At 39.5% G+C, this 144,179-nt stretch overlaps 3 protein-coding genes and 1 long non-coding RNA gene across 12 annotated transcripts; 2 read left to right on the forward strand and 2 right to left on the reverse strand.

Annotated features, from left to right (window-relative positions):
• The first annotated feature begins 11,738 nt into the window (after nt 1-11,738).
• Ccdc90b (coiled-coil domain containing 90B) lies at nt 11,739-31,133 on the forward strand. Of its 5 annotated transcripts, none has more exons than XM_055623414.1 (9): nt 11,744-12,046; nt 19,505-19,624; nt 20,425-20,528; nt 23,419-23,520; nt 24,817-24,858; nt 24,939-25,010; nt 25,528-25,581; nt 26,708-26,822; nt 29,735-31,133. In XM_055623414.1, exons 1-9 carry the CDS (start codon nt 11,947-11,949, stop codon nt 29,794-29,796), a joined length of 771 nt encoding a protein of 256 aa, XP_055479389.1. In that variant the 5' UTR covers nt 11,744-11,946; the 3' UTR covers nt 29,797-31,133. The 5 variants fall into 5 exon arrangements, with proteins under 5 accessions (XP_055479390.1, XP_055479389.1, XP_055479391.1 ...); XM_055623417.1 differs by lacking the exon at nt 20,425-20,528 and adding an exon at nt 13,747-13,858 and having other exon boundaries at nt 11,967-12,046; XM_055623415.1 differs by lacking the exon at nt 23,419-23,520 and having other exon boundaries at nt 11,739-12,046.
• Nucleotides 31,134-32,628: 1,495 nt separating this feature from the next.
• On the reverse strand, nt 32,629-82,634 carry Ankrd42 (ankyrin repeat domain 42). Of its 4 annotated transcripts, XM_055623393.1 has the most exons (12): nt 81,661-82,634; nt 75,873-76,036; nt 71,527-71,634; nt 67,821-67,940; nt 66,014-66,149; nt 59,596-59,796; nt 57,107-57,232; nt 52,718-52,823; nt 46,793-46,965; nt 39,218-39,344; nt 36,635-36,779; nt 32,629-32,932 (listed from the first exon to the last, which is right to left on the reverse strand). In XM_055623393.1, the coding sequence occupies exons 1-12, from the start codon at nt 81,701-81,703 to the stop codon at nt 32,846-32,848; spliced, it is 1,536 nt and encodes a 511-aa protein (XP_055479368.1). In that variant the 5' UTR covers nt 81,704-82,634; the 3' UTR covers nt 32,629-32,845. The 4 variants fall into 4 exon arrangements, with proteins under 4 accessions (XP_055479368.1, XP_055479370.1, XP_055479369.1 ...); XM_055623394.1 differs by lacking the exon at nt 32,629-32,932 and having other exon boundaries at nt 36,704-36,779; nt 39,185-39,344; XM_055623395.1 differs by lacking the exons at nt 46,793-46,965; nt 52,718-52,823.
• Nucleotides 82,635-82,748: 114 nt separating this feature from the next.
• On the forward strand, nt 82,749-90,202 carry LOC129688315 (uncharacterized). The gene is made up of 3 exons (XR_008721915.1): nt 82,749-83,167; nt 84,465-84,562; nt 90,167-90,202. It is a non-coding gene; the product is annotated as an uncharacterized LOC129688315 (long non-coding RNA).
• Nucleotides 89,268-114,835, reverse strand: Pcf11 (PCF11 cleavage and polyadenylation factor subunit). Of its 2 annotated transcripts, none has more exons than XM_055623068.1 (16): nt 114,354-114,835; nt 110,638-110,763; nt 108,901-109,089; nt 108,406-108,600; nt 106,020-107,134; nt 105,025-105,202; nt 104,829-104,919; nt 102,313-103,874; nt 99,139-99,238; nt 95,454-95,570; nt 94,726-94,831; nt 93,503-93,686; nt 92,360-92,515; nt 91,853-91,945; nt 91,464-91,499; nt 89,268-90,341 (listed from the first exon to the last, which is right to left on the reverse strand). In XM_055623068.1, the coding sequence occupies exons 1-16, from the start codon at nt 114,543-114,545 to the stop codon at nt 90,126-90,128; spliced, it is 4,656 nt and encodes a 1,551-aa protein (XP_055479043.1). In that variant the 5' UTR covers nt 114,546-114,835; the 3' UTR covers nt 89,268-90,125. The 2 variants fall into 2 exon arrangements, with proteins under 2 accessions (XP_055479043.1, XP_055479042.1); XM_055623067.1 differs by having other exon boundaries at nt 104,436-104,919.
• Nucleotides 114,836-144,179: the final 29,344 nt, after the last annotated feature.

Below are 144,179 nucleotides of genomic sequence, written 5' to 3' on the forward strand. Positions count from 1 at the left end.
GCTGTCCACCAACACCTTCTCCCATCTCCACTGGTGGCCAGAATGATAGTCCAGTTCCAGAATACACATTTTTAAACCTTCTAGTATATTCCTGCAGCCCAAAGAGAAAGACCAGACTTCTCCATGCAACACAGAAGATCCTCTAGACTCTAGAGTCTTGCTCTTTACTTCTATTATTGTTCCCCTGGTCCATTCCCACAATGCTCTATGAGAAGGAAACAAATGTATTCCCAAGCTTTCCTAAGCTCCTGCTACTATCTTTGTCAAAGCATTCCCCAACTGTTCACAAGTGGCTGCCATGTTTGGAATCTGCCTTGGTCCTGCTTTTGTCTGATCTGCTTTTCCCTACTCCACAGGCAGAAAACCACGATACGGGTTTCAGGGCTACAGCACAGCCTCAAAGAACCATGTTCCTAGTTGATTCCCAAACACTTTCATGTCATTTCATCCACAGGGCTCCAACTACCCTGCGTCCTACCTGGAATGGCATATGGGAAATGGCACAGTGTCTAGGACAGAGTCATTGTTCAGCATGTACAATTTTTCCTTCCTACAGTTCTCTTGCTCCCCAGGTAACCCTATTGTTGAAGGGCTGTTGTCCTCACCTTGCCCTTGTGAAAACATTGCTGAACAGGTACTCTATGTCATCTGCCCTGTGGCATGTCTGAGAAATCTCAAGCCTCTGACAAGAATAGCTTGATGTCTGAGTGCTCTGCACCAAATGCGGACACTGTGTGGGCATCTGTGGCTGTGGGTGGATATCAAAGAGCCCAACAATAATAAAGACAGACCTCCAGGTTGGCAACCCAGCAAGCCCAGTGGGCCTTTCCATACAGGGCCTTGCTCTAACCCTAGATACACTATAAAAAAGAACTAGCTAAAAGCAAGCTGCTCTAGCTTCATAGTGATTCCATTTGTGTCTGCAAAAGAAAGAGGGTGGGAATTTCCTTTCTGCCTCAAATGGAACCATCAGTTGCTTTAGTCAGCCCTCAATTACAATAATCGCACTTTGACCATCTTGTAAGCAAAAGGAATATTGGTTCCAAGAGGTGCTCCTCATTAGAACTTTCTCTGAAGAAACTGACTCTGCTCCTAAGCTATGGGCTTCATATTGCAGAGGCCTCTATGAATGCCCTCCAACACCTACACTTACAGAAGGACAAGAATTCTAATTCTCTTTTTCAATGTTCAAAGAACTTTAAGGGGGAGCCTAGATAATTATTTGGGTAAAGTGAAACCAGGAAGACTAATGATTAGCATATTATTACTATGATGAATATCTGAGAGAACGAATTTGGGAGGAAGAAAGATGTATGTGGTCTCATGGTTTCAGCCAGCCTTGTTGTTTCTGGGCTATGGTGAGGGAGAACTTCATCCTGAAAGAATGGTGGAACAAAGCTGTTCACTGAAGGCAGCCAGAAAGCAGAAAGAGACAGGTAGGAAGAAGTGAGGAAAATATAAAGCCTCAAGTACATGCCTCCAGTGAACTACTTCCTCCAACTTGATCTCACCTACTAAAAGTTTACAGCACCTTCTAAGATAGAACCACTAGTAGAAATGAAGCCTGCAAAAAAAAAAAAAAAAAAAAAAAAAAAAAAAAAAGAAAAAAAAAGAAATGAAGCCTGCAACACACTAGCCTGTTCAAATTGTAATAACTAAACTTTTTGCATGTGCTCATCATCTCAAGAGCTGGCTCTTTTGTCAGAAGCCATGCTGACATTATGGCACCTATTTGATGAACAAAGCAACAGAAATAGTGTGCCCATCAAGACCTTGAATATGGAGAAAATGTTTTATTCAATTCCATTTTACATGGCAAGCTGTGTAATAGGTATGCCTATGCTGGACTCCTCAATCTTACCAGCAAGATTCAAGGTTTGGGATCTTAAAACGGCTTTAAAGCCATAAACAAACCCAAGCTATGGAAGGAATTTGCTAAGAGTAACTGAAACATTTAAGCATGTTTATCTATAAACTCAAATGCAACCATCACAGTCTGGTAGAAAGGCATATTTCAGTAAAACCATTTGATCTTGACTGCAGCAGAAGGTCCTCAGTTGTCATCCTAACTCTACATTAAGATCTTTCTCAAGGCCTCTTTAGGGCCCACATTCTACACGTCTGCTTTTTGCCCTTCTTAGTTTTGAAGTGTAGAGAACTCATAGCGTAGTGGAAGTTTTGGTTGTGTTGTGTGGATTTGTTTTGTTGTAGTCTCAAGGGTGGGATCCAGAATGCTTTGTCCAAAGCTCTTAACAGCTTCACAAGAGGGCAAGTGATCTTGCCAGCTAGAAACTACCTTGTGCAGGTGGCATGTTTTTTGCTAGCAGAAAAATACCCTGGTGTAGACTCTGAAAAGGTATAAATAGGAGCCGAGAGACAGACAGAGAGAGAAAGAGAACATTATGTTTCAAGATGCTCCTAGAGAGAAATGCTTCAGAGAACACTTCAAGGAGGTTGCTGCTGATAATTGTTGTTGCTGCTTTTGCTATTGCTGGATTGCTGGTTTGCTGATTTGTTCTGCGGCTGCATTTGCCGCTGCTGCTGGTTTACTGGTTTGCTGGACTGCTAGATATCCTGAAAACAAAGCATGGAATTGCCCCAAGGAATGACATTTAAAGAGGTCTGCATCCCACTTATTGATTGTTGATCTTAGAGCCTGTGCTGTTGGTCTTCTGTTCAGGAAATTGTCTCCTGTGCCAATGAGTTCAAGGCTCTTCCCCACTTTTTCTTCTAACAGGTTTAGTGTGTCTGGTTTTATATTAAAGTCTTTGACCCACTTGGACTTTAGTTTCATACAGGGTGATAAATATGGATCTATTTGCATTTTTCTACATGTAGACATCCAGTTAGAGCAGCACCATTTGTTCAAGATGCTATCTTTTTTTCCATTGTATGGTTTTGGCTTCTTTGTCAAAAATCAAGCATCTGTAGGTATGTGGGTTTATTTCTGGGTCTTCTATTCAATTCCATTGATCCACCATTCTGTTTCTATGCCAGTACCATGCAGTTTTTATTACTATTGCTCTGTAGTACAGCTTGAGATCAGGGACAGAGATACCTCCAGATGATCTGTTGTTGAAAAGGATCGTTTCAGCAATTTTGCTTTTCCATATGAAGTTGAGAATTGTTCTTTCAAGACCTGTAAAGAATTGTGTTGGTATTTTAATAGGAATTGCATTGAATCTGTATATCGCTTTTGGCAGGATGGCCATTTTCACTATGTTAATCCTATCGATCCATGAGCACAGGAGATCTTTCCATCTTCTGATATCTTCTTCTATTTCTTTCTTCAGAGACTTGAAGTTTTTTTCAAACAGGTCTTTCACTTGCTTGGTTAGAGTCACACAAAGGTACTTTTTGTTATTTGTGACTATTGTGAAGGATGTAGTTTCCCTAATTTCTTTCTCAGCCCTTTTGTCTTTCATTTATAAGAGGGCTACTGATTTTTCTGTGTTAATTTTGTATCCAGCCACTTTGCTGAAGGTGTTTATCAGCTAAATGAGTTCTCTGGTTAAATTTTTGGGGTCACTCATCTGCAACAATCAATAAATGGGACCTCATAAAGCTGAAAAGCTTCTGTAAAGCAAAGGACACTGTCATCAGAACAAAACAACATCCTGGGAAAGGATCTTCACCAACCCTATATCTGACAGAGGGCTAATATCCAGAATATACAAAGAACTCAAGAAGTTAAACAGAAAAAAATCAAGTAATCCAATTAAAAAATAGGGTACAGAGCTAAACAGAGTATTCTCAATAGAGGAATTCTCTATAGAGGAATATCAAATGGCAGAGAAACATTTAAAGAAATGCTCAACGTCCTTAGTCATAAGGGAAACACAACTCAAAACAACCCTGAGGTTTCACCTCACACCCATCAGAATGGCTAAGATCAAAATTTCAAGTGACAATACATGCTGGAGAGGTTGTGGAGAAAGGGAAACCATCTTCCTTTGCTGGTGAGAATGTAAATGTGTACAGCCGCTCTGGAAATCAATCTAGCGCTTTCTCAGACAATTAGGAATAATGCTACCTCATTATCCAGCTATACCACTCTTCGGCATATATCCAAAATATGCTCAGGTACATAAAAAGGATATTTGCTCAACCATATTCATAGCAGTTTATTCATAATAGCAAGAACCTGGAAACAACTCAAATGTCCCTCAAATTAGGAATGGATACAGAAATTGTGGTACATTTACACAATGGAAGAGTACTCAGCAATTAAAAACAAGGAAATCATGAAATTTGCAGGCAAATGATGGGGATCTAAAAAAGATCATCCGGAGTGGGGTATCCCAGAAGCAGAAAGACACACATGGTATATACTCACTTATAAGTGGATATCATGCATATGATATAGGACAAACATACTAAAATCTGTACACCTAAAGAAGCTAAGCAAGAAGGAAGAGCCTGGGTAATATGATCAATCCTCACTCAGAAAGACAAACCAGACAGACATTGGAAAAGGGAGAAAACAGAAAACAGGACAGGAGCCTACCACAGCGGGCCTCTCAAAGACTCTACGCAACAGGGTATCAAAGCAGATTCTGAGACTCATAGCCAAACTTTGGGCAGAGTGCAGGGAATCTTATGAAAGAGGGGGGAGATAAGAAGACCTGGAGGGGACAAGAGCTCCACAAGGAGAGCAACAGAACCAAAAAACCTGGGCATAGGGGTCTTTTCTGAGACTGATAACTCCAACCAAGGACCATGCATGGAGATAACCTAGAACCGCTGCTCAGATGTAGCCCATGGCAACTCAGTCTTCAAATAGATGTCCTAGTAAGAGGAACAGGGACTGTCTCTGACATGAACTCAGCAGTTGGCTCTTTGATCACCTCCCCCTGGGAGGAGCAGTCTTACCAGGCCACAGAGGAAGACAATGCAGCCAGTCCTGATGAGACCTGATAGGCTAGGGTCAGATGAAAGGGGAGGAGGACCTCCCCTATCAGGAGACTTGGGGTGCATGGGAGGAGATGAGGAAAGGAAGGTGGGACTGGGGGGGGTAATGTAGAGGGGGGCTACAGCTGGGATACAAAGTGAATAAACTTTAATTAATAAAAATAAATAAATAAGAAAAAAATTAAAAATCAAAGCCTACACTCTTTCCCATTTGTAGTTCTAAGTCCATCCCTAAAGGGTTAAGCGTATCACAGGACTGAAAGATCCACATAATCCTGTGGACTGAAGATGTGCCCAGTCCTGCTGATGTCTCTGTAGCTGCTGGGAGCTGAGCAATGGTACTTGTGTCCCGCAGGTTCTGGAGAAAAGAGCACCACTTCTGAATGAAGGTCAGGAGTATACGCAACATGCTGTTCTCAGGCTACTTTTTAGTGTCTCATGGATATCAGCCCCTCTCCGCTCTCCAATCCATAGGAGCTTGGAGTACCACAATTTTCTATGTTTCTAATTCTCTTATCTATGTTTTTTATTCATTCTTATAAAAGTTAGTGGTAGAATGTCTTTGTCATATCTTTGTCTTCTATGTGCAAATACCCAGCTCTTTCAATAAGGAATTCTCATTCCACTTCCTTCTGGATCATCTCAGGCTGTATAATGTGGCCCTGACACATAACCATAGTTATCATTAAATGTCAGGTGACAAATCCAAATAGAGCCAGAATCCCTTTTCTAGCAAACTAAAATTGCAATTAAATAATTCTCAACTGACCTGAGTATTCCCCAATATAATGTTCCGTTTTGATTACTGACCAAAACCAGCCTGGAGAGGAAAGGGTTTATTCAGTTTACAGATTACAGTCTATCATCAAAGGAACTCAAGGCAAGAGGTTGAAGCAGAGACCATGGAAGAAAGCTGTTTACTGGCTTGTTCCCCTGACCTGCTCAGCTTATTTTCTTAAACAACTCAGGACAACCTGCCCAGGAGTGGCACCACCCAGAGGAAACTGGATACTCCCCCCAGGCCAATCTGATAAAGGTATTTTCTCAGTTGAAGTTCCTTTAACCCAAATAACTCTGTCTCACTGTAGAAATCCTGAAACCCAGCACAGTAGATAAAAACAGAACAGGAAGTTCTTGAGAAAGGTCACATAGAATAGGAGAAAGACCTTTTCTGGAGGTAGACATTCAAAACTTTAGATCCCATCCACAGAAGTTGTGTAGCACTAAACAAGTTCTTGATCATTTGAGCTACAGTTTATGCATCTATACAGTGGGAGAAATCATTGCTACTAGGCATTGTGTTCTAGAGATTAGAGTCCATGGCCCAAGAGTTCCTAGCTTCTAATCCTTTAAATTCCCAGGTCAGTATTCGCCCCACTGAAGTAACCATAATTAGTGAAGTAATTATAATTGGGGTGACTATATTTAGTGAGGTAGCTGTAATTGGTGAGTCAGGTTTAAAAGTTTCTAAAATAAAGTTAAAACCACACAAACTATATGGCTAAGAAAAATGCTAGTTTGGAGCTAGGGAGATGGCTCAGCAGGTAGGAACACTTACTGTGCAAGCCACTGACTTGAGTTTCATCTCTGGATCCCATGGTGGAAAGAGAAACCCAAGTCAAAAGTTGTTCTCTACCACCTGTGAAGTGGCACATGAAACACATACACACACAAAATAAATTAACTAAATAAAAGGTTGTTTTTCTTCTTTATCAAACATACATATATCTCCTATAGGAGAGATAAAGAGAACTAGATCTTTCCTCAAAAAGTTAAACAGAATGGCTGGAGAGATAGTTCAGTGGTTAAGAGTACTGTGTGCTCTTCCAGAGGTCCTGAGTTCAATTCCCAGCAACCACATAGTAGCTCACAACCATCTGTACTGGGGTCTGATGCCCTCTTCTGGCATGCAGGTGTATGCAGTCAGAGCACTCATATACAAAAATAAATCTTTTAAAAAAAGTTTATCATATAACCTTATAATTTCACTCTTACATGTACAGCCAAAAAGCTAAAAAGAGATAAAGTATGTGTGTATGTGTGCTCATATCAGGCCTATATACAATAGTCAAAATAGAAACATAACAAACATTAATCAGTAAATGAATGGAAAGTGTATAATTATAGATGCATATAAAGAAATATTTGGCATGAAAGACTGATACATGCTGAAACATAGATAAACACCTGAAACATTTTGCAAAGTGAAAAAGGTATGCAAAAAATATCACCTATCAAGAGTTCCATTTATATGGTATATCTAAAATAGATAAATCCATAGAGGCAGACTATAGCTTGGTGTTAGCCAGAGGTTGAGAGGAGGGAAAACCTACTTAAAAGAAAAGGTGTTTAACTTGGCCAGGGATGGAATTAGATAGAGATAGTAGTTTTACAACACTGTAAATCCAAGCAGTACAATGAGGAAGGTATTCTGAACTAGGGCTCAATCTCTACAGAGAAAGAATGTATCCTTGCTCGGAAAAGGAGTCACTAAGGCTTCCAAAGTAGGTGGGTTCAACAGGGGACCTTGGTGAAAAAAATATAGCCCTGACTGCTAAAAGAAAAGCCTAGATATGAAGACTGGGCAAAGACTTTATCAGTGTCACTCCCAAGGTTCTGAATGGCTCCCTATTTTTTGGAGAAGTGGGGGTTGTTTCAAGACACTATCTTCTTTGTAGTTCTAGATGGCTGTCCTGGAACTAGCTCTGTAGACCCGGCTGGCTATAGAGATTTGCCTGCCTCTGCCTGAGTACTGAGACTAAAGGCAGGCCTGTAGCACCACCGCCCAGCCCAATGTGCTTCTTACTCACTGAGGGTCAGCCTCACCTTTTCTGACCTCATCTTCTGAACCTATGCTCAATTCACTGCCGTTGTCCCTGTTCCTGGATGAGGAAGGCTCTCTCACACATACTTCCCAGTTTTTGCATGTGCTATTGCTATCTGCACACAACTACCATCTGCCAAATCCCCTTCTACCTTTTACCTGTTCTCCCAGAGGAAAGCATTGACAGAGCTTCATGCCCACTAGCAGAAGCCTCACAGGTGTGTTTTCTTGGTCCCATGCTTCCCTTCACTGTAGCAATTATTAAACTCACAACTAACTTGAGGCCAGCACTGTGTTTTGTGTGTATCTTTTTATAGTGTATCTTTTATAGCCTGTCACAGCACTTAGCAACATAAACCATGGCTTTTTAAAAGAGCAAATGAATAATTAGCGAGAGACAATAGGAGATGATATACCACTTTGAAGTATACAAGTCTTAGACAGGTTTTGTTGTTGTTGTTTTCTTTTACCATTCTTTCCTTTGAATTACTGTAACTGGCAAACTTGGAACGTGTGTTTGTTGAATTCCTGTTACACTCAGGAAAAAAGTCCCCAGATTTGCAGATGGTAAGGTGTGGCTGACATTTTTAAGCAATGTGATGTCAGCACAGTTCCCCCCAAAGCTTTCGTGGCAATGGGCTCCTCTGTCTTAAAAAAAATCTGTAAAATAAGCTTCAGAAAGAACAAAGACCAGACCTCTATCCTTTCTCACATACGCCCCCTTGTGTCAAGAACTAACACGTAGGCCAAGATAGAAAATTTAATCCAGTTAAAGCTATTTCACTGGCCTCTTTTTAAAAGGCACCAGAATCACCTATGATTTCAGAAGAATACTGACTGTGTGAGTGCACCGTGCCGCATTCTCTTTCATTTATGTCACTCAAACTGCGCTCCCAGTGCCTAGAGCTCTTGGTCATCCCAAGCAATTGTGTCAACCTTTGCCCTGGGTCCTCAGGCATGTGGGTCTTTGAGAGAGTTTAGACATTTGAAATGCTTAATGATGTTATATTATCACTAGACATGAACCTGAAAGCCCACCAAAGAAAAGAGCAAGTGCCTCTGCCTTCTCCTGGAGAGTTATCACCTTGGAGCTAAATGGGTACTACCCTTCTCCCACTCACTAATAAGGTAACTGAGCACAAATTACTTGCAAACTGGAAGAGGAGTAATGGCTTTATTATCTATCCATATCATTGGCAAAAAAAAAAAAAAAAAAAAAAAAAAAGAGCAATGCTTATCTAAATTTGGTGTACACAAAAGTAAAAAATAATAAAAGTGGTTCTCCAGAATGAAAAAGTGAGACCCACTACCTCTGCAAACCTGCCGGCCTTTGAGTTATGCACAAACTAGGTTACTTCTGTTTGGTCACATCCCTAATGCCCAGGTCACCATACAGCAGCGGCACAAGAAATGATTCACTTCCCTGCATTGGTGAATGGCAAATAGCTCCTTCCAGGAAAGGAACTTAAATGGACTTTTAACTTACTTTGGCTCAAAAGCTTTAAAACTTTCTTGTGATCCATTGTATGAAATGCAATTTCTTGGTTTTTTTTTTTAATTACACTTTATTCACTTTGTATCCCCCATTAAGCCCCTCCCTCCTCCCCTCCCGATCCCACCCTCCCTCCCCCTTCTTCACGCATGCCCCTCCCCAAGGCCACTGAAAGAAGAGGTCCTCTTCTCCTTCCTTCTGATCTTAGTCTATCAGATCACATCAGGAGTGGCTGAATTGTCATCTTCTGTGGCCTGGTAAGGCTGCTCCCCCCTCAGGGGGAAGTGATCAAAGAGCAGGCCAATCAGATTATGTCAGAGGCAGTCCCTCTTCCCATTACTATGGAACCCACTTGGGCACTGAACTGCCATGTGCTACTTCTGTGCAGGGGTTCTAGGTTATCTCCATGAATAGTCCTTGGAGTATGAGTCTCTGGGAAGTTCCCTGTGTTCAAGTTTTCTGGTTCTGTTGCTCTCCTTGTGGGGTTCCCGTCCTTTCCAGCTCTATTTCCCAAATCTTACATAAGATTCCATGCACTCTGCCCAACAGTTGGCCATGAGTCTCAGCGTCTGCTTTGATAGTCTGCAGGGCAAAGGCTTTCAGAGGCCCTTTGTGGCAGGAAACTCAATTTCTTTACTCATTCAAGTTTTGCCTTTATTTTCCCTAATTCTACCCACTATCCATGTATTCCTTTGCCCCATCTAAAGGTTTCTTAAAAAATTATGACCATATTTTGAACACTCAGACATTTAACATACATTTAGCAAAGGCTTGTTGTGGGCTGGATACTACGCCAAGTGCTAGAGAACACAGAAATAGATGTCGTTAACCACCCTCATGAAGTATGACATGAGCAAGTTAAGCTCTTAACTAAAGCACCAGATGTGCACCTGTTACAAAGGCTTCATGACGAGGCATTTCCACTGGGATCTGAGCAATACAAAGAAGTTGGTCTACTACACTAGAAAAAAAAGTGCTCCAAGTTGAGAAAACATCATGTGCAAAGGCCATGAATAAGAAGCAAAATTAGTAAAGTGGGCTTGATCACTCTAGCTCTCTCTCCTGGACCCCCTGTCCTACAATCTCTACTTAAGAGAAATCCTCAAAACAGGATTAAATCCTACCTCTTCCCTCTTTTCTAAGTCCTTTTATTAGTGTATATTCTCGATACAAGTGATGAGCTTATGACATTCTTATTCAAGAGTATAATTACTTTATGCTTGTTTACTCCCCTCTAACTGCTCCTTTTACTCTCCCCTTAATCTTTCCAAACAGCCTTCCCCTTCTATTTCATGTCACACACATACACACCCTGAGATTGCATATGAGAAAAAACACGTTTTGTTGTTGTTGTTGTTGTTTTTATTTCTGAGTCTGGCTTCCCTTGCTTAGTATGATACGCTCCCATTTTCCAACAAATGCCATGAGTTTGATTTTCTTTATGGCTGAATAAAACTCTGTTCACATAATACATTCTTGTTGTCCATTAATTTGTTGATAGACTCTCAGGCTTCTTCTGTAGCTTGGCCATTGCAAATACCGCCGTTGCCTCACTCTCAGCTGGACTAGAAAATTACTTGTTAAACACTTGCATGATTCTATACCGTTTTCTGTGGAAGCCTGTTCTCTACATTCTCCCGTTCCATTCTCTCCATTACAAGTTCTTGGGGAGCAGAAATCCTTGTAACCCCCACACAGCCTAACAGAAACTCCTGTACAGTAACAACCTGAATTGTTGTTGGACTGAATTACTTTTATGGTTTTCACAATATTGATCCTTAAACCTAGCTGACATTCAGATAGTTCTGAGAATGAAATTGAAAAATATTTTAAAGTCTAGAGTGCTTGGCCTGATTAGAAGTCCCTCAAGTATAACGGGACTGCTCCAGGCCTCCGGCCTCTGTCCCTATTACCGCCGACAGGACGATTTACATTTCCTCTCCATTTGATCTACTTAAGCACTTGCTGATAGAAAACAAGTTTTGTTTTTAATGAGCCTCAGTACTTAGAATAGTGGTTAGACGGTAGCCGATTCTCACAAAGTTGAAATCTAAGTAAGCCGTTATTTTCACGATTTTACCATGTGGAGCAATGACTATGGTAACTGAAGTTGGAGAGGGTTAAATCCTGAACATTACCGACCCAGGAAGAGAAGAATTTCCGTTTCCCTAAAAGAGGGGGACTAAAATAGTTGGTCCTCCAGTGCACCAGAGGGCCGAACGGAAAGACGGGAAATTGCGACCATGCGCTGCGAGCTGGACTTCCACAAGTCTCCTGAACCGAAGCTACAGCGCGGTCTGTCCCCCACAGTGCTCGGCAGCGAGGACTGCGGGTCCCAGGTTGCCATGCGGCTACCCACGACTCAGTCTGGGAAACTCGCTGTGGGACTCTAACTCACCGCTAGCGCAAAAGGGCGCCAGAAGGTGCTCCAATAAGCCGGTTTCTTAGGGTGGTAGAGGCGGGATGAGATGGGGAGGTGGCAACGGGCTAAGGGGATGAGCGGTGAGCTCTGAGTCGTGTTAGTCAAGCGTAGCTCTATCTCCGAAGAGGCCCAGCCTTGTAGCACGGGATCGGAGAAGGCGCCAGTGGGCGTTTTAGTGACAGACCGGAAACTACATTTCCCAGTATCCTTACGGTTAGAGAACTTCATTGCCCGAAAGCCTTTGCGAGAGTCGGCACGCTTTCCGCTTCCTCTTGCTGCCCGGGAGCTCCGAGAATTATGAGGAGCCGCTGGGTCTGGCGGCTCTTGCGCCCTGACGGCAGCGGGGTCCGCTGGACTTCGACCCCCCACGGGCGTCTGTCGCCCGCTCTGCGGAGAGGTGAGACCAGAGTCGCTTAGGAAGACGGTTCGGGCGGGTCGTGCCTGCTCGGGCTTAAGCGAGAGCGACACACCTCCTGCCGGGCCCCGCCCACAAGGCTTTGCCTCTCCCGCGGCTCGGGGCTGGCGGGTCGCGGCCTGAACGGATGGGGGTCTGGAAGGAAGAAGGATTTCTTCCTTGGAGACCCAGCCCCCGCGGGCCTGCGCTTCCGGTGGGCTTCTGAGTTTTGCGGGGGGGTGGGGGGGGCGCGCTTCCGTCTCATCAGAACTTTTAGGTAGTTTGTGAGTGTCCTGATGTTTTGTTTTGTTTTGTTTTGTTTTGTTTGTTTTGTGTCCCGTTCAGATTTACTTATTTAGCCACTTGGAGCTCAGGGGTTGGTAGATTGCAGCACACATTTCAATTCAGATGCCCTTACAAATCACATAGTAAGCATTTTTTAAAGTGCTCTGCAGTCTATTCGTTTCCAAACACATATCCCCTTTATGTTAGTCTGTATATACCGGAGAATATCTTAACTTTATTCTGAGGATGATTTCCAAGGCTTTTTTAAAAATGGTTTTTGCTTTTGTTTTGTTTGCTTTCAAGACAAGCTTTCCCTGTAGACTTGGCTGTCTTGGACTCTCTCTGTAGACCAAGGTGGCCTCGAACTCACAGAGTTGAGCCTGCCTCTGCCTTCCTGAATGCTGGGGTTACAGGCGTGTGCCACCACGCCTGCTATGTTTTTGCTTTTCAGTTTTTAAATTCTTTTAAGGCCTCCCGCTGTAAAGGGCACCTCATCCCACCCTTCACATGTTTTTCCTGTGACGATAAAGTGAGCTGTTCAGTACCCAAACACATCTCTCCCTTCTCCACACCTGTGTGATTTGTTTTGTTGTCCTTGTTTTGTTTTTAACCTGTTCTTTAATTTCACTGAGTCCGTTGACCTGCAGTCAAGGCTGTTGTATAACTGCCAGTTAGTCACAGGACTTTGATTACATATGTAGGTAGTTAGTATGCATACACAGTCTGATGGACTTTTCAAAAAGGGAGGGGGAAATGTGTCCGCTGGTAGTTTGCTTCACGAATTTGAATTGCCAACACCCTCATAAAAGGCTCTTGCTATGGCTGGCCGCCAACTCCAGGTCCAAAGAAAGCTGGCCTCTCAAAGAATTAGACGAGACATGGCAGAGCAGGGTACCAAAGGCCTCCTCTATAGGTATGTGCACCCTCACACACAAAGGGGTATCATTGTTTTGACTCTGAAAAAGTAATTCAAATATCAGTTTATCTGTGTGCTTTTAGAAATATACATTGTTTAAACATTATTTAAAAAATAGATGTCATACCGAAAATACAACACCCCAAGAAAACGTTAATATTTTAATACAATTGTTGAGTTATTCCACTTGAGTCTGGTTACTCTTGAGTAAATCTTAAGTCTCCCCTTAAAATTAGTTCATGGTTTGTGCCCCTGTTCAGTGTAACAAGTATTTACTGCCTACTATAAACAAATAACATCAATAGCTAAGCAACTTTGAAAGGTGATCCTTATCCCATGGAAAGACCTTAGTTATCTAGTCCAGTGCTCTTTAAAAGTAAATGATGAGATGCAGAGGAAGATGTGATTTGTCTAAATTGTCTCTTCAGTAATACTACATTTCAAGTTGGTTACTAGTTTCCACATTTAGAAGTATAACATTACATGTTTCCTTTAAGTACAGATTCCCAAGTCTTATGACTAGAAGTACGGAATTAGTCCTCAGGGTTGGAGAGCAGGCTTTTTTGTTCATTTAATTGGCCATACACCTCATGAAGCAAAACACAGCATATAATGTAAGTATATATATACTTTTGTGGGTGTTTGCCTATCTGAGACAGTTTCACTGTTAAGCCGTATCTGTAGATCAGGCTGGCCTTGAACTCACAGAGATCCATTTGCCCCCCACCCCTCGCCTCTGACTGTCTGACTTTCCACCTCCTGAAGGCTGTGATTAAAAGGCGTGTGTGCCACCACCACCTAGCTGAGAAAATATGCTTTAATGTTTCTTTTTTGAATTCCAATAGAGAACTAATAAGCTAGGACCAGACAAGATGACTCTGTGAGCAGAGGTATTGCTGCCAAGCCTGATGACCTGGGTTCTGTCCTGGAACTCATGTGATAGAAGAACCAACTCCTCAAAGTTGTCCTCTGTCCTCCACACATGCCATTACATGCACACACCCACATACATACAAATAAATAAGAAATTAACCATTTATGTCATGGAAGTGGTTCAGTTCTAAAACAGACAGTAATTTAATAACACTTGCAACTTAGATTTAATGAACTTTTATATGCCTTTTTATTTTTTTAATTTTTTAAAGATTTATTATTCATACAACATTCTGCCTGTACACCAGATCTTACTATAGATGGTTAGGAGCTACCATGTGGTTGTTGGGAATTGAACTCAGTACCTTTAGGAAGAACGCGAGTGTTCTTAACCTCTGAGCCATCTCTCCAGGCCACTTATATGCCTTTTTAAAAAGCAAATTTTGGCCTTTTCCAGCAGAAAGTCATTTACTACGATTTAGGCTAGCAATCTGACCCTATATATACAATGTAGTAGTTTTGCAAGTTGATGTCTATTTGAATTTGTTTTTCTCAGTATAAACATACAAGATGAGTTTGAGAACATTAAAATGAAGAGAAAGATGTAGGGTTTTGTATAGTTGTCAAATGTACTCTTGTTTTGTTTTTCGAGACATGGTTTCTCCGTGTAGCCCTGGCTGTGCTGGAACTTGCTCTGTAGACCAGGCTGGCCTCAGACTCACAGAAATCTGCCTGCCTCCGCAGGGATTAAAGGCATGCACTACCACCACCTGGTTTCAAATGTACTCTTAAGGAGTCCTTATGAATCAAATTGCTGGTGCCACAGTCAGGCCAGTGAACATAATACCTTGTTGGGAATATTCAAAGGCTTTTCAGAGAAATGAAAACACACCTTCACTCACTCAACATCCTGTTGCCAGAGACTATATCGACACCCACATCAGAAATAAACAAAGTCAAATATAAGAAATAAATGGTCTGGAGAGATGGCTCAGCAGTTAAGAACAACTTGCTCTTCAGAAAACCTGAATTTGGTTCCCAGGACCTACCTCAGGCAGTGCTTCTAACTGACTGTAACTCCAGCCAGGGGATGCAGCACTCTTCTGTAACCTCCACAGACGTGTTCACAGTTGACATACATTCACATAGACATACACATACATCTAAGTAAATTCTTTTGAAATCTTAAAAGAAACATCCCAGATATCTTTCTTTATTCTTAGCCTCATCAGAAAGAGAATCCAAGGTAGAAATGACAGTGTTGTGTACCTTGGTGAATTTTGCCCATTCTGTTTACCTATCTGGCTTACTTCCCTAAGATTTCGTATAAATCTAGTGTCATTTCCAAATGATCTTTGTTCCCACAGAGGACCAAGCCTCTTTTCTCCCTGTAGATATATTTTAAAATCATATCCTAAGAGCCACACCCTTAAATGTTCAGAGCAGAAGTCAACACATTCAGTCTTCTGCCACCCAGAAGGCTGAAGGAGGATCACCTGGCCCAGCAATTTGAGGCAAACTTGAACAAGTCTCAGACCCCAAAATACCATTCATCACTGTACATGCGGTGCCAGACAAACAAAGTCCCTTTCATTCAATATGTGTCTTAGAGCACCTAAAGCTGTTGGGCACTGGGAACTCAACAGAGTCCAAGAATAGATGTGGCCCCTACTCTTATGTCTTACTTCAGTGGTTAGGAAACTTTCTATAAAAAGGCAAATGGTAAATATTTTAGGCTGTGTAGACCATATGGTTGACTACAACTTCTCTGTCATCCTAACATGAAAGTACCTATAGATAATAATTTCAGTAAAGTTTTATTTATAGAAACAAAAAGTGAGTGTTTGTAGCCTGATGGCAGCAGTTAACTAATACCTGATATAAGAAGGATCTTTAAAATTAGTAGTTGCATAAATGAGAAACCTGTGAGTGGTGTTGAAAAGAATATTACAAAGCACTTTAAACCATTACAAGAGGTCAGACCTCAGGAACCCTTGCACACTTCCCACCAGAAGAGATACTTGTGCAGAGCTCTCAAGAATGAATATGAACACGGCAACGAGAGCTTTCTCAACACAGGCTAGGCAAAGGCCCCAAGAAGGAAAAGCAAGCAGATGGCACATTTGCAGAGTTAAAGTCCAAGAGCCAGATAGCATAATAGGACATGAGATTAGCTGTACCCTGCAGAGATTTGATGGCAATGTTAAGGCCTTTATCCCAAGGAGTTGATTTTGTGTGAGGCATTCATTATTTGTTGACTGAATTCAGAAGCTGTACTAATTTGACTGTGGACAGGAGACCTCTAAGATTTGAGATTTATCATACTTGCCTCTGAACACCACTTTTTCCCATCAATAAAATGAGAATTTTAAGAATATAGTAATAAGCATGAAAACATAAAATATATACATATTTCAGATTTTTTTCTAAACTAGAGTGAACTTATGAGGAAGTGGTTACTAAGGAGACCAGGTCATCACTTCTAATGCAGCTCTTCAGGGCAGCTGCTGAACTCTACAGCTCTGATTTTTATTTTTCTCTCCTACTTTGACTCTGACACACAAAAGCACTTTTTTGCGTTTGTTTTTTTAAACTTTTCTAGATGACATTCAGCCAAAAAGAAGGCTACTATGCTAGTGTATATTTCAAAGCAAGGTTCCACCTTTCCAGGTGCTTCTTTTATCTCTTCGGTTAAATGGAATTCAGAGGCTTTGATTTTTTTCTTTTAATAACACCTGTTTACTGTTTTCTATCCCATAAAATCAGTGAAGACACCAGGTATGTTCTTTCACCATATTTTGCTCTGCGCCCAGTGCTTAATCCATATTTGTTGACTAGAAGGATACTTAAGAATTATGTCTTATAATTTACTAGCATAAAGTAATTCCTGAAATTGAACCTGTCTTTTAAGTACCTACATATGTAAGTAGCTTGGGGTAAAACAAGAGAGACAAAGAACACAAAGTGATATGAATATTCGGAGCTTTGTAGTCAAAAGAACCTAAACCTGAATCCCATTACCTATCAGTAGGTCTGTGACCTAAGCAAACTCCTTTGCCTGTCCTAAACACGGTACGGTTTGATCTAGTCTGGACTGGTTTTGGTATGTAGCCCAGGCTAGCATTGAATTTATGATCCACCTGCCTCTGTCTCCTGAGTGCTAGAATCACCATATCCATAGCTATAATAGGCATTTTTTTTAATTTAAAAATGAAAATACTACTTTGCTTTGGCAGCATATAAGTTATCTGATAAAACACCTTATACTTGATCATTACACTGAAAGTTATTTTTTTAATTTTTTTATTAATTACACTTTATTTACTTTATATCCCCCTGTAGTTCCCTCTCTCCTCCCCTCCCAACCCCTCCCTTCCTTCCCATTCTCCACGGATGCCCCTCCCCAAGTCCACTGGTAAGGGAGGTCTTCTTTTCCTTCCTTCTGATCCTAGTCTGTTAAGTCTCATCAGGAGTGGCTGCATTGTCTTCTTCTGTGGCCTGGTAAGATTGCTCCCCCCTCAGGGGGAAGTGATCAAAGAGCAGGCCAATCAGTTCATGTCAGAAGCAGTCCCTGTTCCCATTACTATGGTACCCACTTGGAGACTGAACTGTTATGGGCTACATCTGTGCAGGGGTTCTAGGTTATCTCCATGCATGCTACTTGGTTGGAGTATCAGTCTCAGGGAAGACCCCTGCGCTCAGATTTTTTTGGTTCTGTTTCTCTCCTTGTGGGGCTCCTGTCCTCTCCAGATCTTACTGTTTCCCACTTCTTTCATAAGATTCCCTGCATTCTGCTCAAAGGTTGGCCATAAATCTCAGCATCTGCTTTGGTAGTCTGCAGAGCAGAGCCTTTCAGAGGCCCTCTGACAATTAGACAGTTATTTTAATGTATCACAATAGTAAAGAAGTTTTTGTTTTGTTCTTTTGGGTGTTTTGTTTTGTTTTGTTTTTTGAGACAAGAGTTTCTCTGTGTAGCCTTGGCTGTCCTGGACTCATATTGTAGACCAGGCTGGCCTCAAACACACAATGATATGCCTGCCTCTGCCTCCCTGAGTGCTGGAATTAAAGGCATGTGCCACCATGCCCAGCATAAAGAAGTTTTATAAGTGCAGAATTCATCCTCAGAAAAAATACTTTATAATAAAATATATCAGTAACAGAGGAAAGAACTATACTCTGCATTAGTTTTGGGAATTAAATGGAACAGGGCCAGGCAACTTAGCAACGACTGATAGCTCTTAAGGCTCCTATACTGACTAGTGAATGCTCCAAACCTTAATCAAATTCATTGATTTTGATTCATCTCTGTGTCAAAGTACTGTTGTATGACAAAACTTTTCCTGGGGAGACGCAACACATATGTCTACTCACCCCAGTTAGGGTACCTGTGACAGATCGAAGTACAGATAATACCAGAGTCCAACTTGTTGAACCATGAACTTTATTGGGGTTACTTACAGGAGCAGAAATGACTGAAAAACAGCTGTATCACCAAAGCCCTCCCCATTATGGATGACAGTCAGAAAGCTGGAAACCTGGAGCCCACTGCACAGCTTGCAGGCAGCTACTTAGGTTGGAGAGTGTCCTTTCCAGGTGCCTCAGTTGGTCTAAACCACTTCCAGGCAGCTCGGCTGGTTTCTGCAACTTTGGGGGAGCTGTTCTGGTCTGAGTCATATTTCAGCTCAGCTTGCTGAGTCTTCTTAACACTGTGTCTTCTCCCAGAATCTTTGCAGTATCCTTCCATCTGAGAGGGACTTCCACCTTGTATTGATCAGTCTGGCAGGGAGTGATATACCTTCTTGCTTAGGGTGCTTCCCTGCTGGATGTAATGTTCCCACCTTGGAAGGAACTGTTAAACAAGTGCGCTTGTGGGTCCTGAAGATGCAGTGATAAAAAAAAAATACAGCCAAAATAGCATAAGGCTTATAGTCTGGTTCAGAAAGAAAACAGCTAGTGTGCTAATTGTATTAGTGCTGAAAACTAGGAAATAATTGATATGGGTTTGTACAAGAGCCAAAAGTAAGAAGATACATAAACAATGGTTCTGTAGCTCTGTGAGAAACTTCTGAGCAATGAAGAAAATGGGGCAGACTCTGCTTCCCAGTAGTTAGGACAAAAGCCGTTAATACACAACCTTAGGATTTAGACCAACTCTTAAATCATTTCTGAATGTCAAAAGAAAATGAAATATCCACTAATGTTTGCCATGTGCAGAACAGCGTCAGAGACTTTTCCAATGAAAAGGGTTCAGAAGAGTCAGTTAATTTGGATTTCAGGGCTCCTAATTTGGAAGCTAGAATTGTATTTAAATAGATGAGGAGAGCTCTTCAGAAGTCAAAATGTGATACCACTGTAAATTCCAAGATAACACTGTCTTCTCTTTTCAGGTTTCTTGACCACGACAACCAAGTTGAGCTATGATAGTAGGCCAGTGGACATAACTCCTTTAGACCAAAGAAAATTAACTTTTGATACCCATGAATTGGTGCAGGACTTGGAAACTCATGGTGAGAAACATGAATACTTGAAAGAAGAAAATTAGCAGCACTCGTATAATTCCCAAGTCAAGACAGTGGCACAGTTACCAACAATTTAAGAGGGATTATTGAAACAGAAGTGCTTGCCATACACTGGAATGTTCTATGGTCACTTAAAATCATATTGTTAGGAAGGATATAGAGTGAAAAGGCAAAGTATAAAACTATATGCACAAAATGATTCCAGTGAAGTGAAAAAAGAAACTCTTCAGGCCAATACTAAATCCTGGGTGGAAGTTATAAATGTTAAAGAATATTAAGGAATAAAATATTTCCAGATACCGTAATTACAAGAGAACACTGAATTGACAGTACAGAGTGGTATTCAGAAATAGTAAATATGTTTACTGAAGTTACAGATAAACCTAAATGTTGAGTTCTTACAAAACAATAAAAGAAAGTTTAGTAATTTTATAGAAAATGAGTCAAAAGTCGTGCAAAAAAGTAGTACACAGAAAACTAAAAATGTACGTGAACTTACTTGTGCGTAACTTCATTATCAACCAAGTACAAATTGAAGTACGAATGAAAGTAATGCAGCGCCATTTTATTGTCAGTTCTATGCTCACTGCAAAAAGACTGGGGTCTTCAGTTTGTTGTCGATCTAATTATATTAGGATTACAGAGTGCTTTCAGAGGAAGATGGCACTGTCTGTTGTGTTTATCATTGCAACTGTTTTAAGTATAACAGTTGACATGTTGAACATTTGTTAGCTGTCTCCTCTGCTAGTGATGTACATGTTTTAAAATGCAGATTTATTTGTATACAGGATTTGACAAAACACAAGCACAGACAATTGTATCAGTACTAAGTACATTATCAAATGTCAGCCTGGATACTATCTATAAGGAGATGGTGACTAAAGCTCAGCAGGTAATACATTCATATTTTTTTTATCACTCCTAATAGTTTCATTATATAGTATTTTCCAAGAAAGGAGGACAGAATTTGAAGGGCTTTTCACAGAGTCTGTGTCTAGAAGAATTGTATCTTCCCTTGTATGAAATGAATGTAGTATTTCAGTCATGGTGATACACATTAGTCAAACAACTCCCAACCCCGCCCCCTGCCCTGGAAAACCTTCCAAAGTAGAAGAGCCAGCCTTTCTATATGACATAAATATATGTGCCATAGTTAATTTTCACAGACTTTGGAAGTTAGCAGGGACTAACATGGCTACAAAAGACTTTATAAATTACCTGAATTGCTGAAGTGTTTAAATCTGACTGGATAGAAAGTTCTTCAAAAAAAATTTTTAAACATTATTTATTGGGGGTGAGGGTGCATGTCATAGCACAGGTGTGGACGTCAGAGGACAGTTTACCGGAGTCAGTTGTCTCCTTCCACCATGTGGGTCCCAAGAATTGAAGTCAGGTTGTGCAGCTAGGCATACGTGCTTACCCACTGGTCCATTTTGCTGGCCTGTGTGTGCATGGTTGAGTGATTCTTAAGACATTTCATATTTCAGAGATAATAAACAAAAATAAGTGGCATTGAGCTGTTTAAAAATCTGTTCTCATTTTTTATATTTTTTCAAATTTAGTCTTTGTTTTTCAGATGGTCATTTAAAAACACAGACATAAAAATATGATGTCTTAAATAAAATTCGAATTTATGTCATGAAATTTAGTTATTTTAAGGGTTACAGAACATCAAAAACTCTTAAAAATTTTTACTATAATTCTAAAATAAATTAGAAATTGAAACACCGATCTCTTGCTTTTCAGTTTTGCATTATTTTAGCCTATCTTATTTCAGGATCATCACAGGCTAGCAAATTAACTGAGGGGAAAAAAGCCAAGCATTTAATCAATCCTCCCAAAGTTCTGATCTGTCCTGTAGTGACCTATCCAAAGAAGCTATGGATGTTTTCAATAAAATAGCTTACTATTAAATTTTAAGCCTGTTTTTTATGTAAGCATAAATTTAAACTATGACCTTAGGAATATTTCTCCTGCCAAAACCACTTAATCCAAAGTAGCACCAAGCGTAGAAATATTACTAAACTTTAAGCTTTTTAAAGTACTTGTTTGTGATGTTAAAAAGACCCTTTTATCTAGGAACCTAACCCTACCTCTATGAAAAAGAAAGCACAAAGATGTTATTAAGGACAATGCTAAGGCTCGTAGCCATCTGGCAAACACACTGATGGTGATTGCTTCAGAAAAGGCCTCCATGCTCAGTCTTGAAGATAGGCAGTTGTGCTGTTTTGTCGACTTTTCTGAGTCTCAACTTGTATTTCTATAAAGAATATAGGTAGTTATTTCTATTTTTCCAATGGGAAAACTAAAATAAGTAACTTGTTGAAAGTCACACAGAAAATGGCAGAGTTAAAAGTCAAACATCTTTGTAGACCATTCTCTTTGTAAAGTTGTTTTTGAAGATATATGCATTGTAGACCCTTTGAAGACTAAGTTATCTTAGTTTTTCAGCTAGCTTAGCTTCTTGACCATGTGTCTGAAATTACTATACCCTCTGTTATCAAAAATGTAAGTCACTTTTCTCTTTCTCACCCTCATCAATCAGCAGAGAACTGTAACTTTAAAACTGGACTAGTAGTACTTCTTGCTTGGGCCTTTTGCTGTATTAATAAGCCCTAATATGTAAGGGCCTGCTCAAGATTACATATTCTTCTTTTGGTAAAGAGACACAAATTATGAATCTGCCAAATTTGAAGAAGTTGAATATGGAAACAGATTTCTTTGTAGGGTTGCATGAGTCATTTCTGCAGAAATGCTCATCTGCTAGGTGTACTTGGTGCACACTGAGTCTGAGGCAAGAGGGCCAAGAATTTTGTTGAAGACCTTAATTTTTTTCCATTTGTGCAGATCTTTATTACAGAAACTAATAAAGTATTCTCTAAGTATTTTCTTGAGTTATGTAAAGTAAGGCCTTTTCTGGGAACAAAAAAAGCTTAGAGTCCTTTATAAAGCAAATGTGTATGATGTCAGGTAGGAGTTATCTTTCGTTTCATGTTTTCTCTGTAGTATCAAATATAGGAAAGAGACGAGGACATTTAAACAAAACTAATTATGCTGTGCTGATAAAAGGCAATTATTTTAGCTGTATATCTTACTTTCTTTTAAAAATCATACCTCTGACTCCTATTTGATCTTAGTCCCGTAAAATCAAAACACTAAAATATTGTTTAAAAACAAAACTGAGGGGCTAGAGAGATGTCTCAGCAGTTAAGATCACTAGCTGCTTTTCCAGATATCCTGGGTTCAGTTTCCAGTGACTACATGATGGCTCACAACCGTCTACAATGATGACAGAGCACTCAAATACATAAATATATTTTTAAAAACTAAAATAAGCTAGGCGTAGTGGCTCACGCCGTTAATCTCAGCACATGGGGGGCAGAAGTAGGTGGATCTCTGTGAGTTTGAGGCCAGCCTGATCTACAAAGTGAGTCCAGGACATGCAAGGCTACACAGAGAAACCCTGTCTCTAAAAAAAGCAAAACGGAAACACTATTTGTTGAGGAACTCATAGGAGATCCTATGAGTCTTGTTGGGATCCTCATCATTAAAAGACCTAGATATTTCTCTTCACTGGAAGATAAGGTTTTCTTCCTTGAACTTCCTCATTTTTATTTTGATATTTCAGATATGTGAGTTTCATGTGTATTTTTTATTTAACCAGTAATAATACCTGTTAGCATGTTGACATAGTTTTCTTTTGGAATTCTCTAAAACAATTCAAAAACAAAGGGTTGCCACTATTCCATATATCACTCGATTCTTTTTATTTTATTTTCTAGGAAATAACAGTCCAACAGCTAATGGCCCATTTGGATTCCATCAGAAAAGACATGGTCATCCTAGAGAAAAGTGAATTTGCAAATCTGAGAGCAGAGAATGAGGTGATAGAATTTTTAACTTCTAGCAATTAAAAAGTAATTGATTTCACAAGTATGCTACTTAGTAAATAACTTAGTAAAACCAAATATTATTATGCATTACAAATTTTTAGATTAAAAAATTCTCTGCTTAGAGCTGGGCATGGTGACACACATCTTTTTTTAATTAGTTTTTTTTTCTTATAATTTATGCACTTTATGTCCCGATTGTAGCCCGCTTCCTTGTCTCCTCCCAGTGCTACCCTACTTTGCTCCCCTATTTCTCAGAAAAGGGAGCCCTTTAATCTCAGCCTTAGAAGGCAGAGGAAGGGGAATCTCTGTGTGGTTGAGGCCAGCCTGGTCTGTAACACATTCCAGGCCAGCTAAGGCTATAAAGTGAGATCCTGTCTGAAAAACTAAAAACAAAATTCACTGTTTGAAAGGTTAAATTAGATAACCTAATCTTTATCTGTAGACCAATTTTTTTAATATGGGTTCGTAATGTAGGTTTTTTATGTAAAAATCATAGAAAAGGAGAAAAAATTGAGCTCCAGTATTACATAAATTTTCTAGTATAGCCTGTCATATATTTTTTAAAACAGAAAGTACTGTGATGTTTCCATCTTATTTAATGCTGTATTGTCCTTGTAACTGAGAAAAAATATACTTAAAAATATTTATTATTTTGAAATCCTGCTTATATGTGAGTGGCTATATGGGTACAGGTTCCAGAAGAAGGCATCAGATCCCATGGAGCCGGAGTAACAGGCAGTTGTGAGCAACCTGACTTGGGTGCTAGAAACTAAACTCAGGTCCACTAGAAGAGCAGTAAGCCCTCAACCATTGTGCTATCTCTGTAGACCCCCAGAATATACTTTGTAGTTAAATCAGAAACAGCTTAAAGTTTATGATTTGAAGGTAGAGGGTTGGGGGTGGGGGTGCTGTAGAGAGATACATGCCTTCTGGTAACTGTAGAGGTCAGAAGAAGGTGTCAAATGCCCTGAAACTGGAGTTACAGGCCGCTGGTCCAACTCAGGTCCTCTGGAATAGCAGCAAACAGTCTTAACCACTCAGTCATGTCTCCAGCCCTAGCTTACTTTTAACTTTAAAAAAAGCAAAGCATTTAAAAAGTAGAATCTAACACCAAAACTAAGTGTTTTGTACCTAAAATGAATACAGTGGTCTGTTCTTTACTTATTTAAATCTGTATTTTAAAAAAATCCATAGAGACTAAATTTTGCTAATCTTAACTTTTCAAACTTCTAAAATAATCATAGGGACTTTTGGATTGATGCTAACTGTCACCTCTTTTACACCTAGAAAATGAAAATTGAACTAGATCAAGTTAAGCAGCAGCTGGCTGTAAGTGAAATTTATTCCACTAGTTGCAGAACAGATGTCTATTACAGAATAATTTCTAAAACTACTAATTTTCTTTAAAGCATGAAACCAGTCGAATCAGAGCAGATAATAAATTGGATATCAACCTGGAAAGGAGCAGAGTAACAGACATGGTAATACTGGTTTGTTTGTTTTTTTTAATTTAATTACATTTTGTTTGGTTTTGTGTGTGTGTGTGTGTGTGTGTGTGTGTATAGCCAGTAACATGCTTTTGAAGATTTCTTTTAATTATGTGTAGCTGTAAGTATGTTCTGTGTCCACCTAGGAGCCCAGAGTTGTCAGATCTCCTGGAGCTGGTATTAAATGCAATTATGCACTGCCTGACATGGGTATGGGAAATCAAACTGAGGTCCTTAGGAAAACCAGCAAGTCCTCCTAACTTCTGAGCCAATTTTCCAGACCCTCCAATAATGTGCTTTTAAATTAATTTTCTTTATTATTTATTCCTTTTTCACTGGTTGTTACATCACATGTAGAAGTGAGAGACACCTTTGCAGAGTCAGTTCTCTCATTCACCTGCCTGTGGACCCAGAGATCCAACTCAGGTTGCAGGCTTGTGCAGCTAAGTGTCTTTCCCCAGTCATCTTGCTGTCCTTTTTCCTCTTAACCTCCTGACTTCATATACTTTAGTTCACAGATCAAGAAAAACAACTCATGGAAGCAACCAATGAATTTACCAAAAAGGTAAGGTTAGTATGTAGAAGCTTCTCTTTCATATCTCATGTACTTGTATATGTATCAGCTTGTAAGTTCGGATTTTAAATGCCTAGCCCTATAGAATCTGATTTCTTCACAGCTGTTACAGTTTACCAGCACTTTGGGGGAAGCTGCCCCTAGGAAATGGTAGTACCTGAGCTGAACCTTGGAGTAGGAAATAAAGGTTTCCAGGGCTAGGGAGATGACTGTACGTAGAACACTTACAAAGGGGATCCCGCACCCTCACATAGACCTGCATGCAGGCAAAACACCAGTGCACATGAAATATAAAACAATAAATTAAAAAAAGACATTCTAATCCAAAAGATTCTAATCCAATCATGACATGTAATCCCAGCACTCAAGACTGCCATTAGTCTGAAGGCAGGCTGGGCTACTATGCAATATCTTTTCTCAAAGAACCCAGACTCTTAAACCCAGTACTTAGAATTCCTGTTTACATTCTCAGTAATCTTGTAATATAATCATTAGATGAATAAACCCTAGCTTTCTGATTTTGCCTCATCCTTTTTTTTTTTTAAAGTTCTCTTGTTCAGAATTTAGTAGAAGGAGAGATCACCTGTGCTCTTTCAAGAATCTCTTTTCTTACAATTCTTGGCCAGAGAAAGTAATAAAGAAGGAAATGAGCGAATTCTCTCAGCTAATTTCTGATCTCTGTTCCCTATGCATGCAAAGTTACCTACCAAGGATATGCCAGTTCCTTTTATATTGATCTCCATTCAAATTATAAAGTTGGTTGGGTTTTTTTTGGCAGAATATATTTAAAGTTTAAAGGGTTAATATTCCAAGGACTTGACACACAAAGTGATAGTTCTGGGACTAAATGTTTGCTTTTTATTTTATCATATATAGTTAGGTCGCAAATATTTTAAAAGATTTTTAGTAGACTATCCCAGTATTGAATGATTCAAGGAAATTATCTCCAGATATGAAGGAGGAATGTTTTCTTTTGTCACTTCGTAGTATTCATTTACTATTAAGACATGTTTTTAAATACACCATTAGCACACAATTGAAGGTTTCAATGTAAATGTTTTTGTACATAATACATAGGGACAAAATTTAATTCTCTGCTTATTCTTATTTGCTACAGGATACACAAACCAGAAGTAGTATTTCAGAGACCAGTAATAAAATTGACACGGAAATTGCTTCCTTAAAAACATTGATGGAGTCGAGCAAGCTTGAGACGGTTCGTTATCTTGCAGGTAAATCTGTCAGAGAAAGGAATTGCTGACGGTGAATTTTTCGATCTTTTGGCTCCTACCTCTCAGGATAACCATGCCAGAACAGAGAATAAAATGAAACTAAAATATTCCTTTATTGCTTGGTACTCTGTTTTCCTTAAAGAAGGTTCCAGTTTCAAGATTAAACTTTATCAGGCAACTGTGCAATTCACTGATAGAAAAAGATGTCTGGTTATCAAGAAAATAAAGCCAAAAACAAAATGGTGAAATTAGTTGGGTAAATTCCACAATGAAAATGTTCATTTTATTGTAAAGGTTTGAAAGATCACTAAAGTAGATGTAGGCTGTTAGAAACAGGAAATGCAGGGAGAAGTGGAGGGTAAGGAAACCTCTTCTCTCAAACCGACTGAGGACACAGATACTGTCCCAAAATTAGATTGTCTCATACTGAGCCCCACAAGTTCTGTCTGACCTGAGATTTAATGGCCCCATGTGACAAAAATGCACTTGTCAAGTACTTTTTTCTTCTGTTTTTTTCGAAACAGGGTTTCTCTGTGTAGCCCTGGCTGTCCTGGACTCACTCTGTACCAGGATGGCCTCAAACTCACAGAGATCCACCTGCCTCTGCCTCACAAGTGCTGGGATTAAAGACATGAGCCAATACCGCCTGTCAGCACTTGATAAGTTTTACTTGTCTTTTTACATTTTCATAAAAGCAGTATGTTTTAATTTAAATTACATAAGTCAAGAGCAATGAACATCTCCTCACCTTCTTCATTTACTATTAGTGGTTTATATCTTGTGTTCTATATACAATATATACACTAGTAAAAGAGAATAACCCATTATAGCTAATGCCATGTGTTAAAATTTGACTAAATATATTAAATATATTTTAACATTAATACATGTAGAAACATGTTTTTATTACAAAAGATAGCATTTTGTTGTCGTTGCCCCAGCTGTTTTGCTCAGTTCTTCATCTTTAAAAGCAGTGCTATTCTTAACACATACATGTATACTTCACTAAATATAGATATTTTATACCCTTGTTGCTGTGCACATTTAAATTTTAGGGTTACACTTGGTGTGTTGGTGCATGCCTTTAGTCCCAGCACTTGGGAGCCACAAACAGGTGGATCTCTGAGGTCCAGGAAAGCCCTCTTTTTAATGTGTGTATTAGCAAATTACCATAAAGATAAAATTTCTGATCATAGTGCTTTTCTGGCCAGCCACTATTTGTGATGTGGCAAGTTGAAGATGAATGAGTCTCAGCCCTTAACTAATGTATACCCCCCCCCTTACTTTTTAACTGTAAGGGCTCTGTTTTTATCTCTAACATTAGCTTTCTGCTAAAAATGCAGATTAAAAAATAATCTAAAGTGAGGTTTTGAAAGCCCCTACTCTAACAAAGACTATAGAACCAAAGGGCTTGAACTTAACTGTAACGCCAAGGGAAATTCTAAAACAGCCATTTGGAATGTTCATTCTCTTCTAAAATCAGTCTCACAAAGGAATGATTTGAGATTCTACCTGGTATTTCCCAGTATTCTTCTTCTGAGTATAGACTTAAGAATACCATAGTTAAACCAGGCATAGTGGCACATGCCTATAATCCCAGCAGAGGCAGGCAAATCTCTGTGAGTTCAAGGCCAGCCTGGTCTAGAGTACCAGGATAGCCAGGGCTACACAGAGAAACCTTGTCTTGGGGTTGGGGGAACCACAAAGTTGAAGATGGTGACATTTTCCAGAAAGCTTAATTCAGCAGTTTAGATATACAAGGCAAATCTAATAGGCTTAGTGGTAGTAGCACAAGAAATAAGCAGATTAGCAATTGTTTTTAAAAAGACTTTCCTGGGCTTAGAGAGGAGGCTCATTGGCTAAGAGCACTGGTTGTTCTTATACCAGGACTTGATTCCCAGCACCCACATGGCTACTCACAGCCATCTCTAATTCCAGTCCCAGGGGATCCAGTACCTTCTTCTGGCCTCCACGGACACCTGGCATACACACTGACATAAATGTAGGTAAAACACCCATACACATTAAAATAAATATTTTTTTACTGAGTGTTTGGAACCAGTAATCCTAAGGCATCTTCCTCCTTTTTTAAGTATATTTTAGTACTGTTGTTACTGGTGAGCAGTTTAGGAAGCTAGCGTTACACATTTTAAACAAGTAGGATAAAACATGAGTGGATCTATTTGTCCTAGAATACCTGAGATGTTGCTAATAAGACAATAAGGTCCCCTTTATTGAAGATTCACGAACACCAGGCATGGTAGGATTTGGCTGTCAATTTGCCCAAAACTTGTAGGATTAGCCTCCCAAGTATCTGACGTATGGGATACATGCCCTCTGTGTCCAGAAACCTCAACTGAGAAAATGCCTCCATAACGTTGGCCCATAGGCAGTGCTGTGGGGAGTTTCCTTAATGACTGTTGTGAGAGGACTCAGCCCACTGTGGGCGATACACCTCTGGATAGGCTGAAGCAGGCTGAGGAAGCAGTCAGCAACACTGGGTTTTGCTTCAGTATCTGTCTCTGGGTTCTAATCTTGACTTCTTTCCCTGACTTCCCTCAGTGATATAGAGCGTGACCTGAGAGTTGTTAAACCTTTTCTTCCCCAGGCTGCTTTGGTCACGGTGTTTAGCACAGCTGTAGAAACCCTGGGACACGGTGTTTGAAATACTGCTTACATTTTCTAACATGACACCTGTATTTTTAAATTATTTTCATTTTTACTCTTTAAAATACAGGAAGCTATTGATGTAAATCTTGCCTTTACCAGATGTCTTTTATCCTTAGTTTAATTTTCTGGGAAATAAAGAACATGGGATATAAATTGATTTTCTTTCTTTTTGTTCATTTAATTATTCTTTTACTGCCTGAAATTAAACTATAACTTGTAACCTAGTTTCTTTCTTTTCACAGCCTCGGTGTTTACTTGCTTGGCAATTGCGTTGGGGTTTTATAGGTTCTGGAAGGAGAACTGACTTTGTTGCTGCTGATCACTGTATAAATTATACTTACTACAAATTCTTCAAAAATACGTATGGACTAAATAGAAGTGTTTTGGTATTTTATTTTTATGTTGTATGTCTTTATTATGTTGAAAAGCTGTCACTCAAAGCCTCATTTGAAATAGAAGAGTATTTTGTCCTTACCTTTTTGATAGCTGTAGCAACAAAAACAGTTTTGCATTTGAGCTTTGTAAATGAAGTAGGATTTGTTATCAGGCTGCATACTTGAAAACAATTCCGTAATCTATGTACTTACTGGATTTCACTTTCTTGGTTATTATTGCAGTTAGATTTTTATATTAAATAAAATAGTATTAACAAAATTGGTTGAATTTTCAAAATGACTTCCTGTATAAGTGGAGATTTTTTTTTTAATAGATCTTGCCTCCGGTTTATTTATAAAAACAGCATAGGACACTGGTCATCTGTAGAGTGTATAGGTAGGTGTGTCACACCAGTCCATCTGTCTGGCCAGAAGCCTTCACAGGATCCTGGGCACCTTTGGGAGCCTGAGTCTGACCTTGGGCCTCAGATGGAGCTGTAGCCTCTGCCTTGGCCAGAAACCTTTGAATCCACTTCCCAAGCTTTGGTTAAGCAATGAAAGCCAGACAGCTGAGTTTGTGTCGGGGCTATCTGGCATCTTAGGTTTTCCGGCCATAGGCTTTGATGTCCTCTGCTCCAACACTCATTGCCTTGGTGTTGTTTGCCTGCATCTTCTTCAGGCCTTTCTTGTGCTTCTTGGCAAAGCGCATGTTCCTCAGGAACTTGAGGTCAACCACCGTAAGAGATTTGTGTCTTTGTGACCAGGGTTTCTTGATGCCATTTCTGAGCCATTTGCGGGACTGGTTGAAGGTGGTGTGGTTCTTGGACTTGGCCATGTCTGCACAGTAACCTGCGGCTGCCACAGCATCTGGGACCGGAAGAGCGGAGGGTTTTTCTTGTTGTTGTTTTCTTTTGTTTATAGTGAATAAATTTTAAAATAATATGTATCCCATTGCAAATATTTGTACTTAATATGAAATCTGTAGAGGTATTCGGATTATTACCTGTATCTTTTAAATTTTTCATATATATAGCAATTTGAGGGGTGGGTCTTTATGGTTTGTTTTTTTTCTTTGTTTGTTTGTTTGTTTTTGCTACTCTCAGGGATTGAACCTAAGACTTACTGAGTGTTGACTGATTAAGTCTTCTACCAACCACCCAATGTTCCCCAGCACTTACCCTCACCTCTTAAACTACTTCACATTTAACCCATCTTAGATTTATTATATGAAACGGAATTTCTCAATAATTCATTTAAATTTAGCAAACATCTTGATATATATGTTGTATATCTGTATGTATGCATGCATGTGTTTGTGTATATGTATGTATGTATGTATGTATGACCATCTCAAAAAGAGTTAAGGATTGGAACCTCCCAGAACCAAAAAGAAAAAAAAAAAGAAATTCAAATATGTATTGTTTTCCTTCTGTTATCTAGTTATCTACATTTTTTAATTTCTGTTTGTATGTATGTAAACATGTACATGTGTATTCATATGGAAGCCAAACAACTTTGGGTATCTTACTCATTCTGGTTTATGGGGGGGGGTCTTTCTCTGTGTTTGCTGTTCTGGACTTACTGTAGACCAGGCTGGCCTCGAACTCACAGAGATCCACCTGCCTCTGCCTTCCAAGAGCTGGGATTAAAATTGTACGCCACCATAGCTGTACCTTACTTTTCTGAGACAGGATCTTTCCTCCCTCTCCACTCCTCTTTCTCTTTCTCCCTCCCTCCTCTCGTCCTTCCTTCCCTTTTTTCCTTCTCTCCCTTCCTCCACTCTTTTCCCCTTTCCTCCTCCCCCTACACACTCCCCAAACTTGGGGCTTACTATTTCAACTAAACTGGCAGGCCTCAGGAATCCATCTGTTTCTGTCCCCCAGAGTGGGATTACAGACACAGGCTGTGTGCCCAGGTTTTACAAGCACGTTTCCAGCTGGTCTACATCCCCATACATCTATAATCCATCCATGGCATTTTTAACACTTGCTTATATGCTTCTGACTAGCTTGATCTGATCTTGGGACCAACAAATCCTGCTGATGCTTGCTAGATTAAAATAGCCATCACATACCTTGCTGGCTCACTATAGGAATAAAGAGAAATAGAATGGAACCACAGAACTAAATCAGAACCACAGCGGCTTTTTGGTCAACAAAGGTCAAAGTCTAAATTCAAGGGATTATGGGGAAAGGAGAAAACAATTAAGTCATGTGCTTTGGTCTTGCTGAGCCTGCCCTTAACTATATTCCCATAGAGCTTACAACAGAGTAAGGATGGAATTATGAACCAGATTATTTAAGTGGGGTTTCTTAGCAAAGGTGTAACACGCTTTTTGTAAGAGTAGATTTTCATTCATGTAAAGCTTTTGAGACGTTTTGTAGTTGTAAAGCTGTACTGTTTGAAAACTTACTACTTTTTTCTTCCTTTCAAGTAAAGATGCTTTGGAAAAGTTGGAAGTCATTTGAATAAATGTTTTGTCAGGGTGGGTGAGTATCTGCGCAGACATGCGTGCATATCTTGAAACAGTCACTGTGAAGCCCAGTTGCCCACAAATTCATAATATTCTTTCCCTAGTTTCCTAAGTGCTGGATTTAGAGGTATGCTCCGTAATACCTAGCAAAGAACAAAACTCTTAAAATAATATGCACATTAGTAGTAATACATAGCACTTTATAGACTGTAAAAGAAATACAACTTTATTATGAAGCTATAGTGTCATTTTAATAATTTTTATTATCTAGAAATGGATTTCCTTTGATATTAAATTATACCATCTTTTATTTCACAGCTTTTGTGAATGCTTACAAAATTATTACTCATAAATGTTGGCTTGCATATATTTATATAAAAAGTATCCTGAGTCCATGGAATTTTACAAGCATCTTTAATATAATATTTTCACCTTCAGAACAGAAGAATTTCCGTCGATCTGAAGTGAAAGAAAATTTAGGTGTTTATTTAACCTTACTGCGCTGATTAGTACCTTCTGAAAAGCAAGCCCCCAGGAGACACTTTTTTTTTCACTGGCTGCTTCTCTTTGCTGGACTCAAAAGAGTCATCTTCCTATAAACAAAGAAAAAGAAAATTAAATAAAAGCTCCATGCTAACATTCTTCTACAGTGTATAAAAAGGAAGAAGAGAGCCACACTAAGTGTTGTCTACTCTGACTGAATGTCCTTTAGGATTCTGTATAACTATATTTCTAGGTCTGAAGTACTAGCACTTCCTGTTGTGCTGAGTCAGCAAGACTGGAGACCGTGGAAAGCCAGTCAGTGCTGACTATACTTAATAGAGACCTCAAAGGGAACAACTTATCATCCCTGTTTTATCTTTACTAACTTTCCATGGCATAACTGCAATGTAGAAGTGTGCTAATAGAACTTCATTTGGAATCTTTAAGAGCCCAGGGCTAGGATTTATATTTCTTCTCCATTCACAAGTTTTGGTTGTAGTTTATAACTTTTGTTTCATTTTCCACTTTGCTCATTCTCCACTGTTCGTGAATCTTTATCACCATCTTGGTACTCACATGACCTAACACAGAAGAATCAATAAATGCTATAGGAAGGAGTAAGCACAACAGATGTTCATTAGTTGTTAGTCATTGTTGAATAATTCTAGTCAAAAATGCTGTGCATACCACTTGCCCCAAGGCATACTACATGTTATGGAGTAATTGGCCAACATTAGACAGACTCCATGTTTTTATTTTGTCTTGTCTCTTGGAGTGGAGGGTGTGCATGTGTGCACTTGAAGTTTGGTTTGGTTTGGTTTGGGGTTAAGTTTTTTCTTAAGAAAGAAAAATTATGAAGTGTGGTGGGCATCTGGGAAGAGTTGAGGGGTGGGCAGGAATATGACCAAGATATACTGTACCAATTTTTTAAAATAATTTTTGTAAAAGAAAATGTGCTATTTAGGTGAGAAATGTGTACACAGATATTCCCAAAGCAGCCTTTCCAGCACATGTCCTCGGGGAGAGCTTGTGGCTAAGAGTTACTTCTGAAAGTATTCCTGCCCATGCCATTGCTAATGTGCTAAAGAGTTAACTCCTGTATACTAGCATGTAAACATGGAAGTTGCTACTCTCCAATACAACCTGAAAAAACAAGGCCATGTCTCCATACCCTTCCATCTGATCATTATCTGAAACTAGCTTGGAATCATTCAAGTTCTTTTTATGTTGTTGTTGTTGTTTGTTTTTTGAAACTGTTTCTCTGTGTAGCCTTGGCTATCCTTGTCCTGACTGACTTTGTGGACCAGACTGGCCTCAAACTCACAGAGATCCACCTGCCTCTGCCTCCCTGAGTGTGATTGCAGGTGTGTGCAACCCTGCAGCTATCATTCAAGTTCTTAAGGAGAAGCTACTGTAACTTTACAAACTATTTTATCTGGCACTAGGTTTCACAATTTGTAATATGAAATAGTGCATGCAAAAAAAAAAAAAAAAGCCATGACATTAGCTCATACATTATTAAGTAATACCTATTATTGATAATGACCAAGATCTCACAAAGTATGTTAAATGTTCTCATGAACCTTAAAATTTCAGTACTGTGGGTAAGGTATTCAACCATACTAAAAAAGTGACACTCCTTCAGTGCTTTATGGAGAGAGTATCTGTGATTAGGAGCCTTGGGACAGCAGTAATAGGTAACTCCTAGGGCTTATGGGGCAGATTTGATAGGGGACCTTAAGAGAGAAAAACAAAATGAACAAAGGCTTGGTACTTGAAAAGTGTGTACTACGTTCAAAAAAGATAACCTGCATAAGAATTGACAAATGAAGGGCTGAAAGGGTATGTTAAAGCTGAACCCAAATTGAGGAATCCACTTCATTCAGGCAAGATTTTCAGAACAAGACATGATAGGAAACCAAGCTGACTATTTACTCAAGTGAATCTGGATAGGGAAGGACTTGATACCTAAATTCTGTGCTGAGAGTCCACAGTTTATGAAAGGAGAAAGAACTGTAGGGAAAGAATAATCCAAAATTGGCCAGCATAGTGGTGTACACCTTTACTCCTTCATCCCAGCATCTGGAACTCTGGGGCTAGCCTGAGCCACACAGTGAATTCTGGGCCAGCCAGGGTTACATAGAGGGACCCTGTCTCAAAAAAAAAAAAAAAAAAAAAAAAAAAGAATGGTGCATGACTTTAATCCCAGCACTTAGTAGGCAGAGGCAGGTGGATCTCTTTGAGTTCAAGACCAGCCTGTTCTATACAGTAAAGTCTAGGAAAGCCAGGGTTACACAGAAAAACTGTCTTAAGAAAAAGAAAGGAGGGGAGGGAGTGAAGGAGGAAGGGAGGGAGGGAAGAAGGAAGAAAGGGAAGGAAGGAAGGAGAAAGAAAAAGGTCAATCGATCTGGGGTGAAAATCTTATCTTGTTAAATTTGGTTTTAGACATTTTTAACTTAGACACTAGTGGAAATCTCAAAGAAATGTTTAGCTATCGGTCAGAACAGAAAGGGAGCCCTAGTGAGAGTAACACTAACATACATGTGTTAGAGTCTGTACAGAAACAGAGACATGATCAGAAGAAAGAGGGTCTCAATTTATTCCTGCTTCACACTATCAAACAAGCCACCCAACATAGCTTGACCTGGTAGCACATACCAGCAGTCACAACACAAGGGAGACTGAGGCAGGGGATTGTAAATGAGACCAGCCTGGGCTACCAAGTGCATTTTAGGTCTGTGATATATCATAAGACCCTGTCTCAAAAAAAAAAAAAATAAAAAAAAAAAAAATAAATAAAAAGGGAGGAAAGGAAGAAAAACACATACATACAAGTATTTGTAGATAAATGGAAAATTTGCTGCATCTCATGGTGTACTAAACTGTTAGCAGTAGCTTCATCTGGAGAGTGGAATTTGGTGTAAGGAAGAACATCTCTCTGGTTTTAACAACTTTCAAGCAACTCTACTATGTTACATTCTCTGAAGTGATTAAGAGACTAACAATTGGTTTGCATAAAGTTAAAGGCCAGGATGTTTTGTTACAGATTAGACAAGGTGGTAGGGATATGAAACAATTCATTCATGTTGACTGGAGGAAAAAACTAAAGGATGAAATGTTTCTCAGTCCCCATAAGACAGGATAAGCTGTCCCCAAGGCCTCATCACAGTGTTGTTTTTTTGAAATAGGGTTTCTCTGTGTAGGAACTTGCTTTGTATACGAGGCTGGCCTTGAACTCAGAGATCTGTCTGCCTCTGCCTCCTGAGGGCTGGGATTAAAGGTGTGCACCACCACACAGTGCCTTTTCTTGCAGAGGAGTGGGAATCAAAGCCCAGTCTACTGAGTCTGGATGGCTGCAAGTTCCCTGCTGACAGAGAAACTGCTTTTCTATCCTCGTTCTGTTTCCTGTTTCTCGTGTTCCTTCAGGTGTTGTTGATCTGGATATTTGTGGGGAGAGTGTTTCTTCTCTCTAAAACTGACATTGAGCGGAATCACTGTTTATATTCTTGACCCTTTGATCTTAGCCTTTTTTTTTTAAATAACAAAAGTTCGTATTTGAAACTCAAAATACAGCCCCAGAAAGTAGAAAAATGCTTATTCACAGTGGCAAAGAGTGTCAAATTCACAATCTTGATGTCAGCTTTAGAACACAGTTAGTTCTAGTTTGCAATACAACTTCAAAAGGCCAAAGGCTTACCCACATCAAAGAATATTATTGGCAGGACTCAAATTCAGCACCAACTCAGAGCTTACAATCTTAGCCATTTCTATATACCACTTATCAAGAAAAATAAATATGTAAAGACACCAACCATAGCCACAACACTGGGGACCTGAATTTTCTCCAGTGTTTCCTTGAGTTGATCCACTTCTGCTCGATATTCATCCATTTGACACTCTAACTTTTCCCTGCGGAGTCGCTCATAGGCCAGCTGGCCCTGCAGGTCTTTGATGGTCCTATGAAAAAATGTTTTCTCAGTAAATTCTGATTTATCTAACAACTTTTTTTTTTTTTTTGAGATACGGTTTCTCTGTTTAGCCTTGACTGCCCTGGACTCACTTTGTAGACCAGGCTCACCTCGAACTCACAGTGATCCACCTGCCTCTGCCTCCTTGAGTGCTGGGATTATTGGCATGCACTACCGCACCAGGTTTCCAAAAACCATTTTTGCTAACAGCGGAAAGCATTCATACTTTAAAGCAAATAAAATAAGTCATGTATTTTTCAACTGTATTTAGGATCTTATATGAACCAGGAGTGATTTACATACCAGAGACAAGCAGTGACCATGAAATAAATAAGCAAAATACATGGTATCCTGGAAGGTAACAGGTACTAAGAGAGGGGAAAAATAAAGCAGGATCAGTAATATAAAATGTGGAGCAGGTGATTAACACTTCTGTGCTAGTTTGTCAACTTGAAACAAGCTGGAGTCATGTAGGAAAGAGGGAACCCCAACTGGGAAATTCCCTCCATCTGACTAACCTGAAGGCTTGTCTGTGGAACATTTTCTTAATTAAAATGATGTGGAAAGGCCCAGCAAGGCCCACCAGGGCAGTTGGCCCTTAAGAATATAAGAAACAGACTGAGCAACCTTTGAGGTCCAAGCCAAAATCAGCAGCTTCAGTTCCTGCCTCCAGGTTCTAGCCTTGAGTTCCTGCCCTGACTTCTCTTTAAAGACAGACTTTAACTTGGAAGTATAAGCCAAATAAACACTTGCCTCCCAAAAGCTAGTTTTGGTCAATGTTTCATCACAACAACAAAAAGGAAACTAGGTCAGAAACTGGTACCAGAGAGTAACCTACTGCTGTGACAGACCCAGCCATGTGATTTTGGGGAGAATTGTGGAAGCTTTTGAAATTTTGTGCTCCAAGTGATAATAACTTAATGAACTGTTATGGGATCTTGCTTGGAAGTAAGAATTCTGAAGAGATATAAGCTGATTTGTAAACTTTCTGAAAGAAGTAGAGACTACCAGGGCCATTCCTGTGACAAATTTGAGTCAAGATTCTTTGGAAGCAAAGCCTGTGCTTCCCTGCAACAATAACAGGTGCTAGTTAGCTGGGGCTGAAGAATCAGCTGGCATTAACCAGAGGCCAGCACTACTGAAGGGAATTTGCTTTTGGGGGCTAATAAATACTGGTTAATGCCGTTCCAAAATCAGCTGTTATTAACAATAAATCAGAATTATTGAGTTGAAATTTCCTGGCAAGTATTCCCTCAGAGTCAGCACAGCCTGTATGGTCCACTAGGTGATTCAAAGCTGCATCTTAAAAGATGAAGTCAGGCATAGTGGTGCATACCTTTAATCCCAACACTTGGGAGGCAGAGGTAGGTGGATCTCTATGAAGCCAGGCTGGTCTACAAAGCAAGTCCAGAATAGACAAGGCTACACAGAGAAATCCTGTCTCAAACACACACACACACACACACACACACACACACACACACACACACACAAACTAAAAGACAAACTTGGTAATATGTAAGAATCCCCCAGGTTCTAGACATATGGCATAAGCCTTTAATCCAAGCATGCAGGAGACAAAGGCAGACAAATCTCTGTGGACTGAGGCCAGCTTGGACTACACAGTGAATTCTGAACTGCCAAAGCTACATAGTAAAATCCTTTTTTGTTTGCTTATTTGTTTGTTTGTTTTTAAATAAGGATTTCTATATAAAGTCTTGTTTGTCCTATAACTATGTATACTAGGCTGACCTCAAAATTAGAGATATGCCTCGCAAGCACTGAGATTAAAGGCAGGTACCACCATGGCCAGAAAAAAAGAAAAGAAACACTCATGTTGGTATAATGTTCTTTTGAAATGTATACACCTTACCCTTGTTTATTCAAATGCTGATTTCTCTCCCCCACTCTCTGGTTACAATCCGGACATTGCATTATGATACTTTTTCAAAGCATCACCTGTCTCAACTTTGTGTAAACATGCCAAAATAAAACAACCAGCCACAATGTTGAGCAATAGAGAGGAAGGAGTAGGCAAGAGGGGGGGGAGGAGCCAGAGGACAGGAAAGAGTGGGAGACTAAGGGCAGGAGAGGCTGGGAGAGCAGAGGCAGGAGCAGAGGTCTTGGAATGCATGGAGAATGAACCGGACCTAAGATTTCACAAAAAGCAAGTATAATGGGTGAATCTAAATGTTAGGAAACTATGAGGGCTTGGAGGTTTAGGAAGGAGTAACTATTGCCCAGCATTGTGTTCTAGGTTAACTAAATAAACCCAGTGTCTGTGTGTGGTGAGTTGGGTATACAGCTGTTTAGGACTAACAGCAGCATTACTAAAAGATAATTAATAGTAAATATTAGCACAATACAACACACTCACATGGAATTCATAGATACCTAAATACAAAGCATTGGTTTTAAGGACATTACTTCTCAGACTCCAGTTGTTCTTTCTGCTGGTTTAGATCCTCTTCTATTATCCCACCTAACTGTTTGAAGTTGTTCACAGCAATTTCCAGAAGCTTTCTCAATTCTACAATTTTCTTATGAGCTCTCACTGAAAAATAGTTGAATAAGAACATAGTTAGATGACAACACATATGCTTACAAGATGATGATTCTCTTTCAACATTTGCTTCTTTTGCTTTTACAAAAGGTTTTTTTTTTTAAGTATTTATTAATTTTATTTGTTGGGTGTTTTGCCTGCATGTGTGTCTGGTGCCTGTGGAGGTCAGAAGGCATTAGATCCCCTGGAACTGAGTAAGATGGTTGTAAACCATCATGTGGGTGCTGGGAATCAGACCCAGGTCCTCTGCAAGAGCAAAAAGTGCTCTTAACCACTGAGTCATCTCTCCAGCCCATTTGCTTCTTCTTTAACAGAACCATTGCCTGCTGCTTATGTAAGAAATTGATGGGAGTGTGATATATAGTTAGAATGGAAAATATCAGTAATGCAAGCAATGAAATACCTACTTGGGAGAGTCTTCATCTGTTATTAGAATCATATAATTATATAATTACATCATATATTATATAATTGCATCATATAATTACAATGCTGACATTACAGGTGAAATGGCTTAAACAAGACTGGCTGTGTTTTAAGATGAGAAGCACCAGACCATATCTTTTTTTTTTCTCAATATATTTTATTTTTAAAATTAGTTTATCCACTTTGTATCACAACTGTGGGCCCCTCCCTTGTCCCCTCCCAATTCCACCCTCCCTTCCTCTTCCTCTCCTATGCCCCTCCCCCAGTCCACTGACAGGGGAGGTCCTCCTCCCCCTCCATCTGACCCCAGTCTAGCAGGTCTCATGAGGAATGACTGCATTGTCTTCCTCTGTGGCCTGGAAAGGCTGCTCCCCCTCAGGGGGAGGTGATCAAAGAGCTAGCCACTGAGTTCATGTCATAGACAGTCCCTGCTCCCATCAGTAGGGAACCCACTTGGAGACTGAGCTGCCATGGGCTACATCTGAGCAGGGGCTCTAGGGCTCTATCTCCATGCATGGTCCTTGGTTGGAGTTATCAGTCTCAGAAAAGACCCCTGTGCCCAGGTTTTTTGGTTCTGTTGCTCTCCTTGTGGAGCTCTTGTCCCCTCCAGGTCTTTCCATCTCCCCTTCTTTCCTAAGATTCCCTGCATTCTGCTCAAAGTTTGGCTATGAGTCTCAGCATCTGCTTTGATACCCTGTTGCGTAGTCATTCAGAGGCCCTCTGTGGTAGGCTCCTGACATGTTCCCTGTTTTCTCCCTTTTCCGATGTCCATCCGTTTGCCTTTCTGAATGAGAAATGATCATCTTACCCAGGATCCTCCTCCTTGCTTAGCTTCTTTAGGTGTACAGATTTTAGTATGTTTATCCTATAATTATATGTCTAGTATCTACTTATAGGTGAGTATATACCACATGTGTTTTTCTGCTTCTGGGATACCTCATTCAGGATGATCTTTTCTACATCCCACCATTTGCCTGCAAATTTCATGATTTCCTTGTTTTTAATTGCCAAGTAGTATTCCATTGTATAAATGTCCCACAATTTCTGTATCCATTCCTCAGTTGAGGGACATCCGGCTGTTTCCAGATTCTGGCTATTACAAATAAAGCTGCTACAAGCATACTTCAGCAAATGTCCTTATTATATACTTGAGCATGTTTTGGATATATGCCTAGGAGTGGTATAGCTGGATCTTGAGGAAGCACTATGCCTAATTATCTAAGAAAGCACCAGCTTGATTTTCAAAGTGGTGGTACAAGGTTACATTCCCACCAGTAATGGAGGAGGGTTCCCCTTTCTCCACAACCTCTCCAGCATGTGTTCTGGCTTGAGTTTTTGATCTTAGCCATTCTGATAAGTGTGAGGTGAAATCTCATGGTTGTTTTGATTTGCATTCCGCTGATGACTAAGGATGTTGAGCATTAAGTGTTTCTCTGCCATTCGATATTTCTCTAATGAGAATTCTCTGTTTAGCTCTGTCCCCATTTTTTAAATTGGATTACTTGATTTGTTGGTGTTTAACTTCTTGAGTTCTTTATATATTCTGGATATTAGCCCTCTGTCATGTATAGGGTTGGTGAAGATCCTTTCCCAGTCTGTAGATTGTCATTTTGTTCTGATGACAGTGTTTTTTGCCTTACAGAAGCTTTTCAATTTTAAGAGGTCCCATTTATTAAATGTTGATCTTAGAGCCTTTGCTACTGGTATTCTGTTCAGGAAGTTGTCTCCTGTGCCAGTGAGGATCCAGATCCAAGAGGATCCAAAGCCTCTGGCCTTCAAGGGTACCTATTCTCTCTCTCTCTCTCTCTCTCTCTCCACACACATACACACACGAAAATAAAAAAATAATTATTTTTGAAAGAAAATTATAAATGCTTTAATGGTTTTTAAAAATAAGAAAACAGCCAGGCACAGTGGTACACGCCTATAATCCCAACACTCTGGGAGGCAGTGGTCTACAGTGCCAGCCTGGTCTACAGAGTGAGTCCACCATGGCTAAGGCTACAAATAGAAAAACCCTGTCTTGAAAAAATATCAGTCCAAAAGCATGGAGAAATGATTTATGTGTTTCCCAATGTAACCCTGGCACTTCACACTGCCTGACACATAAACAATATTCAGTAAGCACGTGATGGATGATCAAAGAGAAATCACTGAGGAAGCACAGTTACAGAAACATCTTGTAGTACTATCTTGAGTTCAGAATATTTCTAAATGCCAAAATATAGAACTGTATCTGGCATACTACCATAGTCCTGAGCCAAAGCTATGAACACAGTACAGACAAAATGGATAAATGGCATGCCTCCCTAATCTATTTCGCATATCTAAATCTATTCATTCACGAAAAAGCCCAAACCCCACTTTTCCAAGGGTTTGCTTGCTACTCTCTCCTGAGTGAATAATCCCTTTAAACCTGGCATAGAAACAGAAAGGAGGATCAATGGAACCGAATAGAACATCAAAAAATAAACCCACACACCTATGAATACTTGATTTTTGACAAAGCACCCAAATCCATTCAATGGAAAAAAGACAGCATCTTCAACAAATTGTGCTGGTCCAACTGGATGTCTACATGCAGAAAAATGAAAATAGATTCATATTTATCACCCTGCACAAAACTAAAGTCCAAGTGGACCAAAGACCTCAACATTAAACCAGATACTCTAACTCAGTTAGAAAAAATGTGGGGAACAGCCTAGAACTCATTGACACAGGAGACAACTTCCTGAACAGAACACCAACAGCACAGGCTCTAAGAGCAACAATCAATAAATGGGACCTCATGAAGCTGAAAAGCTTCTGTTAAGCAAAGGACACCATCATCAAAACAAAACGACTGCCTACAGATTGGGAAAAAATCTTCACCAACCCTTTATCTGACAGAGGGCTAATATCCAGTATATATAAAGAACTAAAGAAGCTGAAAAGCAACAAACCAAGTAATCCAATTAAAAAATGGGGAACAGAGCTAAACAGAGAATTCTTGATAGAGGAATATCGAATGGCAGAGAAACACTTAAAGAAATGCTCAACCTCATTCACCATTAGGGAAATGCAAATCAAAACGACCCTGAGATTTCACCTTACACCCATCAGAATGGCCAAGATGAAAAACTCAAGGGACAACACATGCTGGAGAGGTTGTGGAGAAAGGGGAACCCTCCTCCGTTGCTGGTGGGAATGTAAACTGATACAACCACTTTGGAAGTCAATCTGGCGCTTACTCAGACAATTAGGAATAGTGCTTCCTCAAGACCCAGCTATACCACTGCTAGGTATATACCCAAAATTTGCTCAAGTACACAACAAGGACATTTGGTCAACCATGTTTGTAGCAGCTTTATTTGTAATAGCCAGAACCTGGAAACAACCCAGATGTCCATCAACGGAGGAATGGGTACAGAAATTGTGGTATTTTTACACAATGAAATACTACTCAGCAATCAAAAATGAGGAAATCATAAAATTTGCAGGCAAATGGTAGGATCTAGAAAAGATCATTCTGAGTGAAGTATCCCAGAAGGAGAAAGACAAACATGGTATATACTCACTAATATAGACCTACAAGATATAATAAACATAATGAAGTCTATACACTTAAAGGAGATAAACAAGAAAGCAGACACGAGGTAAGATGATCAATCCTTACTTAGAAAGACAAATGAGATGTGCATTGGATGTATGACAGGAGTCTACCGCAGAAGGCATCTGAAAGACCCTACCAAGCAGTGTTTCAAAACAGATACTAAGACTCATAACCAAACCTTCGGCAGAAGGGAAGTTAGTATGACAGGGAAAGGATAGGAGCCCCACAAGGACCAAATATATCTGGGCACAGGGTTTTTTTCTGAAACTGTTTCTCCAACCAAGGTCCATGTATGGATATAACCTAGAACCTTTACTCGAACGAAGCTCGTGGTAGCTCAATAACCAATTGGTTTCCCATAGTAAGGGGAACAGGGACTATTTCTGACAGGAACTCAATGGCAGGCTCTTTGATTCCCCACCCCCCAAGGGAGGAGCAGTTCTGCTGGCCACAGAGGAGGACCTTGCAGCCAGCCCTGAAGATACCTGATAAAACAGGGCCAGATGAAAGAGGAGGAGGTCCTCCCCAATCCGTGGACTTGGAAAGGGGCAGGGAGAAGCTGAGGGAGGGTGGGATTGGGAGGGAATAAGCAAGCGGGATACAGCTGGGATACAGAGTTAATAAAATGTAACTAATCATAACAAACAATAAAAAAAAAATAAAACGCATTCTATTGGTTAAAAAAAATAAAAATAAACTCATTACCATTCAGGTATCTATCTATCTATCTATCTATCTATCTATCTATCTATCTATCTATCTATCCATCCAGGCCAAGTACCTAAGAGTCATCCTTCCTACCTTCATCTTCAAATTTCTCACACCCAGATCAACCAGCATGACCCCCTATTAAAAGTGCATCCAAATCTCACCATCTCCATTTCCAATCCAAGCTATCACCAATTCTTTCTCCAATTAAGGCCACATCCTCCTACCTTCCCACTTTTGTTCTTGCCCTATGAAAGGAAATGGACTTTTTACCCTCTGAAATCTAATCAGATTCTGGTTTGCCTTCTCCATAACCAATAATAGATAATGTATGACCTTAGTACTGTTGTCTGGTTAAAACATCAAGAAGGGTGTGTGTGCGTGTGTGTGTAATATCTTAAAGGAAAACACAAAGTGCTAAAGCAAGCTCTTCTGGAATGAAAATCTCTAGTATAAAAAGGTTTAAGTAAAACAAGAATGTATTTCTAGTAGTCATGCACCTCAATTACAGACTACAGAGTCCAGAAAACTATACAGATAATACTGTACCTGCTCGTGCACAATTCTAATAGAGTGTGCTTGACAAATTTCTAAATTAGAAACTTCATCCATTTGACAAATGGGAACCTTCTTTCCTAACTAACCCACCTGAAATATTACATGCTCCATGCCCTCTAGTCTGTTACATCCCCAGTAGTTAGAATGACAGTCTTCAAACATAAATCAAATAACATCATTCTTGCCCTAAACTTTTCCAAAGGCTTAGAAGAAAACCTAAAATGAAATTCTTATCAGGCCCTTTATGATCCTACCAGGCTCCCACTCACCTCTCCAACCTTCTCTGTTAACTTCTTCTTAGTGATTCTCTCAGGCACACTGATAAATAATATTTGCACATGCTCTGTTTAGAATTTTCTCCCAAGGTCTTCACACGGTTCATTCTCATCATTCAGATCTCCTCTGAACTATCACCTCAGAGTCCTAACAGTACTATACCACCACCTGATTCATTTTCTTCATATTCCTATTTTCTTATCAATTGTTTATTACCCTCCCCTATGACTACCATCACCAAACAGAAGTTTTTTTGAACTGATCCATTTCTCTAATAATGACAATTGTTTTTTTTTAATTTTATTTTATGTGCATAAGTGTGAAGGTGTCAGATCCATTAGAATTGGCATTACAGAGAGTTGTGAGCTGCCATGTGGTGCTGGGAATTGAACCCAGGTCCTTTGGAAGAGCAGACAGTGCTTTTAACCACTGAGCCATCTCTCCAGCCCCTAATAATGACAATTCTTAAAGAGAAATCATTCTCTTTAAAAATTCCTGGACTGAGAATATATGCAAAAACAATTAGTGAAAAAAGAGGCCATAAATTTGAAGAAGAGTGGGAAAGTTATATGGGAAGTTTTGGAGGGAGGTAAGGTAGAGAGAAATGATACAATAAAGAAAATAAAAACAAATAAATAAATAAAATAATTACTGGTGCTGGAAACACGGCTCATCAGCTATGAGCATTTGTTGTTCTTGCAGAGGACCCAGGTTTGATTCCTAGTACACATGGTGCCTAACAGCCATGTGTAACCACAGATCCAGAGGATCTGATGCCTTCTTCTGGACTCTGTGAGCACCAGGAAGGCACATGGTGCACAGACATACAAACCAAACACCTACGCATATAAAATAATAAATCTTTACAAAAATATCGACTATCCAACAAGCGTGTGTGTGTGTGTGTGTGTGTGTGTGTGTGTGTGTGTGTGTGTACGTGTGTGCTCTCTATGGTGAGAGAGAGTTAAAATCTTACTTTGTGTTCCATGCTTGCTTTAAGCTTACTATATAGTCCAGATGGCCTCAAACGTGTGATCGTCTCACTCAGACTCAAAGTGCTAGAATTACCACTCTTCAGTTGTCTTTTTCCATGCTTCTGATCCATTTGAATATGTTTGTCTTGAAGTCTTCAGTTTCCATGTTACAATCTTCTATTCCAAGACCATATCTTACACTTATTTATATCTTCAATAACCCTTAGGACAAAAATACTGGAGCTGGTTCTGATTTCAAAAATACCAAATTACTTTTCTTTGTAGATGGTGCCATTTGACTAATATCCAAACATGTACCAAAAATTAGGTCTTACTGTTATTATTAACTTTTATTTATGTGTATGGTGGAGAGGTGTCCCCTAAAGCTAGATTTATACCAGAATTGGGTGCTGGGAATCAAACTTTTATCCACCCACTGAGCCATCTCACCAGCCCCAGTATCTGTCTATCTGTGTATATGTCTATCTTCCTTTTTTTTTTTTTTTGTGGTGATACATGTTGTCTGTGTGTCACATTCATATGTGTACATGTTCTTTTATGTGCACTCAGGCAGACACATGATAAAACACATGTTTAGGATTCATTCAAAGGACAACCTCAAGTGTTGGTCCTTGCCTTCCTCTTTGCTAGAGACAGGGTCTCTTTGTTGGTCTTTGATGCATACTCCAGGTTACCTGGCCCTCGCGTTCAGACATCCTCCTATCTTTGCCTCCCGTCACACATTAGGAGCACTGGGATTAGAGAAGCATGCACCCTTACCAGCATTCTGTGAGTTCTGGGGATTAAACTCGGGTCCTTGTGTGTGCACAGCCAGTGATTTTACCCACTGAGCCATCTCCCCAGCCCCATGGCCATCATATTTCTTAGTGAGGCAGCATACTTACTTCTGGCATTTGCTTTGTCTGATTCACTCAGACATAAGTCATCCTTGGCATCAGTGCTTCCCTCAACACCATGCCTTATAAAAAACTTTATATGATTTTTATCAAATTCAGTATCATCTATATCATATTTCTGTAGCCCCTCTAACAGTTTCACTGCTGCCAAATGAGCAAATCTGTAGAAAAGAATCAATAATTAGCCAGATCCTCAAACTTCCATACATTAAATCACAGTTCACAATTAACGTATACAATTTCACCATATATGCACTTCTATCAACCCACCACCAAGCAAGGAAGCAAACCTGTACCTGAATGTCACTGAAATTTGCCATGCACTCAGCTATGTGGGAACCTTGGTTACTGAATACTATAAAGTATTCCTACTGAGAAGTGCTCACATACTTGTTGCTGCTAAAATCCACCGGGAAAGGAGATCTCAGAGTAGAATAATACTTAATGTGCCCCAAACCAGAATGACTCTACTGAATACAGAGCTTAGAACCATCCTACATGATTCCCTATTTTATTTCCTTCTGTTAGCCCAAGGTAAGTGACACAATTAATTCTGGTTCCAGTTGCAGAGTTAACTATAGTTCTTCCTATACATACTAACTTACTTTTCATCCTTCAACTCAAAGCACTTACCACATTTTGAAATTTAAAGAAAAAATAATGAGCTTTCCTTCTGTTTTCTATTCCCTTTGCTCTTTTCCACATTTCATGAAGCCTCTAATAATAAATTCTCGGTCTTAGAAATTTTTCTGTTGTGAATAAATTAAATATGCATATTTCCCCACAATGTTGCTAATTGAAATATGTAATACTTTCTTCTAGGACATAGAAAATCACCAAATATTAAATTCTAATTTCCACAATGTTATGGTTTGAACATACAATGTTTCCATACATTCATGTTTTAAACACCTGGTTGCTCCCCAGCTTGTGGCACTACATGGAAGAACTTTAGAAGATGAAGCCTGGCTCACAGAAACAGGCTGCTAAGGTAAGGCTTTGAAGATTCTACCTAACTCTGGAGAGCCAGAGCTGCCTGCTTCCAGATTTCCTGCATGTGAACAACCACCGCTACATACTCTCACCACTGTGCCTTGGCTGCTAGGCCTTCCTAACTGTGAGGAGCTAAAATTCTCTGAAACCATGAGCGCAAATAAGCTTTTTTTCTTCTTAACTTGTTGGTTAAGTAATTTGGTTACAGCAATGCAAAAGAAGCTAATACATCCATCTTTTTATAAAACTACACATTTATACATATATCTTATTTTTTAATCAGGTACTCAAGTAAATTATTAAAGATCTATCAATATGGCTGAGTTTGCAGCTCGGTGGTACAGTACTTGACTAGCATGTACAAGTCCCCAGGTTTGTTTCCATCACCATAAGAACAAATAAAAGATTTAGTTATAAATTATATAGAGAGTTGTGTATCTGACAAGGAAGGAGAGGATGGGGCTACAGACACAGAGAATAAAGAACAATCCTTTATTGTCAAAGGATTGGGTATGTGACTGCAGCTGTGTGCAACAGTTAACGACCAGGCCAAACACAGACATATTGTACAGGTGTTTGCTGCTTTGTGGATTCCTTTCTCTCCTCCACCCTTCTCTACCCCTGTACTCCTTTCCTTTTGATCACCCCCCAACACTAGATAGGAGAGAAAAGGGGTGGAGGAGAAAGGGGGTATGTTATTATTACATTACTCTCTGCTGATTAGGGATGCCAAGTTCCATGGGGAAAGTTTGATCTTTGCCTTCAGGATATCTGATTTCTTCACACAGGACTACTTGTCAAACTGCAACCAACAGCATCCAACCATAAACCAGCCACACCTACTGGGCCTCTAAGCATTTATATATCTTCTGAAAAGTCTCCAGAATTCCAGACATCACACACTCAAAGAAACTATCTACAGCTGGCAAAACCACACCCCTGCCAGAACATGAGGTAAATCGTAAACAGCTGCTACAAAGTAGCTCCATATCCCCACACCTGGGATTACAGGAGGGGCAAAAAAAATTATATATATATATAATATATATATATATATATTCCCATAACATTTCTGTGTTTTTTAAAGAAACCAAAATCACATGATTCTCACTGCACTGACTGCTAGTAGCACAGCAGGGGACAAGCAAGAAACTTCTCAGGACTTTAAGAAAAGGAGACACGAGAACCTGAGCAAGCTCCATGGGTACACAATCTGGCACTGTGCAAAATTATTTTAAGACAGAAGATCTGGATCTGTACATAGGCAGGTGCAGGAGAGGCCCCTGCACTTGCTAGTTTGCTCAGTGTGCTATACTGACCAATCATCTTAAGAGAGATGCCACCATCAAACCTAAGACTTAAAGAACAGGCCCTGCACCTTCATGCCTTTAAGTGCTAACAGCCTCTCTTCTTTACTAGCCCTGCTAGTGATTATTGCAGGAACACTGCAGAGATTTTCCCACCCTGCCTTCGGAATGCTGGGCAGGCACTACTATGCCCATATTGTTTTTTAATTGCTTTTTTCTTTTAACTTTCTTTTCCCTATTATTTCACATACCTTTCCTCTCTTGCCAATATTCCTGCTACTTTCCCCTATTCTCATTCCTCATTTTATTAATATTTTAGTTCAATTTTTAATATCCTAATTTACCCTATAAATTACCTTATTTAGTCTTCTTGGAAAAATAGTTCTTATTTCCTTTTTTGTATTTTACTCTATTTAAGTATTAGGTTAGGTAGATGGTGGAACATACCTATAATCTCAGCATTTAGAAAGCGGAAGCAGAAGGACTGCAACTTTGAGGCCAGTTTGGGCTATCATTTAAAGCCAGCCTGGACTATGGTGAAAGACCCTGTCTCAAATAAGCAAATAAAGTTGGTTTTGACAAAGCCACAAAGGCAGTGAAGAAAGTACAGCATTTTCAACAAATAGTGCTATAATTGATGTCCCTATGCAAAAGAATGAACTTAGATACACACACCTAGCTCAGTATTAAAAAAGAACCCACAATGAGCCACAGACCTCACAGCCTATAAATATACAACTTCTAGAAGAAAACAACGCAAAATCACAAAGATTTTCAAGATCTAACAACAAAAGCACAATCCAAAAAAAGGAAAACTTCACTGAAACTGACTCACTTTTAAAGATGTTTTTAAGGTATGAAAAACATCCCACAATTTCTTTCTTCAGAGACTCGAGTTTTTTTCATAAAGGTCTTTGACTTGCTTGGTTAGAGTCACACCAAGGTTCTTTATGTCATTTGTGGCTATTGTGAAGGGTGTTGTTTCCCTAACTTCTTTCTCAGCCCTTTTCTCTTTTGTATACAGGAAGACTACTGATTTATCACACTGCACAAAACTAAAGACTAAGTGGATCAAAGACCTCAACATAAAACCAGACACACTAAACCTGTTAGAAGAAAACGTGGGAAAGAGCCTTGATCTCATTGGCACAGGAGACAATTTCCTGAACAGAACACCAATAGAACAGGCTCTAAGATCAACAATTAATAAATGGGACCTCTTAAAATTGAAAAGCTTCTGTAAGGCAAAAAAACACTGTCATCAGAACAAAATGACTGCCTATAGATTGGGAAAGGATTTCACCAACCCTGTACCTGACAGAGGGCTAATATCCAGAATATATAAAGAACTCAAGAAGTTAAACACCAACAAATCAAGTAATCCAATTAAAAAATGGGGTACAGAGCTAAACAGAGAATTCTCAATAGAGGAATATCGAATGGCGGAAGACCCTAGGGAAGATGCTCAATCCTCATTCAGAAGGACAAACACAATAGACATCGGAAGCAGGAGAAGACAAGGAACAGAACAGAAGCCTACCACAGAGGGCTTCTGAAAGACTCTACTGATCGAGATACCAAAGTAGAGGCTGAGACTCATAGCCAAACTTTCAGCAGAGTGCAAGGAATCTTAGGAAAGAAGGGGGAGATAGAAATACCTACAGGGGACAGGAGCTCCAAAAGGAGACCAACAGAGCCATAAAAACTGAGCCCAGGTGACCCTAAAGAGAATGATACCCCAAACAAGAACAATGCACGGAGAGGACATAAAACCCTGGCTTAGATGTAGCCCATAGACTAAGTCTCTAAGTGAGATTCCTTAGTAAGGGGAGCAGGGACTTTCTCTGGCATGAACTCAGTGGCAGGCTCGCTGATCACCTCCCCCTGGGGGGTGCAGCCTTGCCAGTCCACAGAGGATTACAATGCAGCCAGTCCTGATGAGACCAGATAGGCTAGGGTCAGATAGAAGGGGAAGACGACCTCCCCTATCAGTGGACTAGGGGAGGAGCATAGAAGGAGGGAGGGTGGGTTTGGGAAGAGATGAGGGAAGGGGGCACAGCTGGGCTACAAATTGAATAAATTGTAATAAATAATAATAATAATTAAAGAAAAATTAAAAAAGAAAAACATACCACAAGTGAAAGAAAAAAAATCTTTGCAATGGATATTTTCTGAGAAAGAACTAGTACCTAGAATATATAAAGAACCCTTTAAACTCAATAAGAAAAAAAATTCAACGAGGTATAATGGCACAAACTTCTAATCCCAGCACCAGGGAGGCTGAGACAGGACTGCAAGTTGAAGGGCAGTCTGAGCTACATATGAAGTTAAGAGCAATTGGGCCCAACCAAGGCTCACCTGCCACTGTAACTGTAGCCTATGCTCATGGCATAAATTCAAGCAGTTTTGAATAATAAAAATACAAAATACTATGTCACAAATCCTCCAACAAGTGTCAGTGTAAATGCTGCTTCTTCGGGATTTTTTTTTTTACAACAATCTAAATTCTATGCTGTGATTTCTTTTATATGTTTTACTATCATCTGTACTGTTTCCAAACCCACACCATTGACAAACAGGAAGAACTGGCAGTTTTCCTCACTCATACATACCATGTAATATGGGTGTGGCACTGATTATAACTACTGAGAAGCATTGTTTGCATATGTGTTCTTTGAAGGAAATCTTCTAGGGCTTCCATGACTACAAGCTCCTAGAGGGTACACACTGCACTTCTCACCTTTACATCCTAACTTCTCTCCACAGTGCCTGGACCACAGTAACTAGACAGGATATTGAATAAACAACAACCAAATAAGCACAGGGATGTGCACTAACTATTCCTTGAGGGCCTGAGCTGAGTGAGCTCACAGTTTTGTTACAGAGGTTACATTTATTTCCCATGTAAATACCTAAATATGATTCAAACCCCTCAAAATTGTTTCTCTATTATCACTGCTGTTATTCTTTTTTACCAGTGTTTCTCAATAAGGTATCAAGGATATTTGGGTGCAATAATTCATTATGCACACTAATTAGATCACTGCAGAATGCTTAGAAGTCCTGGACCTGGGACTGGGGATTTAGCTCAGTGGCAGAGAGCTTGCATAGCAAGTGCAAGGCCCCGGGTTCAGTCCTCAGCTCTGGGGAAAAAAAAAAAGTCCTGGATCTGACCTTATGTGGTAAATGCTCATTTTCATGGCCTTTGCTCTCATTTCTAAATGTCCCTTCCCCTGAGAAAAGAGAAATAATAATATCTAATACTACCATCCAGATAAAAATAATTGCTTTAAAGGGGAGAGCTAGTAAGAAATAAACATCAGCTGGGTGTGGTGGTGCACACCTTTGATCATAGCACTTGGAGGCAGAGACAACTGGATCTCTGTGAGGCCAGCCTGGTCCACAAAAACAAGTCCAGGACAACCAAAGCTACACAGAGAAACTCTGTCTAGGAAAAAAAGAGAAATAAACATCAATCAACTTAAAAGCTGTGATTCCATGGCATCTTGAGTCCCCCAAACCTGTATTAAATCCTCATAAATTTCTAAGTACAGGAAAGTACATGTACAACTTTAAAAGTAGATGCAAGGAGCACACTAGACAGGAGTTTTACCTTTTAGCCACATCGCTGGGTCTCTCTCCTGCTTTGTTGGTAATATTACTGTCGGCTCCCATTTTAATTAACCACTGCAAACACTCTACGTGGCCCTGTCCAGCAGCTTTTTAAAACAAGGAAACACAAAACACATACAGAGAAAGAGTTGTTACTAAAAAAAAAAAAAAAGTTGTATCAAATTTTGACCTTGTAGTAACTAACAAAAGTAGGCTATGCAAATATTTGTTCTTTTCACTTGTACATTTATTAGACACTTAATCAAATATATACTGTGCTCAGGTCCTATCCAAATAATTTTGGATACAGATATAAAAATTGGAGCTCAAAGTTCAGACAATCAAGTCAGAGAAAGTAGAATCCAGTCTTCCTAACCCTTACCCAAGTGCTACGTCATACTGCATAACTCCTACACAATCTTGTGCCATGCTCCAATATGTAAACATTCCAATCATAAGGACCTCAGAGACATCAAAAATCTTGCTCTATGCCTGCCTACTACATATGAAAATCACACACAAAAGAAATCTTTTCTCAAAAAATGTTTATCTATTTATTTGCTTTGTGTCTGTACCTGCACATATGTGTGCCTGCACAGTGTAAATCTGGAGATCAAAGGACAACTTTCAGGCCCTTCTACCTATGTAGGTTCTGGGGATCAAGCTCAGGTCATCAGGTTTGGGGGCAAGCACTTTACACAGTGAACCATATCACTGACCCCCACCCAATCTTGCTCTAGCATACATAGATATGTAGAATATAGGCATACAGACAGACAGACAGACAGGGTTTCAGTAATCATTAAATGTAGTGAGAGATATGCTATTGTTGCTAAGTCCCCAGAAACATATCATCACTTTGATCCTTAGCAACTTGTTCAATTCCTCAATTCCTACTCCCTTTCTTCATCTCTTTCCTATCCAAAATCAGCTGGCAAAAAACACTACCGGATTTCACAAAGCTCTGAAAGTAAATATCCATTAGACAAAAATAGTAACATATTCTGTCTTTTCTGCTCCTAAAAGTGATCAAAAATCATATTTATGATCATCAATAATTGTGTGGTTTAAAATAATTTAGCCTGACATTTCCATTCTATCATAGGCAAATAAAAGAAAAAGGGAGACAATTTATATAAAACAGAATATAAGAAAAGATTCTGGGAAACTACACCCTTCACAATAGGCACAAATAATATAAAGTATATTGGTGTAACTCTTACCAAGCAAGTAAAAGACCTGTATGACAAGAACTTCAAGTCTCTGAAGAAAGAAACTGAAGAAGATATCAGAAGATGAAAAGATGTCCCATGAGCATGGACTGGTAGGATTAACATAGTAAAAATGACCATCTTACCAAAATCAATCTACATATCCAGTTCATTCCCCATCAAAATACCAACAAAGTTCTTTACAGACCTTGAAAGAAAAATTCTCAACTTCATATAGAAAACAAAAACCCAGAATTGCTAAACAATTACATACAATAAAAGAACTTTTGGAAGTATCTCCATCCCTGACTTCAAGCTATACTACAGAGCAATAGTAATAAAAACTGCATAGTACTGGCATAGAAATAAACTGGTTAAACAATGGAATCAAATCAAATACCCAGAAATAAACCTACATACCTTCAGACACTTGATTTTTGACAAAGGAGCCAAAAACCATACAATGGAAAAAAGCATCTTCAACAAATGGTGCTGGTCTAACTGTATGTCTACATGTAGAAAAATGCAAATAGATCCATATTTATCTTCCTGCACAAAACTCAAATCCAAGTGGATCAAAAACCTCAACATAAAACTAGACACACTAAACCTATTAGAAGAAAAAGTGGGGAAGAGCCTTGACTCACTGGCACGGAAGACAAATTCCTGAACAGAACACAGGCTCTAAGATCAACAAATAGGACCTGTTAAAACTGAAAAGCTTCTGCAAGGCAAAAAACACTGTCAATAGAATGAAATGACAGTCTACAGATTGGGAAAAGATCTTCACCAATCCTACATCTGACAAAGGGCTAATAACCAAAATATATAATTAACTCAAAAAATCAAACACCAATAAACAAAATAACCCAATTGAAAACTGAGGTACAGAACTAAACAGAGAATTTTCAACAGAGGATTCTCAAATGACGGAGAAGCACTTAAAGAAATGCTCAACTTCCTTAATCATCAGGGAAATGCAAATCAAAATGACTCTGAGATTCCATCTCACACTGGTCAGAATGGCTAAGATCAACATCTCTAGTGACAATGCATCCTGGTGAGGGTGTGGAGAATGGGGAACCTGGTGGGAGTGTAAACTTGTACAACCACTTTGGAAATCAATCTGGCACTTTCTCAGAAAATTGGGAAAAGCTTTACCTCAAGACCCAGCTATCCCACTCCTGGGTATATACCCAAACGACATACAAGGACACTCACTCAACTATGTTCATAGTAGCTTTATTTTTTATAGCCAGGATCTGGAAACAACCTAGATGTCTCTCAACCAAAGAATAAATAAAGAAACTGGCACATTTATACAATGGAAAACTACTCAACTATTAAAAAAAGGAAATCATAAAATTTGCAGGCAAATGGATGGAACTAGAAAAGATCATCCTGAGTGAGATAACACAGACCCAGAAAGACACACAAGGTATGTACTCACTTAAAAGGGAATTTTAGCCATATATACAGGGTAGACATACTACAAGGCACAGACCCAAAAAAAAATAAATAACAAGGAGGCTCTAAGTGAGGATGCATAAATCTTACTTGGAAGGAAAGATAGAATAGACAGAGGTAGTGGCTAAAGAGAGGGAACAAGGTAGGAGAGGGGCCACAAAGAGTTAAGAGAGTGGAGATCAGACCAGGGAAGGCTGAGGCCAAGAGGACAAAAGGGCTGTAGAGAAAAGAGAAATGGAGGGTAGGGATATCTCTGTGAAAAGGTGGAGACCTAAGTCAGGGTAGGCACCTGGGAGGATATGAGGGGGGTTTAAGCAGAGACTCCTAGTAGTAGAGGCCCAAGAAGACACCTTCTAACTAGACTAGCCTGGTAGAGGGAGGAGAATTCCAACCTATCCACAAAAACTTCAACCCCAAATTTACACTGTCTATAAGATGTGCAGAGATAAGGATAGAACAGATAGAACAGAGACTGAGGGAATGCCCAACTAATGCCTGGCCCAACCAAAGACCTACCCTATTGGAGAGTGTCAACCCCTGATACTATGAATTGGACCTAGGCCCCTACAAAGATGTAGCAGATGGGCAGCTTATGCTTCATGTGGGTCCTCTAGTAAGGGAAGTGGGGACTGTATCAGATAAAGACTCACTTGCCAGCTTTTTTTCTTGTCTCTTTTTTTTTATTTTAATTTTTATTATACTTTGTTCACTTTGTATCCCTCATAAGCCCCACCCTCTTCCCCTCCCAATCCCACCTTCCCTCCCCCTTCTTCACTCATGCCCCTCCCCAAGCCCACTGATAGGAGAGGTCTTCCTCTCCTTCCTTCTGATCCTAGTCTATCAGATCTCATCAGGAGTCACTTGCTAGCTTTTTGACCACTTCCCCCTGGTGGGACTGCCTTGCCAGGCCACAGGGGAAGAGGACATGCTCAGCCCTGATGCAACTTGATGAACTGGAGAGGATGGGAAAGGGAGCTCCCCTTTTCTGAGGAAGAGGATGGGGAGGGGGAGGGAGGGTGGAACTGGGAAAGGAGGGGGCATGAGGCTACAACCAGGATGTAAAGTGAATAAAAAATAAACTTTAAAGAAAAGAACAGAAAAGAAAGAAAGCAAGCAAAGATTCTGGCTGGAGAGATGGCTCTGTCATTAAGAGTACTTGCGTTTACAGTTGCCAGCACCCACATGGCAGCTCACATGTCTGTAACTCCATTATCAGGGGATCAGACGCCTTCAGCTTGTGCAGGTACCAGGCATGTACATTGTGTATATCCACACATGCAGAAAAGCACTCAGACACATAAAAATATTATTTAAAGAACATGCCTTTAATCCTAACACCTAGAACAGAGGCAGGCAGATCACTGTGAGTTGGAGGCCAGCCTGCTGTACATACATAGACAGGAATATATATAAAGAATCTATTTCCAGAATAAAATTTTAAAAGAAAGAAAAAAAGAAAGAGGAAAATAAACTAATTCTTTTTAAAATATTGTTAAAAGATGGTTCCTTAGCAGTGTATTTCACCAAGAAACTCGACTGAGCCTACCTTCAAAGGCATACACATCTCGCATCTTAAAAGGCACTTGAATTAGAAATCAAGCATTGTGCATTCCATCTAACATTCACAGATATCCAGAAGGGTAGATTTCTCATAACTGCATTAAAAGCTGAATAATCACAAGAAATCACTGAAAATAACCAGGACGACGCACCTTTATGCATAGGAGTTGATCCGGTATCATCACGCTCATTCAAATTGATTACTCCATCTCCTATAAGTTTCTTAAGCACCTCTAGATCACCCTTAAAGGCAGCCACATGACCCGGAAACGCTAAATCTGAATAAAAAGTCAGCATTTTAGCAAACACACGGATTTATTTTTTTCCCTACCTCAAGCTGTCATTCAATCCAGGTTTCAATATTATCAAGTATGAAGCTACTCAGGTGCATTCAACTGATACACTGACAAATAAAAATAATTACAAAATAAGATATTACCAAATGTGCTACACTATTAAAACAACAAGTTACAAATTATAACTTACTAAAATTTAAAAACAAACAGACTATAAGTGGGAGAAAAGACTATGAATGGGAGAAAAATGTTTGCAATACACATCTGACAGTTTATGTCAAGATTATATTTAAAAAAAAAAAACTTGGTGATTAGAAAAGCCCTATCTTTAAGATGTCAAAAACTAAAAAATGTATTTCATGAAAGAAGGAATGGGTGACCAATCCAGAAGAAGATGCTCAAGGAGAGAGCACACACCCATTAAAATGACTACAATAGAACAGACTGACTATGCCCTGTGTTATAAGGATATAGAGTACTTTGGAAAGCAGTTTGAAAGACATTGGTTTGCTGGGTATGGTAACACATGCCTTTGATCCCAGTACTTGGGAGGCAAAGACAAGTGGATCTCTGAGTTTGAGGACAGCCTGGTCTACAGAATAAGTTCCAGGACAGCCAGGGCTACACAAAGAAACCCTGTTTCAAAAAATCAAAAGAAAAAATAAAAATAAAAATAAAAATAAAGCAGCTCCTTAAAAAATATCTAAAGTTAGACATATACCCATATGTTCCACTCCTAGTACTTACCAAGAGGGACAGAAATGTAGACATAATAGCTACCCTATTCATAAATCCCCAAACTAAAAGCAATAAAATGCCCACCTCAATTCGTCTTAGAATACAACATAGCAATAAAAAGAAATAAACATAGCATGTATGAATTCTCAAAATGACTATATACAAAACTCTAGAAAACCCAAAGCAGATCGGTGATTGCATGGGGACAGAATAAAAGAAGCAGTAAGCTGAAAGGAGTCTCAGAAAACCTAGATATGATAGAAATACCTATATCTTGATTGTTATGATGAAATGATGAATGTGAAAATCGTAACATTTCATACTTGAATGTAATTTTTAATTTAAAATTTACTTAACTTAAAATTAAGTAAATTTTAAAAACTATTGTTTAAGGATATAAAGTACAGAACAATCCACTTCTGAGAGAAAATTATCTGATGAAAATTCATAAATGATTCATACCAAGAATACAGAAAACTCAAATTACTTAGAAAAATAAATGAACTGCACTTTTTAAAAAGGAAAAATATAGGTATATAACATATATGTACATATTCATAGAATATAAAGAACATAGCACCATGTCCCCACAAAAGCAGAACTGTTAACTGCATTTTCACAGAAGGTGGTGAAAACCTTAAGAAGCTTCATCCAATGATCCCAGAATGCAATACAATTTTCACTTTCAATGTGGGCTAATGAGACAAAAACAAGGAAGCAATTTTCTAAAGAAACTCTGATACACATACACAAGAAGGTATGAGCTAAATGCATCAACTTTGTAGTATTTTATTTTACTTTTAATTTCAATTGTTTTAGGTAGGATTATTATTGTTGTTATAAAACACCACGACCAAAACAATTTTGGGAGGAAAGAGTTTAAACAGCTTGTATTTCCAAATCACTGTTCATCATCAAAGGAAGTCAAGAGAGGAATTCAAACACGGCAGGAACCTGGAGACAGAGCTGATGCAGAAGTAATGGAGGGGTGCTGTTTATTGGCTTGCTCCCCATTACTTGCTTTTAGTCTGTTTTCCTATAGAATCCAGGACCACCAGCCCAGGGATGGCCCCACCCACAGTAGACGAGGCCCTCCCTCATCAATCATTAATTTAAAAAATGCCCTACAGGCTTGCCTTCAGCCAGATTTTATGTGGACATTTTCTCAATTTAGATTCCCTCCTCTCTAATGACTCTAGCCTGTGTCAAGTTAACATAAAATTAGCCAGCACAATCCCATACAGTGTTCTTTATACTACTATCTACATACTTTGTCTAAAATGCTTCATAAAAAATAATCTGGATAGAAATATACGATAAATTTCAATCCAGCATTTGCCTTACAAGTTCTTTGTCATTGGATTCCCTTTTATTATTATCATTCTCTGTTAAAATATGTGAGGTTAGGGGAGGAGGATGTCCCCTATCAGTGGACCAAGGGAGAAGGATAGGGCAGGAAGAGGGAGAGAGGGTGGGACTGGGAGGAGATGAGGGAGGGGCCTACAATGGGATACAAAGTGAATAATTGTAACAAATGATAATAATAATAATAATAATAATAATAATAATAATGAAATATAATAAAATATGTGGGGTTAATTACTTACTGTCTTGATCTTCTGGATTGCTTCCTTCATATTCAGCCCCCTGAATAAACCGTATAATGTTCTGCTTCAAGAATCGCTGGGCCAGGTCCAATACATTTTCTCCATTATCATTGAAGGCTTTTAAAGCTTGTGCTCCAGTATGCATCCTACTCAGTAGGTATTTAAAACAATGAAGGTGGCCTTCCATGGCTGCTAAATGAACTGCAGAGAAGACAAAAAGGATAGCTTTACTCCTAAAAATGACAATAAAATACCTCAGAAAGCTGAATGTGGTGGTACATTGACGTAACACGAGGAATTCCTAATGGGAATGGCAAAGGAATGTTAAGTTCCAGGTCATCCTGAGCTACACAGTGAGTTCCAGCTTAGCCTGTCTCAAAAAAACTGAAACTAGCTTTAGGCAGGTATAGTGGTGCACACCTTTAATCCCAGAAATCGAGAGGCAGAGGCGGATGGATCTCTGTGAGTTTGAAGCCAGCCTGGTCTACATAGTGAGGTACAGAGCTCCATAGTAGGAGCTGTCTCAAAAAACACTTAAAAAAAAAAGAAAAGAAATAAATTTGCTTTAAGGAGCAAAGATGAATGATATTTTTATCATTCTTTATTTTGTCCTCTTCTTATAATTCATTATTCTGTATAATAAATACAAAACTTAAAACTCTACACTGACCAGTCATGGAGGCACAGGACCACAATCCCACCATATGAGAGTACAGGTTCAAAGCCAGCATAAGCTCCATAGCCAGACCCTATCTCAAAAGAAAAGACTGCATTCTAAGCACACATTAGCAAATTCACTGTTTCCACACTAACTCCCTGAAAGTAAGACAACAAATTTATTTCTAAAAGCTTTAATGGACCAAAACATATGAACAGGAATGATGTGAACAGACAAAAGAATCCTTGAAAGTTATTAGATCAGATTGAAAGACAGCCAGAACCAGAAACTTTGGGGGATGAGAATAAACAGTTATGAAGCAATGACTCCAAAGACCAGGAAAAAGTCCGATATTTGGGTAATCAGAGATGAAAGAAAATCAAAGTGATGTTCAAGTGGCCATTGCATCCTGGCCTTAAGAGAAGTCCTTAAGTTGAAGGCTACTTTGCTGGCACAAAGCATGCCATGCTGGGTCATCCTGCAGCCCTATGAGAAGATACACCTGAAAATGGCCCTGCTAACTGCTTACTCATCATATATGTTTGAAAATCTCACAGATTTCAACTTAATATAATGTAACAAAACTAACTCTTCCCTTGCATTTTTCACACATTGTCTTCGGTATCTTTACTAATAGGAAGCTCTCTCCTTCCTGTGTTGATTACCTCTGTCCCTCCCCACATCACTACACCAAAAACTCCTAGGTCTCTCTCCAAATACACATAAGACCCAATTCCTTCCCACTCTCCCAGCTTCCTCCATCTACCCCACCATCAACAGTGAAACCCAAATAGTAGAGTAAGTTGCTCCCCTGATCTTCTGCCTTCCTTTCCCTGGGTCTTGGTGATTAAACCCAGGGTTCTGAGTACACCAGGCAAGTGCTCAACTACTGAGCTACCTCTCTCTTCTTCTGCAATTATATTTTGAGATAGGGTCTTGCTAAATTACTCAAGACTGGCCTCAAATTTGCAATCCTCACGCCTTAAACTCTAAAGTAGCTGAGGTTACAAGAGTCTGCCACCACATCTGGATTCTCTCTGTTTCTCACCTTGCTGTGCCCACATCCTCACTTCAGCAGATTACAACTTATCCTCTAAGGCAATGGTTCTTAACTTTCCTGATGTTGCAACCCCTTAATACAGCTCCTCATGTTGTGGTGACCCCCAACCACAAAATTATTTTGTTGCTACTTCATAACTATAATCTTGCTACTGTTATGAATTATAATGTAAATATGTTTGGAGATAGAGGTGTGAAAGGGGCCATGACCCACAGGGTGAGAACCATTACCTATGGCATAAGTCTGCTCAGGTCACCCCATGTTCAGATCCTTTCAGTTGTTCTTGGTGCCTCTGCAACCTCATCATGTTACTCGAGCCCTCACTTTTGTTCCAGTCACACTGATTTGCTGTTATGCAAACCACTAGGCCTCCAGAGGAGCAACACATGCCTCATCACCTCTTCCTGTAATATTCTTCCTCAGACTAGCCACAGACTCAGCTCCTTTTGTCTCCGCTAACAGTCACTTCCCCAGTGAAGGCTCTGCTGACCAAAAGGCATTGTTTTAAATTTTATTCCTCTACTACTCTCTACTCCCCTTTGCTATATTTACCCAAACATGTATTGCTATATAATGTTCTATATTTGTATCATTCATTTTGATGACTAACTTTCCCTCACCACTACATAAAATACTTTGTATTTCCTGCTGAATTACCTCTAACACATACATACATGAGTGGTACTCAATAAATACATACCAAATTAATTTTCTGAGCGGGCAACTGTCTCTCAAAGTATACACTCATGATATGTGATGTGTCTCTCTGAGCATATTTCTTTCTTCTAACTTTCATGCATAAGTCATTATTAAAAGATCTTTATAAACTCCAAATATGTTTTATAAAAAGTTTTTAGTCACTCAGGATTTTTTTTGAGACGGGGTTTCTCTGTGTAGCTTTGGCTGTCCTGGACTCACTTTGTAGACCAGGCTAGCCTTGAACTCACAGCAACCTGCCTGCCTCTGCCTTTCAAGTGCTGGGATTAAAGGTGTGCACCACCACACCAGCTTTTTTTTTTTTTTTTTAAGATTTCTGTTTATTTTATGTATGAGTGTTCTATCTGCACATACGCCTGCATGCCAGAAAAGGGCATCACATTCCAGTAATAGATGGTTGTGAGCCACCATGTGGTTGCTAGGAATTGAACTCAGGACCTCTAGAGGAGTAAACAGTGCTCTTATCCATGGAGCCAATCTGATCTTTTTAATGAGAAAACAAAAAGCCAAAAGAAAATGATCAGACATACTTGAAATTATGATTCCTACCTTGCATTACATATAACAAAGATCAGTTCTCAGTAGGTTGGAGATATGAACATAAATGTAAAAAATAAACTTTAAAAGATAAAGAAATGACTCTATGACCACAGAATAGGGTGAACATTTTTTAATCAAATACAAAAAGTACTAACACAAAGAGAACATATTATTAAATTGGACTACATTGAAAGTAAATTTCCAGCAGCTGGGGAGGCAGACATAAGCAGATCTCTGTGAGTTCAAGGCAAACCTGGTCTACAAAGCAAGTCCAGGACAGCCAAGGCTACACAGAGAAACCTTGTCTCGAGCAACCAAAACAACAAGACAACAAAACAAAAAGAAAGCAAACTTCTGTTCATAAAGCATGTCTCAAAAGAGAAACAAATCAGTCCATAGAATGGAAAAGGCACGTGCAATGTATATAGCTGATAAAAGGTTTCCATCTAGGCTCTATAAAGAACCTTACAACTCCAGAAGAAGAAAAAGAAGCAGAAGAACAAGACGCAGAAGAAGATAGAAAGGATGTCTGAACTGGTGCTTCACAACAGAAAATAATCAAGAAGCCATTAAACATAAAGATACTAGGACAAAGAGGAGGACATTGCAGCCAGTCCTGAAGATACCTGATAAGCTAGGGTCAGATGGAAGGGGAGGAAGTCCTCCCGTATCAGTGGACTTGGAGAGGGGCAGTGAGGAGATAAGGGAGGCACGGTGGGATTGGGAGGGAATGAGGGAGGGGGCTACAGCTGGGATACAAAGTAAATAAACTATAATTAATATAAAAAATAAAAATTTAAAAAGATATAAAATGATGTGCCCTGTCGGCAGTCATGAGTAAAAATACAAATTCAAACAAGCAAGAAATCCAATAACTCAAAACAGCTACTAAAATTAAAACAATTGGTTAATAGCCAGTGTTAATAAAGTGAGAGCTATGGGGCTGGAGAGATGGCTCAGAGCTTAAGAGCTCTGACTGCTCTTCCAGAGGTCCTGAGTTTAATTCCTAGCAACCGCATGGTGCTCATAACCACCTACAGTGAGATCCGGTGCCCTCTTCAGGCCTGTAGGCATACATGCAGGCCGAGTACTGTAAAAGTAATGAATAAATCTTTTAAGAAATAAAAGTTAGAGCTACTAAAATGTTTTCTTCCATATTGCCATATTACCTTCTTTGATTACTTCTTTAGTTAGCATTGAAATAATGTATTTCACGGTGCCATTTACATTATTATAAACTTCTGATAGTCACTTTCCATTTCCCTTTCCTGGTGTCCCAGTCCCTCACTAGTCGTTCTTCCTTCTGACTTCATGTCTTTATACATGCTTATAAAACCTTAATTACAGTTGTTTAAAATTATATTGATATATTTCTGTATTTTTAAGATTTAAAAAAGTATTTGTATGTGTGCATGTCTCTGTGTACATATGTCCAGTTGGAGTTAAGGACAACTGTGAGCTGTCCAACATGGGAGGTGGGACCTAAACTCAGGTCCTCTGCAAAAGTAGTAAGTGCAGTTAGCTGCTGAGCTATGTGTCCAGCCCATCTATATGTTTTCTATATTGTCTTTACATATTTAACTCTATATCTAAATCTAAACACTTAAATCTAAATTCCGCTTGTGAGAAAAATTCCCTTTAGAGCCTAAGTTGGCCTTGACCTCACTATTCAGCCCATAGTGGTTTCCAACTTTTGATCCTTCTCTACCTTTCAAGTGCTGGAACTGGAGGCACACACCACCACAGCTGGAGGCACGTGAAACTCTTAAATGCCTCTATGGGTTATAACTGGTACACCTACTTTGGAAAACAAATACAAGACAGGCCCTCAGAATACTAATACACTATTTTATTCCATACAGTTTAAAAGTAGGGGGGGCTGATTTATAAGCCAGAAGTCAGAGATTAATTGTGGAACGTAACAGATAACTGGAAAGGAGATGTGAGAAAAGTTTCTGGGTACAAAGTAATAAACATTAGTTTATCTTAATGGTTACACGGATGCCTTCACGTATGAAAATTCAATGGCATATGCCTAGAACTGGGAACTTTTTATATTCAGATTATAGTTTAAAATTTTGTTTAGGGGATTGGAATGTAACTCAGGAATAGAGACAACATGCTAGCGAGGCTCTGAACTCAATCCCAAGCAACATAAAAACAGAGGGTAAGGGAGGGGGAAGAGAGAGAGACAGACAGAGGACTGAGACAGACAAAAACAGAAAGAGAAAGAGGGAGAGAGAAACAGAGAGATTGAGATTTAATTGAACAAAAGAGTAAGTTTAAAAAGGATGAGAGCAAAGTAAAATTACTTTCATATATTTAAAAAATGTATTCATACCAACCAACAAATCTTCACAAAAGAATGCTTCAGAAGGAAAGCCAGCTATCCCAGCTGGTAGTGTAAAGGTACAGAAGACAGAGCAGAGAGGGAGGGAGACTACAGCATCCAGCATACCAAGGTAAACCAGAATCCACAGGGATATAGAGATATTCTAAACAGCAAAGCAATTGACTCACACTCATTCATATTATCTGCCTAAATTTTCCCTTCATAGGTGTACTTAAGATCCCTTTAATATATAATTCAAGGATCTTTTTTTAAATCATGTGTGCGTGTATATAACTGTGCATATGTGTGTGTGTATGTGTGTATATGTATGTTTGTGTGAGTGTGTGTGTGTGTGTGTGTGTGTGTGTGTATGAGCACAGGTACGTACATGTGACCTCACAGAGTCCAGACAGGGTATCTGAAACCCTCCTCTGTATCAGATCCCCTGGAGCTGGAGAGGAAGGCAGTTGTGAACCACCTCATATGGGTGCTGAGAATTAAACTAAGATCCTCTGGAAGAGCAGAGCACCAAACAATTTTAATCCCTGAACCAGCTCTTCAGCCTTCAAGAATCCAGTCTCACTGTGATCTGTCTTCTGAATTTCAATAGCACTTCATAAAGAAGGTAGGGTGTTTAGAATCTATGTCTCAACTAGCCATTTATTCTAAATTAAACCTAAACTGCAATAACAAACCAGCTCGTGTGTGTGTGTGTGTGTGTGTGTGTGTGTGTGTGTGTGTGTCACAGTAAACAGTTGTCTGTGTGGCACAGAGATAGGAATTAAAAAAAAAAAAAGACACTAACCCTGAGGATATAGCCCAGTGCCCAGGCACCTGCTAAACTGTGTAAGTCCTCAGCTGGATCCCTCAAGAGCAGTGAGGAAGGAGGAAGAAGAAAGGCAGAAGAAAAGGAAGAACCAGGAACCAGTTTCTCTACTGCTAAGAGAGACAGCTCTAGAAAAAAAACATGAACGGTATATAGCACAAGTGTAATAGTAAACAGTTTATATCAGCCTATCCGCTAGTTTAGGTCTGTGAGGAAATTACATTAAATTTCTTAACCTTAAGTATTTTTATCAATGACAATCAAACCTTTGCCTTAGTTCAATACCTGGAAGGTTTCCATTGTAGTCTACGTCTTCTATGCAACATCCCCATTTGACAAGAAGTTGCAAACAGCCAAGCCGCCCATGAAAAGCTGCATAATGTACTGGTTTCCATTCTCTCTTGTCAGTCACACTGGGATCCTAGAGGTAAAATTCACTCAGTTTCAAAATGAACTCAGTTTCTTGCCATTTGTAAGGAAAATAGTAAATCTAGACTCTAATTCTGCATTTGAAAACTAGAAGCCATTCTTAAAATTATACAGCAGTTAATATAATAAAAATTTACTGTATTCACTTATCTGAACACACAAACAATGAAGTTTTCAGTGAATTATTATAAAAGTCTTCTAAAAAGAAAACTACTGTCACACCTTTGATCCCAGCACTTAGGAGACAGAGGCAAGTGGCTCTCTGTGAGTTCAAGGCCTGCCTGTCTACAAAGAGAGTTCCAGGCCAGCCAGGACAACACAGAGAAATCTTGTCTCAAAAAATGAATAAACAAAGGTTTTTTGGATTGGTTTGGTTTAGATTTTTTTTTTTTTTTTTTTTTTTTTTTTGAGTCCTGGCTGTCCTGGACTTGCTTTGTAGACCAGGTTGGCCTCAAACTCACAGATCCTTCTGCCTCTGCCTGGAAGTGCTAGGATTTAAAAGGCATGGCCACCACACCTGGTTACAAAACCGTGTTTTTGAAAAAAACTTAAATAACTGTTTCATAGTCTTGCCCTATAAAATGAAAACGATAGGGAGAGGTTTAAATAATGCCTTATCATTAAGAACATAAAAGATTAACCAAAAAGCCAGCACAGTGGTGCACGCCTATAATCCCAGCATTCTGGGAGGCAGAGGCAGGCAGATCTCTGCGAGTTCAAGGCCAGTCTGGTCTACAAAGTGAGTTCAAATAGCTAAGGCTACACAGAAAAACCCTGTCTCGAAAAACAAAACAAAACAAAAAATATTCAATGTTTTTACTTCTTAGAAAACTCTTGCCATTATGACTTCCATATTGGTAGTGTGTTTTGCCCCGTAACCCCCACCTCTCGTGTGTATGAGTGGTTGGAGGGCAGGATTGAGATGAGGTCTCACATTGTAGCTTCAGGCTTGTAATCCTCAAGCAAGTCTCAACTTCTCAAAGGCTAAGACTAGAGGACTGAGCCATCATGCCTCTAAAAAGTTATACAACCAATGAGTACTATCAAAAGTAAGTATTAGGGAACCAGAGAGGTGGCTCAGCAGTGAAGCGTACAGAGGACCTGTGTTTGATTCTAAGCACCCACTTCAGATGTCTAACATTAGCTTGCAACTATTCTAGGGAAAATCCGAGGCCTCTGGCCTCTGCAGGTACCTGTATTCATATGCACATGCCCGCACACACACATACACAGTTTATAAATATTTTTAATAAATAAATAAGCATCAAAATAAATAAATTAAATCCTGGAGAAATAAAGGACTTCCCAAACTGGTATATAAAATAAAGGGGTTTTTAAAGCATTATGCAGATACATACAAACTCATAAAAACATAATTACCTGGTAAATGTTTGTTTAAAAGCTTCAGAGTCTTCCCAATTAAGCTCTGAACCAGCATCCAAACACAGAAACATTCTGTATTATTGTTCATTTTGGGGAGAGGCAAGGGGATATTTGTCTCAATTGCTGCATCCATGTTTGAAGATGGGAAAACTACAGGAAAAAAATCACTTCCCCAAAGTCATAGCAAGGACTTTAAAAGTCAGGAAGCAATAACCAAACTACCAAATACTAGTCTTTCCACATGATCACACACTACCACTAATTAGGAGGAGTCCCTCACCACTCCACTTCGCAGCATTATTTGTAAAGTAAAAGAGTGTCCATGACTGGCAGCAAGGTGTATCGGCGTGCATCCGCGATCATCTTGAGCTGCTAGGTTGGCTCCATTGATTACAAGAGCCTAGAAATAGAGAAGTGGGCAAAGTGTGAATGACTACAAATGTTAAACTATGAATGCAGACACAGAATAAATACAAGCAATTAATTTATAAAGTGATTATTACATATGACCTACAGGCAAACTATGATACATTCCTTAGGTAACCCTATAAAGAGTCTGAAGTCTTCTTTAACACTGCCTGAGGGACCTTAGTTACTAGCTCTCAGTTCCTGGTCAATGTTCTAAGGGTTTCATCCAAATCTGCAAATGAGCCAATTTCCATATAGGTCATGGACTGTAGGATTTCTTCCTATATATATATCAGACAAAGAATTTCACAAATCTATCAGTCCCAATCGAGACCTGGCAATAAAGTTTCTGGATATCAACAAATGCATTCTAAAGTTTATAGAAAACCAAAAGACCTAGAATCACCAAGAGAATATTAAAGTTTGAAGATTGACACCACCCAACTTCAAGACTCATTTCAAAAACCAAGACAAAGAAATACTGGCCAAAGAACAAAGAGATAGTGCAACAAAACTGAACAGAACACCTAGAAATACATCCACATAAACACCGTCAAATAAGCTGAAAAAGGAGACAAGATTGTCTTTTCAATATAAAGGTGCTAAAACAACTGGAAATTCACATGTAAATTCTAAGCACGGACCTTACAGACTTTGAAAAAATTTAACTTGGCCAGGTATGATAGCAAATGACTTTAATCCCAGCACTCCTAGCACTTAGGAGGCAGAAGTAGTAAGATCTCTGAGTTTGGCGCTAGCCTGGTCTAGTGAGTTCTAGTACAACCAGATCTATATAAAAAGACCCTGTCTCAAAAAAAAAAAAAAAAAGAAAGAAAAGAAAAGAAAGAAAGAAAAAGAAAAAAGGAAGGAAGGAAGGAACGAACGAACGAACTTAAGATGGATCACAAATACAAAATACAAAACAATACCCTACAGGAAAATGATAGCTCAGTTAGGGCTGAGCTATAGTTTTTTGTATACATTACCAAATGTACAATCTTTGAAAGAAAGAATCGATAAACTAGTGAAAGACCCCAGCCTCACCCTAAGTTAAACATAGCTAACGCCATTTTGTGGGACACCACTGTTTTGTAAAACTCTGAAGGCCAGATGAGAAACTAGAAAATTACTGAAAAATCCTAGCTGTGTCACCCACTTGGGATATCTGTGGTCAGGCTGCCCCAGTCATACTAAAAACAGTTTGTGTTAATCACTCTCATAGTTATCTGTGAGACTGTTTCAGCTAAGATAGGGAAAAACAAAATAACAGGTGGCGGGCCACGTCAAGGGGTCATCCTACCCCCCTTGACCACCCAGTTCCTGGAATCTTGGTGCCCCTGCCAAACTTTGACGCAAATTGTGGTCTCGTGTAAACGTACCAATCAGCCCCCTGTAACCATGCCTCTCGCTTCTGTACCAGTGCTTCTGCTCTAAAACCCTATAAAAACCCCAGTTTTTCCCCAAGGAGGCGCGCAAGGTTCCTCCCGAGTGACCTTGCTGCCCCGAGTACTCGTGTATCAAAATAAAAGCCTCTTGCTGTTTGCATCCGAAAGGCCTCGTTGTTCCTTGGGAGGGGGTCTCTCTCAGACAGAAGATACCCTCTGGGGATCTTTCACTAGGCTTCACTGAAATTAAACACCACTACTCTAAGGAGACACTAGAGAGAGAAGAAAAAAGACAGTTCACACACAGAGAAAATATTTGTTAAAGAGATATCTGATAAAGGACTGTTACCCAAGACACAAAACCAACTCTTAAACAGTAAGAAAAAAAATCAATTTTAACATTGGTCAGGGCTGTGGATGTAGCTCAGTGGTAAATTTCTTAACTTGCAACAGACCCTGCGATCAGTCTTCAGTACTACCAAAGAATGTTCAGAGCAGATACTGACCAAAGGAGATAAGCATATAAAAGCCTCTCCATATCAAAGGCCACCAGAGAAATGCAAATTTAACCATCAGAAAATATCACTCTCTTCTTATTAGAATGGCCAAAATACAGAACACTGACAATACAAATGCCAGCAAAGATGAGAACCCACAGGTTGGGTACTTTGAAGACAGAAAGGCAGCTTCTTATAAAGCAAAGCATAATTGTACCATATACAACAATCATGCATTCCTTGCTATTTAAATAAATACCTACTAAGACTGAAACTTATGTTCACTAAAAATCTAAAAATGAATGTTTACAAGCTTTATTTATAGTCAGGTTTGGAAACTAAGAGAACACTGAGTGGGCAATGGTAGTAGCAAACATTCAGACAATAAAATACTGAACACTAAAAGAAACTAGTGATCATCAGGTATGTGGGTGACTCTAATACCATCATTTGGAGGCTAAGGCAGGAGGATCATAAGTTCAAGCCCAGCCTGTGCTATACAGTAAGACATTACCACTAAAAAACAAATCAAGCACTGTATCATAATAAATTTGTTCAAATGCGCGGCATGTAAAATATCAAGAGCAAACCCCATTGTAAACTATGGCTGTCAGGTGACATCCATTGCTGTACCTCCAGAGAGTCGCTGGCTGGGAAATCAATTTAACAATGCAAAATCTGTGTATCTTTTGCCCAATTTTGCTGAACCTACTATAGCTCTAAAAAGTAAAATCTATTTTAACAAATGAACCTTTAGAACTTTTTTTTCTTTTGGTGCTCAGGACTGGATCAGAGTCGTGACTATGCTGCCCTTGCACTGTATCATGTAGCTACATCCCAATTCCTCCTTAGCCAATAATTTTCTCACTCAAAATTTCCTTGTTTTAACCAGCCTTTTTTTTTTTTTTTACCCGTACCTTCGCAAAGGATTGCTCAGTCATAATTCCTACCAAAGACTTTAAAAAGAATAATTCTCATGACCTTATCTGACCTAACCAGCCAATAACAATCATAAATAATATACTGTGAGTACTTACTGTTTTAAAAGGCATACACTAATAATAATAACTAATGATTAATAATAATAATAAACTTACCAACCTAAGGAATCAGGGCATTTGAAGGTATAGATAATCAACTACACTAAGAAGACCTTGATAAGAAGCAACCATGTAGCACAGTACCAAAATAAGCAACATAAAAATTCTAAGAAGGAAGAGATCACTGTGGGGTAGAAAATGAGAATCAAGGCACAGGGAGTGACTGGAGCTAATGCTTATCAGGAGGAATGCACTGGGTAAAGCTTCACTTGACCTAGTTTCTACTAGAGTTACTATTAGAGTTTCTCTTTGCTCTCATTGCCTACCTCCTCAAGGTAACACCCATCACTTTGAGAGCTTGTATTAGCCCAACACAAACATCTGCACCACAGCAGCAAGCTACAAAGAAGATATTCTGGGCATCACTATGACATCACTCAAAACAACCCAACGACTTCAGAGATTAAAGAATCCCGTTACATGACATTTATGTGCATAGCTGGTATCAGTCAATCTTTCTTTATAGCATATAACTGCAAGTGTTGGATCAAAAAGAATAATGGCAATATCCCAACAGAACTACAGTGAAGTAACTGAACTTACTGAATTAAAAATGAAAAAAAAAAAAAAAAAAACCCAATAACCAAGATCATTACCTGCATACAGGCATCCTGACCCCGGATTGCAGCTATGTGAGCTGCTGTCCATCCTCTTGTAGTTCCCTGTGTGGTATCAGCACCATGCCAGAGTAGCCAGTGAAGGCACTATAAAAATAATAGCATTAATGAGTGATAAGCCAGATGGTTTTAGTATAAATGTACTCTGTTATCATGAGATTCCTAGTGTAGCATGAGAAACAACATAGACGAATGTAAGCCCAGTGTAAGAAAATCAAAAGCAAAAATACAGTGGCATAGCAACCAACATTTGGCTCTACTGTTGGGTAAATAAAAAAAAGTAATAGAAGTATAGCAAACTGGAAAGCACATTTCTTTTCTACCAGGTACACTTGATACTAGGTTACAGACATTTCTTGCTGTGACAGAAATAAATGCTAGTCCAATAAATATACCACTTGGCTAATACTGCTCATGCCAAACAAAACCAATCTGTGAGCCAAATTTCCTCAAGAGCTGCCAATTTGCAATTAATATTATTATTTTTTCTTTTTTTTCTAGAGCTAGAAAGATAGCTCAGCAGTTAAGAGTACTTGCTGCCCTTCCTAAAGACAGGAGTTCAGTTCCCAGGACCACTGTTAAGTAGCTTACAACCACCTCTAACTCTGGCTCCAGGAGAATCCAACACCCTCTTCTGGCCTGGGTCAGCCCCTGCATGCAGTTTCCTATGCTCTGTAGTTTGAGCATATAGTGAACACACATACTGAGACCAACCATGTTTTTAAAAAGTTAAAAATTAACAGGGCTTCAGAAATTGTTGGAAGAGGAACTGGGCAGGACTTTCATATAATCAATAATAAAATTAACAATGCTGTCAAAATTGACCTTTTCAAGTCTGGAAACTGGCCAAAGATATATATATCAAAATATAAGGCATGTATTTAAGAAAATCTATGGAATCTTAGGCTGGGGAATGTAATATAGTTCAGTTGGTAGAGTTGCCTAGCATACTCAGAGTCCACAGTTAGATCCCCAGGACTACATACAACAGATGGGTGCACACCTATAATACTAGCATCTAGAAGGTGGAGGAAAGAAGATTGCAGGTTTAAGGATTTCTGCTACACAGAAATTCAAGTCAGCCTGAGCTATGATACAACCTATCTCTTTAAAAAATAAAAATAATAATAATAATCTTTTAAAGGAGCTACTACTCAGATGGCGCAGCAGTAAGAACAGTGGCTGTCCTTTTTTTTTTCTTTTTTATGATTTTATTTATTTTTATTTTTAAATTTATTTTTAATTTATATCATAGCCTGATCATAGCCTGATCATAGCCCCCACCCTCCTCTCCTCTCAGTCCCTCCCTCCCACCCTTTTAACCCTATCTCCCCTCCCCTTGCCTTCAGAAAAGGGGAGCTCACCCTCCTCCAAACCACCCCAGCACACCAAGCTGCATCAAAGCTGAGCTCCCCCTCATCCACTAAGACCAGGCCAGGCAGCCTGGCCAGGGAAAAGTATCAAAAGCAGGCAACAGAGTCCATGTCACAGACAGCACCTGCTCAACTTACTAGAGAACCCACATGAAGATCAAAATGCCCACTAGTTACATATGGGGAGGGGGCCTAGGTCGAGTTCTTGCATGCTCTCTGATTGGTTATTCCGTCTCTGTAAGCTGCCATGGGTCTAGTTTAGTCGACTATGTTGGTCTTTTTGCAGCATTCTTGTCCCCTCCAGGTTTAACCTTCTCTCCGGCTCTTCCTTAAGACTCCCGAGCTCCACCTAATGCTTGGCTGTGAGTCTTAGCAGTGGCTGTTCTTTCAGAAGACCTGAATTCAGTTCTCAGCGCACATGCCAAGTGCCTCACAACTACCTAGAATTCTAGCTCCAGGAGATCTGACAACCTCTTCTGGTCTCCTCAGACATCTTCATGCATGTGCACATTATCACAGACAGACATACCCATAAATAAAAACAATTTTTTAAGGAGATAAAAAAATTTACTGTATCTCAGTTAAAAAAAAAAAAAGGGGGGGGTGGGAATCGGGCTTCCATTTTAGCCTGGGGCTATAGCTACCCCAACCCCTAGCTTCACAGTATTGTTCTACTTGGTAATATAGCTCAATTTTCCTAACAGAGAAACCTTTTTTTTTAAAGTGAACAACAACAACAAAACTACTCGGCCCAGGTATACTACAGAGGAAAATTTCAACCCCAGTAGCTAACAACCAGGAGAAAGCAAACATCAGAAACAGTGTGAAGTCACGTCTTTAATGCCACTACTCAGGAGACAGAGGCAAGTAGATCTCTAAGTCTGAGGCCAACTTGATCTCAGAAGTTCCAGGCAAGCCAGAGAGCTGCACAGTGAGACTGTCTAAAATATTAGTAAATAAAATAATCTTTTAAAACTCTAAAGATGAGGGCTGGAGAGATGGCTCAGAGATTTTAAGAGCAATGGATGTTCTTCCAAAGGTCCTGAGTTTAATTCCCAGGCTCCTAACCATCTATAGTGAGATATGGTACCCTCTCTTCTGACATGCAAGCACACATGCTGGCAGAATACTGTATACATAATAAATAAATAAATCTTCAAAATTTTTAAAGATGATTACATGAAAGTAATCAATAAGCATAAATGGGTACCAGGAAACAGAAAAATATTGCAAGGTATCCTATTTGGATATGTCAAAATAAAATCAGTATCTTTTTCTTTTCTTTCTAAAATCAGCTAACAAGCAGAAAGGAAGGACATAAAAATCCCACTTTTGATGAACTATCTATAACTCAAACACAAAACTGATGGAAGAATCTGCCAGAATACAGATTCTGATGTAGAAGGGAACACAGACCACCACCTACCTACCTACACTTACAAGCTCACAGATAATAATCAAGTACATTTCTCGTTTGTGACAGGGATCCACTGACACACCACAGTGAAAATTCCTGATCACTTCAATTGGGGCACATACTGACAGGGAGATTATTTTATCCAGATTTGTTTGCATAAAGCAGAGTAGTTGAAAACAACAACAACAAAAACATAAAAACAGTTAAGTTCACAGAAAAAAAAAGTCTTTGTGTATGTGTTAGGGAGAGAGAAGTCAGTTTTGTAATCAGACCTACTACAGTCCATAGGCAAATAAAAGATAATATCAAATGCAAGCATACAACTTTGAAACATGAGAAATTCCTGTTTCCCTTGTATATATCCCAAGAATAAGACCTGAATAAAATATTCACCAAGTAAGTTTGTACAAACTAAAACCTGGGAACCAACTAAGTACTATGGAAAATGAATACATTGTATTATTCTAAAAATAACTATCACCATAAGACTGAAACAAATAGAGTAGATATATGAAACCATATGGCTTAAAATAAAAAGCATATTATTGAATAAATAAGTAGAGGAATGACACACACAGAATGTGGTATCTATACAGTATCAGTCAAAAGAATTACATAACAACAACAACAACAAAAGAATTACATAATATGCAGTAACTGCTGAAAACATAAATAAATCTGATAAAAGCCAAACCTGGGTAATATTTAACTTTCTGGAGAGGAATGACACCTAAAAAGTGTTCTTTGGGACCTTAAAGTTTATGCAAAACATGAGGGTGAGTTCATTATGTTATCCTGTCCAAGTTAGCCTCTCTGCTTGTCTTTAGAACCTAGTCACCATATTATAAAGATGCACAAACTAGCCCCAACAGAGAGAACACGCCAAAACACCTATTTGGAAATAAAGTAAAGTGCTGTCTATATCCATCATCAGTCACTGGACATCTGAGTAAATGAGGCTTCAGGAGACTGTTCAGTACTGCTCAGTACTGGAGACTGAACCTAGGGTCTCATGTAGGGTGGGCAAGTAGTCTACCACTGATCTATATCCCTGGCTGCAGCCTTCCAATCTTCTGACTAAAACCCTAGACATTAAAGAGCAAAAACAAGCTGTCACTGCAATTCAACTTCTTAGTTCACTAAAGAGCATTAAAAATGGTTACTCTGTAACACTAAATTTGGGGATAATTTGTTAAGAAGCCCTACTAAAGGGCTGGAGAGATGGCTCAGTGGTTAAGAGCACTGTCTGCTCTTCCAGAGGTCCTGAGTTCAATTCCCAGCAACCACATGGTGGCTCACAATCATATATACTGGAATCTTCTGGTATGCAGGGGTACATGGGGACAGAGCACTCACATACATAAAGTAAATAAATTCATCTTAAAAAACAGAAGCCTTATAGAGCACTCAAATAACAGACAGAATTCAAAAGAAGATTATTTAGGTGCCAAGCATGAAGTCTTATAGCTGTACTCTAAATTTATAAAACTATCATTGTCAATTTATTTTCATTTAATATAGTAATAGATTATTACCTCCAAACTTCCAGAATGTGCTGCCCAATGTAAAGGAGTAAACTGATGGAGAACATCTACTTCATTAAGGTTGGCTCCACGTTCCACTAAGTCTGCAAGCTGCTTGACATCTCCAACCCGCACCACATCATGTATGCTACCAAAATGCACCTTCTTCCTGGAACCTATCGAAAAATCAAATTTCTTCAAATGTATTACAGAATTGTGAATAAGGACTAGAGCAATGAACCAGAGAAAGCACATCACTCTAGCTTTCTGAATAATTTACTATAAAATTTAGACAGCTCTGAAGTAAATTAGTCTAAAACAAGGAACAAAAAGCACAAATAGCCTTGTTAACAGAAAAATGTTTATGTGTATATGTGTTGAGAATACATAAGATAGACAGTTCAGTGACTAGAGAAAGATAATAGATAATATGAGCATATAACCTTAAAACATGAGATATTCCAGGTACCCTGATACATGTCCCCAAGAATAAGAAGTACTATATATATATATAATATTCATTAAATGTTTATATAAACTAAAAATTGAAAACAACTAAGTATATCCTAATCAGACTTTAGGTTCTAGTTCTAAGATACATAGCATTAACATTAACCTACCATTCTCCCAACAAAGGAACTAAATATATAAAAAATTAACAATTGCTAGCCATGGATGTGCATGCCTTTAACCCCAATACTTGGGAGACAGAAGCAAGCAAAATTCTGTAAGTTTGAGGCCAGCTTGATCTATACAGTGAGTTCCAAACCAGCCAAGGCTACAAAGTAAGACTGTACCACTAGAGAGAGAGAGAGAGAGAGAGGTGGCTCAGTAGTTAAGAGCACTGGATGCTCTTCCAGAGGACTCAGGTTCAGTTCCCATGCACCTTCATGGGGGCTCACAGCCATCTGTAATTACAGTTCCAGGGGATCCTTCTGGCCTCCATGGGCAGCAGGTGTAGAAAGTGGTTCACTGACATACATGTATGGAAAGCACTCACATACATAAAATAAGGAAATGTAAGAAGGAAGGAAGGAAGGAAGGAAGGAAGGAAGGAAGGAAGGAAGGAAGGAAGGAAGGGAGGGAGGGAGGGAGGGAGGGAGGGAGGGAGGAAGAAATAGATTCTCTCTTTGGTCCTATCAGACAATTAAAGCCTCAGGTCAAACATCCTAAATCTAGAGAGACAGCATATACAGAGAAATATAATTGAGTTCAGCTTACAAATACTGCTAGAAGTCATAACCTGCTAGAAGCACTTGAATGACAATTCTGATTATTTGCTCTGGCTATGTCATAGTTAGGATTCCTATTAGTGATAAAACACTATAAGCAAAAGCAACTTGGGGAGGAAAGGTTTTATTTCAGCTTACATGTCCCAACCACAATCCACCATGAAGGCAAGTCCCTCTCAGACAAAAAGGAACTCAAACTGCAATGAATTTGTACCTAAACAATGACACAATATAAGCAAAGATGAGTTGGAAAAGAGTGAGTGCATGGTCCTGGCTATGGGTACCATGGCACACAACTGAGGTTGAGAAGCCTGACAGGTAAACATCTGTGGAGTAAATTCCCATAGAGTTGTCTTTTTTCTTTACAGTATATGTTAGTGTGCCTTTGTGCACACAGCAGTTATATGGTTCTTGCAATAGATAGTGAGACACACAACTAAGGCTGAGCCATCAGGATTAGCAGTGTCTCTGCAAGGAATCCCAGGACTGCAGTCTTTGTCTATGTGGTATGGGATGGCAAGCCTGCTTGATGAGTAACACAAGAGATGCTCTAAAAACTGTTAAAAGTCTAGAGGAAAATTTGAAGTCTTTGAGATTAGCACTCAAGGGTCAAGATCGCTGGCAAGCAGCAGCAGAGGTTGCCTGGCCTCTCCTGTGTGTAGTTAGAAAAGCACCTGAGGTGGCAGCAAAGCAGGAACTTGTTTTTGTAGAGGAGCAATTGAAACAAGGGAGATGCCTCTAACTTCTCCTCCATGTTAGTCTCTGATTTGGCAAGTAAAATAAATAGACAAGAGAATGACGTGCAGGTGTTGGCTTTATGCTTCTTAAGATTTAGGGATCAAAACCTTAAAAAAAAAAAAAAAAGAGTGCAAGTTAGGTTCATGCTCAAAAGCCCTTCTTGGGATCCACAAACTTAGAACCCATGGGAAGATTCCAAGGATGAGGAAAAAATAGTAAAAGCAATAGAAGATAACCCATAGGTCTGACCTTTAGTAGAATAAAAGGGGAAATCTATAATCCAGCATGAAGATGGGGGCATTATTAATGGTCCAATGGAAGAAACTATGGTAATCAGGGAATATTCAGTTCCTGAACTACTGGAATTTCAGGAGACTCTTAAGCAATGAAAGAGCCTCTCACAGCCTGGTTTGTGGGGCTATGGGACATGGGAGTAAATGAGATCAGTCTGACTGTTGAGAGGCCGAGAATGCATAAACTGAGACAGTACGAAGGAAATCAGCTCCTGGGCTGGCTTATCAAAGCCATTAGTAACACTTGGTTATCTCCATGTAAAGACTCCATAAATGACCCGGAATAAAAACAAGAGAGGAGGGATGAGCACTATTTGAAAGAACTAGGAATAAGAGAGGCTATGTATGGACTGCAAGCCACTAACCAGACAGAACTGTTCACAGAAAAATTAAGAGGAAAGTTGATTCAGCAGGGACCTTGAGATTGGTATGGGGCCTTAGTGGCGGGTGGGACAGAATCTCTATGAAGTAGGAGAGGCTTTGGCACCTGGTGATCTAGATCCTCATGTGAAGTGAGTTCGTAAGACTAAAGTACCTGGTAAGTGGTTGAGAAGAGTAAACAGGCAATGGGTCCAATCTGAACCACCCAAAGGTAAATGTGGCTACATTTTTGTCAAACTAGAATTCCTAGGGAAGATATCCATAACAAGTCAACTTTCTGTACTTGTCTTTTAAAGGCCATAAAGCCAAGCCAGTTCACCTAAGGGTGTTGGGAGGGGGCACATGGAGGTACAGTCCCCAGGGCACCTCTTATTTAAAAAATGTCCCAGTGTGGGAGCCACCCAAGCCACTCCTCTAATGGGGTGACGAAGGCTACCTACAAGTAAAGGTCATACATAGCAACCAGAGGCCTCATGTAGAGTTATGAATTTTTAAAAATTTTTATTTTATGTGCATTAGTGTGAAGGTGTCAGATTCTTTGGAATTGGCGTTACAGACAGTTGTGAGCTGCCATGTGGGTGCTGGAAATTGAACCCGGGTCCTTTGGAAGAGCAGACAGTGCTCTTAACTACTGAGCCATTTCTCCAGCCCCAAGTTACGGATTTATTGCCCCCCACCAATGTTCAAAATCCTTGGGCTTTGGTGGATACAGAGATGAGTGTATCATTCACGGAAACCTAAAAACATCAGGAGTGAGCAACAGGATACAGATATGGTGATAAGACAATACAGATAAAAAAGAACTAAGGGTGAGTAGCTCCTCCCAAGAGTATACGGTGTGTATTTTTCCACTGCAAGAAAACATTCTGTTGGTGGATATACTGTTAGGTCATACTCTGTATACCACTTTGGGGGAGTTCTGCCTAAAAGTGCACAGTGAACCCAGTCCTGTATCGTCAGGGAAGATGGCAAACTGGAAATCTGCCCACTCTGAGTAGGATGGTAAAACAATATAGATTACACAGGGGTTATAATAAAGTTACAAAAATAGAGAATTGGAAAAGGTAGAAGGTATTCTTCTTGCTTTGGGCCCTTTCAACAGCCTGATATGGCCTATTAAAAAAAGACAGATTGCTCCTAGAGAATGACTGTGAATTGTAGAGAGCTAAATAAGGTAGTTACTCCATTCTATTGTACCCGCTATTGTTCAACCAGTACATGCAATGGGGTTTTTCCATGCTGGATTCCAGCTTATGTTTGACTTTAGTATCCTCTTGGTTATGAATTTCTGGGATCACATGACACTTGCTGAAAGCAGATGACAACAGACTTTCAGAGTGCTTCACCAAGGTTATCTTCATTATGGGATAGTGGTTGCCTTATCTTGCTCATTTTCTGGAAAAAAGGTTTTCTTATATAGACAGACTACTAACTCTGAGTGTTTTACACATTTAGAAAGACACTGGAGCCGGTTGTGGTGGCACAGGTCTTTAATCCCAGCTCTTGGGAGGCAGAGGCAGGTGGATTTCTATGTGTTCAAGGCCAGCTCTCCAGAGCAAGTTCTAGGACAGCCAGAGATACACAGAGAAATCTTGTCTTGAAAATACAAACCAAATATAGTCTATGGCTATAGCACCCTGAATGCGCACTCGATCATTTGATCTTAGAAGCTAAGTAGGATCTGGCCTGGTTAGTACTTGGATGGGAGAACGCCTGGAAATGCTGGGTGCTATAGGCTTAAAAACAAACAAAAAAGAACAACCAAATATATATATTGATATGCAAGGCAGGATGTGCCTGCTTGTGCAAAAGGAGCTCAGAACAACAGCCTTCTGACTGGACTTAAGGCCTGCTTCACTAGGGTGAGGTCATCATACTGTGTAAGCCAGGACAAAACCTATGGCTCTGTAGGTCATGTCTCAAAGGGGGAGCAACTTCTTTTTTTTTTTTCTAGATGTATATGATGTGCCTATCAAACTGCCCTTTAAACATCTGTTTATACCCATCGATGACTGTTGTCAGCCTCAACTCATAAGCATTGTTGAAGCTCCTGAACAAGACAATTGTTACTCTGGCATGGCTGCTTATTTATTAAGCACACGTAGACATTTACAGTCACCCCTTCCAAGGCTCTGGGATTATTGGAAAGGAGAGGAAGGAAAGAATGTAAGAGCTGGAAGAAGGAGTGAAGTGTGCAACTCTCAGACCATCTGCTTGGAAGAGGTTTAGACCAACTGAGGCATCTGGAAAAGAGAGTCTCCAACCTGTTGAGCTGCCTGACAGCTGGCTGTTCCATGTGCTCCAGGTTTCCCAGCTTTTCTGAGATGTCATCCATGCTGGGGGGTGAGCCTTGGTGATAACAGCTGCCTTTGAGTTAGTTCTGTTCCTGTAAGTAATCCCTCACCCATACTGATGTAAGTAACTCCAACAAAACTCATTGGTTCCCCAAATTGATCTGGTGTTATCCAGTGCCTTGATCTGTCGTGTAAATCCTATCTGGGCTGAGTGGACATGTGTTGCATCTCCCCAGGAAAAGTTTTGTCACATAACACTCACCCTCACAAAAAGTAGGAGGAAAAACAAAGAAAAAGATGAAGAAATAGAAGACGCCTGTAAAAGGTGCTCCAAATGAATGCAAGTTAGAAAATTAGATAGATCTAATTTGTCATCTCCACGGTATCAAATGCCGCGGAAAAGAACATACAGAGATCCATAATATTTAACAAATTATGTTTGATCTGAGTAAGATATCCAACAAACAAGTGATGTAGATATAAAGGGGGGAAAGTCAATAAGGGACAGTGGAAATTAAGAAAAAAGGGAAAGTGACAATGGTGAAGGAAAATGCCAGCAGGGGCTCAGACTGATGACCCTGAAGCAGAAAAAATGGAGACGAGATAACAACAAAAGAATGTGACTCACAGCCAGGCGTGTTGAAGCATGTGATCCCAGCACTTAGGGAGGCAGAGGCAGGTGGACAGCTGTGAATTCGAAGCCAGCCTGGTCTAAAAAGCGCGTCCAGGGAAGCCAAGGCTACACAGAGAAAACCTGTCTCGAAAAACAGGAGGTGGAGAAGGAGGAGGAAGAAGAAAAAGAAGAAGAGAAGAAAAGAAGAGGAGGAGGAGGTGGAGGAAGAGAAAAAGGAATGAGACTCACTTGAGTCTGCAGACTCCCTAGAGGACTTGGAGGGACCAGGCATGGTATGGTCCTCCCTCGGACTTGGACTCTGGGGAGGAGTGGAACCCAGGCCCCTGCTGCTGCACCGGGCTTCACTTTCTCCCTCACAGGAGTCTCTGCTGCTGCAGCAACTGGACTCCTCGTCGCTGGCGCGGGGCCCACGATCTTCCCTTTTATCCCAAGAGTCCCTCAGGCGGGAATCTTCTTCACTCTCTCTCTCCCAGAAGCCACCGTGCCGGCGACTGGATTCTTCGGTGATGCTCGCCCTGGAGGAGTCGCTGGCCTCGTAGTCAAGGCTACCATCTACATCTTCCCAAGAACTAGCAGCGCAGTGGCTGCCATCGATACTGGCTCCTTCCCAGGAACCGCCGCGGTCGTCACTGCCTCGGTCGCTGGAGTGGCTGGTTTGGGGCCCTCGGGTTTCAGAGACGCCCACCCAGGCGTCTTCGCTGACAGCTCCCCTGGAGGCGCGGGGGTGCGATCCACACACTTCACCCGGGCTCGCGTCGCTGCTGCGCTGGTCGCTGTCGCCCCTCACGGCCACCCACGGGCTGCTCAGTCGGTGGCCATCCCGTCCCCCGATTCTGTCCGGAGAGACGCTGCGGTGCTGGCCTCGGTTTTCACAGACTCTTCTCGAGTCGCTGCGGGAACAGCCGCCTTCGTCACCTACCCTTCCCGAGAAGATCCTAGAGCGGCAGTCGAAGAAGCTTTCTTCGCGCTTTCTTTCTCTGGAGTGGTGGCGACCGGATCCCTGCACTTCCCCGACCCTCTCCCTGGACCCGACGCCGAGGTAGCCGCGCGGGCTGCGGACTGCACATGCGCGGTGGCTGGCGCGGAGGCCGCAGTCCTCGGTCTCCTGTGCCCGCGGGTGGCAGGAGCGGCGGCCGCCGTAGGCGGGAGCGCTCTCCTCGGAGTCGTTTTCCAGCGTCTCCGTTCTTGCAGCCCGAAGGGAGTGGCGGTGAGGCCGTCGCCTTGGAAACAAGCGCACTTCCGGCGTGCGGTCACTTCCGTATCCTTTATGCTCGCGTCACTTCCTGCTTCCTTCCTTTCACCTTTTTCGAGGCTTCGCCTGTGGAAATCCGCGCGACTCTGGGGCCGAGGGGTTTCCAGCGGATTTTTGCGTTGTTTTGTTTGCTCGGTCTCACAGGAGCCTACCGAGGCCTGTCTCTGGAACACCCTGTCATGGATCTCGACCCCCAGCGAGGTTCCCACGACTGCGGTTCACGTAGCTGACCTGTGTGCCGCGCCTGAGGGGCCTTTTCGTCCTTGGCAAGCCCGGTGTACTGTCTCAGTGCTGGTTGGAAAGAATATCTATTTTTACCCTATGGCTTCGCAAACACAACAGTACCTAAAGGGGGGCGGTAGCAAGTGCAGTCCCTGTCATTATTAAGTGCGTGCTTAGTGGCAAGCTCTCTGATGTTCGCTTGATCCTCAGCTTACAGCTTGACACTCAAGACACCAGTAATTTGCTAAGGCCAAACATCAGGTAAGTGCTAAAAGCAACAGTCCTTAGTCATAAGACGCTCCAGGCCTCATACTTTAAATGCAACTTTTTTTTTTCACTGTAACATTATTATTATCTATACTAAACCTTTCCAACAACGTGTATTTTTCCACTTTTTTTTTTTTTTTTTTTTTTTTTTTTGCGAATATATGCGTCAGGTTTTCTGCTAGCCACTGAGAATCCAAAAAATGGTAAACTTCGTCCATATTGCTTGCTTGCACGTCTCAGTTTTATTTTCATTTTTATTTTTTGGTGTGCTTACATTGCCACCATTCGTTCTCCCATCTAGTTAATGGATGAGTTGGAGGCCTGAAAACAAACTTCATTTCTCTCTTTTTTTTTTTTTTGCTTATGTAGTTTACCCTTAAGAAACTGTTCTGCCCTCTGAAAAATTCTTGGCCATATATCTTCTCTCTTGAGATAAATTAATCTTCTTTAACATAATCTTTTAAATAGAAATAACTGCCTGGCAGTGGTGGAACATGCCTTTAATCCCAGCACTGGGGAGGCTGAGGTAGTTGGATTTCTGAGTTCCGGGCCAGCCTGGTCTACAGAGCAAGCTCCAGGACAGCCAAGGTTACACAGAGAAACCCTGCCTCAAAAAAACAGAAAAGAAATAACTGACATTTCTTGAGTTTATGTGATCAGTCTGACATTTTATTCAGTATTTTGTATGAGTTTTCTTATTGTTAGAAAAACTTTATTGAGGGTATTCTTTTATTCTGTGTATTTTAAAAATCAACATTTGTTGCTTGGCAATACACAATAAGTAGTAATAAGGTGCTTGCATTAGGATTCCTACCACATCCTTGATTTTATTTTTAAATTTTATTTCTTTTTTTGGCAAATTCCCCTCAAAATCTGATTTCCATCACACATTGTAATCACCTACTTGACCTTTGGTTCTCAACCCACTACTCCAAGAAGGTGAAGCTTCTGGAAAGTAAGTATTCTATCTTTAATATCTGGGTGTTCCTGGCATCTAGACTATTTACTTCAAGGGAAGGGCTGCTCAGTTTTGGACCATGGGGGTTGATCTAATGGGCAGGTGAGTGACAGGCTGAAGACAAAGGTTTGTTTTCTTTTCTTTATTGTTGGAAGGGGATGTGGCTTTAGTCATTCCAGTCTCTGATTTTATTTTCTTTTGAAAACTGGGACAACTGAGACCTTATTGTGGGACAGGTATTTATTTACTTAGTTATATATGTGAACCAGTGCCTATCATAACTGATTTGCAAATAATTTCAAACCTAATCTGTATTATGTTTATTTCTTACAGATGAAGAAACAGTTCACATTTGATCAGGATGACAGTAGTAGGAGTTGGGAATTTGGAACCTACTATATCTAACTCCAGATTAACTCCAGTGCTTATAGGTAGATACTTCAAATAGTAAAGGCTCTATTTCTGGGCTATGCTATATAGAATAGATAAGCCTACACAATGGACACAACAAATCTGGGAGAGTAAACTGTATTAGAAACAAGGGGAACATACAGGTCTTTTAAAAAAAAAATCAAAATTTTTTTTTTTTTACATAGCCAGTACTAACTTGAAAAATTGACTTGGATAATCTAGGAAAATACAAATATCCAAAAATTGTCTCAACAACTATATAATCATGAAAGACTATTCCAAAGTAATCTATCCTTGGCACATATCACCAGGGGAAAAGCAGGACAAAATATTTGCCAAATATGAAGCTGATATAATTTACAATTTTAAATATGAAATTCATTACCTATGAACCAGTAACTGTGTAAAGTCTTCTAAATACTGTGCTCAGAAAGATACTGTAGTCATTATAATACTTTACAGTCCATAAAATAATGGTTACGTTTTACTGCATGTGTCAGATGGTACACAGAGACGAGAGGACTCAGCCTATAAACATGCTGGATGGCCTGAGTTGGATCCCTGAGAGCCCACATAATAATGGTGGGAGAGAACTGACTACAAATTGTCCACTGACTTTTGCACTCATGTGGCACATACATACCCATTCCCAAATGAATGAAAAAATTTAAAAAATAGTGATAGAAATGTAGTCTACAGGAATCCATGTGGTTTTAATGCATTGGCAGTTGAGAAAATGAATACTCTAATTTCAGTTGTAAAAATTACTCTTAAGAGAATTTTAACTTTGGAAAGAACCTGTACCAAATTAACTGATATGTTTTAGAGCACAAAAAGAGGCATGGAAAGAGACTTATACTTGTTTCTTAAATCTTTAGTATAAAAATTATGGAAGCAAAGACATCCCTATCATATAAAGCAAAAGACAGTTTTAAAAGTAATGGTCCATGATTAAGTAGCTAAGGAAAAGCACACTGGTTTTAGCAATGTCAGTGATACACTCAACAGCAGTTTTAATAAAAATTGAGCTACAAATTTGGATTGTATAGGACTTCAAGGTAAGTTGACAGTAAAAGTAGTTTCACCATTGAAGGAAAAGGAATTCCTGCTGGAGTGGTCATATCAACATTCCAGAGACTAGGAATTGTTTTCAGATAGGAAACTGTAATTCTAATTAATAAGAGTTAGTTGTCCACACCTGTTTTATTTGTAAATTAAGGTGTGTGTGTGTGTGTGTGAGTGCGCATGTGCATGCGCGCATCACAGCATTCCAAGGCCAGAGGAAACTATTGAAGCCCTGGGAACTGGAGGGACCGTTGTGAGCCCCCTTGGTGGTGGCTAGGATTCAAACCAGAGTTCTCAAAAAGAGCCACCAGTACTATTAACTGCTGAGCCATCTCTAGCTCTCCCCTTTTTTTCTGAACTGAGATGATAAAACAAGCTAATCTCCCATAATTAGCTCTAGGCATGATTCTAGAGGGAGTGGGTCAAAACAGTTTTGACAGCTGTTTCTATTCCTTTGTCCTCACGTACTCCATAAACTTTTTCTCCCACAAATAAGACAGTCTCACTATTTTGCCCAAACTCCTGGGCCCAAGTGATTTTTTCCTCTCTCAGCATCTCCCAAGTAGCCAGGACCATGTCATTGCACTGTGTTCTGCCCATGTCTCCTTTTGCCTTGGACATCCTGTGGCTGATTTTTGGCGCTTGGTTTACTTGTTTGCTGAACAACATACTACCTACCTCAAAGAATTGACCCTATTTTAAGTTACAGAACTACCATCATAGGAATTGAAACTACCTATTTTTCCTTAATTTTACATTTGTCTGGGTGGAGGAGAGGGTCATACATGCCGCAGTGCTCATGTGGAAGTCAGAGAATGACTTATGGGAATTCTTCTACCACATGGTTTTTTTGATACTAAATACAGCTCATATGCCTACCTGATGGATCATCAGGTAGCTTTACCTGATGGATCATCTCACTGGCCCTCAAATTGAAAGCCATTCTTGGCAATAGCCTCCTAAGTTTTCATTCTTCTCCCTGCCCATTTTCTCATTTTGCAGCTCAAACCCAGGGTCTTATAGATAAGAAAATGTTCTACCACTGTATAGTGTCAGCCCCTATCTGATAGGGTCTACGAAGGTTAAGCTGGCCTTTAACTTGTGAACTTTGTTGTTTTAGAAAGACTAGGATTACACCACACCTGGTCAGTTTTATCTCTTTGCAGGCATAGTAAGATGCCTCCTTAAGTTTTCCTGAATAATTTTTAATCTTTTAATAATGTACTTTTTGACAAGGTATAATGCCAGCCACTAATGAAAAATTAAGTCGAATTCCTTTCAAGCCATTTACATGACAGAATTGTGTGATTGCTTTGTATCTTGCAGAACATCTAAGTTCAGAAGTTTTACATAGGAAAATTACATCGTAAAATCAGCCTGAAATTACACTCGAAGATAAAACTATTTTTAAGTGGTCTCAAAATTTTCAACTTTTCTTAAAAGGATTTTGTGTGTACATCTCATATATATGTATGCGTGTACCACATGTCTGCCTGGTGGCTGCAGAGACCTGAAGAATCACGTTCCTCAGGAACTTGAATTATAGACATCGTGATCCACCCATTGAGGGTGCTGGGTATGAAACTAGGTTCTTTGCAACAACACCAAGTGCTTTCAAGTGCTAAACCATCTCTAGCCCCTAAAACTTTTAACTTTTAATTCAGAAGGTGGTTTTTCTTCTAAGACTTTAGTTTTTATTGTGGTACTTCGTAGCTCCAGGGCTGTGTGTAGATATTTTTTTCATCTTTGGGAGCTAAAGTCTAATTTTGGTAATTTCTTGATTAGCTGTTCATAAATCTCAGCGTGGAGGTTCTCACAAAGTGTCCTTGAACAAGATCCACTGTGTACAGTGATTCTAAAGCACAGCTAAATTGGGAGATCAAGGTCACATTTGTCCTCTTAGAAGGAGAAAGTTGAGAAATAAGTGTTTTACTACCTCCTGTCAACAGATAATTGCACCTGGCCTAGGCACCCATCTTAGCTATTATGTTCATGTTGTTTTTTGAGACAGGGTCTCACTCTGTGGCCTTACTGGCCTTGAAGTTGTTTTGTAGACCAGGCTGGACTTCAATTAAGAGTCCTATGGACTCTGCTTCCCAAGTACTGGGATTAAAGGAATGCATGATAGTCCATGTACTGTATTAATCTTAACACATTTTTTTCATTTTTTTTTTAAATTTTATTACATTTTATTAATTCTATCCCAGCTGTATCCTGCTCCCTCATTCCCTCCCAGTCCCACCCTCCCTTCCTAATCTCCTCCCTGCCCCTTTCCAAGTCCACTGATTGGAGAGGACCTCCTCCCCTTTCATCTGACTGTTTTATCACATCTACCACTTTTTTTTTTTTTTTTTTTTTTTTTTTTTTTTGTGACTTAACCTACCAACATTTTCTTTTCCCTCTCCATCTACCAGTATTTTATCTAGGGACCTTTTCTTGGCCTAAGTATTTGGTAGTAGCTATCAGTGTTCTTGCAAGAAAAAAAAAGATGTGTGACAGGAAATGTGGCCTACATTATTGTGTGGCATAATTCTCCCATGGCAGTGTTCATGTATACCATCAGCTGTGTTGGTGTATCATGCATTTATAATTTGGTGCTGAATTGAGACTCTTAAGGAGGGTTTTGTTTTCTAGTGTGTCTAGGAATTTTGTCTGCTTGCACATGTATGCCTGGTACTCTTGGAGGCCAGAAGCGTCCCCTGGAACTGTAGATACAAGATGGTTGTAAATTGAGGTGTGCATGCTAGGAATCAAACTGGGATCCTCTGAAATAGCAGCCAGCACTATCTCCCCAACTTTCACCTCTTTGAAAGCATTTGGTAATCTCTTTAAAATGGACAGTATTCATTTAAAATGTCTAGTGACTACCTCATAATCAGTGTAACAGCTGATTTTCTTAAAAATTACTACAGTTCACAACAGGTAGTGTAATCACAGCACTCAGGGAAGCAGAGGAAGGCTGATCTCTGAATTTAAGGCCAGCCTGGCCTACAAAGTCAATCCAGGACAGCCAAGGCTACCTAGAGAAACCCTGTCTCAGAAACAAAACAAAAACCTGTACAGTTTAACCTGTAAGTTTTTTGGAAAAATAAGGGCTGGAAAGAGAGCTTAACAGTTCAGAGTGTAGGCTATTACTTTCAGAAAACCCAAGTTCCGGGCTCCAGTGTCTGTACAGCAGCTCACAACTGGCTGCAACTCCAGTTCCAAGGAAAACTCCTTGGGTACCACATACACGGGTGATCCACAAACATACATACAGGCATTCCATGTGACCCCATTTTTAAAAATACACTCTTATAGACTACTTCTATAAATTAGTCTCTAAAAATTCTCCAATATTTTGGTATGCCTGTTTCAATTTTAAATTTACCTTAGTTACAAAGTAAGATAAAACCAGGCTTCACACTGTGCTTTTGGAGTGGCTAAATTTTATTCATGAACTAGAGTGCCCTTTGGTGCTGTAACCAAAGAAATCACATGAAGAAAGCCTGCCAAGTCACACCATAAAACATTACAAGTCTTAATACTATGCAGTGTATTATGTCCTATAAATGGTAGAATATATCTACTAGTATGGCTCATAGCTGGCACTGCATGTTTTGAAACACATGAAAGACATAAAGGTCACATTCTAAAGTCACTCAAGAAATACAAAGAAAGGTTGTTCATTCAATTTATTACATGTATGAATATTAACATCTCATGGTATCCATCTAATTCAATCAAAACCAACAAAGAAAAAAGTTAACCATGTTTTTCATATGAACATTCTTACACAGAATCCCTGTAACTTAAAATAGAAATATGTTCATCTGCATTAAATTGACAATTTGAAAAATATTTTCTTAAAAAAAAAAAATCACTTTCAGTACTTAAATATATTTGTTAATTGCTTGATGGCATCAGTGTCCTGAAGTTCAAGAATAAGCGTTACTGTTTCATTACGTAGTTTCCAAAAATGGACACGTGGATGATTCTAGCTGGCGCTGCATACCTATATATAAGCACATATATCTTTTTGTTTTGTTTTTCTTTAATCTGGCTTTCCTATTTGAGAAAAACTAAGTTTGAACTTTGCTTCTTTTAAGTCCTAGGAAGCTACTAGAAAAATCTCACGTAAAGGTTGCTGTTCAGTTCCATTCTTACCCAATAAAAGTATAGAAACACTGTCTTTATTTGATGGTGTGCATAAATATTACACTCCATGGATAGCAAAAATATTTTTATTTATAATTTACAGTTCACAAGTGAAAATTGTACATTTTTACACATACAATTTTATTTTGTTAAATTTGCACTCATCTACAGAACTTTCACACAACAAGCACCTGAAACTGTGCAGGCAGTAGGAAATGCAAATACTAAAATGTATTTATTAACCAAATGATAGCTGAAGGCCCTGCCTCAGCTAGACAATTTATACAGATATATGTCTATATATACATAAAAAATTCTTCACCTTCTAGATCCAACAGCAGCTTTTGTTAAAAAAAGAATAGCATACCTTTCTCATTTTATTTAAACTGACTCAACTGTATCACTTTCTGTTTTAATTTCAGTGGGTGTTGCTACACTTTCTTCTGAACAAGCTGGCGGAGCATCAATTTGTTCTTCCTTAACTTTGGGACTTTCACAGGGTTCTTGCAATTCGTTTTTGACAATGTTCAACATAATGTTCAAAGGGTTTTCAACTGGTGTCTTGCTGGGAGATGGTGTACAATCAAAAGAAGATGTCTACAAAATGAAAATCCCTATAAGTACTAATGAAGGTGCCAATCATATTAATAGTTTTATAACACTCTTAGTATTACAATGCTTGCTTTCTACAAACTAAAACATTGATACCACTAACAAGTTAGACATCAGTAGTTATACAGAGGACAACCTTATCCTAACGCTGAGTCTACTATGTTGCCCCTAAGTGCTTTTGATAATTTTTTTAAACCCCTACATCAAAAATACCCTAGGAAACACTAATCTTCTAGTAAACTAAACATGTATTAAAATCTCTATCAAACCATTGTCAGAAGTCAACATTTTCCAATGGTTTAGAAGAGTTCAGATACAAATAAATCAATATGAATTTCTAGGGCTTCTAGATTGGTATCTTTCCAATTTCACATGTCATTTAAAGTTTATTAGTAGAGCTGGGGAGATGACTCAATGGATAAGGTAAACACGCCTGCCAGGTAAGTATAAGGACCCAAGTTCAAATCTCTAGAACACACATAGAATTTGGGTATATAAGAGAATCCCTGGGAGCCTGAAGACCAGCTAGCCTAGTATAATCACAAAACACGAGACTGATGGAAGGTTAGGTAATAACATCCAAGGTTGTCCTCTGACATCGCTATGTGTTGTCTGTGGCACATGTACAGCTTATATTCGCACATACGTGAATGTGCAGACACTTTTTTTTTCTATTTTTTTATTTTGAGATGAGGTCGCTATGTGGTCCTGACTTCTCTAGAACTTGCTATGTAGACCAGACTGGTCTCAAATTCAGAAGATCCTCCTGCCTGTCAAGTGCTGAGATTAAAAGGTATGTGACACCATGCCCACAGTAAATTTCAAAATAAATAATAAATTTCCCAGAGCTCTAATCACTCCCACTGTGATCCTTCTCATTAGCTCAACTTTTCTCTGCCTTATGGTCCAATAAAAGTTATGAAGATTCAAGTAAACAAAGCAAGAAATAAACATTACTTCAAATTTTAATTATCTGTATTTATCAGTGATAATGTACATCCAAGCATATCTGATGCCAATATTTAATGAACAGCCTACTATGTTAAAGCTATAAACATTAAAACTATTAATATAAATAGAAATATACACTATAGAAAAAAAACTTACATTTTGATAATCTTCGTAACATGATGGATGATAAATCTGAACAAAAGAAAAAAAAATACATGTTCATTTCTAGTAATTTTTTCTTTAAATTTTCAATCAAAGGATAGTAAAAATCATACAGTCAAAAAAATTGAGTGAAACCCACTTTTAACTTTAAACAGTTTTGACTGTGAAATACAGTAGACAGAAAACCTACTGAGTGTAGCCATTAGCCTCACATAAGTAAGTATAGAACCATATGGTTACTAAGATCCATCCAAAGGAAACATCAAATGTCCAGTATCATTTTTACTAACCAAAACCCAAAAATTATGAATTATGTTCAAAATGGCCACTTTGCTCTAACAAAACAGGAATATTTCCTTATAAAATAAATAACTTGAAATTACCTTTCCGTCCACTCTAATAGCATTTTTTAAGTGCCATTCCTCCTCCTCTTCATCCCAGTACTGTTCGAATTGTTCTTGACAGATTTCACAACTCTAAAACAGTCATATAAAATGAAACTGATATTGTCCATTAAAAACAAACCTTTTGAGTATGAAACTTAAAAATGTAGAATTTTAAGGAATGTCCAATAAATAATGAAAAATTATGGATTGTGCCAACCTTCCACAAGAAAGCTTAACATTTCACTGTGTTAGTCACGGACAGCATCTAACCCAAATTGATCATGAAACAGCCAAGGTTTTTTAAAAGCTTACAAGAAATTCCTTTACATTTGTTTACAACATTTCATTTAACCTACTAGCATCAAACTCCATAAACCAGGGCTGGTCTTGAACCATGATTCTCTGTGCTACTATGCCAGGGATAAGGCATAAATGTGTGCTTATGACTTAAAATGACGTGAGGAACACTGCCAGAGACAGGGAATTCAAACACCATTCTGTTACCTCAACTGCTCCAGCTGGTCCAGCAGGTACACTTTGGAACTCCTTTTCTTTAGCAGCCTCCTGGGTTTTAAGGACAACCTCTTCATGAACCTTTTCAAAAAACTGGCTTTTTGCACGTTCTTCCAGATCAGCTATTTCTTCAAATTCTATCCAGTCCTTAAAAGGAATTGATGTCAAAGATTGTTCATTTCAGTTTAAGTGTTTACTGGTTTGTCTTCACTAAAATCAATTTAAAGTTAAGGGTTCATTTCATACAGTATGCTCTCTCTTTTTTTTTAATATACTTTTTTCTTTGAGCTCTGTAATTTTTTTTCCTTTCCAAAAGGGTCTCAAAAAAAATGAGTGAAAAAAATGAGTGTAGCCATGCTTGGCCTACTGGAAATCTTACTCCTGTCTTCCATCTCTCAAGTGCTAAGATCACAGGCATATGCCACCAAACCTGGCAGTAACCGAGACCTTAGTCTATTAACTCTAAGCTACCACTAAAGATAAACTTCAAAATTTTTCATTTAAATTTATATTAGAACAGGAGAGATGGCTCAATAGTTTATTGGTGGCTCTTGCAGGACCAGGATTCGGTTCTTAGCACCAACACGGTAGCTTACAACTATCTATCTGTTAACTCAGCTCCAAGGAATCCAACACTCTCTGGCCTCCTCAAGCAGTGCATGCATGTAGTACACAGCATGCAAACAGGTTCTACTCCAGTTTAAAGAATAATTATAAATTCTAAGTACCAGGGTGGTGGTGCCACACACCTTTAATCCAGCACCTGTGAGCTGAAGCAGGTGGATCTCTTGAGTTCCAGGACAGCCAAGGCTACTCAGAGAAACCCTGTCTTGAAAAACAACAACAAAAAATTTTCTAAGTAATACTAGTATTCATAGCAAAGAAAAATGAGAAAAATAATGTGTATGTACACATGGGTATAGGTGCCCCAAGGAAACTGTTTACCAGATTCCAGGGAGCTGGAGTGGCAGGCAAGATGCTCATACACAAAAAAAAAATAATACATCTAAAAAAACAAAAATCTATCTATTATGGATCAAATATTCAGAAAATTCATGTTAACTTCCAACAATTACTTAATACACACATACTTCAGAATCTAACATATCTAGATAACTCAGAGTCATTACTTACTGTTAGACTGTAGTACCAACGTCGATGAGTGACTTTTCTGCTAACATCTTTCTCAGTTCTGTTTTGCCGATAATGCCAATCCAAGTGATCTGCATAAACATCTGTCTGCGATGTTGTAAACCGCATTCCACAAGAGTAACACTGAATCCCAGTATACAGCCGGTTTATAACACTGTCATAACGCCTGTTTTGAAAAACAAAGTCAGTCAATTTTGAAACATGACAATGGTTAAAAACAAATTACAAATACTTAAGTTTTCCATATGTTAACAAAAATAAAACCAGAAAGATCTATGTAAAAGTTAGTGTCACTCACCCTTGAAACACGGAGCCTGCTTTCTTATATATAAATTCACCTTGGTTATTTATTTCCTTTTGGCTAAAAAGGGAGTAACATTCTAGGCTACCTAACAAGGCAACTATTGATTTGCTCAGTTTGAAGTTACTATCAACAGGAAAGACATGGGAAGAGATTTCACCTCCCTACAGTTTTAATGTTCTAAGTAATTAAATGTTCTCCAGTTTAAAGAATAGTTGAAAGTTCTAAGTAATAACAGTATGCATAACAAGAATTAGAAAATTATAAATATTTGTTTTTAATGATGTATATGAATATCTGTGTATGTGTACATATCTGTATATGTGCACATGGGTACAGCTGCCCAAGGAGGCTGAAGATGTTAGATTCCCACAGAGCTGGAGGTACAGGAGGTTATGAACCACCTGATGTGGATGCTTAGAATCCAACTCAGGGACTCTGAAAGAACAGTATATGCTCTTAACCACTGAGCCATCTCTCCAGCCCATAATATTTATATTCTTATCTACAGTTAGTTATTCCTTGCTATCTGAAAGTGGAGCATGATGGTTCACACTTATAATCCAATATCAAATAGTTCAAGACTAAAGAGATACCTCATAAAAGAAATAATACCATGAAATGAAGACATGAATAACTATTAGTACCTAATATTTAAACTTAAGCAGCAGCTATATTTAAAAAGTAGCCACTGTTATCTAAATGATTATCTCTAAAATTAGATTAAAAGGATGGTGTTATAGCTCATAAATAAAAGTACTTATCAGGCAAGCTTGATGGTGAATTCAACAGAAACCAAGCGGAACGAGAAAAACCACCTCCCAAAAGTATACAAACACCATGACATTCACCACTCTCACACACATGCACATTAATAAAAAATAAATAAAAATTTAAAACATACTGCTTCAATTCTTCAATTGTGAAATTAGTAAGATCTGGGACATCTTGATCTTCATTCTGATCCTCCTCCTCTTCTTGGGGAGGCTGAGTAGCAGTCTCATTTACCTCTGCAGTTGTGAAGATAAATTTCTCAATACTACATTCCATGTGTTCTTTATAGCAAAACACTGATTACAAGCAAATACATTTAGCTAGCTAGTATTGAGTACATTTTATATGAAGTGTACGGGCCAAGGAACCTAATAAAATTTCTTAAAATTCTGGTTCCTCAACATTCAAATTATCTTCAAAACCCAAGTTAATTTTTTTAATTAATTAATTAATTATATCTTTTCATGTGCATTGGTGGTTTGTCTGAATGTATGTGAGGATATTAGATCTTGGCAGTTGCAGACAGTTCTGAGCTGCCATGTGGATGCCAGGAATTAAACTCAGGTCCTCTAACCTGAGCAGTCAGTCCTCTGAACCACTAAGCCATTTCTCCAGCCCAACCCCAAGTGAATATAGATGGACTAGTAAAAGTTGGCACATCATACTTGCAGTAGTGTTAACTAAAACAACAGTGGGCCAGGACGACAGTTCAACCTTTACATTTGGTTTTCAAAAAATACCATAAGCCTGAAAGGTATAATAATTCAAGTACAAAACTTTACCATAACTTATTATACCCCATTATGTATCTCTAACTTAACTAAATTTGGCATGTATGAAGTACACAATAATACTCACGTGTTGTAGCTGAATCAGGCTGCGACAATTTGAGAATTCCTGTTTTTAGCAGTTTTGAAAACAATTCATTTACATCCACCTGACTGAGATGATTATCAGGATATGGCTTGGGAAGACCTAAAAAAAAAAAATTCATAAAGTGACATTTTAAAATGAACAAAGATTCATATTAAGCATTTAAGCATATTAAGCATTAACTTCAAAGTCAAAGCTTTCTTCAAGATATTCCACTAACAAAATAAATCTTTTTAATGATGGGTTTAATTATTTTAAAAACTCAAGTTCTCTTTTGGCTGACCAATCAACATTACCTGAAAAATATTCCAGGATAAATAATAAAACTAGTGTATGTATAACACATACATACACATACCATTTTATATACAATACTTATATATATTTATGTTTATTTACTTTTTTAAAAAAGGGGGGTATTACATATCACTTTATCACTTTCTCTAGTTACTTTCATACCAAATAAAAGCAGAATGCAAAGGACAATAAGCCTTATGCTCCTTTCTATGCATGTATCACTGTGCACAAGTCCAAATTCCACCTTTCTAATTCTCTAGGCCTAATCCAACCACCTCAAAGAAGTAATTCTTCAAGAATGAAGAGACCAAAGCCAAAGGCAGTAGTACTGCTGACTGTGCTGCTCCTTGGCATGATAAACCAGAATAATGGTTGATACACGGTGAGCCCAGAACACCTGCCCTCTGGTATGTTAAGCCAGCCTTGCAAAGGAATTCAGTGCTAAGCACTGTCAACTCTACAAAAGCTTTAATAAGCTGAATAAGACAATAATCTTCTCCTTAAACTCAATCTAACCCCACTATTTTGCTAACACTATGCTAATAAGTAATCCTTTAGCTCATCAGTAAAAACAGGACTGTAGCTCAGCAGAAGAGTGCTTGCCTAGCACAACCGAAGGCTCATAAACATTTTAAGCAGTGTATTTTAGCAGGTGTTGTGGTACATCTTCTAATCCCAGCACTCAGGAGGCATAAGCAGGCAGACCTGTTAAGATGCCACCTGGTCTACATAAGTTGCAGGACAGCCAGGAATACATAGTGAGAACCTATTCAAAAGTTAAATAATATTTTAATGTTTACCACTGTTAACTATCTGGCTACACCAGCAGGTGGAGAGGGGAATTCGAAGCCATTAAATGTTCAACGTAATGGCACAATCTATTTGTATCGTAATACATATAGTCCCTACCCCTGATCTTTACATATGTCCATCACTGTGCTTTTATACATATAAGTAACTATTCAAATTGTGAATGCAGGAATAAGTTCACCTCAATATTTAATCAATTACAATAGTATTTACACAGTACTCCAACATTTGCATTCCATTAGAATGAGCTGTTTATATGTCTAAGAGGGATAATTAGCTATTCACGTGTTTGGAAGTATCCAAGCTCTGCAATGATAAAAACTGTATGACCACAACTCCTAGGATTTTAGATGAACCAGTTGCTTATTGGTGCCTAAATTTCTACTGCTTATAAAAGAGGAGTAATAGTTCCTGCCTAAAGTTGATATGAGAGTTAAATAAATACTATTTTGTAAGGCAATGAGATAGTATTTGGTACACATACAGTACTCAAGGGGGAGGGAGGAAGCCTATCTGTAATACTAAAAGTTCTTTCAAGGATGAACCTTATTAGTACAAAGCCTTGCATGCAGCAAATTAAAAGAACAGAACTAAAGAAGAAGGACATTTTTTATTTTCAATTAAAGAATATTAAGAGATTCTGAAAGACGGCTTTTGGTGTTTTGTTTCTGATTTGTTTGTTTGTTTTTGCTCAAGACAGGGTTTCTCTGTGTAGCCTTGGCTGTTATGGACTTGCTTTGTACATCAGGCTGGCCTCAAACTCAGAGAGATCCACCTGCCAATGCCTCCCTGAGTGCTAGGATTAAAGGCATGCACCACTGTGCCTGCCTTTGAAAGACAGCTTTCTAATAATAGTTCATATTTCTTGAAAGAACAAGTAGAACTTAAGAAAAACACACATTAAAAAAAAAAAAAAAAAAAAAAAACAGCAACTAACACAACAACAACAACAAAAAAAAAAAAAAACCACACATAATGCCTTGTGTCCAATACTCCCAAACTAGGGGAACAAAATGTCATTTCCTCTGCAATCATTATACATGATTATATGTATAATTCAACATTCTGAAAACCAGAAGAAAATCTGTAGTTCTTACACATTATGTCATTAACCTCAATGGAACAAACTTTTTCCAAAGAATCTTATTTTATTTGGGGGAGAAGGATATGTGCACATGAGTCCAAGTGCCAATAGAGGTCACAGGCACTGGATCTCCCTGGAACTGAAGTTATATTACATGTGGTGATGAGCCTGATACGGGTACTGGGAACTAAACATAGGTTCTCTACAAGCACCGTATGCATTCCTAAAAATTCTATCTTTACATCCCCAACAAATTCTTTATTCAACAAGAAAAACTAGTTTCTAAAGGTAAATATATTCATATGGCATTTGAAAGTTACTCTTGCACATTTTATTTTCTTTTCAGAAAAATTCTAAGATACAGTGACACTACTACCTCCTTTTACAGAGGAAAAGAAAACTAAACAACAAGGACAACACTTGTTTATGTCTGGCCCAACCACAACTATACAAGGAAGAAGAGTGCTAACTAATCCTAAATGTCCATCTAGAAATTAACAGAATATGAATTAAATTCAAACTGACACAATTTTAAGAAATTAATACATAAAATGTAGCTTCATTAGAACCTTCTTAGTTTGTAAATTATGAAGATCCTCTAAAATTTTGTGAAGTCAGTAACAATGCTGTTAAAACTATCATTTGTTTGGAGGGGGTTGTTTTGTTTTTTGGGTTGTGTGTTTGGGACCTTTTTATGTGTGGCAGGGGTGCTTGGAATGGAACTCATGGCTTTGTATATACTAGGCAAGTGATCTGTCACCGAGCCACACTCAAGCCCCAGAAGTATGTTTTTGAAACAGCTCAGATATCATTTGTTCTGTTTGGCAGTGCTCCCGCTTGAACACATTCTAGGTTAAGTGCTGTACTCTAACATTGAGCTGTATTACATCCCCAAGCCTTATGACTTAGAAATTAAAACAAGTATCACAGCAGTATATAATTCACAAAGTATATACCATAACATTCCCATTTATCTCAAAGTAAAATTAACTTTAAAATCCATCATTAGTTATGATTCACTATAAAAATAACAAAAATACCAATCAGGAAACCTAGCTAAGAACTATTTTCTGTTTGTCCACCATTAAAAATTCTACATGAATTATTTTATGAGGTAGTATCCTCCAGTTTTAATATCTACTGGATCATAATACACTCAAAATATCAACTAAAATTTTTGCAGTTTATAATTTCCTTCAGTTTATCACAACAAAATTACCATTCCTCTAGCCACTTCCAGCCTCCACTCAACAGATTTCCTTCCCTTTTGAATACAGTCTATGTCCAGCCTAATCATCTCTAGCTGAAAAATGAGGTGAGCATGACCATAGGTCAACAACAAACTCAAGAGGATAAAAACATTCAGCCAGATTACATTTCTATAAACTGAACACAATCTCTCAAAACTGCCATTTTCTAAACCAACAGCTATTAAACAACTTTAATATCTTGAAAATATCACAGTTCAGAAGTACATACCTGAAGGATTTTGAATAAAAGGTCCAGGATTCTGTGGATGATGAACTGGTAAAAATTGTCCTTGGCCAAATGCTACTGGCTGAGCAACACCAGTCAGAACCTTTAAGATAAATGTTAATTTTAAGAACATTCTATAAGTAAAATTCTAGCATTCTAATCACATGTAAACTTTCACAAATGTCCTAAGGCCCAAGGTCTGTGATAATACTTAGAAAGTAACAATTGGTTTACTTCCACAAACTACAATACCTTCGCCTATCTGTTTCAGAGTTATAAGGAACGGAATGGGTTAAAACTTCCTTTAAAAGAGGTGGACATAAAGAGCACTCAAAAGGCAGAGGGAGGATTCTGAGTTCAAGGGTACATGGTCTACAGAGAGAGTTCCAGGACAGCCAGAGCTACACAGGGAAAGCCTGTGGGGAGTGGTGGGGAGAGACTTCCTTGAAGTATAAAGAAACCATGCAAATATAAGGTACCTACCAACTAGCTGTGTGACCAATGCCATTCAAGTCACTTCACCCTAGGGCGTTTTCCTTATTTTACATAGAGAAGAACTGGCATTCTGAGATAAAACCTTTACATAATCATAGGGTCTAGTTAACAAAGCTGAAGCCAGAATTCCTAACCTTGCCTTTTTTCCAGTCAAAAGTCTGTTTCAGCCAGACTATAATCCTAGGACTTGTGACTTGAGAGCTGAGGCAAGAGGAGTGCAAATTTAAAGTCAGACCGAGCTATGCTAACAAAGTTGTGTCTCAGAAGAAAAGCAAAGAAAAAATTTCTATGTAGCAATGTGAACTTCAAGTAGTTATCCTGCTTTACCATTATTTTTGGATAAGGTTATTGCTAAAGTCAAAGTATATTACAAATGTTATCGGAGGGAATTTAAAAAAACAAAAAAAGCTGGGCATGGCAGGTTCACACTTGTAATCCCAGCAACTGAGATCAGCTTGGACTATTACAGATTGAGTTCTGGGCAGCCTGGACTACAGAGTTGGGATTCTGCCTAAAATAAATAAATAAATAAATAAAAATAAGACTGCAGACCTTAAAATAAGGCTTAGTGATACATCACCTGCTCAGAGTCCCTGAGTTTAAGCTCCATCTTATTTTATCTGTATTATATATTCTGGTATATGAGACATATAAGTCTTGTTCACTATCCATGTGACTTCTCAATGGTGTACATAACACACAAACACACCACCAATTCGATGTATCGCAGAAAAAAAAGACTGCAGTGTCTAGTAATAACAGTATCATTTCTACATACTTTGAGGTCCAGGTCACACAGAACTAAAGTTTGTCTCAACAGCAAAGTATACAGGGGCTAGAGGTTTGGCTCAGTGGTTCAAGAGAACTGGCCACTCTCACAAAGGACCTAAGTTTGGTCACAAAGGACCTCAGCACCCCATGGTGGCTCACAACCACTGGCACTCTAGTTCCAGGAGAATCTGATGCCCTCTCTTTAGGCCTCCAGGGCCACTGCACACATGTGGTGTCCATACAATACATGCACACAAACACTTTTTTTTAAGTATGCAGAATAAAGCCAAGGATGGTAGACAGGCCTATAACCTGAACAATTAAAAGGATAGATAGGAGAATTGAGAATTCTAGGGCAACTTGAGCTACACAGCAAGCTCCAGTCAGCTTGAGCTACAAATAAGTCTCTCTAAAAACAACAAAAAATGCATAAGTAAGTGGATAGATGACTGTGTACATTCATATTACTACAACATATCATAAGGCAGGCAGCAAGTTTGCCATGTAAACATTAGTATAACATGCAATTGTATGCAATTATTATTGTATGCAATTAGTTACCTTAGAAAATGGTGAAAACAGAAAAATTAAAAAAGTATACAATATCATTTCTTAACTCAGACTAAGGAAATTCTTGGTTAAAAAACAATCTAGGAGAATCAGTTCTAACAATTTCTTTTAAGCATATCAGGGCTCAACAGCTGTTCTGGGTAATGGAGGTCATTAAAACATTGTTATTACCATAACAGCAGAATGGCCCATACCTCTAATCCCAGCACTCTGGGAAGCGGAGGCAGAGGCAGGTGGATCTCTGTGAGTTCCGAGGCCAGCCTGGTCTACACAAAGAAACCCTATCTCAAAAAACAAACAAAATCATATTAGCGTTAAAAAACAAAAAAGACGTATTAGCGTTAAAAATCAAAAAAGAATCAAACAAAAAGTGCAGTGAGGCCAGCAAGATGGCTCAGTGGGTAAAGATACTTGCCACCAACCCTCATGATCCCTGGTGCCCACACAGGTAGGAAATGATTCCCATAAGGTTTTCTCTTAACTCTACAAGCTCACCATGGCACATATGCACACCAACACACACAACCACACAAAAATTGTTTCTTTGTATTTCAAGTAAAAAATAGTTCAGTGGCACAGTCAGTAGAGTGCTTGCTATCACATACAAAGACCCTGTTAAACCCCCAGCACTGGGAACAATGGGCACTCCTGTAGTTCCAGCACTTCATGGGTGAAGACAGGAGAATCTCAGTGGAAATAGGAGAATCAAGTCCAAAGTCACTCTCTAGTATACAGAGTTTAACAGCAATCAAGGTTAAATGAGACCCTGTCTCAAAAATAAAAAAATAGAGGCTGGAAAGATGTGCCAGTTGTTAGAAGCGCTTTCTGCTCTGCTCTTCCAGAGAGCCTGAGTTCAGGTCCCAGAGTTCACGTGAGGCAGCCCAGAGAGGCTCTAGTGCCATTTCTGGCCTATGCAGATACCTGCACATTTGCAAAGACAGGCACACAGATACGTAAATTAAGATACAATCCTTTAAAAATAAAATAAGTGCCCACATACCACGAGAGAAAAGGAAAATATAAAAAGAAGACTGAAATAATTCAGTGTCTTGGAAGAGCTAAAATCACTTTGTGTTTAAGTGGCAAATGTCAACCCCCCAAAATCCCTCATCCCACTTCTCTAACACATAGATGCTCAACGTACATTAAGAACTATACCATAAAGTCCACAATTAAAGTGTGTCCCAAATACTAGAAACAATTAAAAAAAAGATAACTCAACCCTGAGAATTAACCTACACAGAGAATTTGAGAACAGCCTGAACTATACAATTCTGTTTTAAAAATGAATTTACTTACCTACACATAATTACCACACTTAGAATAACTAGAACAGCTTACCTGCTGAGATGCCTGAATATTTCCTACTGACATCGGAGTAGGTAAATTGCCAAAGTTTCCAAACTGAGAACTCTGAAGATTCTTTTCATCAAAATAGTGTCCAGAAGCTCTGTTAAGGGGATTTGGGAAATTCTGGTTTCCAGGGCCATGTGGTCCATTAAAGTTTGGTCCTTGAGGTGTGTCAAATATTTGTTCATGTCTTTGGAACTGTAGTCCTTGAGATGGGACATTAAAAGCATTGCCAGGTGGATCATTATATGGGCCGGTCTGATTGAAAGATACTGATTCAAGCCTTTGTGAAGGATGATTGTCAAATCGGGTGCCTTGTAGACCAAGAGGAATATCAAATCTTGATGTTTGCTGGTGTTGTGGCCCATCAAATCTTTGAGGTACACCATCAAATCTCGGCTGAACCTGCTGTCCAGGTGGCCCATCAAATCTCTGTGGACCTGGCTGACCAGTTCTTTCAAATCTAGGACCTGGCTGGCCATGTAATCCATCAAATCTTGGCAAGAGTGATGGCTGACCTGGCTGCCCATCAAACCTTAAAGAGTGACAACCTTCAAATCTAGGACCACCTTGACCCAGAGGCCCTTCAATTCTTAGGCCACCTCCTGGTACAGGACCCTCAAACCTCATTCCACCTCCTTGTTGAACTAAAGGTCCTTCAAACCTGATCCCGACTCCTGGTTGACCATGTGGTCCCTCAAACCTAAGGTTTCCACCTAGTTGATTATGTCCTTCAAATCTCAGACCAGCTACAGACTGCCCATGGGGACCCTCAAACCTCATTCCAACTCCTTGCTGTAGCAAAGGGCCCTCAAATCTGATACCACCACCTGGCTGACCATGAGGCCCATCAAACCTAATTGCAGCCCCTGATGGACCATGACCCCCTTCAAATCTAAGTCCACCTACAGGCTGACCTCGAGGATTATCGAATCTAAGACTGCCCACAGGCTGTCCATGAGGTCCCTCAAACCTCAGACCACCCACAGGTTGACCACGATGTCCTTCAAACCTGAGACCACCCACAGGCTGACCCCCTGGTCCTTCAAATCGCAAACCACCTGCAGATCCCTCAAACCTCAGACTAGGTGAACCTTCAAATCGAAAACCACCTCCACCTCCTCCTTGACCAATTGGCCCTTCAAAGCGCAGAGGTGTTCCTACTGGTCCTGGAGGACCTTCAAATCTCAAAGGGCACCCACCTCCTAACTGACCTTGCGGTCCTTCAAATCTCATAGGGCCTCCTCCCCCCATTTGTCCTGGTGACCCATCGAACCGAAGAGAACCTGGTGTAGGAGGTCCATCAATTCTGGGGCTTAATTTATTAGGTCCTTCAAAAATCATCTTGGCTGGGCCATCTCTTGTCACAGATGGCCTACCAGGTCCATCAAATAATGGTCGGTCTTCAGCTAAAGCTGTAAGTCGCTGATTTGTATCAAGGCCTGCAAATCTTGATGCTGGGCCATCTACAAATGGTTTATCTGAATCTTCATATCTAGGTCGCTTAAGCGGAAAACGATCATTGAATGGTGATCTCTGCTCCTCTCGTACACCTTTTAAAAAGAAAAACATACACTTCACTAAAATTAAATTACATCAAATTCTTTTTTATAGTTAGCTAAATACTTAAGATATATTAGCTCACTATTAGTGGGTAGGAAAGAGACAGAAACAGTGGGTTAAGAAGATGCCCTTTTGATTCAGATACACCTAGAGGTTAAAAAAAAAAAAAACAAAAAACTACCATCCTGTCAAGATACTTGTCATTTGACTTTAAGAGCAAGTTACTTAAGATCTCTAGTTTTGTTTCCTATTTGTAAAGTTAGGATTATACTATTTCCTTGGGTTTTGTGGATTTAATCAAACTAAGTATTAAAAAAACAAAAACAAAAACAAAAAACCCTAATGAAGTCCCTGATATAACTGACCTGACAAATCATTAGGTCCCTTCCCTTTTCATGGGAAGGGTAGGGAAAAGGCAACAAAACAGAGATATACACACATACACACAAAGGTAGTCTGAACAGTGATAAAATCCAGCCCCACTTAGCTTGTTCATTTTCCCTTCACTGCTGTGTGATTCAATAAGCATTATCTCATTTAACTTTTTCTACCTTTAGCAGAGACTTGCTCGTCATGTCTTCTCCGGCCCTCATGGGGTGAAAGATTCTCAGCATAAGTACGACTCCCAGATACAGGAGAAAGACGTCTTGCTCTTTCACTAAATTGTTCTTTTCTGTCAAACTGTGCTCCACTATTCCTACTTGCATGTTTACTTTTGGATGGCTCACATTCTATTCCAGACAACAAGGCATCAGTCAAAGGGTAGTCAAAAATATCAGGATCTAAGAGATCAAGTCTTGGAAATGAATGCTGAACCTGTGTCCTTTTCAGTTTTGCTTTATGTTCATAGTAGGTTAATTCAGCATCAGATAAGAGAGGTTTCTTTTTTAATCCACCTTTATTTTCTTCTGAAGGACTATCCCGTACATTGCATCTATGTTTACCTTCTTGATACTGAAATAGCTGTCGAATTTGATGCACAACAACAAGGAACTCATCCTGTGTAATTTCACCAGAAGCTAAACGTTCACTCGTCTACATAGGGATGATAAAACAAAATTAAATATTTTAAATATAAAAAATACAAAAAAACTGGACAAAAGAAAATAATGACTACATGAAATTAACGATAGTCACTACCTTTTGAAGTAATTCTCTTTTGCTTGCAAGAGTTAACTCTTTAGGAATTTGAAGATTGGCATCTACACTTAATCGATGCTGCTTTGGGGCTCGAGGTGACAAGATTCCTTTAGTGCTTGACCAGCTCTCCCTATGCCTTAGATGAGGAGGTTTACTATGTTCATCACCCTGTTGTAAGCTGAAACCACAAAAGCAGTGTTACTTCAAAGTGTTTATTTAAAAAATGAAACTCCCAGGCTGAACTTATGTACACTTTTAGGATCTGGTTAGATAAAATAGGTATGTTTTGTTGTGTCTTTTTTTTTTTTTTTTTAATTTTGAAAGAAAAAAAAAAAAAACAAGCCAAATTGAGTAAGAATTCTGATTCTTAGAGGTTAAAGATTTGATTGAGAGGGGAAACGGTTATCTGGTATGTGCAAATCCCAAAGTTTGACCCCTAACAGCAGCACCAACAGCACCCCCAGAAAAAGAAAGAAGAAAACAAGCTGAAGGAGTAGAATCATGAATTCAAAGACAGTGGGCTAGCTAGCATGTTCCAGGCCAAGTGGTGCTATACAGCTAGACCCTGTCAAAAAATAACAACAATTAAAAACAAAAAGCAAGCAACTGTGATTCTTGACTATAAACATTCAACTTCAAGATGTGCACACCTTCCTAGACTTTCATGTCTCTATAAAACCAAAAGTATTTAATCCCCACTGGGTTGTTTTTCAAAACTAGAAAAATAATTACAACATCCAATTAGTATCTTCTAGTGTTTAAATTAACACTGCCTTTAAAATGAATATTCTAAAGCCAGAAATTATGGATCACACCTATAATCTCAGCATTCAGGAGGCTGTTAGGAAAACTGTTATTAGATGGTCACCATTCTGCACTACTTACTCAGTTCAGGCTAGCCTGACATAGTGTTTGAAATTTGTCTTAATATAAGTAAAGATAGCAAAATAAAAATCATACAGTTTGTATATTACCAAAAACATCAGCCAACATACCTTTTATTTTCTTCCCAACCAGATTTCCATCTTTTGGCAGACTTAGAGCTTTGCCAATTCTCTATATTCTCCTTTGGTTCAGCACCTGACTTCATAGAATGTTGACTTGCAGTTTCTTGTGGTCGGTCCTCATCCATCTTTTTTAGTCGTCTAGGATCTCGAACATCCTGCTTGGTACTTCTCTTTACATTTCTTTCTTCCCTAGAAGGTAGTGGGAACTCTTCCATATGTGACTGTTTAAGTCCTGACTGCCGCATCTTTCCACCTTTGGGTGCCAAAGTTGGAGACATACTTCTTTGCCTTCGTTTGGGTGACCGTCTATCTCTTCTCTTTGGGGAATGTATAATTGGTGACCGAGACTTAGGTGACCTGGATCTTGATCTCTTTCTAGTACTTGATCTCCCTGGTTTTGTCCCCTGTTTTTCCAATTCTTCTGTAACCATGTCTTGCTTTTGAACAATGCCATTTATGATTTTACTTCTACTTCCAATCAGTCTGTGTTCAGATGATTTCATGTGCTCATCTTTATCCTTCTTTTCTGTTTTTCTCTTTTCTTTTACATCTTCATCTTTGCCCTCACCTTTATCCTGAAGATGCTTTTTTAATCGTGGATCTCTCTTATTCATATCGGATAACCTCATACTTTCAGATTCTTGATTTTTCAAGTCTTTTGTGTGGGATAATTTGTTTTTCAAAGGTGATGGTGATTTAGATTTAGATTTAGATTTAGAGTCTAACTGGTCAAGTTCTTTCTTGGTTATTCTTTCACCTGATTTACTTTTTTCTTGCTTGGATGAATTTAGTTTTTCAGAGGGTACAGTTTTACCTGTTTTAGTATCAGACTGGTTTAATGTGTTCATTACAAATTCTTTCCTATGACTCTGCTCTTTGCCATGGGAAGAATGTTGGCTCATCCTGTTAAGACGGGGATCTCGGTTAGTTCCTTTCAAGTCTTGAATTTGTAAGGGCGGACCGGGTCGGCTTTTGTCAGGTTGTACTGGAACCTGATGGGGAGTTTTAATGGCCATAGCAGGAATTTGTGAAACATGTAATTTAGATGGTGCTGATCCAGGACCCAAGTTGGCTGTCTCCTGCTGAACACTAAGAGATACTGCCTAAAATTTAAAATGTTCATGTTAATAACACAACCCATGGAAGCCGTTTTATTTCCTTGTATTTATTTAGACTATTTTAAGAATTAGAACACTTTCAAAAATCCATTTGCTCATACTGCCTTAACACTACACATTTGGGGGTGGAAAGTGTGACAGGGAGGTGAAAGGGGCTAAGGATTTCACTATATAACTCTGGCTTGCCTGGAACTCTCACAGAGGTCTGCTTGCCTGTCTCTAGCTCCCAGTGCTGGAATTAAAGACATACATCACAAAGCATGGCACTACTCTAAACTTCTGATATACAAATATAAGGAAGAGAGGCCAAGCATTTAAATCATCTGACTTTTTACCAGCCCTTTACCCTGTATTTTCAAATTTCTAATACAATGAATAAAACATAATTCTTCAAAACTATCCAAGATTCTATAACAGACCGTGGCTCAAAAACAGTATCATGACTAAACAACTGTTCCACACAAAAGACAAAATGATTCTAATTAAACTGTTAGAAAATGGTTTCTCTCAAAATGTTAATGAACTTATAAAATTCTGTCTTCCTACACCTTACTCTCAGATAAACTTAGATGCTAAGTAAAAACTACAGTCTTTCATGAATACAAATACATAGACTCTTGAGTCTTTCTATTTATGACTTTTATAGACTTTTAGAAACCTGATTTGTTTATGAACATTACCTAAAAACATTCACCACAATACACTTACTGTCTTAAGGCTGAAATATTAAATCCCTACTAAAACAACAGTAAAGCAAAACTACAGTGCTAGCCTGGTAAGTAAGAGTATTACTTTTTTCCTAGTTTTGAGACATGCTGCCAAGGCTGGTCTCAAACTTGCTATGTAACTAAGGATGACGCTGAACTTCTGATTCTCCTGCTTCCTATTCCCAAGTACTAAGATTATAGACTTGTGCCATCAAACTTGGGTGTATGTGTTATAGGAATCCAAGTACCAATTGGTGCCTATATGTAGATATTTAATGTATGTGTGTGTGTTTATATATGTACAAATATACATATATACAAACATACTTGTATCCTAAGACAGCAATCTAGTAGAAAACATTAAGGAAAAACATTCTGTTCATAATCAAGTGTTTTATAATAAAGATAAAATTTTGGCTAAATCAATATAATTTTTAAATTAAGTAAAAATGAGGGAAAAACACATTATCAATAAAATATTCAAATACAACATAACTACTTTCCTATTAGAATGTTTGAAGACTTAAATATCAAATTTTCCCTACTTACCAGCTGTGCCTTAGCTTGCTCTAACTCAAGCTCCAGCTTTTTTTGCTGAAGTTCTAACAACTGTTTTTGTTTTGCCAGTAACTGTTGCCTTATCAGTTGTTCTTGAGTAAGATTCTTTTGTATATCAGGTACAATCGGAGGAGTGGAGATACTGGGGGAACTGACCACTGTGCCAGGTGTCGAAGGCTCGTCAGGCTGCAAGAAAAAAATACTTTTTAAGCAACATCTAAAACTGCCAAAAGTCAAAAAATTATCAACTTTACCTTCCTATTATCCATAGTCACAAATATCCAATCACAACTGAAAGTACACAAAAAAATACTCAGGAATTTAAAATGCCAAATGTTACATCATAAAACATGGTGACTATATACATTTATTATTTTTCAAATTAAACTGATTTTAGATTTGTTTTCTAAAAAGTTTACAGGAGTCAACACTTGATAGTCAAATTGTACTAGCATTCATTTATATACACCATTCATATAGACTTACCGATTTATTTAAAAATTTGGGATTCACATGGATGCTAGATGTATTCACATTAGGGGGCAGAGGTTTAATAGGCCAAGCGGGATCTAATGAATTGACTCTGACATCCAAGGCATAAAGTTTCTTCAAAGGGAATATTTCATCCCATGTGGAACGCAATTTAAATAAACTTTTTCTAGTATTTTCATCCACCTAGAACAACAGAACAATTCTCTGGCTTGTTAAGTTACTATAAAATGTTAATATATATTAAGTATAAAGCTACTTGCCAACTCACATATTATCCATTTGTACATATATATCACAAAAAAACTTATTAAAGGCACATTTATTTGGTCATTAAAGTTAATAAAATTAGCCCTCAAAAACAAACAAAAATCAGAAAAGTAGTTCTCTAATAGACTTCAAGCAAGCAGTCAGATTTTTATCTTTTTAAAAGCACAAAAGTCTCCATATTTTAGAGCTTGATATAATATTCCAAATAGACTCACTGGATAAAAACATAAAAAGCCAGAAATTAGTTTACCTGATAGTAATTTTTTTTGTAAGTTACTTGCTGGTAGCACACAATTAAAAAGATTATCTTACCACCCTAACACAAAATACTATGACTATGTTCTATGTACTACTGACTTTGGGTTCATAATCTTAATTCACAAGATCCTAGCCAAGAATGGGCATTATATAACTTGCCTGCAGAAACTAATGGATATGATTTTCAGGAAAGACAAGTAAGTTTTAACTTTAGCCTTTTACCTATATTCACATCTTTAAGAGAATGTATTTACAAGCTTATTTTTAATTAACTGTAATAAAATTAAAGTTAGATTCAATGTGATACCAAACCCCTACATAACTGGAACATACTGAAATTGAAATCAGCAAAGTATCTAAAATTATTCATATTACTGACTTTACTTTTTAACATCTGTAATGTAACTTGGCAAACTGTTCTCCTATATACTATTTCTTTTCTATCCACTTAAACAACCCTACTCCCCAATTCTACCAGACAGTTGGTATATCCTATAACAAGTGTTTTCTAACAAAATAGAACATAACTACAAGTTATTGTTAGAAAAGAATCTTTAAATCTAAATATCTTCAAGGGTCTGTCTGCTCAGCATTAATTGCCTCAGAAAATTGCTCCTGTTAACCAAACTACCAGTTACAATGTCACAAAAGAATGCACAATTTCTAGCTATAAACACTAACAAGCATTTCTCCTAAGCACTAAAGAGGAATTAGTAGTATTTCCAGAATAACCTAAAGCAATTAACTCGTCCACCATTCACACATCCCTGTAACATCTACGCTTTAACACGGTAAAAATGTCTAAAGGACATTTTGGGGAAGAGAGTTAATGGGAACCATGGACTGAAGCACACTGGAGGATTATGCCTTCCGCTCCCCAAAACTAGATATTTAAACTACAAAACAAAGTAGTTTGGACGCTCTAACTTTTTGTCCATATTCTACAATTTCATGTAACCAAATCTCACATTTCAAAAATACACAATTATAAAAGTTAAAATATATTCAAATCTTGCATGGATTAAACAGCATCCATTTTTAAGGATATAAGATAAAAAACTAGCCTTTTCACTTTCCTTGGAAAGGCACTTTACACTAAGTGTCCAAAAGAATGAAATGTTCCACCGCCCAAGAAAACCCAACACAAGACAAGTATTTATTTAATCTGGAACACATTAAAAAAAATTCAAATGTTTCTATATATACCTTTTCAAACACACAAATAAATGTTGCAACTAGATTTTTAGTAAAGGCAGTGAGATACTCTCTTCCAACGTTTTTCACGATAGAATCCATAAGGTACATAACAGGAAGCTTCTCTGAGGAAGGAGCCTGAAGTATAAAAAAGAAACTGAGAAGTTTAGTATAGTGAATTGCGACCAAAGAATTACTTTTAAAAGTGTTTTTAAACCTACAATACAGACCTCTAGTTTTGTTGGTACAAAATACTTTTGATTATGTTAACTTTATGAGCCTTAAGTGTTCAAGTACTTGTTTCTTACAATGTTTTACTTGTGCATAAAGCAAGTTCAGAATTATCAAGAGGAAAAAGAATCTCTAGTATTTAATACTTTAACTCAGGTGCATGTGGTAAAAAGGCCTGTATTCAAAGTGACGTAAAAGAAGAGGAAAAAATACTTTCTGTAATCGAAGTGTCAGCTTCAGGATCTGTGTTTATCTTATGCCTTGACTCAATAAAATACAGGTAGATGGCCTGGTTTCACTGGATTTTATATGTTAAAGTCTATGAAACTTTGTTACCTATAAAATCATTAAGGTTATTTTTCTATAATCCAAATGAATAATGAAATTAAACACACTTCACATATGAAGTCAATGGCAAGACGCTTAAAACTTGCACAGGAACATGCAGAAGTGCAAACTTGTTACTGATACAAGAAAAACTGGATAGAGGAGCCGCTGAGTCATGTAAGTCAGGTTCAACTTGACTGGAAACCTGGATGTCCTGAAGATTTTCTTCACAGCATGGACTGTCGTCGAAATATTTCTCCTCTACATGCACAAACCAGGGATTCTAAATTTGTGCTGAGCCAGTGTGGTGATGCTGATAAAGGTACCAGCCCTTCCAAGGTAAAGTTGCCCCAGTTGAACTGCAAAGCCTACCCACCCCTGGCTCTTAGGAGGCACAAGCTTCCAGAAAGCATCGGCAGGCTCACAGACTTGAGGAGCACTACCACATGCCACACATAGGCTGTTAATTGACTCCACAGGAGCACCCAAGGAGTAAAGCAAACAGAGAGGTGAATCCCCATTACCCACCCCATGTGTACAGAAATCTAACTCAACACTTAGCCATAGCTACCTGTAGCTAGGGCAGGCTCACACTTCTGGGGTATGCAATGCCATGCTTCACAAAACCAATTGCCCTGACAAGTGTGTGGAAATGCTCTTGCTTCTGATATCACCTTTATAACCAAAGATGACTAAAGAATTGCTTGAGTAGTTCTGTATAAAAAAAAAAACGTATGTGCTAATAAAAGGTTTCACAAAGCCACCGTGCGTGGGCCAACTATTAAGTACCAACATGTGAAATGCTTTATTGCTGTGTCTTCACCTTATCACGTCTTGTTTTATACCATTTAAATAATTATTGTACTTAGGAAGATAAATAGGCTCTTTTAACACCACAATCTGTTCAACAGGCTAGTGTTTTATTGTACAAGTGAAGTCCTTCTATGTTCTTTTTCACTACTGTTACCTTATGGGAAGACTGAAATTAGGTGTGAGTCCACTAGTTTAGTATAGCTGAGATGCTAGAGAATAAGGACACAAACATACACTTCCAGAAACATAAAACCAAGCCAGCTGCTACCAAATGACGACAAACCCTCCCCTCACCCCCAACCCAGATTAAGATTCTTTTCTCAGAGTGACCTTTACATCTTCTACTTAGTCTGGCTTTACAAAAATATCCAGGAAGCATGTGCCCAAAAACTTTTGAGCAAATAGCCCAACTACTTTTACCACCTTGTGTAGTAACAAAATACACAAATACAAGTTTTATGTGGCCAATATAGTCTGCATAGTTTTCAGTTCTCCAAGGTCTTGCAGATTAAAAAAAAAAAAAAAAAACCAAAACACAAAAACAAATACAAAAAAAAAAAAAAAAAACCAGCAAGAAGCTGTCTCCTCTGAACAGCAACCTGAGCTGCTAAATTAGGTGCTGTGAATACCAATACCCAAAATATAGTTTGAAAACTTCTGTTCTTATAAATCCAAGTGCTGTTCTTTTTAAAAAGGTAATGTTAAGCCTTCAACAAGGCAAAAAAACATTTTCTCTGCCAGCATGTGGTTATCAATAAAAAGTTGAGTTGAGGAGCACTTCCTTCTTAAACCTTGTACTTTAAAAAACAGCTGTTTCACAGGCATTCAACAGGAAAACGTGAATGAAGACTTGTTTTAGCTGTCAAAATGAACATGGTAATTTGTTGAGCCCTTAAAAAATAAAAACCTTTTCCCCCTCTTTAAATTAAGGTATGAAAGGACCACGTGAGACCGTGTATCTTGTGAACTGATTTACCCAAAAGAGTGGATGGACCTAAAGAAGAATGAACCCAAGTCACTTAAAGACTTTTGTTTAAAACACACAACCACATAAGTAAAAATTCTTGGAAACAGATTCTACACCTTACAAAGGTAAATAAAAAAGACAAATACATATTTTATATGTTTTATTCACAAATTTTATAATACCAGTCACACATTTCAAAACCATTTATTAGAGTCAGACCACTCAGTTGTACACTAGACAGACACCGTCTCTAAACAATATATTGGTGGTTGTTGTTAAAGTGGCCTTTTTAAAGGGGTTCACTCTGCTAAAAGGAGGCTCATCCTGATAATTGCAATCACTAACAACTAGAAAAAAAAAAAAAAACTAAACCTTAAGTACAAGCTTGAAAAGTAACTTAAAACGTATTAACTGGGAAGCGGTTAAGACTCATTATAACTAAGTTTAACAGTAACTTTACTTAAATGACATATCGCTCCCACATGAATCCACAGAAGAGGAAGACCAGAGGGAAATAGAACGTAGCGAAGGACCACTTCGGTCAAGGGGTGAAGAAAAGCAAGCCTTCACTATCAGGGAAGGGAGAAAAAGAGAATAGGAAAAGGAGGGACTGAAATTTTCAAAGAAACTCCAAGTATTTGTTACCCACTGGGCCAATTCTCCACCTACAGGTTGGATAAGATCTTGCCCCTCACACCCAAACCCCACCCTCGACCCAATTTCCCTACCATTGGGGCAAAACCAGACCCTCCGAGAGGAGAATAAAAGTTTGATCTAACAGCCCCCACCCCAAAATGGGGCTGACGGGTGTGAGCAGCTGCCTGGCTGGCAGGGAATGGATTCTCCTCTCTTCCCTTTCGCATCATGTGCTTTGCAGGCGCCATGTTGAGCTAACAGGCCGCTGCTCCACTCGGGGCCAATTCCCTATACCCAACCCACCGACAGCTCGCTCCCAGGTCCCCCTTCACCTCCTTCCAACCCACAGAGCACAATACCCCAAAAGGACACTGAGGGAAAGCCCCTCCCCACCTTCCCAGGGGCTTTAAGATGGTTTGTTTTTAACTCTTACTCTCCCAAACCACAAACTGCCTCTAAGTCTTCCCCCATCTGAAAGGGCTGTCCCCGAAGCGTGCGAGCGTGGGGACGTACTCAGAGGTGGCCTAAATAGGGAGTTGGTGAGCGGAAACGGGGCTCCACCCTGCATCCTCCCGCTCCCTCCCCGAAAGAGGCCCACGCTCCCAGCCAGGGCCAAAGACCAAGCCCGAGTCGGGGGTGGGGGTTGGAGAGGAGGAACTCCGTCCCCCTTAGGATGGAAGCGAGACCTGGGATGAGGCTGACACTAAAACCAAGGAGTATTAGAAGAATAGGAGGCTGCGGGGTGTATAAAAACCTTGGCGGTTTGGGCCTCGATGAGAGAGACGATCTCCTTGGCGAAGGGCAGGTTCTCCTCGGCTAGAATGGTCAGCATATTGATGTGCGGTTTGCTATTGAAGGTCAGGTCTTCCAGCGACGACTGATAATCCCGACAGGCGTCCTCCCGGGCCCCCGCAGCCCCGGCCTCGGCCGGCGTCGGCTCTGACATTGCGCCGCGGCCCCCCTCCGAGGTCCGCCGCCGCCGAGGCTGAAGCCGCTCGACACCCCGCCTCCCTTCCGACGCCTCGGCCTCGCTCCCCGGGTCTCCGGCGGCTGCGGCTTCACCACATGCTGACCGCGGAGGGGGGATGGGGGACGACCCAGGGGGAACCTCGGGGGAGAAACAACGCAGCCTCACGGGGAATCTCCGTCCACTTCCAGCCGCCGCCGGGGCTTCTTTCTCCACAGACACAAAATGGCGGCGGCAGTGGCGGCTCCAGCTCCGAAAATGTCTGTATTCCCAACCGCTGCGTCGTGCGAAATGAACTAGGGGAGGGGAAATGTGCGGTAAAGGGGCGGGGCCGTTGGAAACACCGGGCGGGATTGGCTGGCCCGCGCGTGTCACAGGCCCCGCCCCCGGCCCTTCCGCAAGACGTCCAAGCGCCGCCTTCTTCCCCGGCCGGGGACTCGGCTTTCGCAACACCTCCCGCTCGGAGGCGCGGTGCAAAGGACGGCCGGCTCTCATTGGCCAATTCGTAAGGGACTGTTCGGTCATTTGTTGCCATAACAACCCACCCAGGGAAGCCAATAGAGGAAGGCGGCTCCCGAGGACCGGCCCAACCCGTTTACGAAAGCTGCACCAGGCCCCTTTCGTCCCGCCTCTGCTTCTCCTCCAGCCGTCGGGCGGCTCCGTCAATCATCCTTCCTCCCGCCTGCCTCGGGGTGCAGGAGGGGGTTGGCGTGAGCTGGAGGAGCGAAGGCCTCCGCTTGAGGCCGGTCCCCCCCCCCCCCCGCCCCGCCCCGCCCGGTCTCAGGTGCTCCCGGGAGCCTGGGCGGGGCTGGCCCAGCCTGCTGTCCCTCCCGCTTTAAGGCGGGGGCGGAGGCGCCTGGCCTACCCGGAACCCAGACAGAAGTAACTACTGCAAACATCCACACTCTTAAAATCCACACAGGCTCGCAGGAGGTGAGTCCCCAGGAACGCTCTTAGTTAGAGGTGCTATTTAAGAAAGGCGTTCCCACAGGAGTTGGAGATCTTTTGAGGAAGTCACATTTCTGGAAAGGTATTCACAATAGCAACATCCAGCCCTGAGCCTAATAGCACTCATCTCTTTAATCTGCTACACTTCTAAATTGCCTTAAAATACAGTATCAGAGACATGTTTGCTGGCTCAGGAGGCAGAAGCATGTTGATCTCTGAGTCCGAGGACACCCTGGTCTAAGAACAAGTCCCAGGACAGCCAAAGCTACACAAGAGAAACCCTGTCTCAAAAAACAAAACACACACACACACACACACAAATCTGGTACATATGGAAAAATACCTTAGGTTTTATAATCTGTTTTCATGATACACAAAAAAAAAAAAAAAAAAAAAAAAATTGTCAAGGCCTTACTAAGTTATGAGGCACTGTGGAAAGACAGTTCGCACACACACACGTTTTTGTATAAACTGATAACATGATCTCTCCATGATATGATTAAGGGGAAGGCTTTTATTGTAGATAGAGCAGCCAAAGGCATCTGGAAGAATCCAGAGCAGAGAGAAAGAAGTAGATCAAACATGGTCAGCAGACATGGCCATGGAAATCTTTGAGAGAAGGGAGAATAGCAGTGGATAGATGATACTGAAAACACGGTGAGAAAAGCAGATCAGAGCAGAAAGGGAGAAAACATAGCAAGAATAGCAGGGTTATAAAGAATGAGCAGCTGGGGGAATGGAAGCCGGTGAGCTAGAGGGAGTTTAGGGTACCTGAGGAGGTGAGAATGGCTGGGATGCTAGCATGGACTTTGAAGTGTGTAACAGATGTTTGTGACACCGAGGGAGACTGGATGCCAGCATGCGTGTGCTTTGATACCTTCTACTAGAGGTAAGGGAGTTTTGGAGTTTGAAGAGTTGGGTTTTCCTTTAAACTTGAAAGTTTTGGGAAGTCTTATTTTATTTTGTTTGAGATAATGTCTCACTGTATCCCTGGCTAGGGATGCAATGACTAGGCTAGCCTCCAGGTAGAATAGACTAGCCTCAAACTAAGAGTCCTTTGCCGTCCTTTGTTGGGATTACAGGAATGTGACAGCATGTCCAGCATTACTTTTTTATTTTGTTTTAAAAAATAATTCCTAGGTTTGGTAAATATGTTTATATTCTCCCTCTCCCTTCCATTCTATTTCCCTCTTTCTTTCCCTGGTCTTTGTCTCTCCTCCCTTCTCCCTCTCTCCTCTCTCTCTCTCCAATGCTGGGCATCAAATCCAGAGCTGCATACATGCTAGGTATAGTCCTGCTAGTCTGTATCTCTAATAAGCCCATATTATATATATATTTAATATTCTCAGGGTTATCTCCTCTGTGTGCGAAAATCAAAAGTAGCAGCAGTACAGTTTAAGTTTCATGAGTTAACGAAAGGCACATATCAAAATATATTTTGTGTGGTTGGTTGGTTTTCAAATGGCAATTGTGATTTTTACTGGGTTTGGGGGGGGGTTGGGGCTGTTTTGTTTTGTTTTGGTCTCATTGTTTAGTTTAGGTCTCAGTGTATTTTAACATGATTTGGTTACTGTTGTATGACAAAAAAAAATTCCTGGGAAGACACAACACACAACACACACACATAAACATTTGCTCAGACAGGGAGCCCCAACAGACCAAAGTACAGATAACACCAACGTCCAACATGGTGAAACAATGAGCTTTATTGGGGGTTACTTGCAGGATCAGAAATTACTTTAGCAACATCACCAAAGCCGGCCCAAACATGGATGACAGCCCACAAAAGCTGGGAACCTGGAGCACACTGTGCAGCCTGCAGGCTGGCAGGCAGCCCCGCAGGTTGGAGAGAGTCCTGTCTGGGTGCCGTAGGCGGTCTAAAACTTTCCAGGGAGTTCTGCTTCTTCCAGACAGTTGATCTGATGTCAGAGTCTTCTTCACAGCTTCACTCCTCTGAGAGTCTTTGCAGCTTTTACTTACTCTGGCAGGGAAGGATTTAATGAATCCAGTCAGTTTCAGTGGCTTCTTGAAGCTGTTCTGAGTTTCTCTTCTTGCTTAAAAAGCTTCCCTGCAAGGTAGAATGTTTCAACCTTTGGAGAAATTGTTAGACAACAGTTACACAGACAATTCATTCCAAAAATTATGAAAATTAGTTTTAACTGTAGTGAGTTCTGAAATTCAGGGGTTGGAGAGATGGCTCAGGGGTTAAGAACACTGACTACTCTTCCAAAGAACCAGAATTCAATTTCCAACACTCACAAGGTTTTGTACACCCACAAGGCAGCATTCAAGTGTGTAACTGCAGTTCCAGGGTTACCGGAGCCACCACTTTCCCCATTGTATCTCTTCTTTGGATACCAGTTACATCTGATACCCTCTTCTGGCCTCTGAGGGCATCAAGGTGCCATGGTGTATGTACGTACATGCAGGCAAAATAACCATACATACAATATAGTTTACAAAGTAAAATTTTACTTGTCAATTTGAGAGTTGAAATTATTATAAGTCACAATAAAACACCTGTTAGAACTTTTGTTTCTAATACTGAATCTTGTTTGAGAGGCTGAATTCACTCACCTTCTGCAAGGACTGTTCTCTAGGGAATAACCTAGGCCAAGGCAAGAATAAAGCCCTTTAGGTAAGTGAATTAAACTGGTGAGGTATATGCATGGAGAATTCTTTTTTGTTTGCTTGTTTGTTTGTTTCAAGACAAGGTTTCTCTATGTAGCCCTGGCTGTTCTGGACTTTGTAGCCAAGGCTGACCTCGAACTCATGGAACTCACCTGCCTCTGTCTCCTTAAGTACTGAGATTAAAGACTTGTGCCACCACTCCTCCTGCAGTGGAGAAGTCTTAACTCAGGATAATCAAAGCAAAGAGTCTGGTAAAAATGATTTCACATGGTTCCTATAGCACAACTTCCTCACTGCATCACTAAACATTGTTTGACTTCTGTTGGTTTGCTTTCTAGTGTGCGAAAAGAAAATGACAATTTTCGCATCATAAAGTGCTACCAAGATGGGATGAAATGGTGAATAACTCCATGTCCAACGAGGCAAAACAGACGGTGGCTGTTGTTAGCATGCTGCTAAGCTTGCCTGGTTTTCAAGTTCTGGCTTAAAAAGCAATTTTTTTTTTCCTTTTTAGACAGAGTTTCTCTTTGTAGCCCATGCTGTCCTGGAACTCACTGTGTAGACCAGGCTGGCTTCAAATTCAAAGATCCGTCCGCCTCTGCCTCCCAAGTGCTGGGATTAAAGATGTATGCCACCATGGCCAGCTCAGTGTTATACTCTTAAATATTATTAAGACCTCCTGCCCTGCAGAGGTGGCACATACCTGTCTTGAGAAATCCTGTCTCAAAAAAAAAAAAAAAGAGAAAAAAAAAAAGAGGGGGGTAACACTGTCCTGAAACCATAGGGATTGAAAACTGCTATTCAATCCCATACTTGAAAAACCAAAACAAAACAAAACAAAAAAAAAAAAAAAAAAAAAAATCCAGGTGTAATCCCAACATTCTGGGAGGCAGAGGCAAGCAGATTCCTGTAAGTTTGGGGCCAGCCTGGTCTACAAAGTGAGCCCAAGACAGCCAAAGCTACACAGAGAAACCCTGTCTTGAAAACAAACAAACAAAAACTCCAAATAACTTTAGTTTATAGAGGTTGCATTTGTTAATCCTTACCATTTGAAAATGATAAATCAGAAAATGTTTGTTGATTTTTAAATAATAGGGCTGGAGAGACGGCTCAGCAGTTAAAAGCACTTGTTCCTCCCTGGGTCCCCCGCACCCACATGGTAGCTCATAGCAATCCGTAACTCCATAACTCCAGTTTCAAGGGATCCAGTTTCCCCTTCTGACCTCCATAGGCTGTAGGCATGCAAGTGTTGCGTGCACAGAGATACATGTGGGTAAAACACTCATATACATAACATAATATCAATATTTAAAATGTTTAAATAATAACAAATATTTAGAATGTCAGTATAAATAATGCTGCTTTTAAAAAGTATACATGGCCCAGCTCTTGGGAGGCAGAGGCAGGCTGAATTCTGTGAGTTGGAGGCAAGCCTGGGATACATAGGAAGACCCTGTCCCAAAAACAGAACAAAAAACCCAACAATTATATGTTCTAAAAGACCAAAAAAAAAAAAAAATCAATTTTGTTTCTTTGTTTGCTTGCTTTTTCCCCAGTTTTTCTGGACAGGGTTTCTCAGTAGCTCGGACTGTCCTGGAACTCGCTCAGGAACTCTGCCTGCCTCTGGCTACCCAGTGCTAGGATTGAATGCATGCACCAGCGCTGCCAAATAGGTTTTAATTTTTTGCAAATCTTTTCAGTGTGTGGCTTAATAAAAGATAGCTGAGTTCTTGGATCCAGAGTAAATCTGGTTTTACTCTGTTGCACTTAACATGGTCACGTGACTTCTGGAAAACTCCTTTGCACACCAGTGGGAGAGAAAAGAAAATAACTTCTTAGAGTTGTGAAAATAATTCTGACTTTCTGGTCTCCTGTCAGAACTATTATGTTGGAATGCTGTTTATATATATATATATATATTACTTAAGAAGCTCTTTATGAACTGTTCTAGAAGAATCTCTAAGATTTATTACTAAATGAAAAAAAGACATATAACACTGCATGTAGTATTTCAGCCCTAGAATAATTTTTTTTCTAATCAAGGAGGAAGCTGGATAGTGGTAGCAAATGCCGGGACACCTAGCACTATATAGAGAAACCCTGTATCAGAAAAAAAGGGGGAGCGGGGAGTTGGGAGTTAGGCATGGTGGCACATGCCTTCAGTTCCAGCACTCAGGAGACAGAGGCAGGTAGATCTCTGTAAAACTGAGATCTGCCTGGTCTACATAGTGAGTTCCAGGACAGCTAGGGCTATGTAGAGAAAACCTGTCTTATGAAAAAAAAAAAAAAAAAAAAAAAAAAAGCAGAAACATAAATAATATAATTTTGCAAATACATGTAATATCATTAAAATAACATCCAAAAATGGTAAATAAAATATACTCTTTTGCATGTACTTGTAACACTATTTGACATGTATGTATTAAGAGAAAAACAAAACAAAAACTAGGACTGAAGCGCTCTGACTGCTCTCTTCCAGAGTTCAACCAGGCAGTAGAGAGACAGGCAACTTAGTCAATCAACTGAAGAACTACAGAATTCATATAGCCAAATCAGCATCAACTGTTTTAGAAAGTGTAATGCTAGCTATTGGCATGAAACAGGTTTTGCTGCTTATCAATAAACTTCAAACTCTCAGAGCTTTATAACCACCATTGTTTTCTTCTTCTCTGGATCTGTGGGTTGCTGTGGCTCTTCTGAGTTTTACTAGAATCAGATGGGCTTGAGTCCAGGCTACTGATTAGGTTCAAGTGTACTCCACAGATTTCCTCATTCTCCTTGGGCCGGTGGCTACGTGGGACATGTTTTTCTCTTGAAGGGTCACAGGAGTTCATAAAGTAAGCAGGAACATGAGATGCTTCTCCAGGTTTTGACCTGACATGTTTGTCATTTTAGTCCATGTATCTGACAAAAACAAGTTACAAGGCCAAATACATCATTAGTTAGGAGGTATGGAAGGGGGAGGAGGATGCTTCTGCCTCCTCCCACTAGGAGATTATATAATAAGCACGGGATATAGAATTCTACTACAGAAAGGTCATAAAGCACTTGTGATTCAGTCTACACAGCATCTTACAAAAGCAAAACATTCTCTACAAGAATGATGCCCTGGGCATCTGCATCCCTGAAATAAACCCCTGTCTGTAAATATTCTGCTAAAGGGGATAGGAGTGGAGTTAAACTGCTGTCTCCTGGGATTGGTAAAAGGTAAACATAGTGTCACAAAAAAGCCCCATATTGGATGAACATATATATATTTCAAAAGTATCTGAAGGAGAAAGGCACAAGATGGTAGCAGCAGTAAGCGACTGGTGACAGAGTGAGCCTAGGCCTTGCCTGTCCTGACTCCAGGCTGCATCAGCCTGTTGATGGCCAAAGGCGCATTTACCAGCACATGTCTAGTCATCATGTGCGATGGAAAGATCCACTAGCAGGCTTCATTCTGTTTTTCTCTGGTGCTGGGGCTAGAACTAGGGGCTAACGCTTGCAATTGCTCTCCCACCTGAGCCACAACCAGAGCATATTACTGAAGGGTAGGCACATGGGAAAACCAGCATCTTAGGCACCTAGCCCTCAACATGATGGCAGAAGAGACCCCCGTTATACATAAAAACTGTCCTTTAAAACATTAGAAAACACAGATGAAACAAAGTAAGGGTCCACCAGTCTTTGAAAACTTAAATTCGTTAATTGAATTAAATGATCACAGGACAGGGAATGGTGGGCTAGAATTTGCCAATCTCAATGACTGTTTAAAACATGTCTAGAAGCCATCAATTAAACAATTAAAAGACATGATGAGGGACTAGAGAGATGGCTCAGCAGTTAAGAGCTCTTGCTGGTATACCAAAGGACCCAAGTTTGTTTCCCAGCACCATGGCTAGGCAGCTCACAAATGCTTTAACTCCAGCTGGAGGGGATCTAAAGCCCTCTTCTGCCCTCCCTCTAGGGCCCACATATGCATGCAGGACATACCTACAATACACATAAATAAAAAAATAATCTTAAAAAAAAAAGACATGATCAAGAGTCAGTGTAACCCAAAGTCAGAAGAAAAAAATCAGCAATAGTAGATGCTCCAGATAGATGTTAAATTAACATATAAGGACATTTTTTAAAAAGACATTAGCAATAGACTAACACAATCTGAGGAAAGATAAAGAATTTCAACAGGGAATGGCTCTGGAAGGAAAGAAGGGAGAAAGGGAGGTAACGAACAGAAAACTCATAAGTTAAACTCATAAGTTAACTCATGGGCCTGGAGAGACGGCTCTGCCATCAAGAACAAACGGGGCATAAAACAAACATTCCCTTGGTTTATCATGGATATTAGCAGAACCCTGATTACATTGGTTTACTTTGAACCAAAGGATGCCAGGGCAGAAGAGGAGTAGGAAGTGGAGAACCTGAAGAGCATCCATAAGTATTTGACTTCTAATGCTGCTTACAGCAAAACCGGCCCCGAGACATGCGCCTGAAACTAAAAAATCTGGCAGCGTGTGGGCGCAAAGGGGATTTGCATCTCATCTGCCTTCTCACCTGTGCCCTGCACGTGTTCACTCAGATGGGCAGCGAACTTCTACAGTCTCTACACCAATCCCTGTGCCATGGGAGGTGGGTTTCAAGGTTGAGGAGAACTTGCAAATCTGCAGCTGCATAAACTGGGCGAACTGGACTGTTTGGTTCAGAGCCTGCTTCAGTTGCCTCGGCCGGCTTAAACAGCAAGCCAAAATGTTGTTTTGAAAACCACAGAAATCCTGAGCTGTATTTAAAAAGAAAACAAGAAGAAAGAAAGCTGTGCTGTCCGGATAACCCATACCCTATGTTCGTTGCTTATTAACAAAGGCTCAATGTCAGCATCCTAGCATTATGCGCCAAGGATAACTGTAAGAGTTGTAGGGACCAGTCTTGGAACGGGACATTCCTAGGCCTGCTGGCTGCTGACTGTGAGGCTGATGAAGAAGCTCTAGAAATGGCAGATAAGCTGTGGACTTTTTGGACAGCAGAAAGCTCTTTTGTTTGTTTGCTTGTCTGTTTGTTTGCTTGTTGGTGCTGTTGGGGCCCTGTTGGAACTGTTTGAAATTGCTGATGAGCTATAAAGAGCCCCCTATGAGAGCAGAGAATTGACAGTTCTTGGGGCAGAAGCCAAGCCTGTATGGTGGATGAACTTGTTGTATTTGTAAATAACTTAAAATCCTAGATCTTTTACTCTTAAATTTTAAACTTATGATATAGAAAAGGGCGGTATAAGATTTTGTTTTCTTTTGTCTTGTTTTGTTTAAGACAGGGTCCCTCTTCATAGCCCTGGCTGTCCTGGAACTCAGTATATATACCAGGCTGGCCTTGAACTCAGCAATCTACTTGCCTCTACCTCCCAAATATTGAGATTTAAAAAAATGAACCACCACATGCTGCAGAATTTCTCTCTGTGTACTGTAGGTGTGTTTTTTCCCTAGCTATTTATTTATACCTCTTTCTCCTTTCTCTGTCTCAATTGCTTCCACCACCTCAACACCAAGTAGGAGAGAAAAGGTTAGTGGGGAAAGGGGGCGTTGAGATCTTTTTAGACTACTTCCTGCTGATTAAGGGCACTGAGTTCCTTGGGGTAAGTCTCCTGAAGATAGCTGCAATTTCTTCTTCTTGTCTCTTTTCTCATGACCACTGGACAAAGAAGGTGCATGAACCATCAGGAGGAAGAGCTGTGCCTCCACTTCTGAGCCTCTGGTTTTTTTATGCCGTCTCTAGTGGCCCCAGAATTAAACTATTTTCAGCTGGCAGAATCATACCAGTCTGCTGCTGTGAACTACCTGAAGCAGCCCATACCCCACACCTAGGATTCAAACAAAACTTGTCTGCACAACATAACTGGGTTTTTGGTTTGGTTTGTTTTTTTGTTTTGTTTTGTTTTTTTCTTTTTTGTTTGTTTGGTTGGTTTTTTGTTTTGTTTTGTTTCAAGACAGGGTTTTTTGTTTGTTTGTGTGTGTGTGTGTGTGTGTGTGTGTGTGTGTGTCTCCTTGGCTCTCCTGGACTTGATTTATAGATCAGGCTGGCCTCAAATCTAGAGAGATCTGCCTGCCTCTGTCTCTGCCTCCTGGGTGCTGGTATTAAAGGTGTGTGCCACCACACCTGGCTCATAACTGGGTTTTTAAAGATATTAAAATTCTCACTACAGTATACTGTTTTTTGTTTTGTTTTTTTGGTTTTGGTTTTTGTTTTTGTTTTGTATTTTAAGTGCAGCATGGCCAAATCTACCAATTTTATTCATTAACTTTGAAAGTTACATGATATTTAAGAGGGGTTTGAAATGAAAATGCTGTTCATTTTTTTTTGATGGGGTTTACTGATCAGTGTGATCATTTTAATTTTATTTAGTAATTAGTCTAGAAGATTTTTATCCTTACCTATATTTTTTATTTTTATTTTTTAATATTAGTTACAGTTTGTTAACTTTGTATACCTATATTTTATTTTTATTATTACCTATATTCACGATGTTTCATGATTTCAAATAAAACCACAAATCTGGCATGTTGCACTTTCTATTTCAATGTCTTCTGACAAAAAGGTCCTTCTCCCTGTTTCTGTCCCTCAAAGATCTCCCTCTTTATATCTCTGTGCTCTCCTTATTGTCACTGCTCGTGTCAATCAAGGTGCTGACCAATTCACCACAAAGTTAAACACATAATCTAAAATTCTAAAAAAGTGAAATGGGCGCCCTGGTGCTCGTCTTAGGGAGGCAGAGGCAGGAGGATCTCTGTGAGTTCAAGGCCTGCCCAGTCTACAAAAGTGAGTCTGAAACAGCCAAGGCTACAGAGAGAAACCTTGTCTCAGGAAAAAAAAAAATCTAAAAAAGTGCCACAGTGAGAAGACTTTAAAGAAAGGGATTGATGAATTCAATGAAGATGTCATATTTTGAACATATGCAGCTTTGTCTTTGTTTTGTTAACCTGCATAACTGTACTGTTTCATTGAATTGACTCTACACTGAGCTATAGTAATTGAAATGGTTTATGATGAAATGCCCTCATTTGTATATGCCATATGAATGGCATCAAATCTCTGTGTAAGAAGTTTGAAGTGGCTCTCGCTGGATTTAGGGGAAGTCGTGGATAGAGGTGTCACGTAGAAATAATGGTCCGTTTTATACCTAGGAACCATGTTTGCACCTAGGAACTATGTAACAAGACGGCTTAGCTAATAGTGTTAAATGTTTGTTTTTAATTTTCAATTTTAATATTTAAAATGATATCTGTACCTCATTTAATTTCTAAAACTTAAATACAACTTATGATACACATATTTACGAATATTTCCTTCTGAAAGCTTTTTGCTAAGAGAGACAAGTCACTTTCAAAAGAGGATTTTGTACACACACTGTAGCACGTGAGATCTAATGAGCTTTCAGATCATTACCCTTGCAAGGGATTTTTGAACCGCAGTACAGTGCCAGGATATAGCGCAATGGGGTGCTGGCCTTCCTGATATGTGCTAGGTTCAACCCCCAGGGCCAAACAAAAACCTCTAAGAACATGCTACCTTAGCTGGGCAGGTGGCATACGCCTATAATCCCAGAACTCTGGGAGGCAGAAGCAGGTAGATCTCTGTGAGTTAAAGGTCAGCCTAGTCTATAAAGTGAGTTCAGAACAGCCAAGGCTAAACAGAGAAACCCTATCTCAAGAAGAAGAAAAAAGAGAGAGAGAGAGAGAAAAAAAAAAGAACTTACTACTACTACTTTTTTTTTTTTTTTTAAGAGAAAGAGTCTCACTAAGTGCTGGGACTACAAGTGTGTGCTATCACCACAGCTCAAACCATATTTGTTAATGCCATGCCTCAGATAATCTACTTCAGATCTTTTTTAATATAGCCCCAAAAATAAACAATACTTCTACTAAAGATGAGTAGTGTTGTTTAAATAAAGTTACAATCATATTACTTTTTTAAGTATTACTTGTACTTCTAGAGAATTCTAGAACTTTTTTTTTTTTACATCCAAGGTATGTTAATGGATTCTGGATACCATAGTCTATGTTTCTGACTCCAGATTCTCAGGGAAGGAGCTCTCTTGAGCCCAGCAATTGGGAGTTGGGTCGGGAGACAGTCAGGGCAACACTATGAGACTCTGTATTCTAAAAGTAAAAGGTAGCCAGCACCTTAGTAAAAGTGGAGCCAGCACTCGGGTAGGCAGAGGTAGGAGGATCTCTGTGAGTTCAAGCTTGGTCTACATAGCAAATTCCAAGACAGCCAGGACTATACAGAGAGACCCTGTCATCTTGGGGGAAACCAAAACCAATTAATTAAAAATGTAATTGAGTAACTGATATTTAGACTTATAAAAGAATGTTCGTTTTCATAGACCCTGTCGCACACTCACACACATGCATGCGTGTGCACACGTATGTGAGCGTGCACTTGTACATACACACATGCATACACAAACATACACACAGTCTTGCAGTGTATCCCCAGCCCCTCAGACCCAGCTCCACAAGTTTTTTTTTTTTTCCAAATGCAAAACAATCAGGAAAGCCACATGAAAAAGTTTCATTCAACTCTACAAATTTTATGTCTTTGAAAAAGCTTATGGCAGCTGGGCATGATGGCACACAGAGGGGCAAACAGATCTCTGAGTTCAAGGCCAGCCTGGTTTACAAGAATGACTTGCAGGCCAGCCAGGGCTACACAGAGAAAACCTGAGACACATGTCTCAAAGGAAAGAAAGGAGGGGGGGGAGAAGGAAGAAAGAAGGAAGAAAAGAAAGCAAGCTTATGAGAGAGCATCTCCTGGTTCTAAGATCTGGCAACTTTAACCCAACCCCTCTGAAGTATATTAAGGTTGTTTATGGTATTGACTATTATAGGCACCGACTAAATTGCCATCTGTTTTACATTAATAGGTGACAACAGTTGCTGTTGGTGCCTCTGCCTCTCACTGATAGTCCCTTGGTGCCCATTGTTTCCTTAACCACTTTGACTTCAAGCATTGTGACTTTGCCTTAGGCTTTCTCACCAGGAGGAGAAAGCTTGGTCTATACTTGCAGAAGGCACCAACCTTCCCTCTCCCCCCCTCCCCCCCCTAGTGAGTCTAGCATGTGAAGCACAGGAATCCGCTGCAGATCACTGCCCCAGCTTCCTCTTTTTCCTGAGGCAAATTTTATATGCTGTCCCTGAGTAGAACTGTGCTCCAGTTTCCCAAAGTAGTAATCTGCTAATGAACTTTCCACCTTGCACTGTCTTCTTCCCCTACTTTCTCCAGTGACTCTAGGATCTCTACCTAAATAAGCCATTTGCATTCCACTGCAGCATAGGGACTATCTCGGACAGAACAAACTGTAAACCATTACATTGGCTTCCTTAGCCATTCAGTAATCACTAAAGTGGAATTTCCAGGTCAAACACATATAATGCTTGAGAGCAGTCCTTCCAAGACTGCTGTAAAGAGTGCCTATTTAGCAAGAGCCATTTTAAGTTCTTAATTGTTAACATACATTCAGCTTTCTTTGCTTATTTTTTAAGAGTGTTTATTTATTTGTTTTTTAAGGTGGGGTGTCGTCACTCTGTAGTTCTGGCTGTTCTGGAACTTGCTGTGTAGAGCAGACTTCCCACAAACTCACAGAGATCAATCTTCCTCTGCCTCCTGAGAGCCTTTTTTTTTTTTTTTTAAATTTTCAATTATGTTTATGTCTGTGTCTGAGGCAGAAGATGTGCCCCTGAGTGTAGGTGCCTTCTGGAAAGTTCCTGAATTCCCTGGAGCTGTAGTTACTGGAGTCCCATGCTTTCTGACTTGTGGATGCTGAGTACCAAATTCACTGGGTCCTCTGCAACGTGCAGTAAGCACCTCTAAACTGCTGAGCCATCCCTCCACCTCCTATTTATTTATTATTTGTTTATTTATAATTTACTTTTGCAGTACTGGGAATTGGTCCTAGAGTCTGGTGCATACTGGACACATATAGAACCTTAACTACAACAATGCCTCCTAGGCAGTGGTGGTGCTTGCCTTTGATCGCAGCACAGGAAAGCAGAACAGGTGAAGTTGAGTTTGAAGCCAGCTTGGACTACACAGTGAATTCCAGGATAGCCAGAGCTACTTGGAGAAACCCTGTCTCTGAAAAACCAAAACCCCAAAACAAACAAAAAACCAAATCAAAACAAAAGTGCCTCCAAAAGACAAGACTATAAGGCATTTTCTTAAATACTGGTTAATGGGTAGGGCCCAGGCCATTGTAGATGGGACCATGCTTGGGCTGACAGTTTTAGGTTCTATACAAAAGCAGGCTAAACCAGCCATTGGAAGCAAGGCAGTAAGCAGTACCCCTCTGTGGTCTCTGCACCAGCCCCTGCCTGTAGGTTCCTGACCTGTTTGAATTCCTGTCCTGACTCTTTTTAGTGATGGACTAGGGTATGAAGTGTAACTCAAGCAAATCCTCCCCAACTTTCTTGTACTCATGATGTTTTAACACAGCAACAATAACCCTAACTAGGACATATCCCCAAGCTGGGTGTGACGGCACATGCCCGAGATCCCAGCACTCACAGAGGCAGGTGGATTTCTGTGAGTTTGAGGCCAGCCTGGTCTATAAAGTGAGTCCAGGACAGCCAAGGCTACACAGAGAAACCCTGTCTCAAAAAAGAAAAAATAAAAGAAAAGAAAAGAAGAGAAAGAAAACCAACAACAAAAAGACATATCCCCATGTGGAGAGCTCTCACTGAAAAACTTATTTTCACCTTGGCCTTCACCAGGAGACAGGGATAGGAAGGATGTTTTACCAGGTCAACTTCTTTTTATTTGTGTGAGGATCACAAAGACAAGTGGTTGAGGTAAACAAGTTTGACTTCCCGTTCCAATTTTATTATATGTGCTGCAGAAGCGAGCACAAGTTTGACTTCTCAATGAACCCCTTCATTGAATCGAGGTGCTTTGCTCTGACTATAAGAAGGAATTGTAGAATAAACTGTGTGTGACAGTTTCTACTGGCAGCACTCTTGAACTGATCTCATGTGTAGTGTGTTACTTTTTAATTTTCTTTCATTCCTAACTCTCCACTCAGGAACTGTTTGACTCTGCCAGCATCCTGAGCCTTTTCTATTTATTTTTTTAAATTTTGAGATAGTCTCACTCAGTTGTCCAAGCATCCCTCCACATCCCTCTGTAGCTCTTGCAGTCCTTGAATTCGTGATCTGTCTTCCATAGCTCTTCAACAACCACAAGCCCAGCTTTCTGTTTTATTTCTTACAGAACCTTAGCCTTGTTTTGAGCAGTGAGCGACCATTACACAAATTGTTAGTAGCATATTTCAATAATTTGTTCAGAGAACAAGAGTTTAGGGAGCAGGTAAATGTAGGTTTTACCTCTTATTTTTAAATTCACATTGTAATCTTAATTGTTAACTAAGTGATCTGGACAAGTAGTTAACATCCCAAAGCAGCAGTTTTCTTTTGTTTTGTCTCATTTGGGTTTTGCATTTGCTTTGATTGAAGGTCCATCTGGAGTCACTGAAGTGGTGCAATGTGAAGGCATTTGTCAGGGAGAGAGGGAGGGAGGGAGTTGTCAGGGAGAGAGGGAGGGAGGGAGAGGAGAGAGGAAGGGAGGAAGGGAGAGAGAGAGAGAGGAAGGAAGGAAGGAAGGAAGAAAGGAAGGAAGGAAGGAAGGAAGGAAGGAAGGAAGGAAGGAAGGAAGGAAGGAAGGAAGGAAATGTATATGTAATTTGCCTGTATGGGTGCACATAAAGCACATGCATGCTTGTGGAAGTCAGACGATGGCATTGGATATTGGATCACCTGTGACTGCAGTTACATAATTGAGCTCTATGTGGGTTCTGGGAATTGGATTCAGGTACTCCTCAAGAGCTAAATGTTCTTAAGCCCTGAGCCATCTTTCCAGCCCAGGAATTTTACTTTCGAGCCAGATACTTCACATAAGTTACTAATTAAATTATAACAACGTGTGAGGAACATTGTGTGTGTGAGTGTAGCTAGCGACTGAACTCAGGGCCTATACAGATGCTGGGCAAACATCGTACCTCCAAACTACATCCGCAGCCCTTATTTTAGAGGACCAAAGATTCAGAAAGCTTCATCATCTTTCCAAATTCTACTCTTGATGAATTTTATGACTAAAATTAGAATTCACTGTCTCTTGGTTTCACAGTCCATCAAAGCTCCTTCTCCCTATTCTGTTTCACTCCAAACCAGACAACAAATTATCAGCGCAAGCAAGCACTGTAGTTTTGTTCTAGGAGTGAGATTCAAAAGAATCTTTAAGACAAATTGGTGGGACTGGAGAGACGGTTCAGTGGCTAAGAGGACTGGCTGTTCTCCCAGAGGACCCACGCTCAATACCCAGTACCCACATTACAGCTTACACTTCCCTGTGATTTCAGTTCCAGGGAGTTAAAAGAATACACCCAGAGTACTGAGAGTCCAGTCATTGCCATCTCCCCCAACTCCCTTTTCCCACTTTCCCACGAAACCGAAACCATGATTCTCTTCATTGGCTGAGATGCTGCATTCTCTAGTCTCCTGGAGTAAGTCAGGACAAGACTCAAAGAGGCAGCCTAAACAAGAATAACCACCTATAACTCACACTTATCTTTAACTCAGTTCCAGGAGAGCCAACACCCACACACAGATATATATATGAGAGCAAAACACCAATGCAATAAAATAACTAAATAAATAATTTTAAAAAGCTTAAACTCCATGTATAGTAAGAGATCCTGGAAAATATACATAGTGTAGACATGCATAGTCTAAGGCATTTTCAGAGTAAGTGAATAAACAAACCATCTTGAACTTCCCACTCACCTGGGTTTCCCACAATGCTCTGTGGTACATCTGATCACATTGCATTTCATTCCCTTACTTTCCTTCCCTCCAAGATCATGAGCTCCAGAGAATTAAGAACCATGTTTTCATATTATTAACTTTTGTGCCCCTAAATCTAACATAATTCCTACCATATACTTGTAGTCATTTGGGAAGTTAAACTAAACTGGGATGGCTTTTGAGACCTGATTCAAGATTAACAAGAAAATAGCATTTTCTCGGTGACTGTAATAGAGGAGGCAAAGATGAGGAAGCAAGAATACAGGCTGTAGGTGTGGAGGAAGTGTCTGAATGGAACAGCTATACAACCCAGGATTGATATGAGCACCTTCAGGCTGGAAAGGAAGTCTTTCCAACCCAGAACCCTAACTGGACATTATAGGCAACTAGCAAATTAAAGGGAGACAGTCACAGCCACTAAGGCAGTAAAAGGAAAAGTGGGAAAACATAAAAACTTGTGTCATCATTACCCAACAACAGGGTGGACTCTGTGGAGCCACCCCAGAAGAACCAGACATGAACGTCCATCACAAGACTCAAAGAGGCAGAGAATATCCACGTGACTGACTGGTACACTTTTCCCTATGCTTAAAGCTCTAGTTTGAAAGGCTAAGACGAGATTTTTATATGCTGCTGTCATTAACCTAGATTCCTAGTCTAAGGAAACCTCTGATTCGAAATGCAAGTTAGGGTGGACATTTCAGGGCAAAAGAAAAGATTTTGTCGTAAGTATCCACCCTAAATAAAAACAAGCAGGTCCCTAATGTAAGCTGCATTACAGGGCAGACTGATTGCAGGTAAGTGACCACAAACTTTGAAAGTTTCCCTCACTTTGCAAAGGTTCCTGTTTCAAGACTAAGAATAAGCAAAAACAAACCGAATAGCAGCACAGTTTTGTGTCTGAAGAACTAGAAGAATTTTCTGGATATTGTTGCAGGCTTTTCTTTTCTTTTCTTTCTCTCTCTTTCTTTCTTTTTCTTTTTTATTTATTTAGTTATTTATTTATCTATTTCTCTATTTATTATTTATTTATTTATTTTGAGACCAGGTTTCTCTGTGTGGCCTTGGCTGTCCTGGACTGACTTTGTAGACCAGGCTGGCCTTGAACTCACTTTTCTAGTAATGCAAGCCAGCCTATAATGAGCCTAGTCACATGTTGGGAATTAGTTTATGTCCCAAACATAAAGATCACTAAGGTACAGATTTTACTTTCTATGTCCAGGAGGCAGACCTCCTAACAGCTGATCCAACACTGGTGTAGCTAAGAATCGGTTATAGTGCTACATGAATGAAGACCACCTTAAACTGGGTATGGCATTGTGCCCAGGAGTTCCAACTACTCAGGGAGCTGAGACAGGAGGATCAGTTGAGCCCAGGAGTTTTAGACTAGCCCAGGCAACACAAGAGACTCTGTCAAAGAAGAAAGGAGAGAGGAAAAAGCAAAGAAAAAAAAAAAGGAAGGAAGGGTGACTGCAGAAGGAAGGAGGGAGAAAGGAGTTTTATTTTTGATGACTGAGTGATTGCTTCCCAGAGAATTAAGCCACAAGTAGCCATGTGATTCTTAGACATTATTTTGTGTATAGTGTATACACATGTGTATGTATGTGATTGTATTTGTTTGTTGTTTTTTGTTTGTTTGTTTGTTTGTTCCAGACAGGGTTTCTCTGTGTAGCCCTGCCTGTCCTGGCACTTGCTCAGTAGTCCAGGCTGGCCTCAAACTCACAGAGGTCTGCTTGCCTCTGCCTCCCTGAGTGCTGGGTTCACTGGCATGTGCCACTGCCCCTGGCTTGTGTGGGTGTATTTGCATGATGGTCAGAAGACAACCTTGAGTGTCATTCCTCAGGTGCTTTTTATCTTTCATTTAAGACAGGGTCTCTGCCAAGTAGGCTACATGGGCAGCAAGCTCCTGAGACCCACCTGCTTTTCTTTTCCTACCATCTTACCATCACTAGGATTGCAAAAGCTCATCATTGCCCAGCTTTTAAAACATCAGTTCTGGACATCTGAACTCAGGTCCTCTGTTTCCAAGGCAAGCATTTTAACAAACGAGCCTTGTCCCTAGCCTAAGAAAAAAATGCTCTGTGAATGAACAATTCACGCAGAGGCATGAAATGTGAAGCTCAAGAGAGCTTCAGTGTGATCATTGTACTCCTATAATGAATATGAGAATTATACTTCCTGGTGTAACTCCTTCAGTTATAAAAGTCTATTTCTGCAGTTTTTAGATTAGAACCCTTCATTCGTTTATCAAAGAATTATTGAGCTTATGTTATATGGTGACCTCTGTTCTAGGGGTTGGAGATACAATAAAACTAGCAAATCCCTGCCCTGAAGGAGCCTAGCAGAAGGAAACAGGCAATAAATGTTTAGAGGATGATAAGGATTGCATATGCAGGTATTTTTTTTTACCATATTAAAAAAATCAATTCTGAAAATAAGATCAATAAGAGAAAAATTCACTATAACAGAGAATTTTATAACACAGAGTTTACTTTGCATGCAAAAAGTCTTTAAACTTGTGCGATTCCTGCTTTGGTTAAATGTCAGTTCGCCTACCTTGGAAAATTTAGTCTCAATAGAATTAATTAAATGAAAGTAAATGGATATAAGAAAAACTATACACCATTTCTACTTACTTGTACTCTGCCTAAATATCAGGCAATGTGGAAATAAGGTTTTTGACAGTTGTAGAGAGGTTTATATGTTTTTGTTTGTTTGTTTCGAAGTTGGATAACAATGAATCCAGCTAAAAGTTAGCATTCTGTTCTCAAAGGAGAAAAAAAATGAGTATTAGAAATTGTAATCGTGACAAAGTCCAATGGAAAACAAAGGAAAGTGTCTACAAAGGAGCTATTACTACACATCAGAGTTCCACAGGTTCAGTGCCACAACCTAAGACTAGTGGCCATCACGTTATCACCAAGCTTAGGTCTAGAGTGACACAACGATTAAGGGTTTTAGAATCATGGTGAGAGGTGTTTGGTTGCCTGACAGGCAATGACTATGGTTGAGAAACTAGACTAACAGGATGTGACCCTGCAGGGAGAAAGGCAAGAGAATAAATATCCTGATGTCCCCTCAGGATATTTATTTCAAGAGAATAAATATCCTGTCTCTGCTCTCTGGTCTATGTGTCCCTTTATCTTAATAACTAGAATTGAAAGCTACTAAAGTCCTGGACTTGAGGAGTCTTGAAACATCTCGGACCTCATGAATTTTGAGAGCTAGAGCTGCAGACTGGCTAGAATCAAGTGTTCTCTGCCTCTCACCTTGGCTTCGAGTCAGAGCTTCTCACCTGGGGTTCTGAAGGCTCAAATTCTCTACAAGTGTGACTGCAGTGTAGAGAAGGATTTTTACAGAAGTCTTCCTTACCACACCCTGAGGTGTTTCTGATCAAAGAGTAGGTGGGGGCAGTTTTTGTAGGAATACCTGAGATTATTGAAAAGACTTAAAGGTGTGACTGGACATTAAGTTCTGACTGTATGGAAGGCATGAATGAGAACAGCACAGTACAGAGGTCGGGAGCATAGAGGCTGGTGCTACACTGTGTTGGATCTAGATACCTGTGAGAATCTGCACTGTTGATGGTCTTTAATAAGTTTCATTAACACAGAACATTCTACGCATTTGTTAAATTTTTATTGTTCACTCTTATGTAAGTATTGGTTTTTTTGCACAGTAGATTATAACTCCCCAAGAAACATATTACCTTGGGAAAGGAAGTGATGAAAATAATACTTTCTTTTTTTAATTTAATTTTATTTATATATTTATTTATTACAATTTATTCCCTTCATATTCCCGCTACAGCCCCCTCCCTCATCTCCTCCCACACCCACCCACCCTCACTCTTCTCCCCCATCCCAGGCCTACCCATCCTCCCTCTTCTCCTCCAATACCCTTTCCCTAGTCCCCTGATAGGGGAGGACCACCTCCCCTTCTATCTGACCCTAGATTATCAGGTCTAATCAATGCTGGCTGAATCATCATCTGTGGTCTGGCAAGGCTGCACCCCCCAGAGTGAGGTGATCAAAAAGCTGACCATTGAGTTCATTGCAGAGACAGCCCCTGTACCCCTTACTAGGGTACCCACTTGGAAACTGAGGAGCCAATGGGCTTCCTTTGAACAGGAGTCCTTGGTTGGAGTACAGTCCCTGCAGGGGTCCCTGGATCCAGATATTTTGGCTCTGTTGTTCTCCTTGTGGAGATCTGACTCCTCCAGGTCTTTCTATCTCCCTCTTCTTCCATAAGGATTCCAGCACTCTGGACAAATTTGGTTAGGAGTCTCAGTATCTCCTTTGATACCCTGGTGGGTAGAATCTTTCAAAGGTCCTTTATGGAAGTCTCCTATCCTATACCTTGTCTTCTACTTCTGATGTCTATCCTGTTTGCTCTTCTAAATGAGGATTAAGCATCTTCCCTAGGGTCCTCCTTGTTGTTTAGCTTCTTTAGGACTATAGATTTTAGTATGTTTATCCTGTATTATATGGCTAATATCCACTTATAAGTGAGTATATATCATATGTGTCTTTCTGTTTCTGGGTTACCTCGCTCAGGATGATCTTTTCTAGTTCCGCCATTTGCCTGCAAATTTCATAATTTCTTTGTTTTTAATTGCTGAGTAGTATTTCATTGTGTAAATATGTACCACAATTTCTGTATCCATTTCTCTGTTGAGGGACATCTAGGGGTTCTGGCTATTACAAATAAAGTTACTATGAACATAGTTGAGCAAATGTCCTTACTGAATGGTGGAACATCTTCTGGGTATATGCCTAGGAGTGGTATAGCTGAATCCTGAGGTAGCACTATTCCTAATGTTCTGAAAAAGTGCCAAATTGGTTTCCAAAGTGGTTGTACAAGGTTACATTCCCACCAATGGAGGAGGGTTCCCCTTTCTCCACATCATCTCCAGCATGCATATCTTGAGTTTTTGATCTTAGCCATTCTGATGGGTGTGAGGTGAAATCTCAGGGTCATTTTGATTTGCATTTCCTGAATGAATAAGGATGTTGAGCAGTTCTTAAGTGTTTCTCTGACATTCTATGTCCCTCTGTTGAAAATTCTCTGTTTAACTCTGTACTCTATTTTTTAATTGGAGTACTTGGTTTGTTGGTGTTTAACTTCTTCAGTTCTTTATATATTCTGGATATTAGCCCTCTGTCAGCTTTAGGGTTGGTGAAGATCTTTTCCTAATCTGTAGGCTGTCATTTGCTTTAAAGTGTCCTTGCTTTACAGAAGCTTTTCAGTTTCATGAGGTCCCATTTATTAATTTTTTATCTCAGAGCCTGTGCTATTGGTGTTCTGTTCAGGAAGTTGTCTCCTGTGCCAATGAGGTCAAGGCTCTTCCCCACTTTTTCTTCTAACAGATTTAATGTGTCTGGTTTTATAGTGAGGTCTCTGATCCACTTGGACTTTAACTTGTGCAGGGTGATAAATATAGGTCTATTTATATTTTTCTACATGTAGACATCCAGTTAGACCAGCACCATTTGTTGAAGATGCTGTATCTTTTCCATTGTATGGTTTTGGCTTCTTTGTAGGTGTGTGGGTTTATTTCTGGGTCTTTGATTCGATTCCATTGATCCACCAGTCTGTTTATGACAGTACCATGTTGTTTTTATTACTGTTGAGATCTGGGATGGAGATACCTCCAAAAGATCTTATATTGTACAAGATTATTTTAGCTATTCTGGGTTTTTTGTTTTTCCATATGAAATTGAAAATTGTTCTTTCAATGTCTGTAAAAAATTGTGTTGGGGGGCACTGGAGAGATTGTTCAGTGGTCAGGAGCACTGGCTCCTCTTCCAGAGGACCTGGGTTCAATTCCCAGCACCCACAAGGCAGCTCACAACTGTCTGTAATTCCTATAGCAGGGGATCTGACCACCTCACACATGCAGGCAAAACAGCAATGTACATACAATAAAATAAATAAATTTAAAAAAAAATCTAACAATTATCAAAATTATATTTTAAAAATTGTATTGGTATTTTGATTGGAATTGCATTGAGTCTCTAGATGGCTTTTGGTAGGATAGCCATTTTCACTATGTTAATCCTATCAATCCATGAGCTTGAGCTATCTTTCCATCTTCTGATATCTTCTTCAATTTCTTTCTTCAAAGACTTGAAGTTTTTTTCATATACGTCTTTCACTTGCTTGGTTGAAGTTATACCAAGGTACTTTCTGTTATTTGTGGCTATTGGGAAGGGTGTTGTTTCCATAATTTCTTTCTCAGACCATTTGTCTTTTGTATACAGATTTTTTTTTTTTGAGTTAAATTTGTATCCAGCCACTTTGCTGAAGGTGTTTATCAGCTGAAGGAATTCTCTGGTAGAATTTTTGGGGTCACTCATGTATACTATCATATCATCTGCAAATAGTGATACTTTGACTTCTTCCTTTCTGATTTTGTATCCCTTTGATCTCCTTCAGTTGTCTTATTGCTCTTAGCCAGGACTTAAAGAACTATGTTGAAGAGATAAGGGGAGAGTGGGCAGCCTTGCCTTATCCCTGATTTCAGTGGGATTAATATATGTTTCTCTCCATTTAGTTTGATGTTGGCTATAGGCTTGCTGCACATTGCTTTTATTATGTTTAGGTAGCTGCCTTGTATCCCTGATCTCTCTAAAACTTTAATCATGAACGAGTGTTGAATTTTGAATACTTGCAAGTTACATAATATCCCTGTACCCATTTGGCCTTTTGTAGACCTTTTTTAAAAACAGTCATTTTATTCCCACATTGTGATAAAAATGTGTTGATGATTATTAATATTTATTATTGATTTAGCTTTTAGTTAATCAGTGGTTATTCCTAAACCAGCTGTGTACCCAAATCACCATATAGAGACTAGGATTTATTTAATTAACCTAGGGCACAATGCTGAGCAATAGTTACTCCATCCTAAACCTCCCAGCCTGAATAGCTTCCTCCCATTCAGATTTCCCACATTATATCTTGGGTCTGGTTCAGTTCTTCTGGTGGTTCCAAGTCCTGGCCTCTCCCATCTCTCTCCTTTCTCCTCCCCTCTGGACCAGGATGCCCCACCCTATTCTCTCCATTGCTCAGCATTGTCTGGTTGTTTTACTGACACTACAGAGAACATGGTGGCATGTTTACACAAACTTGAGACAGGTGATGCTTAGAATAAGCATCATAATGCAATGTCTGGATTGAAACCAGATAGTGGGGGAGAGAAATCAGCATTTGAATGAACAAGGGTAAACTATATACATTCCACAAGAACATTATACCAGCATTTTCCTCTTTAAGCCCAATAAAAGGTTCCTTTTCTTTTAATGCAATAATAATTATAAAACAGTTATGAAAACTATTAGGTAAGATTTCCATGTGCAATATCCAGTCCATGTGCATTTGGAAACTTAGGAGAATGTATTTGATTATCCTAGCTTGACAAGTTTAGAGTTCTATACTTAAATTAATTTTTATTCTTAATGGTATGACCTACATGAAAACATTTTCTTAAATTCTAAACAACTTAAGCTTAATTGTGGAACTATAACTATTTGGTCTTCAACCCCACCAGAGACTTGAGAACAAATAAAATTAGCTAGTGGAGTAAATAGGAAGCACATGTTAGCAGCTTCCAAAAAAAAAAAAAAAAAAGACAGAGACAGTCTTCTGCCTGAGCAATCACCCAGAACTCTCTATAATATTGGAGCATTATCTTCACCCTTCTGGCTCAGTATATTTTACAGACATGTATTTGAAGCAGGAACTATTTAGGACTTGCTTACCCTGTCCTGGCAGAGTTCTGCAGTTGACTTGTCCTGCGTTTAATCTTGCCCATTTTTGGCAGAATGCTGTCTGTTGTAAATGAGGGCATTTTCCTTACCCAGGTGACTGGTTTGCCACATTTGAAACCATTTCCATATGGAGGTTCTTTGATGTTCCTCATTTTCTTTGAGGTAGGCTGGTGCTGCCAGGAGATGACCTGTCTCATTATCAAAGAATCTTTAAAATAATAAAAAACATTTTAAATGCCATATTCTGTAGGTCTCTGAAGTTTTGAAGATTTACCTATCTTTATATAAACATATCTGTCTGTTAAACCTAGGATGTATACTCCTGTGATAAATTAGACTAGTGTCTGACATGACTATGAGTTGGTTAATAATTAACTTTCATTACTTTATATCCTAACCTTATTTTCTCTCTGAATAAGATCATTAACAATTTGTAATCATCTCCCAATGACAATAAACATTCATAGCCCCAGAAAACAACCAAAAACCTACCCAAACCGCTTTAAAGAAAATTGGACATTGTTCTAATGAATTTTTTTTTTTTAGCTGATTTTTTGGACACGCAGAAATCCTAGGAAACTGGGAAATGGTTAATTAAGCAAACATTAACATTTGTGGTCCAGTCTTTGAATGTTGAGAAGTTTCAGGCTTAAGTCCTATTTGGAACAGTCTAAAATACTGGACCAACTGAAATTAGTACTTTTCTTAAAACCTCTCTTGAGAGAAGGCTTTGAAACACAATGAAGGCAATGAAACATAGCAATTGAAGCAGTTGAGACAGGAACAAGCAGAATTCAGGAACATACAAGATGCTGGAACAGATGTGTCAACCTCTCAGCACACTGGAATGATGAATTCTGTCAGGTTTGATCCAGAGGCTCCAATGTCTAGTCCTTTTGTTCTGCAAACATATAATTTCTTACAAGTATTATACAGTCCTAAAATTATAATTGTATGAGATGTGCATGATGAAACCAAACTATAAACCAATTTTATCTATGCCATTTTAAAAAATGGCATAATAAATTCTGAGGATATTGTAGCCAAGGATTTATTGGCCACGTATTGTTTAAGTTTTAGCTGGAGACATATTTATATATCAGTCAGTTTTAGAGTTGTTCCTATGTGAAGGGATCATCAATTTATTTTTGCCTGTTTTGTTTAGTCTTCTTGATTTCTCTCTTCTTGTGTGTGGCCAAGATCTTCAGTTGGTCTTCCTCTGTCATTTCTGATTTTTATTAGTTTTGATGGGACCCATAATTTCCCTTTTCCTGTATGAACATAGCAGAACCTCTTTCCCAGTGTAACACATTCCCTGTTCTCCATTTTGGAATTAGTACCTTTATATGCTTCTCCAATTCAGCAGTCCTTTCTAAATTCCACTGTGTCTTAGCAGCTGTGCTACTTATCTCATTTAAACATTTTAAAATTGATAAATCATTATTTAATCTATTTTAGGGAGATATTACATTTTTCCTTCTGTTTTCTAACCATCTTTCTAAAATTACTGTTAGATATTTTCATAATTGCTTGACCTGTAGGATTATAAGTTTTATCTGTAACAGGTTTCACGTCATAATATTTAAAATATTGTTGAATTCCGATGAATATACATGTTGAAGCACTATCAGCTCCAATTTGCAAGGGCATCTCCAAAACATTCACTGTCTCTAACAAACAAATGTGTAACCTTAGGATCATGCTGTAAGACCTGGGGTCTCACAGCTCAGGAGTTCAAGATCACGCCCTTCCCAGAAACTCCCCCAGACCACGGACTTGTTGCAAAAGCAAAAGGTTTATCAACCATTGCGCAATGGGATAACCTCTGCCGGTCAGCAAAGAGTGGCACCGGAAGACAAAGGCCTTTAGGTTTTTAAAAGAAAAATTGTGGGAAATTTGAAGTTGCAGTTTTGGCAATTTAGGATTGGACGAGGAAGCTATAAAGTAAGATAACTGGTTGTCTTATGTGCTCAAGCTTGGCCAGTCCTGCCAAGTGTGGATGCAGCTGCAATTGAAGGTGGGGGTTGTTAGCTCATCCTTGAAGATTGGGGGCTGCGGACTTTTGGCTGGAGGTCAAAAGCTACTCAGAAGAAATCTGGGTTCGTTGCTAAGAAACACTATCTTGAAGATAAGGGTCTGGTCGTTCTTTTTGCTGAGTGAAGGTCATTGCTTGCTTGCTTTTTTTATATCTGTCCTCACAGATAGGGTCACATTCCTCCATTCTCTGGAAAGGTACTAAGAGGCTTTAGCTTAACCTAGACCTAAAACTCAAAACTATAGGCTTTAGAAGACATATAGGTTACAAAATTAGTCTAACCCTTTCAATACTCTCCAGAATTTAAGGCAAAAGTCCACTGGAATTCTGAATATGAATTGCAAAACCTGCACTCCTGATGCAGGGACTCCATACCGCTCCCTCCCCAAAGAGACCCATAGACCTCGGTTCGATGCAAAAGCAAGAGGCAGTTTATTCCGATCGCGATGGGGGTCGCCCCTTCAAGGCAGGAGACGACCCCAAGCATACAAAGCACAGAGTTTTTATACCTAAAAATCAGGTCACACATGTATCTTTACATTGACTAGTCAGCAGAAAGATAGCAGTTTTGCAGCTGCCAGCTTACAGCTTCTTCCAAGGGCAGTCCTCCCTGCCCCAGGTTTCTTATCTTAAAATAAGCTCATCCTGTCTTCTGAGGAGGGCCATCTGGTCTGGCCTCTACTCAAGGTTTAGTAGCCCTAATTGTCTGACTGTTCTTCTTTCTTAGCTGGCCCTTATTCAAGGTCCAGTTGTTTTTCTTTCTAGTCTGGGATGGTCCCATTTCTCAGAATCTATGGCATGGTGCAGGTATTTCAGTTCTCCAAATTCTGTTAAATGGAGCACACCAGCCACTATATGACCTTGTTCCAAGACGGCACTACACAGGATCAGCATTCCTACTTTAGCATATAGATCTTCATCTACTAATTGAAACTTAACAACACACACACACACAATATCCAGTCTGACCAAGTTGGCCTATAGCTGAAGACTTTCTCTCCAGCATCTCAATGGCTGCCATTTTGCAATATCTTCATGCCTCTGTGGACTTTAATTATCTGGAACCACCTCTTTTGGCATTATTGTAAATAACAGATTGGATTGCTCTGAAGGCTCTCTATTTTGACTCAAAGATTCCCCAACCTCTTTTCTAGGCCTTTAATTTAGCATCTATTTTCTCATTCTCTTCTTTCTCCAAATCTGTCTTATCCTGATCTTTCCCAAAGAGGATATATAAAACTGAAGTCATCAGTGAAAAAATTATTGTATGATAAGAGAAACAAACTCAAATGGTACCCAGAAGCACTGTGTCATTGTGTCTTCCACCATTTTCAACATAGAAATTTATGTTTTCTAATCTCAAAACCTTTCCCTAAAGGTTTTACTTTCTTAGATCCAGCTTCCCTTCTAGACCTTACCAGTTCAGATGCTTGAGGCTTCTCAGTCTGACTCTGGCTCCTGCCTCTAGGGAGAGGTATTTTCTCTGCCTCCTTCACTGGATCCTGACCCCTTCCTCACTCTGGGAAGTTACTGGGTCCACAAATGTTTGCTCCTCAGACTGGCAAGAACCCCTTCTCAAAGGGATTTCGCTTTCTGCCTTGGCTAGCAAAGTCTGCATTGAGAAGCTTCCTTGTTAAAGAGCCACTCTTTTTTTTCTCTTCCTAAAGAAACTGCCTCTCTGGGGTTCATATGTATCAATTTTTGTTTTTCTGCAGCTTGCTGGAGGCCTTGCTGCTCTGCAGGGGTTTTGTCTAATCAGGAATCTGTGAACTCCTAGTTTAGGAACTGCCTTTGCTTTGTTTTTAAGGAACAGAACTAAAAAACGTCTCTATAGTTTTATTTTCTATGTAAGTTCTTGCTAGATTACTGTAAATTCTGCCCCATGTTGGGTGCCATTTGGTGTTGATTATTAATATTTATTATTGATTTAGCTTTTACTTAATCAGCGGTTATTCCTAAAGCAGCTGTATATCCAAATCACCGCACAGAGACTAAGATTTATTCAGTTAGCCCAGAGTACAATGCTGGGCAATAATTACTCCATCCTAAACCTCCAAGCCCGCATAGCTTCCTCCCATTCAGATTTCCCACATTATACTTGCTTTTAGTCATGTCTTGGGTCCGGTTCATCTTTCCTGGTGGTTCCAAGTCCTGGCCTCTCCCATCTCTCTCCTCCTCGGTTTTCCTCCCCTCTGGACCAGGATGTCACATCCTATTCTCTCCATTGCTCAGCACTGGCTGGTATAGTGGCATGTTTACACAAACTTGAGACAGGTGATGCTTAGAATAAACATCGAAAAGCAATGTTGGGATTGAAACCAGATAGTGGGGTAGAACATTATACCAACACAGATGTGATTTTTTTTTTTGAGACAGTTTATCTGTGTAGCCCTTTGTGTCCTGGAACTCACTCTGTAGACTTGGCTGGCCTCAAACTCACAGAGATCCACCTGCCTCTGAGTGCTGGGATTTAAGGCATGTGCCACTACTGCTTGGAAGATGTGATCATCTTAAGGCAGACATTGGTGCTAAAGCCCAGGTAAGTACATTCCTTAAGGTTGTATGGTGTTAGAGATGGAATTCAAAACTGCTCCAAAGCCAAATCCCATTATCATATCTTAGTAATCAGGGGGATCCAGGAGGGAGGTGCAACTAGTTTCGTAATCACCTCATACTGTTGTTTTGTTTTCCTCTGAGCTATCATAACATGTTCAGTGTGTGTTTCTGTGATGATAAAGGACATACATTCAGTATTGTGCCTTCGGATCACATATACAAGAGACACTTAGTCTACCTTTTTCAAGCAAATACAAACTATATATAAAAAATTTACATTTTCTCTTTAGGGTTTGCCCTGGTTTGGGCCCTTTCTGCTTTGTATCACTCGGTAATGCCTGACAGCCTTTCTCTTTCTTTCTCTAAAATAATTTCAGGATTAGTCAGTATGAAGCAGTTTTATTAATGATACATACCTAAGAGTGTAAAAAGATTTTCTTATTACTTTTATTTATGTATGTGTGTGTGCAGGAGCTTATGTGCGTTGTGTTTGCAAAGGTGCTTACCAAGGCCAGGGGGCATCAGCTGCTGTAGGAGCTCCAGGTGGTTCTTCCCTGTCTGATGTGGGTGCTGGGCACCAAACCTGGACACGCTGCAAGAGCAGTATTTGTTCTTAACCTCCAAGCCTTCTTTGCCAAGGTATTTTAATATAGACTTTACCTATAAGAGATAAAATAAGGCTGGCAGTGGTTGTGCGTGCCTTTAATCCCAGCACTCAGGAGGGCGAAACGGGTGGATCTCTGTGAGTTCAAGGCCAGCCTGGTCTACGGAGCAGGACAGTCAGAGCTAGAGAAACCCTGTCTCGCTAAAGAAGTAAATGATAAAGAGGAATAGCTAAGATAAAGAA

Source organism: Psammomys obesus, unplaced genomic scaffold, assembly GCF_907164565.1.
Source record: "Psammomys obesus unplaced genomic scaffold, mPsaObe1.curated_primary_1811, whole genome shotgun sequence".
Taxonomy (NCBI): Eukaryota; Metazoa; Chordata; class Mammalia; order Rodentia; family Muridae; genus Psammomys; species Psammomys obesus.

Coding starts and splice junctions, on each gene's coding strand:
- Ccdc90b (XM_055623414.1), top strand. CDS start 11,947: ATGAGGAGCCGCTGGGTCTGGCGGCTCTTGCGCCCTGACGGCAGCGGG. Junction 24,859..24,938: donor AAGTTAAGCAGCAGCTGGCT/GTAAGTGAAATT, acceptor TTTTCTTTAAAG/CATGAAACCAGTCGAATCAG. Junction 25,582..26,707: donor CCAATGAATTTACCAAAAAG/GTAAGGTTAGTA, acceptor TATTTGCTACAG/GATACACAAACCAGAAGTAG.
- Ankrd42 (XM_055623393.1), bottom strand. CDS start 81,703: ATGCCTGGTCCCTCCAAGTCCTCTAGGGAGTCTGCAGACTCAA. Junction 67,941..71,526: donor GTCAGGATGCCTGTATGCAG/GTAATGATCTTG, acceptor CTCTATTTCTAG/GCTCTTGTAATCAATGGAGC. Junction 46,966..52,717: donor CCCAGCGATGTGGCTAAAAG/GTAAAACTCCTG, acceptor TCTTTTCTACAG/ATTTGCTCATTTGGCAGCAG.
- Pcf11 (XM_055623067.1), bottom strand. CDS start 114,545: ATGTCAGAGCCGACGCCGGCCGAGGCCGGGGCTGCGGGGGCCCGGGAG. Junction 94,832..95,453: donor GCCTGATTCAGCTACAACAC/GTGAGTATTATT, acceptor TCACAACTGCAG/AGGTAAATGAGACTGCTACT. Junction 91,500..91,852: donor CTATTAGAGTGGACGGAAAG/GTAATTTCAAGT, acceptor TCTTTTGTTCAG/ATTTATCATCCATCATGTTA.